Source organism: Melozone crissalis, unplaced genomic scaffold (genome assembly GCF_028551555.1).
Source record: "Melozone crissalis strain CALT ecotype California unplaced genomic scaffold, PUWL_Pcris_2 ptg000075l_1, whole genome shotgun sequence".
In the NCBI taxonomy this organism is placed as follows: Eukaryota; Metazoa; Chordata; class Aves; order Passeriformes; family Passerellidae; genus Melozone; species Melozone crissalis.
Window position 1 is genome coordinate 564,448 of NW_026535852.1, and position 143,516 is coordinate 707,963.

The 143,516-nt window shown below is 42.8% G+C and overlaps 4 protein-coding genes across 4 annotated transcripts in view; 1 reads left to right on the forward strand and 3 right to left on the reverse strand.

The window, feature by feature from the left end:
* The first annotated feature begins 16,857 nt into the window (after positions 1 to 16,857).
* On the forward strand, positions 16,858 to 31,187 carry TMPRSS2 (transmembrane serine protease 2). Its single transcript, XM_054290060.1, has 13 exons — positions 16,858 to 16,872; positions 17,731 to 17,929; positions 19,075 to 19,158; positions 20,695 to 20,814; positions 22,135 to 22,264; positions 22,724 to 22,831; positions 24,391 to 24,434; positions 25,431 to 25,605; positions 27,838 to 28,013; positions 28,991 to 29,086; positions 29,660 to 29,802; positions 30,791 to 30,943; positions 31,125 to 31,187. Exons 1-13 carry the CDS (start codon positions 16,858 to 16,860, stop codon positions 31,134 to 31,136), a joined length of 1,455 nt encoding a protein of 484 aa, XP_054146035.1. The 3' UTR covers positions 31,137 to 31,187.
* Positions 31,188 to 35,070: 3,883 nt separating this feature from the next.
* On the reverse strand, positions 35,071 to 50,654 carry LOC128946118 (interferon-induced GTP-binding protein Mx-like). The gene is made up of 13 exons (XM_054290023.1): positions 50,358 to 50,654; positions 48,658 to 48,850; positions 47,692 to 47,829; positions 46,129 to 46,283; positions 44,803 to 44,941; positions 44,107 to 44,305; positions 43,300 to 43,378; positions 42,207 to 42,329; positions 41,327 to 41,468; positions 39,568 to 39,726; positions 38,981 to 39,057; positions 37,472 to 37,711; positions 35,071 to 35,511 (listed from the first exon to the last, which is right to left on the reverse strand). The coding sequence occupies exons 1-13, from the start codon at positions 50,586 to 50,588 to the stop codon at positions 35,278 to 35,280; spliced, it is 2,109 nt and encodes a 702-aa protein (XP_054145998.1). The 5' UTR covers positions 50,589 to 50,654; the 3' UTR covers positions 35,071 to 35,277.
* A 22,247-nt stretch (positions 50,655 to 72,901) lies between these two features.
* FAM3B (FAM3 metabolism regulating signaling molecule B) lies at positions 72,902 to 83,986 on the reverse strand. Its single transcript, XM_054290069.1, has 8 exons — positions 83,959 to 83,986; positions 79,476 to 79,613; positions 78,594 to 78,717; positions 77,867 to 77,925; positions 76,348 to 76,398; positions 75,573 to 75,660; positions 74,702 to 74,834; positions 72,902 to 72,991 (listed from the first exon to the last, which is right to left on the reverse strand). The coding sequence occupies exons 1-8, from the start codon at positions 83,975 to 83,977 to the stop codon at positions 72,902 to 72,904; spliced, it is 702 nt and encodes a 233-aa protein (XP_054146044.1). The 5' UTR covers positions 83,978 to 83,986.
* Positions 83,987 to 93,476: 9,490 nt separating this feature from the next.
* The window catches only part of BACE2 (beta-secretase 2), a 56,295-nt gene continuing 6,255 nt past the window's right edge, over positions 93,477 to 143,516 (reverse strand). The window contains exons 2-9 of the mRNA XM_054290047.1: positions 123,164 to 123,252; positions 115,706 to 115,922; positions 113,539 to 113,667; positions 112,156 to 112,290; positions 109,312 to 109,413; positions 104,844 to 104,993; positions 103,429 to 103,597; positions 93,477 to 96,628 (exon numbers count right to left, since the gene is read on the reverse strand). Of these exons, the coding sequence (XP_054146022.1) occupies positions 96,375 to 96,628; positions 103,429 to 103,597; positions 104,844 to 104,993; positions 109,312 to 109,413; positions 112,156 to 112,290; positions 113,539 to 113,667; positions 115,706 to 115,922; positions 123,164 to 123,252 (1,245 nt within the window). The 3' untranslated portion in view covers positions 93,477 to 96,374. The remainder of the gene's footprint in view (positions 96,629 to 103,428; positions 103,598 to 104,843; positions 104,994 to 109,311; positions 109,414 to 112,155; positions 112,291 to 113,538; positions 113,668 to 115,705; positions 115,923 to 123,163; positions 123,253 to 143,516) is intronic.

Sequence of the window (143,516 nt, forward strand, 5' to 3'; positions counted from 1 at the left end):
CTGTGCCTTTGATTTAGCCCTTGGAAAAATCAATTACCAACCTTATATGAAGAATTACAAGCCACGACAGTTTAAGTAGAATGATAGTGAATTTATCATGGGGTGAAAAATAGATTTTTTGGGGTTTTTAGAATGGGGGTTCAGGGGGCAAGATGGAGGAATCTGGGCATGTCCAGCCTTTCTCCTTCTTCTTCTTGGCCTCCATCTTCTGCTGTGATAGTGGCACTTTTAGATTGGTTTAGAGTAGAAGCTCATTGTATAACATAGGTGATAGGTATTGGAAAGTAATTGTAAATATTGTACACGTAGTTTTTATTATAAAAAGATAACACCAACCCGGGGACAGGCAGAGTGCCTGGAGTGTCTTGTTGAGCAGACCTCAGCTGGACAGGAGAAAAAAAAATTATAGATAAGATACAATAAGCAACCTTGAGACCGAGATCTGAAGAGTTCTGACTCCTTCTTCAAGCACCAGGCCGGGAGAAGACTTTCTAACATATCTTGGGGTCACTCTGAGCAGCTAAAGTCCCACCTAGGTAAGAGTCAAGGCTGCAGCTCCTGCAGCCCCCTCACACGTGCTACAATTTCAGATTACATCAAATTTACCTTCTCTGGGTGCACAGGATGCAGGAGACCCAGTGCCTCCTGGAAATCCTTTTATAAGTGACAAACTCTGATTGCTTGAGGTCAAGCAGTTTGTGCTGATGAAATGACTCATGGGCATCTGGGCTGATTTCTCACCTTTAGCATATCTAAGAAATTCCAAGTCTTCTCAGACAGGGATCAAACAAGTGCTGAAGTACAGACACTCTCCTGAATTGTTAGCTCCAAGTCTGCCTTTCTGGGGTGTGCAATGGGATGCTGAAACCTGGCTATTTTGTGAATTGCTTGCCTTAAGGTCTTCTCACGGTTCCCAGCACTCAAAGGGTGATTTCCTCTTTGAGTCTCTGCAAGGATCCTCTGTTCTCTGTAAGGATATCCTGAAAATCATATTTTTCATGTGGAATCCCATAGTTCTTATTGAAAGTGTAGTCACTATTAAAAGACTGTGTATTGAGTAGGCTTTTCCAACAAATCTGACTGGTATCAAGATACACAAACTTATGATAACTTAAGTTATCCTTAAGTTAACACTAATAAGGTAACTTATAGGATAACTTTAAATAAGAGGGTTAATTTGTATTTAAAAGCTGTAGAAAAAAAATACATTAAAACCCACCCAAATTCTGCCAACATCCACTACATACACTCTGCAGAGGTGCCCACTTTGGCTGTCCTGCTGCTCTTTGAGGGATTATCCAACCCACAGACTGGGAATTGTTATTTTCCAAGGTCTGCACTTCATGTGTTTACCAGCTGAGCCTCCCAGCTTTGGCACTGGCGCTCCTGATAAGCCAGGCTCCCTTGGGAAGGGGCAGGGGACACAAGCACCAAGATCTTGCATCACTCCTGAGCAGGAATCTGGAGTTACAAACTCTCTCTGCCACTTCAGCCGGTTCAAGAAGAGGTGAACTCCTTGTTTTTGTACCACAGGCACCTTGCAGCTGTGGTCAAAGGTGTGGAAATCCTCTTTATCCGGTTCAGTAGGACTAAATTCACAGGGAGCAGGGGCAGAGGATTGTTTTGTTTTGAAGATACAAGAAGGGCAGAGAAAGATAAAACACGGTAAAGGTTTCATGACTGTGTAGTTAATATTAACAGCTGCCACATGTACATAGGCATGAGCAGAAATTACAAAACCAGGGCCATAAATAAAGGGAAAAAAGAAAGGAAAATTTAAAAAATAAATTGTAATGTGCCTTCCTCAAAATCAGGGCAGGATGATCCTAAAACAGACTTTAAAAAATAAAACAGGCAATGGAAATACAACTGCCCCACAACAAATGCAGCTTGTTGTGCATTAGGCAGCATGTGGCAGTAAAAAAAAAGTGGGAAAATAAAATAAAATCCCTGACTACAGACACGTGTTCATAAAATTAACTATCACTGGGTTAGCTTCACTTACCTGGCTTCCAATCATGCCATCCATTCTTTATTTTTTTCTTCAAAACCTGCCCACACAGACAGCAAGATAATCAGCATTTTGCAATGACCCACCTGACCAATTAGTGATAGGGGTAAAATGTTAAGATCTAAAGCAGAGGCTTTGTCAGCTTTGCGTGTTTGTGAAAATCCCCATTTCTTAGGGCCATTTTCCACAGTGCCCATGCAACATTGTTGGGTGGTTTTTATTGCACCTGCACTTTGAGCAGTTTCATGTACAGCAGCAGTGCAGATGCCAGCCGGCTGGTATTTATGAGACCGTTGCCGTTGTGCACACAGAAATATTTCAGAAAACAGGTCCATCACCAACAGAAAATCGTCTCAGCCAGCTTGTACTCCTTTCCCAGGATGGGTTCAAATTACCTTCTGAAAATTACTCACCTGCTGCTCGTACAGGAGGCTGATGACCAATGTCCAACCAATCCCAGAGAAAACAAACAGTTCCAGCTAACTGCTTTTAGCTTCCTGTGAAGCTTTGGTATCTTTCGGTGTGGTTGGGTTTTGATAACAAAAGAGATCTATGAACTAAAAATCTAGAAATCAATTTGGTTAACCTAGCATGGGAATTTCCTTTTGGAAAATTTACTTGTTTAATTACAAAGTGTTGGAAATGAGGTAAAGGTTGAATTAAAGCATCACTCTTTCACCTCCTAGAGGAAAACTCTAATGCCACAGCTCTTGTTGTTGACCAGAAAGGATTTCTTTTCTTGTGCCACCTTCTCTAAAGATAAGAGGTATTTTGGCTTTATTTGTGCCTTCAAACACAAGGCTTCTTTCCACAGGTAGCAGGCAAGCAAACAAATTCTTTCTGAGCAATTCAAGGAGCCACTGAGGCAGAATAAAGAGAGAGTCAGACCTAAATTAAGACTGATGAAGTCAGAGATATTTTAGTCATTAACGAGGAAAATGCAGCAAGGGTGACAAGAGTGTGACATCCTACTACAAGTTAATGATTTTTATACCAAGACATGGAAGACTGGCAACTGTGATTCAGAAGTAATTCCAGAAATCAGAATTTTTCCTCCACTTGAAATTATATTCATGGTGCAAATAGTTTCATTGAGTCACTTCAGTTAAAATCAAGAAGAAAGGTAAAGTAAAATAATTGAAACTATTGGAATCAAGGTGAAAAATCTTTCCTTAGTCACAAAGTTGTCTTGCCAAAAGTTATGGACAACACATTTGGCTGCTTCCATGGAAAGCACAGCTCCCTGAAAACTGCAGAAGCAAACAGCACTTTCTCATAATCACAATTTAAAATATTTGGCCCTGAGTGAATTACTGGCTTGCTGAAGAATATAAACAGATGAAACTGAGCTGCATTTTTCCTCCTTTATATCCTGGATCAGTGCATTGTTGACCAATCAGTGATTTACAGTTTTCTGACTTCATCTGCTCCATTTATCACGGAATTAAAACAATGTACCATTGTTGATAATAATCAAGTACTTTTATACCTGGTGCAGGAACAGGCCATAAAAGCTTGTCTAGCTGCAGGTAAATATAAAGAGGACACTTTATTGTTACCCTTTTATAACAGGTCAATCAACAAGTCTCCAAGCATTTTACAAATATTTGGTTTAATGTGAATATAGCTGTTCTCCTCCTGACATTGAATACCATTAATTCCCTTTTGCAGAGCAGGAAATGCAGGCAGATAGAAACTGCAGCAAATCTAGAGCTGAACTGGTATGGAAAGTGGAAAAAAATCCCCTGTCTTTATTATTCAGACAAACAAAAGGCAATTCTTTTCGGATGGGATTTATCTCTGGGTATCTCATGCAGGTATTCAGAAAATTCAGCTGTTCAAAAGGTTCATTTTTTAAAAATTTATCTAGGATAGAATTATTACCAAATAAATGAAAAACCACTGATCTTTCGGGAGCTATAGAAAATAAGGGGTTTTTGAAAATATGAGATGGCATGGTTAGCAGTCAACATTTAAAAAACATATTATGATTAAATGATCAGTTGAGAAAATCTGGCTTCATTAAATCAATGTTAATTTTGTCCAAGATTACATCCAAAACATATTTTTTGGTTTCTGATTCAGGAAAAAAACAAAACCAAAAAAATTAAGATTTATTGTGCTTTGTTTCTTTTTATTTTACTAATTTGTATTTTTTCTGTATGCATCAGGAAGACTAAATGTATTTGATTCTAATTTGTACTGAAACACAGTTCTTTCTCTGGTTTCTTGAAGTCAATCACATAAGAACTGAGTAGGTTTTCTTTTGCAAATAAATTAAAATGTTAATTTAAAATGCAGTTTTGACATTTCTTTCTATGAGAACAGTGAGATCATTCTGCATTGAAACTCCAAATTACTGATGCATTGTAGCTGCTTCAGACCAGGCTGGCATATGAGTAACTAAAACTTGGCTTAATTAGCTGAGCAGTTTGGATTTATTGCTGCTTTGTGCTACAAGTGCAAGACGAAACGAAACTATCAGATCAGTGAAAAAAAAAACAACTCCCAAGTTTCAGGAAAAAATCATTCAATAAATGAAAATTGGCACTCAATTTCTGTGCCACAAAAGTAGGATTGTTTTAATGTGGATAGGAGGTGAAATTTGTAGGTCAAATTCTCTTCTGATATGGGAAAATGCAGCTGTATTTACATGATACACCCAGAAAAATCCAACAAAGAGCAAGGATTTGAATTTTTATTCTCTCTTGTTATACAGTAACAGAGGAGAAACCCATTGTAACAACACACACCTGAACTAAAGTGAAGGCTACTTATTATTCCTGCCTTCCCTCTGAAAAACAGCAAAGAATTTAATTTTGTAACTCTAAAACTTTGCCTCTGTACCAGAAAACTGAATTTTTTCAGCTTTTCCCAGGGAGGGGAAAGGTAAAAAAAAAATTAATTGAGAACTAAAAAAAGTCTGGGCAATTTTATGGGTTTCCATCTGTGTGGGGCTTCAAAGTCTTACAACATTTTCTGAAAGGCAGGGAGAGAAGTGAGAATTAGAAGTGAGAATGTTCACAAGGACACACCTTTCTAATCTGCAGGCCCATGAGACCCTCTCCTGCTTCCCAGATAACAGAGTAATTGGTTTTAAGTTGTTGTGTTTTTTCAGCATATTTAGTTAATACCCTAACAAAGGACCACCTTCTGCTTCATTCAGCAGCTAGAATAATAAAAATAAAGATTATATTTGAAGATGTTTGCCCATTTATCTTGATTTTCAGCTATACCTGCAGCAGGTAAATTTATGTGTGTGTATTCCTGGTAACACCAGCCAGATGCAAATGTACTTCCAAAGTCAACATACATTCAGTTTAAGCTTAGTTATTGAATGACTAATTATGTTCCCAGGTTTGGTGTAGTTTTATGGGTGAGTGGGTTCCTGTAGTTTCTGTCAACCACTGAGATCTTTCATGGTACCAAGGGAAGAAAAAAAACAAGGGAAAGAAAAATTCAGAGAGGACACCATATATTGAATATTGGTGGGTTTTTTCCCCAGTTGTGGGTTTTATCACCAGAATTCCCCGGAGATGGCTCTAATTGCAGCTCTATTGGAATGGTAAAAGGAAGTTTTGTGCTGTAATCCCAAAGTGTCAAGGGCAAGCTCACCCTGAGTGCTTGGAGTAAGTACTGGATGTTTGGATTTGGGGAGACTTTATCTCCCACAGCCCTGGGGTTTTGATTAGACACCTGAAACACAGGCAGAAATCAGAATACAAGGCAGCATTTGGCGAGTTGGGCATTAACCGAGTGGGAAATGGACTTTGACAAAGTGCCCTCACAAACAAAGGGAGTTGTGACAAATTACCTCATTGTGGGCTTGGCAAACACGGGGCAGGTCCCCAATCTCCTCTCTCGTGACCAGTGAGACACCATGGGGCTGAGTCTGGGGGTTTGGGGTGGATTTAGGGAAAGGTTCTTCCTCCAGAGGCTGCCCAGGCTGCCCAGGGAATGGGCACGGCCCCGAGGCTGCCAGAGCTCCTTTGGACAGCACTGCCAGGGATGCCCAGGGTGGGATTTTGGGGGGTCTGGGCAGGGACAGGGACTGGACTGGATGATCCTGATGGATCTCTTCCAACCCAGAATATTCCATGATCCTATAAAAGGGTGGGCAGAGCTACCTTATGGAACCTCGAGGAGGTGCCATAGGAAGCCAAAAGTAACCAGGATGTAGAATATAAGTGATGCCAGACACCAAAAAGGAGCAGTTTATTCATCAGTTTATTTATCAGTTTATTCATCAGTTTATTCATCAGTTTATTCATCAGTTTATTCATCAGTTTGTGTGATTATTCAGCTGCTTGGCACCAGTCTGGGGAAAGGTTACTTTGCATTCCTGTGAAGAACCAAAGAACACATCCCAGCGTCCAGAAATACAGGGAAGGAAGTGGTTTGCTAAACATTTAACTTATTAATAACTGTTATGATCAATACCATTGAACTTATTCATATTTAAGTGCAATAAAGGTGTTTAGAGCAATTGCTGGGTCATGCTGAAAGTCTCCACACCCTGAATTCTCAGCAGAAACCCCTGGGCTGCCCAGCAAGAGCACATCCCTGTCCTGGACACTGCCTGCTCCTCCCAAAACATGCAGCCACTCAGAAAAACCAAACCCTGCCCTGATCTGTCCTTTAGAGCTTGTTTGAAACCCATTAATAAAACGAATGCTCGGCATGATTTGAAACACGATTACGCTATCACGGAGCAATTTGGGATGAGATAAGAGGGACAGGAGCTCCATAGGGGAGGAGAAGCTGAACTGACCAGGCAGCTTCTGCTGCCAAGGGGAGGCACTGACCCCCTCTCCATTGCTGCCAGGCTCTCCTGTTCCTCTGACCTTTGTCAGCGAGCTGAGTTAACCTCGGGCAATATTAACCCAGGCTGGGGAAGGAAAAAAAAAAAGGAAAAAAAAAGAAATAAAAGCTTTTACTACTCTAGAGCCCTGCAAGGCCTTTTAGTGAGCCAGATAGCAACCAGGAGGGAGGGAATAACTGGGGGAAAGAGGGTGGGAATGCCTGTGCCCTGACCAGCTCAGTCTCTCCGAGAAGAAAAGGTGTTAACAGGGTAAATCAGCGAGCTGCTGGCGAGCGCCCAGACCTTCAAGGCTGTAACCAAGCAGAGCTCCTTTCATTCATCTGAACCGAGCTGCTCCAGTGTTGTTTCCGAGCCTCCTAAGGGGTTTAGGAGCAGCACAAAGTGTTTTTTACCTCCTGCCGCGTCCTTCTGCCCTGTTCTTCTTGTGACACCTGAATTGATGTGATACCTTCAACGTGGCTTCATACAGACAGACAGGAACCAGAATATATATTTTAAATCTCTCGCCTTATCCGTAGCCATGGTGCAAGACATTTGGGCAAATCCAAACTGAGCTCCAGGATATTCTAAACTCAAAAGAAATACAGTTTTGAATTCTAAGTTATTAGGTTATGAATTGAGAAATGAGACACTATCATTACAGGAGTACATAACTTCCAAATGACTTTCAAAGAAAAAAAATATGTGACTTTCCAAAGAAAATAAGTGTGCAGCTTCTCTAGTAGAACTGAAGAGATCTTGAGGGATTTATTTTTTTTTAATTCCATGATGCCAAGTAACAATTTGTGGGGTTATTTCCCTCCATTTAGGTAAGGAAACTTAACAGGGAAATCTTATGACCAGGCACCCTGCTTCAAACCTGAAACATCTCTAAGGTCTGAAGACCTTGCTGTAAATTAAAGACAAGGATATGCCACACAGGTGGGCATGTTAGACACCACAGAAGGTGACACTGCAATGCTCTGGTTTGTCTGGGATGATTTTACCTTTGGCTTCAGGTGAAATTTGAGATCAAATTGCTGCAACTGAATCCATACTGGAAAATGACTGAATCTCACTGATTCCTTTTGGGAGCTCAGGAGCATTTTGCACCCAAAATTGTGCAATTTAAAAAAATAAACTAAAGTTGAAAGATATTTTAGACAATACTCCTCATGTTTTTGTGCCTAGGGGTCTGCAGATTCATAGTTCTCTCTGAACAAACACGTAGACTTGGAAAAATACTGAAGGTACGATTCATAGAATTCCTTGATATGCATTTGGAAATATAAACAAAGCCCAGACACTTGCATGCCAAACTTGTGTACTTTGCCTTATCTGCAGTCCCCCTACAGAGATGTTAAACATAGCATGCAGCAATATTGCAGCTAAATCAGAGCTGTTATTAACAGCGAGTGGAATTTCTTCATTTGAGAACTTCAGAGTAGTACTGGAAAAGTTTTAAGATGGGAGTGGATTTTTTTTTTTTTTTTTTTTTTTTTTTTTTTTTTTTTTTGCTGTGAGTACCGCGACCATTGAGATGGCAGTAATTCCCCAGAGCGCCCCGTTATTAAATGACCCTAAAAAAGCCCAAAGAAAACGGAAGTCATTTACCCCGGCCGGTGTTTTACGAGCAACCTTTATCAGATACTGACCTGCCCAGTTCAGGGAAGTGGCTGTGGCTCCTTATTTTCCTGCAGCACCCTGAAACGGAGGCCAACAGGGACGAGTTCAATAAACAGGGCACAGCCGCAGCACGCTGGGCTGGAGCAGCGAAACCCAAACCCGGGGGTCTTACACGGGTAGGGGGCTCGGACACCGCTTCCCCTTTCGGGAGGAGGAGGTATGGGGAAGGGGAAGGGGAAGGGGAAGGGAAGGGCAGCCCGTGTCCCTGCGGGCCCGCTGGGCTGTGGTGGGCCCCGGGCCAGGGCGGGCAGCGCCGGGTCCCGCCCGCCGCGGGAGGAAGGGGCCGGGCGGGCGGCGCATCCACCTGCGGGCACCTGCCCCAGCCCCTGCCCCGCACCGTGACTCCTCCCCGGGCAGCACCGCCCGCTCCCGGCTCCCTCCGCCGCCTCCCAGCCCCTGCCGAGCTCCCGCAGCTTCCCCCAGGTAAGCGCCGCTCTGCCCGCCCGCGGCCTCCGCAGCCACCCGTGAGGGAATCGCCATCCCGGCCGCGGCGAGCTGCGCCGTGCTCGGGTTGGTTTTTAGCTAAGAAACTTCGCTGTGCTCTTGGGGGGGATGAGGAGGGAGAGTGGCGGTGTCTGGAAGCCCCGTCCCGCGGGGGAGGAGGCGCTGGAGGAGTGAAAAGCGAGAGGCGGCTTTCCCGGTGCCCCCCTGCTGTCCCCGGTGTCCCCTGGCCGCAGCCGGTGTCTCCAGGGCGAGATGAAGCGCAATAAATTCGCGCTTTCCCGCGGGCCGGCGTGTAAGGGAAGCCGGGAGCGAAGGAACACGGAGGAGGTGGATGGGGAAGCCGGGAGAGACGGGAGCCAAAGGAACACAGAGAAGGTGGACGGGGAAGCCGGGAGCCAAAGGAGCAGGGAGGAGGTGGATGAGGATAGCCGGGAGCCAAAGGAGCACGGAGGAAGAGGATGGGATAGGCAGGATAACCGGGATAACCGAGAGCCAAAGACACACGGAGGAGGTGGATGGGGAAGCCGGGATAGCCAGGAGCCAAAGGAACACGGAGGAGGTGGATGAGGATAGCCGGGAGCCAAAGGAGCACGGAGGAAGAGGATGGGATAGGCAGGATAACCGGGATAACCGAGAGCCAAAGACACACGGAGGAGGTAGATGGGGAGGCCGGGAGAGTCGGGATAGCCGGGACCAAAGGTGCAGGGAGGAAGGGGATGGAGAAGCCAGGATAACCGGGAGCCAAAGGAACACGGAGGAGGTGGATGGGGAAGCCAGGATAACCGGGAGCCAACACGGAGGAGATGGATGGGGAAGCCAGGATAACCGGGACCAAAGGCGCAGGGAGGAGGTGGATGGGGAAGCCGGGATAGCAGGAAGAAAGGGGATGGGGATAGCCGGGATAACCGGGAGCCAAAGAAGCAGGGAGGAAGGAGATGGGGAAGGCAGGATAGCCAGGATAACCAGGAGCCAAAGACACACGGAGAAGGTGGATGGGGAAGCCAGGAGCCAAAGGAACACGGAGGAAGGAAGGAAGGATCTGGATGGGCGCCTGAGAGCGCGGGTCCGAGGAGCCGCAGCGGGGAAGGTGCGGACGGAGGGCCCGGCCAGAGCCGGCCCAGCCCGCACCGCTCCAGGTGGAGCTTGTCCATCTCCTGCCCTGGTGATGAAGGGTAAAAGATTGGGCAACCTCCTCAAGGTCGCAGAGAGAGTAAACCAGAACAGTGTTTAGCTCTGGGGCCTCTTCAGTGCGTATTGATGCATTGGGTTTCAGCAAAAGCGCTAATTTGGGGTCAAAGTTGGCACAGCTCCTCAAGTGATTTTGGGAAAGTAACTTTTAGAAGAGCTGTACCATTGAAACTTCTGTGCCAAAGCTTTGCATGCTGAGGTGAACCCAGTCCACACCTCCTCGCAGGTGGCTTTGTGTTCATTGCTTACCTGGACCTTGAAACTCAACCTCAGCTTCCTGGGTGGGTGGGTGTCTGTGAATTTAAGGCAGCATTGTCACACTGAGCCTTTGTCCTAAGTGGCCCTGTTTGTCCTGAGTCAAGTGACACTAATGTCTCCAGTGCTTTAGAAAGGGCCCAAGGAAGCAGCTTGGAATATTTGCATCATCTAGGTAAATATTGGGTGGGGAAATATTGTGTGTGGCATAGATCAGTGAACTGGGAAAATGGCAAGTTGTGGCTTTTACCTACAGGTGTAGATGTAAAGCTGAAAGACAGGTGGCTAAGATAAATGCTGATGTCAAAGGAGGACTTCATGTGCCTTTTTGCCTTTCTTCCTTTCATTCTTAAACTGTTAAAATTTATTCTGGCTCATAGGACAGTCAAACTAGAGCAAATCTATCACGGTAGCCTAGCGTGAAATTGGAAATAAGTTGGAACTACGTTCCTGGATGTTGATGGAAAAACAAAGCAACACGTTACTGTGGGATGCTGGTCAAAATATTTGCCTTGGAGTTGCCAGTCCTGAAGATCTGGGCTTTTCCTCCTGTGCCAGTCCAGGGCTGGTCCTCACTGAGCAGCTTCAGTGCCTGTGCCTGCAGCAGTGCTTCCCCCAGGCTTTGATGTTGCATCCTGAAACCCTTTCTGGCAACAGGAGCCTCCCCGTGGAGTGAATTCAAACCTCCTGCCAGCAAGAGTTGCTTTTCACTCTTATCTGCCACAGACCTCTTAGAAGTGGTTTGCAGCTCCTCAGGACCTGTAGGTCACAGGTTAAAAATCGCTGACCTGGACAGGTATCTAAATAAATCTGGTTTGTTAACATTGCTGGGTTTTATTTTCCTGCAGTGTGGGTACCTGGTGCTGCCTTATTCACATCGCATTATTTGCAGCTCAAATATGGTGAACAAGTGCTCCTGAGAGGTTTATTTCCTTGCAAGTGACTGTAAGTGACGTAGACAGACACTTGAATTTAGCCAGAGGGTAATAATCAAATATGAAAATGATTAGCAAACATGCTTCTGACAGAAAGTTATTTGCTTGTGCCTTGGAAGAAGGGCAAGGGCAGAACCTGGGATGTCGTGTAGGGGAAGTAAGAATCCAAAGGCCAAGCTGGCTGTGGCTGCATCCTCCAGCTCCTCCTGGGATCTGGTTGTGGTTTGCAGTTGCTGCCTGAGCAATGGGTCCATCTCCTGCCATGCCAGAGCCTCTGGTTCTCCTGGGCCCTTGGTCCTTTCTGGTTCAGAAATGGCTGGTTTCATAGGGTTAGGGTTCTCGGTGAAATGAGAAAAAAGGACAGAGCATTTCAGCCTCCTTCCTCACCCCACTGCTCCTAACAAAGCACATGACGTACTTGTGGCACGCTGAGTTTGAAGTAAATATCTGTTTTCAGACAGATGATGATAATAATAAAACCAAGAAAATTATTTGTAGTATGAGTATGGCATCCTATAACTTTTCAAAATGTGACTGCTACCCTCAGAGATTTTTAATGTCTCCTTTTTTTAGCATGTGGAAGTAGAATTAATCTTGATTTCCTGGCCTGGGGAATATTCCTGTGGACTTCAGTGAGCCGCTGCTGATAGTGCTTATCAAGAGGCACTGCTTTTTAACACCTCTTGATAAGTAGTTGTACATTATAATGGCTTTTTAGGAGCTAATCTAGAATAGCTTCAAAACTATTTCTTAGGAACTGTGAGAAGGACAAGGTTTTATTTGTGGCAACCTTTCAGGTAAATATTTGCACAGTCTCACAGAGTTCTCTGAAATACTTGTGATGTTACTGCACAGGCACGCTGAATAGAGCTCACCTCAGTTGAGGTTTGTTGAAAGGCCAGGACACTGTAGGACCCTGATTTTGATGACTTTGAGACATTCAGTCAATTTGTCTTTGATCCCTGCCAGAGAATAAATGGAGTAAATTAAAGTAATTTTTTAAAATCATCACAATAAAAATACTCAGTGCCACTTCCTGAAGAAGTGTCTAGGAAATCTTGTTAATGAAATGGGATAAAAAAATCTTATTTATCTCCTTTCCTTCTTCATTCATAACTGGATTTTTTTAAACCTTTCTATACTTCATGTGCAAGTAATCATAATTTTTAGTACTGACTGTTAAACAGCAATCTTCACCGTGTTTCTTTCCTCTTGTCCAGGTGACAAGGCAGGAACTGTCCAGGGAAATTGCTCTGTAAAAACTTCATGAAAATGAATCTGGAATCACCTCTTTGCTTGTTTTCCCTCTTTTTAAAAAAATTTTATTTCTCCACTAACCTTTTCTCCGTACCATCATATGGTTATGTTGTGTTCACTGTAATGTTGCTGAAACTTTTAGGTGGTCATAAAACGGTTGGAAATTAAAAAAAAAAAAATTTCCTTTCTAGTGTCATGAACACTAGAATGTGTTGGCTGGCCCTTCTTTAAGGTTGAGCTTTGCACTGAAATGACTCCTTTGCTATCTCAGTGAGTTCTGTTGGTTTGCTGGATAAAGAGAATTATTTGGATAGAATTTTGGCTGCAGTGTGTTAGATTCATGTAGAATGTCTGGATGCTTTTATGCTTCCTCCTTTTAGAGGATGAACTTGACTTCATTCATTTGGGCTTTGACTCTTCTGTCCTCTTCCATCTCTATTTACGTGTGGCTGCTTTTATCTAGGTCTAACTGTGAAGAACTAGTTCAGTGTTTCTTTTTTTATTGCTCTGGGGTTTCTTTTTCAATTGTTGATAACCATCACAGGGCTCAGCAAACAGCTGATGCTGTTTCTGTTTCAGGAAATAGCCTGAAACACCTATTGGAGCAATATGTAAATTTGTAAATGCAGGAAGCAGGCTGTTGCCAGTATAACTCTGCCTTCTTTGGCCAGCTGAATTCCCCGTGTTGAATTAGGATATCTGGAGGTAGTTATTCCATCCTATTGACTTGGGCATGGAAACAGCCTATGGGGATCTCTGTGTAAAAGCTTGGAAACCAATAAACGATTATGGCTTGGTGTGTGCTGAGGAAGGGCTGTTATTCCTTGCATGGAGAGCCAGGGTAAAAGGCAGCAGGTCTGGTGTCATTACAAAATCCTGCTTAGATTTTTAGGGTTTCTTTGCCTTTCATTCTGCCTGTTGCCTTTTTGGGATGTTGGCTCCTGGCCAGCAAAGGGCACAGGAGGTGTGAGGGGGCCGTGAGCTGATGCTGCTGTAATGAGAAGAAATCAGGGTCTCGTTTTTGCCCCAAATTCACCAAAATTCAGTGAGGGGTTTAGGAGCACGTGGTGGTGAGGACCAGCTGAGCAGCACAACTCTCCAGGGCACAAGGGACTGTCACTGTGGCAGGGAGGAGGACAAGCCTCTGCAGGGCTGAGAGTCTGGACAGTCCATTTTTGATTAAATAGGATGTTGTCAGATGAAGTACAGACCAGCTGTACTGCAACTTTTACTTAAAGACCCGATTTGCAAAAATCGGTAGAAAAACCAATTAAAAAATCCAAAAAGCTATTGGATTGAATTTGTTTTGAATTAATCTAATATTTTTACTTTTTGTATTGTTGTTTGGCTGTGTTCCTCTTATGGTTTCATTTTTGACAAATTTACTGGAAGTAGTGATGCATTCCTTTAATCTTAATGACCCATGATTAAGATAGCATAAAATTAACACTCCTAAGGCATATGTAAAAATCTTGGCTACTTAAAATAGCTGCCAGCTGAGACAACACATTTTGCTTTATTCATCAGTGATCTGTGTCAGTGGTGGCTTTTTACTCTTTGTCACTTCTGTCATTAGAAACAGTGGCTTTTTTCCTGTTCTTTGAAAGTATTTCTTTTATGGAAGAAAAACCCACTCAGTTTTGGACCTTCTGTGTTGCTGGAGGTGTAAATGCTGGTTCTGCTCCATCCATACTGAAGTTTTTGAAATTTAGGGGCAGGACTGATGGGTCCCTTTCATTATTTGGTGCTGGAAGGTGATAGCAAGCCAACCCTCAAGCCTCTGGTACCCTGTGACACCTTGAAGCTCTGATGGGGGAACTCCATCCCAGTTCCCTTCCTGGGATCTCCATCTCCCTTTAAAGGACTCCTGAAGTTTGTATTTTCAGAAGCACCCAGTAAAGTGCTGAAATAGCTCAGCAGACCTCAGGAGGAATGAGGGCAGTGAGAGGGAAGGACAGATGTACACTCCCACTGAACTCTTGTGCACCATCAGAGTGGGTTTAGGACACTTTTAAATGGTCTATTTAAATTTGTCTGATGTGTGAGGTGAGTTAGGGGCCAAATATTGGACTAGATAAGGCAGACCAGTGCCTTGTAGCTCTCCAGTTGTTGGGGAGTGTTTGATGGTCACTTTGCTTCTCCATGACCCAGCTTCCTTATCTGAGAAGCTGTTGCAGTTCCCTTGATGTGTTTGTAAAACATTTTGAAGTGTGGGAGTGATGTGGGCTTAGGAAAACCAGATTATGTCATTATTGGATGCTACAGATTGATTTTTTGCCTGAAACATTTGCAAAGCTAACAGGAGTTCAGTGATTTTGGTTTCCTGTAGTTTTAAAACACTGGCTAATATAATGTGATATAATGTGATATAATGTAATATAATGTGATATAATGTAATATAATATGATAAAAGGTAATATATAATATAATATAATATAATATATAATAGAATATATAATAGAATATAATGATATATAATATAGTATAATTATATATATATATAATAGCATAAAATACAGGAACCTATGAGTTCCTGTATTTTATAACAGGTAAAGTGTTATTAATCAGAAACTGGATAGGAAATAGATTAACAAGAACTAAATTGGGAGTGATGGTGGAACACCAGCTAAGCAAGACAGACCTTTTTTTCCTCAGTTCATTTGAAAACAAATAAAACCAAACCAAAACCACTCCCAGAAAGTCCCAAAAAAAGTGAAGAATACTCTTCCCTGTTAATTTGCAAAGCCTTTCAAATGGTAATGTAAGAAAAGTATTTGGGATTTTTTTTGGTCATAGTACCTGTTGGCTTATCTCAGAATCACCACTTCTCTCTGGTATCACTAAACCTCCTAACCCTTTTATTCCTTCTCCTTTTCAGAGAACAAGGAACAGAAAGAGCCTCCTGTGATTTGTTTGCCCCCAAGTCTGGGCAGAGCTGCACTTCCCCACTGCTGTGAAGAGCTGGGCAAGGATGGATGGGACATAGAGCAAAGCAGAAGTCCTGGAGCCTTAGTCACCAGTCTGATGGACTTCCAGTGAGTATGAGTAAGGCTCACCTGTCTGCCACACAAATAAGTGCAGTGGTGCATTATTTACATGTTTGTTGATAAGCAAATACCAGCATCAGCCTTCCTGAAGTGTCACAAAGGATTGGCACGCTTGAGGGGCTGAGCAGCTGCTGGAATCTGCTCCAGTGACATTTGCAGTTCAGTTTTGGGTGAAATGATGCCTTGACAGAGGTTCTAAAAAATAACCTATTAATTTGGGCTGAATTATGTTGTGCTTTTACACAGCTGCAATGTGCAGGGTTTTGCCCTGCAAGGTAGAGACAGGTATTTCTCAGTGCAGGACTGAGGCATTTTCTTGCCTTTTTTTTCTTGTTGAGCAATATGAGAGGACTCAGTAGACAGCAGCATTTATTAGAATGATTTCTTGTGGAGGTGTATAACTGCCTATTTTAGATCTGCACCAGCAAACTTTTTTGTATTTCTAGTGTCTGTGGCAAACATTTTCCTATTTCTTGTGTCTGTGGCAATCAGTGGTTTTGCTCCACGTTAACGTTTAACTTTAAAATAAACTTCTGGATGCTTGAAACATTCAGTGCAGAACCTCTCTTTACCCCTGTTTGCAAAACTTTCAGTATTGCTGTGGCACAGTTCCCCTGCAGTGCTTCTCTCCCTCTTTTTGGTTCAGTGGCTACAACACACAGCCAAGAAAACAACTCTTTAGAACACATAAAAGCGAAAAAACGTGGCCTGTGGGGGCTGCAGGTATCATGAACTGGTTGAATTTGTGTTTGCTGATGCTGTGCTGGTTTCTGTGTCATAAACCTCAGAGAGACACTTGAGTAAGTGTTGAGAGAGGGCCTGGCCATGGCACTGACACCGTGTGGGTCCCTGCCAGGAGATTCTCTGACTCTGGTTCTGCCAGCCAGAGTGAGCACTGACTTGACCTTCTCAGTTAGTGCTGCCCTCGTGCTAATGAATAGTTGCCACTGTATAATCCTCAGGCTTGTATTGAGAGGCTGCTGAGATCTGGTTTCATGCTGCACCTTGATTTGTACCCTCTCTTCAAATGCTTCCGCTTGGTTTGGGTTTGGTTTTTTTAAAATTTGTTTTATTTCCCCCTCTCTGCAAATCTGGCCTCTTTCCAATGGGAAAACTGACAAGAAAGCTGGACAAAGCCTCCAGTGGTGATTGTTTTCTTTTTTGTTTGTTGGTATAGGTTCACATTTTACTCCCCAACACTTGAATTGTTTCTGTACTGTTGACAAAGGAAAAATGACCTCTACTCTAGTAAGTAAACAAAAATATTCACAATATTTCTCTCTGATTCTTTTCTTTTAATTTTGTTTTATTTCTTTACACGTGACAGCCCATTGAGTGATGTCCTGATTAACAAGTCTTTTAAAACATTGACTATTTGATGTGTTTCCTTTTTGGCCAAAAGGGGGAAAGATGCTGTGAGGCAGGTGTAAGAGCCTCGAATTAACCAACATTTCAAGATACTTTTAGGGGAGATTTATGCTTTTGAGCACATACTTTTGATTTTTTTTTAACCTTGTTATAGTGGGATAGGTTAGAATGGCTTCTGACTAGTTCTTAAAGCTCTTGCAGGATAAGTATTCCTGGAATAAATATTCCTGGAATAAATATTCCAGGATAAATATTCCTGTTGCAGGCCAGTGTGTGTCAGAAATAGCTTAGGTGTACCTGGTGCTGTCACAGCATGAAATGGGGCTGTAAGCATTTATCCTGGACCTGCACAAAGGCTGTTACTTGTCAGCATTTCTTTCTGTGCTGGTGCAGCCCACAGCTGTCCCTGCTGGTTATTTCTGCCCTGTCAGACGTCCCAGGGCAAGCATTTGTGCAAACAGCTTGGCAGGGCTGGGCTCAAGAATCTTTCTTAGGCTGGGCTGCTATGGAAAGCAAGAGCAGGAGAGTGATCTTGGATTCCCAGCCTCACTCTGTGCTACTTTTATTATTCAAACCGTGAGGTTTTGGCCATGTCCAGTGAATCTCTCTGTCTGTGTACACTGGAGTCCCCAGTAAGTGCTCTGTGTGCATGGGGTGTATTTTACAGAGTGGCACTGGGAGGTTTTTGTCCTTGTTTCTCACTCTCTGCTGTTCCCTCCCTCCCCACACCACCCTCAGGGTCCGCCACCGCCATACTACGAGAACAGGGGCTTCCAGCCAGAGCCCCCCTACGCTGCCAGGCCGGCAGCAGGTGCTCACCCCTACCCACAGCTCTTCCCCACAAACCCTCCCTCCGTGCCAAGCTACGTCCCAAGGGTTGCCACCCACCAGTCCACCAGGCCAGCAGCGCCCCCGCCCAGGAGAACCTGTGCAGCCAGTAAGTTTTGGGGGGGTTTCTCTTGGTTTTGTGTGAAAACCCACTGGGAATATTTTTCTGTCTGCTCTGGGGTGCCCTGATCCCCAGGGGAGCACTGACTTTGATCCTCATTCATGGAGAAAGTTTCCTAGACTAGAATTCTAGTTTTCTAGAATTCTAGTCCAGGAAACTAGATTCTAGATTCTAGAATTTCTGTGATTTCTAGTTTTCCTAGAATCCACAGAAGTGTGAAATAGGTTTCTGATGAGCAGTGAACTTGTTAGGTGTTGTGGAAACCCAGGGCACTGGGAATATTTCTCTGTCTGCTTTGGGGTACCCTGACCCCCAGGGCAGCACTGACTTTGACTCTCATCCATGGAGAAAGCTTTCCAGACTTCAAGATAGACCAGAATCTGGTCTATCTTGAAAAGTGTGAAATAGATTGTAGAGATTAGTGTAGAGAAATTGAGGTTTTAGGATTTTTAGTATGTTGTGGATGGAAGCAAGATGGAGGGCACAGGGTTTCCTGGGTTTCTTCTTCATGCTTCTTCTTTCTTCTCCATGGGTTTGGGTGGCCTTTTTAATAATTGGGCAGAAAAGTCCCCATTGCAGCTCTTTGGGATCAGTTATTGGGTTAAAAGGGAAAATAATCCAGGTGTCAGTTCTTCACTGGATAGTTTAGTCTTAAAAGCCCTTGTACCAAGAGATTCTTGGCCATTTTGTGCCTTCTAATGAAAAGCTGCTGAACTCACAGTAGTGAGATTGTTTTACTGATAAGAAAAAATAAACACCTGAGTGTGAACATGCAACACCATCTCAGGTGCCTTCAATCCAGACCCAGAGAAACCCACAGCTGATACTGCCACAGTTTTGGACCTGAGACCTGTTGAAGTAAGATAACAAAGGAAAGGGACTTTCCCTTCCAAGCTGTGCATTGAAGGAGCCACTTCCCTCATGCCTTTCTTCCTGTTGTGAAGAAGTGACAGCTGGCTGGAGTGCTGGTGAAGCTGGGGGCTTTGGATGGATAGTGGAATGGAGAAAAGTCTGGCTAAAAATAACTGATTTTAATGTCAAATAAATAGTGCTGGTGGGTGGAACTTACTGGTGGGTGGAAATAACTTTATTTGTGAATCTAATTTCTCTTTTTCTCCTTGCTTTCACTTCAGGTCTAAGGAAAACCATAATAATAATATTATCTATATTAATAGTAATTTGTTGTGCAATTGCTGCTTTCTTCATCTGGTATTTTGGTAAGTTACTTTGTTTTCCTTTTTTTTTAAAGAAAATATGCATTAAACTTTTCAAGTTAGATATATCCAGTCTCATTTTATGCTTTATTCTCAATTAAGGACAGAAAAGTCTTTGTTGCTTTTCTCCTAAGAGATGAACTAATGCTGCTTCTTAATGGCTCACTTTTGTTTGTGGGTTAAGGGGTTTTTTTTCTTTTTTTTTTTTCTTTCTTTTTAATGCTGCTGTTACTTTCCAAATTTGAGCTTCACTTAATTTCAGGTGAAGGGAGGGGATTGCAATAAGTGTGCAAACCATAACTGCAGGACTGTAAATGGTCAAGATGTGTTTTGCTTTGCTAAAATGGGTTCTCTCTTGGAGCAGAAGTCATTTACATCCATTTATTTGTCTCGGTGGGTCTTTTATGTGAACATTGCATAAGCCCAGCCTGTCTCAGCACTCTAAGTTGTACCATGGATGTTTGCTTTGGAAATCATCCCCAGCTGGGGTGGCTGAGCTCTGAAGCAGGGCTGGACCAATTCTGTTCAGCTCAGGTGAAGTTTGCCTTTCAATGAAAGCTGTTTTGCTAAAAAAGCAGGAAACTAAAAATCTGGTGTTTTTAGGAGCCTCTCCTTTCCATTCTGCTCAGGAGAAGAGAAGGAGAGATCCAGTGGAAGGTGTCCCTGCTCATTGCATTGGGGTTGGACTAAAATGATGTTTAAAGACCCCTTCCAAACTACTCTATGACTTTAAGGGAGTTCATTTAGAACTATGAGGATGACACTTTGTGTTCTTAGGGGAATTTTTTTGACTCATTTTGATTTAAGCAGGGTGAGTGTAATCTTGTTTTAAACAAGAGCAAAAGTACATAATTGAGGCACTCAGTTATGTGCCTTTTCTACGTGGTAGCACTTTGCCAGTGCAAAGCTTATTCCTTTCTGACAACTTCATGATGCCTGATTATTCAGGGGAGGCCAGTGGCCCAAACCCAATCAGCTGCATCAGAGACTTGATCTGTGCAAAGGACAGAGCAATCCATCTCTGCTGGGGCAGGCTGGGTCCCTCCCACCTCTGGGTTTAAAGAACTGCTTCCAAGGTTTTGCTCCATCAAAGTGGGAAACTCTTTGAGAGCTGGGCTGATGTGGGTGGTCACCAATTGTTGTGGGTCCCAGGATGAGGTGAGCGATGAGAATTGACTCCAAGTTCTTAGAAGGCTGATTTATTATATTATTATATCATATCATATCCTAAAACTATACTAAAGAAAGAGAAAGGATACATCAGAAAGCTAGAAAGGAATGAATAATAAAAACCCATGACAGAGTCCTGACACAGCTGGACTGGGATTGGTCATTAATTAAAAACACTTCACACAGAACCAATCAAAGATGCAGCTGTTGGTAAGCAACCTCCAAACCACGTTCCAAGCAATCAGATAATCATTGCTTACATTTCTTTTCTGAGGCTTCTCAGGTAGAAAAATCCTGGCGAAGGGATTTCTCATAAAATATCACAGTGACAATGTGAAGCCTGGTGGCTGTGTTTGTGTCTCCCTGCAGTAGAGAACAACTGTCTGAGCTCCCTGATTGAGTGTGGCTCCTCAGGGGTGTGCATGCCCCCCTCCCAGTGGTGTGACGGCGTGAGCGACTGCCCCAACGGGGAGGACGAGACGCGCTGTGGTGAGTGACAGCAGCCAAGGGCTGGGGGAGAATTTCATCAACTGCAGGAGCCTAGGGGCAGATTGCCTGTACAGAGCTTGCCTAAGCTGCAACAAGGCTGTTTTAGCCTAAGGTCTGTCTTTAAAATGGTTTAAGATGTGTGTTATGATATTCAGTTTGTTTCCAGCCCGATTGAAAAGCTGAAATAAAACGCTCAGGGGTTTGAGCTGCCTTAATTTTGAGTCAGTTTTTTAAATCTCACCTTTTAATTTGAGTGGGGTTTGTGCAGAAGTGGATCAAGCATTGTCTGTGGATGGAACAGTCAGTGGTGACTTCTCAGAAAGCTTCAGGTGATAATAAACCTTCAGTCAGGCTTGGCTTTTTCCATGTATTTTGTATTCCTCGTTCTCCTCTTAGTTCGCCAACTAACTCATTTGTGTAAGAAAGCCTGGCCTAATCATTGCTCTGAACTGACAAGATGCCAAGGGAAGCTTTAGAGCTGAAGGCAGAAGGTGGAAAAACCTTGATTTGTCCATTCCAGAGGTTTGGCATCTTGGGTCATGCCAGTGCCACACTGGAAACTCCAGCTGTGCTTTAAATTCCCTCTGCAAACTTTTATTCAGCACATTCTCATGCAGGGTTAGCATTTCCTGGCAGCTGTTCCACCACATTTGGTTGAATAATGGCTTCTTGGAGAAGCCTGTTTCAATCTGTTCTTTTGCTTGAACTATTTTTTATTAAATTCTTGTGCAAGCAAATACATAATGGGACGTGGAATGTCAGAGCTAATTGCTCCTGGTTATAGTCTTGTATAGTGCTTTACAAAGCACTTCTCTGAAGAAATTTGGTGTATTAAGACATAATATAATCTCTTTATTATTAAGATTTTGATAAGATAATATGATCTATTTTTCAATATATAATTTTATTTATACACAGTATGTAATATATTAAGAAATATATGGTTGCATAAAGAAAACATCAGGAAATTTTCATTTTCGTTTTCATTCATTATTGCAATATTTCTCAGTGATAGAATATAACAGAGAAATTTTAGCATAAAAGCTGAAATGAAAGGATGAACTCTATCTTGTACATTTGCTTTTTAAAACTGGTAGTTCTTATAAATTGCCTTACATGAAAAGAAGTCATTGCCATATTTCTGTCTACTGGCTATTTACTCAGAATTTGAGTAGAAGGGAGCATTAAATTAACATCAGTTCATACATCGAGTGGATATTATGGGTAACTACTTCCAAGAGGAGAGAGCAGTAATAATAGCATGTGGTGTTCTTAGTTTCCTTTTTTTTTTCTTTTATCCTTTTCTTCCTTTTCTGGCAGTTAGACTTTTTGGACCAAATTTTATCCTGCAAGTTTATTCACCTGTCAGCAAATCCTGGTATCCTGTTTGCCAAGATGACTGGAATGATGATTATGGGAAGATTGCATGCAAAGACATGGGCTACAGTGTGTAAGTGCAACCTCTGTCAGTCTCTGCTCAGAAAAAGAAAGGTTAAAATTTCCCATTTTTAATGTGTTTGAGACTTTGCTGTGAAAGTGTACTGGCAAAGGGATCTCTTCATCTTGCCCTGTTACATGAGGTGCATACATATTAGGTAAAAATATTATATAAATTATATAAATATTATATATAAAATATATACAATATTTATAATATATATATTAAATATATATTATATTTATATAAATTTATATAAATGATATCAATAAATGATATAAATATTTTAACCCAGCGACTGTGGCTGGGCTGCACCACTGGAGTTTCGTGTTCACAAAAATGAATATAATAAACAAAAATAGAGATTTCTGCTGTCATGTCAGAAGCTCTGGCTTGGCACAGCTCATTGTTATCACCTGTTTGAAAACTGAAAGCACTGCTGGGTTTCATGGTGGACTTTCTGTTTTTTAGGGATACCTATTTCTACAGTCGTGGGGTACCTGACGTCAGCTTTAAGAGCTACATGAAGCTGAACACAAGTGCTGGGAACATAGACTTGTACAAAAAGCTGTACAGCAGGTATCTTTGGTTAATAAAAGCCTCTCTCCTTTCATCCAGGCTCTCTGCAGATGCTGGAAGAGGTGCAGCTTCTGCCTGCAGCACAATGCAAGCACCAGTGGGGATTGTTGGAGGGAAAGAAACTTTGCTTTTAATCTGATTGCAGCAGCTGTTCTTCCCTCTTTTTAAAAACACAGCTGTCATTTTTTCCATCCTCCCTGTCCTCTTCTAAAAGAAAAAAGTGTCCCATCCTCTGTGCTGCCTAGAAGGCTGCCATGTCAAAGGTGTTTTTCTAAGGCTCTCTGACCAGCAGCAGGAGTTTGTGCACGGTGACAAGAGCTACAAGCTGCAGCATATTCACAGCAGCTGGCACAGCCTTTCTTTCAGTCACATGAACACACAGCATGCAAAAATGGATCCTCAGTGTGGAAAGCTGTGACAGTGTTCACAGGGGTCTTATGTTGAAGGAAGAGACGAGGATCTGACTCCATGTTTCAGAAGGCTGATTTATTATTTTATGAAGTATATTAAATTAAACTATACTAAAAGAATAGAAGAAAAAGTTCTCATCAGAAGGCTAGCTAAGAATAGAATAGAATGATAACAAAGGTTTGTGGCTTGAACTCTCTGTCTGAGCCAGCTGACTGTGATTGGCCATTAATTACAAACATCCAACATGAGCCAATCACAGATGCACCTGTTGCATTCCACAGCAGCAGACAATCAATGTTTACATTTTGTTCTTGAGGCCTCTCAGCTTCTCAGGAGGAAAAATTCTAAAGAAAAGATTTTTCCTGAAAGATGTCTGCGACAGAAAGCGTCGTTTTTATTATCATTAAACCACTCTGAAGTGTCCAGTGTCAAAACCTGTAGACTGCTGTGCCTGCAAACTCCCTGCAGCTCCCTTGTTTAGTTCTTCTGCAACAACTTCCTAAATCAGCTCCACTTTCTCCATCTTGCTTCTCAGTAGGCTTTCAAACCTTTTGTGCTCATGCCTGCAGTGTCCCACAGGACAGTTTTGGTGAATGCAAGGCTTGGTGGTGTCGTAGACATCTTCTATGGAAAATCCTTTCTTTAGGATTTTTCCTCCTGAGAAGCTGACAGGCCTCAGGAACAAAATGTAAACATTGATTATCTGCTGCTGTGGAATGCAACAGGTGCATCTGTGATTGGTCCATGTTGGATATTTGTAATTAATGGCCAATCACAGCCCAGCTGGCTTGGACAGAGAGCCGAGCCACAAACCTTTGTTATCATTCTTTGCTATTCTATTCTTAGCTAGCCTTCTGATGAAGCCTTTTCTTCTATTCTTTTAGTATAGTTTTAATGTAATATATATAATAAAATAATAAATCAGCCTTCTGAAACATGGAGTCAGATCCTCGTCTCTTCCCTCATCCAAGAGCCCCTGTGAATACGGTCAGATGGTGAAGAAAGGAGGGAACCCTCTGCAGGAAGATGGGGCTGAAGGCAGAGCATGTGTCTGGAAAGGGCACAAAGCAGCTGGAGGGTGGGCTTGGCTCTCCATTTCCTTCACTGAGTGCCTGAGATGCTGTTTGGTGTTTTTATTTCCCCTGCAGTGGTTCCTGTGCCTCAGGAAGTGTGGTTTCTCTGCGCTGCATAGGTAACTCCCTGGCTTTTGCAAACTTCTGCTTCTTCATGCTTTGAAATGCCCTGGCTGTCAAAACCTTTTGGACCTGAGGCATTTACTGCTGCTTTTGCATGGGCAAATGATTTAACTCTGGTTCCCAAATAGTGCAGTTTTAGGAGCAAGGTGGGAGAGAGGAGACAAGGAATACAGTGGATCTCCAGTTGTTTTTGTCTTTGCTGCCACTGATTCCTTTAAATGACTTGTGGTGGAGATCCATATCCATCCCCCAGCACTGTGTTGGGATGTCTGTGGCACATTTGCTCTCCAAGACTCAGCAATTGGGTGGGCAGTGCATTTTTGACGGTTTGATTCCTGTCCTGAGGACTCTCCTGGCTGTTGGCTGCTTTGTTGCACAGCAACAAACAAAAAAACCAAAAAGAAAAAACAAACAAAAAAAAACGCAACCAAAACCAACCAACCAAACAAAAACCCACCAAAACCCCCAAAAACAAAAACAAACAAAGAACCCACAAAAAACCACAAACAAAAAAAACAAAAAAAAACCCCAAAAACCCCAAAACAAAAACAAACAAAGCCCAAAGAACCCATAAAAAACCAAAATAAAACCAACCAAACAAAAAATCCCCAAAAAACCTAAACGCAAAAACAAACAAAAAAACCCCCAAAGAACCCACAAAAAAACCAAGAAAAAAACCCCAAAAATCCCCAAACCAAAAAAAAACCCAAAACAAAACAAAAGAACCAAACACAGTGTCTGAATGGCCAGAGACTCCTGAAAGGTTGGAAGAGTTTAAGGTGAACCAAGGGCAGCAGCTGCCAGGTGAGGTTTGCAATTTAATGGGGGTCTGGGCAATGGCAAACTTGGGATTTGGTGTCAGGGCAGGGATTTGAGCTGTGCTGTGCCCACCATGGTGTGTGCACCCCTCTCTCTGCCAGGGGAGCCTGGGGTACAGAATCCACCTCCCAGCCCCCTCTCTGATGAAGCTCTGTGTGTGTCTGACCTTTCAGAGTGCGGCCTGGCCAGCAAGAGCGCGAGCATCATGAACAGGATCGTGGGCGGCAGCGGCGCCGTGCTGGGGCAGTGGCCGTGGCAGGTCAGCCTGCACGTGCAGGGCACCCACGTCTGTGGGGGCTCCATCATCACCCCACACTGGCTTGTGACAGCAGCACACTGCGTGGAAGGGTGAGTCCCCCTCTGGTCCACAGAATCCCAGAATCACTGGGTTGGAAGAGACTTTCAAGACCATCGAGTCCAGCCCAGCCCAAACTGAACCCTGGCCCCCAGTGCCACATCCAGGCCTTGTTAAACACACCCAGGGATGGGGACTCCACCACCTCCCTGGGCAGCCATTCCAGAGCTTTCTCACCCTTGCTGGAAAAACCTTTTCCCTGCTATCCAGCCTGTATTTCCCTTGGTGCAGCTCGAGGCTGTGTGCTCTGGTTGTGTCAGTGCTGCTGGAGAAAGAGCCCAGCCCCAGGTGAGCACGGGCACCTTTGAGGAGCTGTGCAGAGTGATGGGGGCAGCCCTGAGTCTCCTTTTCTCCAGGCTGAGCACCCCCAGCTCCCTCAGGGCTTCCTCACAGGGTTTGTGTTCCCAGCCCCTCTCCAACCTCGTTGTCCCCTCTGGATGTGCTCAGGGTCCCAAGGTCCTTCCCAAACTGAGGGGCCAGAGCTGGGCACAGCACTCCAGGGTTTGGCCTCACCAGTGCCAGGTACAGGGCAGAATGACCTCCCTGCTCCTGCTGGCCACTATGGAGTGGCCTATCCAGGCCAGGTCCATTGGCCTTCTTGGCCACCAGGGCACTCTGCTGGCTCATGGTCATCCATCTGTCCAGTACTCCCAGGTCCCTTTCTCCAGCCACACTGTCCCCAGTCCACAGCATCACAGGGGGTTATTGTCGCCAAAATGCAGGACTCGGCACTTGGATTTATTAAACTTCACCCTGTTTGCCTTTCTTCAAGCTGACGTGCAAAAATTTATTCAATTCTTCCTTAAAACTGAATTTCTCCCCCTGCCTGGCATGCAGGTGCTTGGGGCGGTGTTTTGTCTGTGTTGTAAATTTGAAGTATTAAGGGCAGATTGGTTCTGGAGGAGGTTGGCTGCAGCTCATCTGTCTGCTTTCTACAGGAAGACTTATTTTATATTTTGTCTTATTTACAAAATGAAATGGGTGATGTTGAGCACAAATACCCAGCCAATTTAATGTAAACTCAAGGCACCAAATTTAATGCCAGCCTGTACAATGTTTCCATGAAGATGTTGAATTACACTGTGAGAAAACCCAAAGGGAACTCCCCCCCTCCAAATTCTCAAATATCACACTGCTGTAGATATGATCAATTTAAAGATGCCTGTTCCATTTATTTCTTTGTATCTTTTTGCCACAGGGTAGTAAAGTCCAAGTCAGTATTAAATACAGATTTATATCTATCCAAGGAGCACTTTATGTAGCCATCAACAAGAAAAATAGCTGCTGCTTTGTACATTTTTAACCTATAAAACAGAGTTGAGGGTTCTGTGATACCCTCAGAAAGGGCAAAAATTTGTTTAAAAGGTGGCTGCTTCTGTTGGAGGGAAAACACCAAAAGAAAAACATTTTTAATGGTTGGTTGTCTGGATCACATTTGAGGCTGAGGCAAGGAAGAATATTTGTCCTTAACCTTGAGAAAGGAATGCAAGTGTTGATTTCTACCTGGAGATCTTATCCCTCCTTTGTTGTCTGGATTTGAGCTCTGCACTGTGCAAAAGCTTTGGGAATGGCAATCAAGCTGCAGCTGGCACAAACCTGGTTTTCAGCCTGATCTGGGTTTTTTTTTGGAGCACAGGCACAACTGCCTTGGCACTTCTCATGGAGGGAGTTTTAACACTTGTGGCAAGTTTTCTGTTAAGCTTTTGTAAACTGTGCTGGAGCACAAGAGGCTGCTTAAATAGCATGCTTAACTTTAAAAAAAACCCCACCAAAACCCAAAACCAGCCCAAAAAAAAACCCCTGGTGCTTTCAAGATAGTGAAATTCTTTCACTAGATCATGTTTTTACTAATTCTGGCTTCTGCTGATACCAGTGACATGTGAGACTTCAGAAATACCTGCCTGATCCCTCAGTCATGGAAATCAAAAGGCTTCAGTGTTGCAGTCTCAGACTTAATTTGTTGTGCTGAGTGATTAAGGGGATGGACAGTGATACTCAACCCACTGCAAAGATTTTATTTAATATATTTTTGAAACTAGAGCCAGGCTTTCCTCAAGTTACATGTCTGGCAATTTGTTTGTCCTATTCTTCAGAAATGGTAGTTAAATGAATGTGCATTTTTGATCACACAAACATTTGATTACATGAAGACAGTTTTTTGAAGGTCCTAATCCCTGTCTTGTCACCACAGAAGGAAACCCTGAGACCTTTTCTTTGTTCTGCAGGCGACTGTCTGACCCACACAGCTGGAGGGTTTATGCTGGGATTCTCAATCAGGATGAGATGCTCTTCAGAAGTGGATACAAAGTGCAACTGATAATTTCCCACCCAGATTATGACACAGACTCCAAAGACAATGACGTTGCCCTTATGAAGCTGGAGACACCACTGAGTTTTACTGGTGGGTATTCTGCTCCTCTTAATAAGGGAAAAATCCAGTGGCAGTGAGCACACCCTTTGAAACTTCTGAATTTCATCAAGCAATCCTTGTAGACACTTATTGGCAGAACACAAAATGATGCTAGAGACAGAGGGCACAGCCTCTGATTTCCTATACAGGATTTATTTAAATCTATGACAGGGATACGGGGTTTGGGCTCATCTCAATAATGTCTTTTTGCCTCAGAATGCTCTGTGGTGCTTCAGTTCAGCCACAGCTGTGTGTGCAGACAGCTACAGGTGCAGTGCTGGAGCTGCTGATTAAATCCCAACTCAAGTCAGGTCAAATGATGGTAAAAAAACCCTTCAGAATTCAACATTACAAGAAGTCCCTTTCATAAAAGCAGATGTAGGTTGTTTGTAAGCAATCAGTACAGAATAAAGAAAAGCCATTATTTAAACTTGAAGTGCTTTTTGTGTACAGGCCCTTTGTGTTTCAGTGCATCAGTTTAAAGCTACCAGGAGTGATCTGAAAGGGATTTTCTGCTGCTGAGAGCAGGGAGATTGTCTGTTCTCCAAGTTTTTGTGCTGCACACTTCTTGTATATATCAGTACTGAATCCTGCTTGTCTTGTGGTTATTTTCAGCAGATTTTTGCAAAGAAAATGCAGAGCTGTAATTTTCAGAAGTTTTTCTTCCTCTTCTACTGCTCAGAAGCACTGGTGTTAATTGTTTTATTTAACCTTATGCATTAACTAGAACCACTAACTGCTTGTCCTTCACTTTGAGGTGGAGATGAGGTAGATTTGAGGTGAAGATGAGGTAGATTTGAGGTGAGGTGAAGATCAGGTACCCCTCAAGGAAAGGACAAGCTGGTAAACTTTCTGCTGCTTCCTGCATTGGAATGTAAAGTACAGAGGGAATGCATGATGTGTAAGTGGTGGCCATTTCAATTTATTTTGAGTTCTGTCTGAAGATCCGTCTTCTGTTTGTTTTGCAGAAAATGTGAGGCCAGTTTGTCTGCCCAATCCAGGAATGATGTTCCAGCCCAACCAGCAGTGCTGGATATCAGGGTGGGGAGCAGAGTACCAAGGAGGTAAAAAGTGCTCCTGGAATATTTTCATCTTTCACATAAACCAGTCCTCGTCATCCTAAGAATATTGCTGCATGGGCTGATGGGGCAGTTTGAATTACATCTGTTCATACACTATTTTTTAAAACCATTTTACAGCCCCCAATATTTACCCAGGGCATTCTGTCTCAAAGCAAGTTTTGCATTCAGCAGACTGCAAAGGGACCCTCAAATACCCACCCAGGAGATAATTCTGTGCCCCTGCTGCAGCAAGGGTTGCTGCATGCCAAGCATGTCCTGTGGATATGAGGAAGGGCAGGAGCTGCTCCTTTTCACCACCTCAGGCTGAAAGAGAATAATGCAAATAAATTTGCAAGACTGGAAGAAGGAAAGGGAGGAAAAGGGTTTTTTTGGCATAAGAAAGGTGCTGTGGGAGGTCCTCTTGACCTCTTGTAAACTTCTTACGTCTTAAATTTCCATCCTGCTGCTTCTGGGAAGTTTATTTCATCTTGGCTGCTGGGATTTTCTGTAACAGCAGAGTAATGTGATGCTGATTCTGGTTTTGTCTTTGCACATTTGTGCCTATTCCAATTCCAGGTAAAACATCAAATAACCTGAATTACGTTGCGGTGCCCCTCATAGAACGTTCCAGGTGTAATGCTGTTTATATCTACAATGGCATGATTCTGCCTACAATGATCTGTGCTGGAGACCTGGCAGGGGGAATTGATTCCTGTCAGGTAATTATTCCTAATTAATAGCTGATAATTGTGTAAAAGATGAAATTATCTGATTATTTTTGTGGCCTTGCTAGTAGGTTTTTTTATCTTTCTGTCATTCTCTCTATCATTCTCTCTATCATTCTCTCTGTCTTTCTATCTTCTTTCTATCTTCTTTCTATCTTCTTTCTATCTTCTTTCTATCTTCTTTCTATCTTCTTTCTATCATCTTCTTTCTATCATCTTCTTTCTATCTTCTTTCTATCTTCTATCATCTTCTTTCTATCTTCTTTCTATCTATCTTCTTTCTCTCTCTTTCTCTCTCTCCTCTCTCTTTCTCTCTCTCCTCTCTCTTTCTCTCTCTTTCCCTCTCTTTCCCTCTCTTTCCCTCTCTTTCCCTCTCTTTCCCTCTCTTTCCCTCTCTTTCCCTCTCTTCCTCTCTCTTCCTCTCTCTTCCTCTCTCTTCCTCTCTCTTCCTCTACCTACCTACCTACCTACCTCTTAAAAATAAATCCTATGCCCCCCCCAAAATTAAAAATTTGCATCTCATCTGCTTGGGCTTCTGGTTCTTTTGGTGGTGCATCCCTTTAAAGAGGAGAGCTTTTGTTTTATCATCTGAATGGCTGCCAGTGCTGAGTTCTCACTAAATTCCCAAGGGGGGTGAGGCTCCTTTTTAATGCTTCAAGGATGGTTTGTTACCTGGTACTTGAAAATGATCAAATGCTCCTCATAACCACAGCATTATTATTATATTATTAATCACAGTGTTGTGGTTGTGAACAATAAAGCTAATAATGCCAATCTTGCTTAGAGGGCTCTGGGCAAATTATTTTCATCCCATTGGAAGCAGACATCATTTAACACCAAAATTGCCACCATATCTTGTTTCAGTGACTCCCTAAATGGCAGGTGGGTTTATATTGAAAGTGAAGCTGCGTTCCTGGGTGAAATGGGTGTCGTGCTTTTCCTGGTGCCTGTGTCACTGACAAGGTGTTTGTGTCCCCTGCAGGGTGACAGTGGAGGTCCTCTGGTGACTCACCACCACTCTGTGTGGTGGCTGGTTGGGGACACCAGCTGGGGCACTGGCTGTGCCACTCCCAACAAACCTGGAGTGTATGGGAATATGACTGTGTTTACAGACTGGATTTATAAAAATATGCAGGTAAAATATTCAGAGTTTTTTTCATAAATTTTAAGGCACCACATCCTGAAACGTGGTTCTACTTAAAAAAAAAAAAAAGTTACTTGCATGGTAACTAAACTGTTATGTTGGGAAGCATCCAAGTGATTGTTAAGACAGAACCTGAGCCTTTGTTTTCTGTTTTGTTTTGTCTTTTAAACAGGCAAACAGATGACAACACTCTCATTGCTAATCGATGTTCCTGAGGACAAGAATGAATGAAGCCATGGGGGCCTGGGATATTTATTCACTTTGTGGTTGATTTTATTTTTCCTCTTTGATTTTTCTTTTTAAAAGTAACATGAAGGATTGCACACTCGGTTCTGTGCTGGCTACAGTGACAGATCTTAATCAGTGAAGGATTATCACAATGAGCACCTTTCTTCTCCTTGTGGTGCTTGGCAGACTCATTCTGTCAGCTGCTTGCTGAAATGTCTCTCTTTTGTTGAGTAACTTTCACTTGATGATCAGGCTTATAATAACAATTTCAATCAGAATTTGATTTCAGATTTTTGTAGCAGGATGCTGAGAGAGTCGGTTTAGTAGTTTTTAAATTAAATGTTAAGTAATGTGAATGTTGAATCTCCGAGCTGCTGGTTGGCAATTTTAAAAGAAATTAATTTTTTTTTTTTTTAGTATAGAATTACAAAATGGTTTGGGTTGGAAGGAACCTTAAGGATCATCCACTTCCAGCCCCGCTGCCATGGGCAGGGACACTTTCCACTATCCCCAGAGCCCCATCCAAACTGGCATTAAACACTTCCAGGGCTGGACCATCCTCATCTTCCCTGGGCAACCTGTTCCAGTGCCTCACCACCCTCACAGGGAAGAATTTCTTCCTAAAATCTAATGTAAATGTGCCCTCTTTCAGTCTGATGTCACTAGCCATTGTCCTCCCACTCCATGTCTTTGTCCAAACTCCCTCTCCAGCTCTCTTGTAGGCTCATTAAGGACTGGAAAAGGTGGTGAGATGTCCCCAGAGCCTTCTAGAGGCTGAGCAACCCCAGCTCTCCCAGCCTGTCTCACAGCAGAGGTGCTCCAGCCCTTGGAGCAGCTTTGTGGCTCCTCTGGACTCTCTCCAGCAGGTCCATGCTGGGCATCCCAGAGCTGGATGCAGTATTCCAGGTGGGGCCTCAGGAGAGTAGAGGGTGAGGCATATGTATGAAGGGAATTTTTCATGCACTACAGTACAGGCACAGAAAATAAAAATAAAAAAAAAATATACACTGTCTATTCAGGTAGTTAAAAATCCTCAGGATCTCAACACAGCCGTCAATGAAAGTCAGACTGGTGCAGTCTGGCTGCCTCAGACCTTACAAAAATGTGCCTTAAGCTGCTCTGAACCTAAAATGGGAGAGTTGTAGATGTGGGATTTGGAGAGGGATGTCCCAGACAGGGATGTCCCAGACAGGGATGCTCTGGATAGAGATAGGCTGGATAGGAGGATGCTCCTGGACAGGGATGTCCCAGACAGGGATGCCCAGGACAGGGATGCCCCAAGACAGGGATGCTCTGGACAGGGAAGCTCCAGGCAGGGAAGCTCCAGGCAGGGATGTCCTGGGTAGGGATGTCCTGGACAGGGATGCCCCAAACAGGGATGTCTCAAGCAGGGATGCTCTGGACAGGGATGTCCCAGACAGGGATGCTCTGGACAGGGAAGCTCCGGGCAGAGATGCCCCAGAGCTGCAGCAGGAGCAGTCTCAGTGCTGAGGGCCCTGTCTGAGCACATTGAAGGAGACTTTTGACCTCTCCCTGCTCTGGAAGGGCAAAGGAGTGCAGGCAGGCTGTGCTGCACACACACACACACACACACACACACACACACACTGGGACTGGATGTTTTGTACAAGGAAACACAAAGCTGCGTTTCTGCAGGATCAGATGAACTACCTCATTTGTTAAATTTGGCTTCTGATTCCTTAGAGCTCTCCTTTATGTATCAACCTGTATGTTTTTAGCAAAATGTAATTTGTATCCGAGTGCCACCCGACTGAGGATTTTGAAAATAATTTATAATCGTGGTAGAGGATCAAAAAGCCATATCAAGTCACTTTGTTAAGTATAAATCTTTATTGAATGAAATGACTCTACTAGTCTCGTTTTCTCTTCTGGTACTGAAATGCAATTATCTTACATGTAAACACTGCTCCAAATAAATTGGGTTTTTTTCCTTTTTTTTTTTTTTTTACAAATAGTTTTCCTTAGTTGTGCTTTATATCTGTTTATTTGGGTTTTGGTTTTGAAAGCAGGTGCTGGATTCAGTGTATGAAGTGCTTTGAGAGTCTGATTAAAAAAACCCAAACCAACAACAAACAGACAAAACAAAAAACCCCCAAAAAAACCCTCCAGAAAAAACAAAAAAAAAAAAAAAGAAAGAAAAACAACTCAAGAGGGTGAGCTGAGAGATTATTTTAATTCCAATATTTCAGGTCCATGAACAAACCCAGGGAACTAGAGCAGGATGTCCAGGAATGCTGAGTGGTTTTGGTGGCTGGGCCTGATGAAATTACTCTGATTTAATTGAATTAGATAAGGAAGTTTAGCCTGCAGGCAGTGGCCTGAGGCAGTCACACCCTACTCTGTCATTCCCCTCCTGCTGCCTGCAGCAATGAGTCCCTGCCTCTCCTCTCCAGGTGTGAGATGGGTGTTTGCAATAGCACCTGTGCACCTTGGGGGATGGGGGAATGCCATGAAATAACCAACGAGTTTAAAGTACTTCCAAAAGAGAAATTTAAAAAATGAAGTTTTTCTGAGGCTTCTTGCAGCACTGCAAGTCACTAATAGCAAAATGATGTACTGGGAGAAAGGGGAAACTGGCTGCAGTGTTCAAGAAGGTTGAGGAAGCGGGGTGTTGGGGTGAATGCTGTACCAAAAGTCACACACCAGCCACAGGGACAAACCCTTTCTGTCATACCCAGCCTGAGGAGAAGGCTTCTCCTGTAGGAAACTTGGAAATGACTACATCACACACTGGTATAAGTAGATGTTTTTTTTTTTTCTAGCTGGATGCAGACATTACTTTTGGGTATCAAACCAAATCTTCCATGTGAAAAATGTCATGAACACAGTGTGTTATGTATTTTGCATCAGCTTTCATGAAATGAAAGTGTGGTGTTTGTGAGGGTTTCCAGGATGAGGGAAGAGATGAATCTGACTCCATGCTCTCAGAAGGCTGATTTATTGTATTATGATATTAAATTATATTAAAGAATGCTATACTAAAACTATACTAAAGAAAGAGAAAGGACACATCAGAAGATTTAACAAGAATGAATAATAAAAATTTGTGACTCCTCAGAGCCTTGACACAGCTGGACCATGATTGGCTATTAAATTAAAACAAGTCACATGTTTGGATAAGCAATCTCCAAATCACATTCCAAAGCAGCAAAACAGGGAGAAGCTGAAGCTTCTCAGCTTCCCAGGAGAAGAAATAGTGGCAAAGGGATTTTTCAGAAAATTTCACAGTGACATAAGAGAGCTTTTGGAAAGGTTCTCCTTGCCCTGGGGAGGGAAAGGAGAAAGGCAGCAAAACACATGCTGAGAGACCCTTGTACTGTTTATCATCCGGGGAGGTTTCTTTCCTTTTGGACATCCAAATCCTGCCCACCAATCCCAGAATGTCAGGTGATGCTGCAGACATCTGAGAGGAGGATCCTCTTGGCCTTCTGCAAATCAGAGAGCTGGGAAAGGAGACTGAACAGAGCCAGTGGCATCCTCTGGATGCACCAGCCACATAAAGGAAATAAACTTCATTTTCCTTCTAGGCTGGAAGGGTTTCATGCCTGCTGTGAGCTCCTCTCTCCCTCCTGGGCTGAGATTTAGTGGTGACACTTTGCAGAGGTGTCTTTTAGGTGATAGCAGGAAAGAGAACAACCCCAGCAAGCCAAAAACACAAAGGGAAGTGGGAGATCATCACTGTCATGCACTAAGCTTCATTGAGGAAAGCTAGATAATTTGCTTTCTACAGTTTGTGAATGATACAGCTTCCATCATTAAAAAGAAAAAAAAACAACTCCAACAAAACATACAATCCTCAGAGTGTTAGCTTTTTAATGATTATTCCAGTGGTTACACAGAGTTCACAAAGAAAATGTTTTAAAATGGGATAATGTTTATTTAATCACAACTCCCCCAGTGGAGCTCTTAATGCAAAGGCAGCTGTTTGCATATGATTATGGAAAATAAAGAATAACTGAAAACTAGAAATTAGCATTAAAGGTCTGCACTGATGCTACATTTTTATGGGATTATACGAAATTCTTCAGTAATGCTAGAAGATGAGGAGAAAAAAAACCTCATGAAAACCAAAGAAATTACAACAAGCTGAATTCTCTCAGGTACTGGCAGGCTTTGGTGAGACGATCAACTCTTTGGCTGAGGTAATTCCTGGTTTTAGCAGCTTCAGAATCCTCATCAAGGAGAAAGTTTAACTTCTCTTTATCTTGTAAAAGTTGCAGCATTGAGGTCTGCAGGTTTTCTCCAAAGTCATGAAGGACAGAAGACAGGATGATCAGAGGGATCTGATTGGCAAGGCGCTTGCTTGCTTCCTGTGAGATGGAGGGGAAAAAAACCAAAATACTAAATTGGTAAAAAGAACTCAAAAATGAAGGATCCATAGGTAATCTGGTAAAAAAAGTGGCTCCAAGATTTTAAAATGTTGGACTGAGTTACTGTTCAAGAAGGGAGTGATGCTATGAACTAAAAAATGTTTGCTACCAATGTCTTTTGCGCCTGAAATCTAAAAATTAAGAGTAATGGGGATATCAGCTGCTGCTTTTCTTCCCTCAGCAAACTAAAACCAAGGCAGAATGTCCTCTGCTCAGCCCTGCCAGCTCTCACTGGGACAAGTTATAGAAGGACATTCCTGACAAACAGAACTTGTGCCCAATTTCTGGTGTCCAACTTGTCTTCACCGAATGCTTACGATATGTTTTGATGCAGGAAATCAGAGAGTGATTTTTCCTAAAGCTGGTAAATTCCTCTATTAGATGGTAAAAAAAACCTGGTAAATTCCTCCATTAGATGGTGGTATTTAGATGGTATTTCTGACGTACTTGTCCTTTTAAACTTAAAACAGCTTTGGGAGGAAGCTTTAGCCTTAAGGGGAAATGACCTCAGCAGCAGTGAGACCAGACTGTGCCTACATTACATCTGTTTTTATCCCCATGAGATGATCTCCTGTGTGACCTGACCCGGTTCATTTATGGATGCAAACAGATTGATCCAGAAGGGCTTTTGGGGCCCTTTTCCCGTGGAAATCCACATTTGCTTTGGGGCAACATGAGGTTCTAAACCACTCCCAGCTCTGGGAATTGGCTGCCTCCAGCCCTCCTGGAGCTGGGTGAGCACTTAGACCTAAGTGCCTGGCTGCAGTTGAGAGGTTCTGTCTTTCTTTTTGTGGTACAATTGAAAATGGCATTTGCAGGCCCTATAGGGTGTTGGCAGCCATGGATATTTAACTTCCATCTCATTCAAACTCTATTTGGCCTTGCATAAGTCAGTCCCAAGGAGCTGTGGTGCCCTGGCATTGGGGGGATTGTTGAAAATGGCTCTCAAGGCATTTACAAAAATATTTAACTGCAGATAAAACATATAGCAGAGTGTGTAGTAAGGTGGGATGGATGTGCTTATGTGTGTAGCAAGGTGGGATTGTTGAAAATGGCTCTCAGGGCATTTGCAAAATTATTTACCTTCAGATAAAACATAAAGCAGAGTGTGGAGCAAGGTGGGATGGACAAAGCCACTTCTGGCTTTGTTTCTTGTTCTGTGAAAATCAAGGGTTTTGTCTTCATCAGCCTGAGCAGCCTGACCATTTAATTGCAGGAATTTGTCCCAAAGCCTGCTCTTGGAATTCAAAGTGAGCTGCTACCTACCTTCCTGAATCATTAATATTGAACTTGTTGCTTTCTGAGGGAGTTTTACAACAAAGCAAATCTTGATCCTGCTTGTTCTGTTTCCTTTCTTTAACGCGATCCTTTGTTGAAACACCCCATTTGTCCTCAGAGACTTCACTTACAGGGTGCTATCTGCAGTACAGCAGATGCACTCTGATCCCTACAGACAGCTGATATATTTTAATGTAATATTTTAATGTAATGTTTTATTATTGCTCCTCCTGCTGTAGTAGTTTAAGATCTGACTGCAAGCCACTTTCTGCTGGCTGCAGGAATGTGCAGAGTGGCTTGAGGCTGACCTGAGCCAGACTGGGAGGTAGCTAACAAGTGGTTTGGGAGCCAGCTGTCACTTTGGCACACTCAGGCTTTTCTAATCCCCATATCCTGCATCCTGCATCCTGCTGATAGAGCCCAGCTTTGCCCTGACTGCTCAGAAGCTCCAAGTGGTTTGCAGAGAAGCTGAGCATGCACCTGAATGAGACACTGAGATACCCCTGGCTATTCCCTGCACAGTGCTAGCAGGGCACACAAGGCTGTGTTGACTCCAGCAAGATCTGGCTGAGGGGGATCTGCTGTGGCATTCAGGGGGCAGCAAATCTGCCTGTGAACTCACAGAGAAATAGGCACTGGTGTGAGAAACCATCTCCATGACAACAGAGGGGTCCTTTGGAGCAATCTGAGACTGCAGAGTTGCTCCTGGGGACCCGTTGAGAGCGTTTGCTGCCTTAACAGTACTTAAATCACCAATGTAAAGGTCATCCTGGCAGTACACGATTTTCTCCATTTTAAACTGGGCCCGGATATGTCTTTCAGCATCTGCTACTTGTTTCTCTCTAATGTCTTCAATTTTCACCTGGAAAAGAAAGGAACAAGAAGTTCTGAGATATTTGCTCCCTTTGGGAAGGTGCCAGTGCTTAGCAGTGTCCCCAGGGAATGGCAAGGTGGGCACAATGTTCAATTGTCCTTATACAGCACTGTCTAACCCCAGAACATGGGAACATGGAGTAATGCTTTGGATTGTGGTCTCTCTCTTGTGAAAGAGCAGGAAAATGTGGCACTTTTGTACCACTCCAAACTTGGTGCTTGAAACCCAAAGGAAAATATCTATGGTCAGCAAGCCAACTCTGTTTAACCCCTCTCTGTCTGGTGCTTTTATTGCAGCCATCTGACTCTTTTTGATACTTCCACCTAAAAGTCTGTGGGGGTGACAAAGTTCCCTCAGTCATGCTCAAATTCCCTTAAAATGTTTTCCTAGCATTCCTAAGAAAACACCCCTATATTTTCTCATGTCCAGTGTTTGCCAGGACTTCTTCCCTCTTCATTCTTCTCACTGTGTTACACCTAAAGACCCTGCCTGAACACCTCTGAGTTTGGATGAAATAATTTATTTGTTCACTGCTTGGTTGGCCTGGGAGCTCAGTAGGGTTTGACCATGCAAGTGAAATAGCAAACCACATATTTCACTCACATTTGCCTCTGAGTTTCCTTTTTCAGCAGTACCCTGACTCTGTTTCTTGGCTGCCAGCATTGCTTCTGGTCTTCTCCTCAATGCTTCTGGTCTTTTCCTCAATGCTTCTCATCTTTTCCTCAAAGCTCTTTCTGAGAAAAGGCCTTCAAGGACATGCACACCACTGAACTCCACCCCAAAACCTGCCAATGCCCAAACTGTGAGCAGCCATCTTGTAGTTTTTTCATGGCTGGATGATTTTTGGTTTGTCTGCTCCTGCTCCCTTTCAGCAAAGGTGAGATTCCTGCACTGGCTAAAATCCTGGTTTGTTTTCAGAGAGGGAAACACAGTTGAGCACTCTGAGAAATCACTGCGGGACTTAAATCTGAAATTAATGATAAACTCTTCAAGGTAGCCACACCAGGTTTTCTTTGCACTGTCAAGAATTTGAGCAGCATTAATAAAGAATGTATATACTAGATCTTGTCAAAGTTGTGCAAAGTGCACTTTCATTAGTGCCGTTATAATCATGCCATCATTTTCAGGCTCTTGTTTTCCTGCAAGAAATTCCACACTTGCATAAGGGTAATGCAGTGAGACAGGTACCACAAGCATGGATGTATTTACAAATGCCATTCTGCCTTTTGAGAATCTCAGTTTATAGTAGTGTCTTACCTTGGCAACTCTGCTTAGATTGTGAAAATTAGCAAAATTCCTTTTAGCAACCTCCGTAAATTTCTCTTCAACCAATCCTGAGGGAAGAACAGAGAGACAAAATAAAGTCAGATAAGCAAGTGAGGGTTTTAAGCTATTGTTAATATGAGACTTGGGAGACTGCTCATTTTCTCTATTCATTCAGAAATAACTGAGCTGCTGTACTGGTGCACTCTGCTTTTATGACACATACAAACAAGCAGAAATTTAGATTTCCAGATCCAAGAGTGTGACCACTTAACACCAGGTACTTCTACTGTACTGCTTCCTTGGTGTGTTATTAATTATAGTTATTTTTTTTATAGTTATGCTCTATTTATTATAATTATTTTCTAATTCCCTTCCAAGAGCCACTGGGAAAAGCATTAACAAATGCTGGAGACCATGTGTAGAGATTGAAGGCTCTAGAGAAGGAGCAATCCCCAAGCTGAATCAGATTTATTTCCACACTTTGAAGGATCCTGAGAGCATCAGCTTCTCCTGGAAAATGAACTTGTCAGGCCCAGCAGTGTCCCCCACACAAGAGCCTCCCGTGGGCTGGGCCATACTTATCACATTGTTCAGGATCTCAATTGCTGGCTCCTCCAGTTCTCTGATCTGCTCTTTTATGATGTCCTCAAAAGTGTTGTAGTTGCTGAAGCCTGGGAACTCCCGTCCGCGGTATCGGTCTTCGTATTTCCACACTTTACCAGGGACGTTTTTTTTAGCTGTAATGGTAAAATAACATTGCTTTGCTACTAAATCACTCAATGTATATGTTTCAGGTTTAAGAAGAAAGTCTATTTATCCTCTTTGAGTTGTTCTTGAGAGGAGAAACTACTGAGATGTGTTTTTGTTACCACAGAACAGAGCTAATGCATTGCTGCTCTCTGAATGAGCCATCTCACACATTGCATCAAGCATCTGGCTGACAGAAATTATGTTGGGCCACAAAAATTCTGGTTCTTCTTGACATTTTTACCCTCACAGAAGTAGTTGGCCATTACCAGTCACTTCCAAGTTTTAAAAAAAAAAACCCAAACAAAACAAACCTCCAAGCTCACTAAACACTTTTTTTCTGGGGAATCTACTGTTAACTAGTTATTTTTATTTAAGTTATCACAGTCAGTATTTCTTTGTTGATACCATACAAATTTGCTCATTTTTTTCTGTGAGGTATCACCTTAGCCCAGAGCTAAAGTGGAAAAGAAAAAAACCCCACCCAGATTCTAAAATATTAATAGCAATAATAAAATAAAAACATTAAGAGCAAACATAAAAATTATTATCTAGGTTGTTGTTATTTATTACTATTCATTGGCGTTGTAATGCCAATGAATAGTAATAAATAATAACAACCTAGATAATAATTACAAAATAATTACAACCTAGATAATTGTTGTAACTTAGAAGAATGGTTCAGAATATCTCCAACAAATTTTGTGCCTGTGTTATTGCTGTGGTGGGAGAAGAGAGACAAGCACAGACCTCTCTGTAATGACAGCACTTAACACAAACTGTGTCTGTGTCCCCAGGACACCACAACAGATGGATGCTCCTGGCTTCTTGCTCTTAATTTTCTTGGAAAACATTTACTGAAGATGCTGTGTCTGGGTTTAAAAGCAAGGGCATGGGCTCTCAGGTCAGCTGCCAGGATGGGTTCACAGAATTCACAGAATGACCAGGTTGGAAGAGAACTTCAAGATCATTGAATCCAACCCAGTCTCAACACCTCAACTAAACCCTGGCACTGAGTGCCACATCCTGTGGCATTCACATTCTCTGAACTCCTTTGCCCAGGGTTTTTCTCCTGGGAAGCTGAGAGGCCTCACAGAAAAGGAAAACAATTCTTATCTCATCTGCTTCTCCTGTGTTGTGCTCACGTGGAATGTGTTTGGAGATTGTTTACCCACAGGTGATTGTTTCATTGGCTTCTGCTGTGAGTTGTTTTGACTCATTGGCCAATCAGAGCCAAGCTGTGTCAAGACTCTGGAGAGAGTCACGAGTTTTCATTGTTATCATTTTAGCATTCCCTAGTATCCTTTCTGTATTCTTTAGTATAGTTAATATTCTTTAATATAATATAGTATAATAAATTAATAAATTAGCCTTCTGATAAGATGGAGTCCTCCTCATCATTCCTTCCTTTGTCAGTGGACAAGAATTTACAATACATCCAGTCTGTTTTTAAACACATCCAGGGATGGTGACTCCACCACCTCCCTGGGCAGACCATTCCAGACATTTATCACCCTTCCTGTAAAACACCTTTTCCTAATATCCAACCTGTATTTCCCTTGGCCCAGCTCGGGCCTGTTCTGTGCTTACCCCTCGCAGTACACTCCAGGAGAATCGCGCCCCAGGCGCGGAATTCCTTGCGGATCTTGGTGAACAGCCTGACCTCGTCCTCAAACAGCTGCTCCTCTCCTCGTGTGTTCTGAGAGATCTCTTGGTTGAAGAATTTGATCAACTGCAGTAAATTGAACAACAGGCAGGCAATTTAGTGAAGTTTCATTTCTTCAGATTAATTTGTGGATATTAGGTAAATCTGCAGTTGTTTGATGTTAAAGCAGGGGCACAGTTCATAAAAAACATCCCTTTCTTAAATCTTTTATGCTCTTAGCTCTTGGTTTGGGGTTTTTCTTTTCCCCTCAAACTGTAACAATTAGAGGAGAACAAAATTTATATTCTTTTGGTTTTTCCCCTGTAGACTTTTAGAGCCATTTACTAAATTCTAATAGGCCAGACTTGTGTGAAGTCTGATGAGCTTCCACAAACACCTCTAAAGCTTATTGAAGGTTTACTGAGGGAGTAACTCCGTGAGATGAGGCACTTAGATGGACCTGCAAACCACATTTTGATATCAGGAATACATTTGATCTTATGAGTCCTGTAAACAATGGGAACCCTTCAAAGTGTTGAGCACCCAGGAGTTTGTTTTCCTTTGCTAAGATACTTGATTTTGACCCAATTAACCAAGTTTCATTTTCATGTCTCATAAACACAGGAAAAATTTTTAGAAGAGGCCATGAGCTCCTGTGGTCCATTATTTTTGCAGGTGTGGTTTGTCTATGTTACCCTCACTAAAATGATGGATACCACAAACTTCCCAGTGGTCCATGCTGATGTTTTGATAATTTCAGGCAGTTTCTTTTTCTCTGTTACAGTTACCTGCCTGCTCTGCTCTGTGACCGATACTGATACTTACATCTGTGAGGTAAAACAGCTTCTCAGACTCTGTTTCAGGTGTGCCTCTCTTGTACCTCTGCAGCTCCTGCGATGTTTTATAGAGGGCGTCATGAATTTGGCTCTCCAGTGCTGGCAAAGTTTTCTGGGGAGGAGACAGGGAAGAAGAACATTAAGATAGGTTGAACTTGTCAGATTTTGGAAGGAAAACAAAATCCCTCTAAGAGTGATCTACACCTGCATGGGATCTTTGCTGTTTTTACAAATCCAAGACCTTGCTGCCAGTGTCCCATGTGTGACAGTGGGATAACACAGAAAAGCAAATATGGCTTTTATTGAGGACACTCAGGAACCAGTATCTGCCTGAGGGATCAGGCTGGACCTCACTGAGGGCTGGGCAGAACAGCTGCAGTCTAGGGCAAAATTTCACCCAGAGTGAGGCAAAAACAATGTCCTCACAGGTTGTGCCAGGAAAGTGGTGACTGCCCAATTCCTGATAAATACCTGATGCAACATGGCTGTTTAGTTTCTTCTTTTCTGTAAATTTACATAAATAATTTTTTTTCTCCTTTGAGACTGAATTAAGATGTTCCCTATATTTTAGCATCTTCTCTTAATGGAATAAGATATATTACAGATATATTTATCTGCAATAAGATATATTACATGCAGATATAGTTATACCAAATAAAAACCCCCAAAAGCCTTACAGTAGTATATTAATATAATAGAACATCTTGATGTTTTGAAGACATTTTCAGTGGAATAGTAATCATTGTTTCACTAAGCTGACAGCAGTAACTCGTCACCCAGGTGATCAACACTTATAAACAAAAAGAAATACCATGGCTGTCATTGAAAAGGCAGGAATTATGAGTCACAAGTAGATGAAATAATTTGTTTATTGTAGATCTGCAGTTAAAAGGCAAATCTGAGGACAGAGCATGAGGCTTTTTACCTCTGCCTCTCAGTTCAGTTTGCTCTCTGATCACTGAGTTGAAGCTTCATTAAGCACATAAAGATGAAATCCAACTGCAGCCCAAGGCTGAAGGGTTGAACTTGTTTTTAGGTAGTAACTGGCACAAACAGCTCAGTATGGGACTTCTGTTACTTACAATAATGTGCTTCACAAGTTCATCTGTGAGCTTTTCTGCCAGACAGGGGATAGTAGCCTTTCCCCCTTCCATAAAAGCCCTGTGAAAAAAGAGGAAAAAGTGGGTTTGGATAGCCACACTGTGCAGGGCAAGGAGGCAGCACTGATGCTCTGCTCTGTTTTCACTAATTCTTTTACACAATTTGAGTAAAGAAAGGGGCTCTGGGCTATGCTGGTGCTGATGTGGCAACTGCCCAGGACTCTCTGGGTTTATTCAAGAGTTGTTTGACAGCTAGTGACTGAGCAAAGGGAAACAGAAAAATCTGAGAAAAGCAAATTCTAACAGCAGATGAGTGTACTGTTCTATTATTTCTTCATGTGTGAAGTTCACAACCCTTGTCAGCTGCCATTCTCAGCATTATGATTTATTTGCTGCTGAGTCCTGTGGGCAGCCTGTGTCCTCAGCACAGCCTTTCTTTCTCATGCTGTTCCTCCACGTTTTCCAGTGAACAGAAACACTTCAATGCCTGATTGAAGTGCTCAGATGCTTTAACTCAAATTCTTTGGGACTATTTGGAACTTCTGAAGTTCATAGTATTTCCCCCATGTATTTTGCATCCAAAAAAACCCAAAAATTTTTTTAAAAAGTTTATTCAGTATGTAAAAATCTTCTGGATTACTGAAACACAACCCTGCATGGACAATGAGAAATATTAAGAATAATTGATATCTGTTTGTAACCCCTAAGTAGTTAAATCTCAGCAAATCAACAGGGAGCTTTGAGGTGACTTTAACATGTTTTTGATGAGAGCTTTTCTGTGAGGAGTACCTGAAATGTGTGTGATTCTCAAAGAAGTGTTTCTCCTGCTGGATTGCAGCAGCCAAGGTCAGTTTGTTGTGGATGTCCTGCTGCCCACGGCACTTGACAATCATGTAGCCCTTTTTGAGGGGGATCACCCTGTTCTGCAGTATTTTAACAATGGCCGCTTCAGTTCCCTTGTCCACCAGGTCAGGTTTTGTGAGGATTCCTGTGAAGTTAAAAGAGAAAGTTAACCACCAAGCAGGAACACTCTGTACCATGCTTAATAAAGCAATTTTTTTTGTATTCCCTCTCCTAGAAAGTTCTCAGCTCTCAGGCAGTAAAACTCACTCTGCAGTTCCTCCCACCATGCCTTTTGCTTTGCAAACCTCTCTTTAAAGTTTTTTTTTTTTTTATAGCAAAACTTTTTTATCATTAACTTCACATCCACTACCATTAACTGAGATTTTCAGCTTCCAGTTATTCATAACAGGAGGGCCAGCAAGACACCAAATGAAGGGATTCTTGGAGCTATTCAAGAATTGTGACTAGAAATACTTGCAAATATATTCTTTAGGCTGTTTTCTGTTTTGGTTTTGTTTTTTTTTTTTCCTCTCTTCTTCTAGTAGCTAATTTCACAGACCACAGAACATCAGACCTCATGGGAAGGAAAAAAAAAAAGATTTGGCCTCCTTTTCCAGCTCATAGCTCAAAAAATGATCTCACCTATTGTCCTTTCTCCAGTGGGGTCCACCTCTTGAGCCATTTTCAAAGCTTCTGTTGTTGCAATATCCACGTTACATGGCACCACTACCAAATTGATTGTCTCTTTGCAGTCAATAATTCTTTTAAGTAGCTTTTTGATCTGCAATTCAATACAGCAGTGAGGAGGTTCAGTGAAATCAGACACTTGCTTGTAGGATGTGACAATTTCTAGCAATATGAGCCACTGCCTGATGACATTAAATGCCACATATGCTGAGGATAGGGTTACATGCTAGAGGATGGCATGGAAAGGGGCCAGCAGAAGAATGCAGCCTCTTTCCTTATGTAAGGTTTAATCCAAACATCTGGCATAAATGAGACCAAACTAATGTTGTTAAGCCTGTCTTGGCAGCTATGTGGAGTTTAACCTCTTGTGCATATATAATCTTTCATTATAGAAATATTAAGGATATTTGATATCTAACACATGTAAGAAAATCAGGTTTTAGGTATGTATGATGTTTAGGTATACACTTATGGAAAGAAAGCAAGCTCAATTGGGCTGGTAAATCTCAAATTTGTATCTCTGAGAGCAGCACAAATGTCTTTGGCTTATTTTTCAGGGGAATAATTGTAGGAAAATTTTACAAAGCACCAAAACTGAAGATGCACATGACATCTAGTTGACATTTTTCTATATTTCAATGCCAAACTAAATGAGTTCCTCATAATTTGTGTTATTTTGTAGAAGCTTCACAGAGCACTGTGGCACTTCTTCCACAGTAAAAAAAAAAAAATTGCCCCCTGGATTTTGTTAAAATTGCCTCTCTTTTCTACTTCCCACCCATCCCAGTTTCTAACAGGCTGCAGTGCTGCAGACTCCATCTCTGGAGCATGCAGACAGCTGGGAACAAGGGAAATGTTTGGATTTTATCACACCTGCTGCTTTCTTCTCAATACAACAGAAAGATTGCTATCTAACTGTGGAATTAAATTACTCTCCTCCCAGAAAGTAAAGCCCAGACAACCCAATCTTGTCTCATTTCTATTTGGTATATCTAGCTGAGTTTGGGCTCATCTTATTGCAAGTTCCCATTTAAAGGTATTTTAGGAGAAGCAACACACCCAGCTCCTGCACATCACCCTAACTTTTCCTACTTTAGTTTTATTTAAGCAGGCCTTATCCTGCCAGAGTTTTATTTGCATTTCCCAGCATTTCTTCTAAAAGCAGCCAGAGGAAGAACAGAGATCCCCTCCATTTATTCTGTTTACTTCACTCAAGGTCTGCTGGGAGCCCCCAAGGGATGAGGCCCTGGGCACAGATTGGCACACAAGGCTGAGCTTTACCTGGTCCCCGATGTCTTTTGGCTGCTCCCCCACGGCCACCCTGGCAATTCCAGGGAGATCAATTAGTGTCAGGTCGGGGACATCAGGGGACCGAACTTCCAGGGAAATTAACTGCCCGCTGATGGCGCCTCTAGGACCGGCCACCACATCCTGGGCTGTGAAAAGAGCAAGGCAATGAACACAAGCTTCAAACGATGCATCAAACCAAAGCTGAACACAAGGACTTTGAAATGTACCAACTACCAACTAAGGTTCTTTCAGGCTTGGTGTTTTCTTTCAGATCCAGCCACACACTTTAATTACCTTAATTCATACCAATTTCCTGGCCAGTTTTGAAAATATCCAAATAATGTATTGAAAAGCTAATTAAAAAAATAGAAATAATAACAATTTGCAGAGCTGTGCTTGATGCTTTAAGTTTTAGCTTTCATATTTTTTAGATTCTGTACTGGCTTAGTGTGTGACTTTGAACTTCATATAAAGTATTAGCAAGTTCTCCTCAGTGTTTAGTCAGACAAAACAATCCTTTTCCAGCCTGAGAACCAAGGACCCCATTGCAGCTTCAGCCTCAAAAAATGAAAACAACAAAAAGGCCCAAAAGGCACAAATAGTGCAAACAACAGGGAATTGAGGAGAGCAATCTGGGAGGATGGGACTGCATACCCTGAAGCTGTAATTGGACAATTAACCCCAATATGAAAATGGACCAAAACTTACAAAAGTGTGAAAACTCGTGGCCATCTTGGATAGCCTCAGCCAGGCTCTTGCACTGCCCAAGGTGCATCCTTTGAAGGCCTTTTTAATAAATCCCTACTTTATTCCTTTAACACTTCCCAGCCTTTGTTCCAGGTAGCCTCTCTAGGAATCATGCTAGTCAAGGATGTAAGGACAATCCAGCTTTCACACTTAGGGCAAAGTGCTTACTGCCTTTTGGGTAAGAACACTGATTTCTTACCCAGCATGAAATGTCATAACAGTAAAGTTGAGACATGTGAAGGGCAGTGACTGTGCCTGTGGTCACAGTACCTGACAGAAGCTCTCTGTCCTCCACTCTGCCTTCTTGCAATTTCCTCCAAAATAGTAAGATTTTGAGGATATTGCAAGAGAGACACCTCAAGCACTCTCTGGGCTTTTGAACTGATGACAGGAACCATTTAGGTCCCATGTTTACAATTTGACAGCCAACCTCCCCAAACCAGGAAGCCAGGAAGCCACCACCCAGGTAAGGACACAGCCTGAGCATTTATTATGGACCAGGATAAAAGGATCATGGATCAGGATAAAAGGATTGTGGATCTAGTGGGTGGCATCCCTGCCCAAAGTGTTGGAACTAGAAGATCTTTAAGGTCCCTTCCAATCCAGGCCATTCTGGGATCATCATCCTAAATCATCTTCACCACTGGAGCACTGGTACGGCTCCCTTGAGAGAAATGAGTTGTGCTGACCCAGCTTCATCTGCCCTGAATGCAGCTCTTGGTGTAACTCCACAATCACCATGGATGCTGTGAGAGGAGGCTCTAAGAGGAGGATTCAGAGGAGATGGAGCCAGCCAAATCCACTCACCTTGCCTTATTGCCCTGTCCACCTCAGAGGCATTCTGGAGATCCAGGGTCACATTTCTGTAGGAGATCTTCCCTTGCCATGCCTGCCCTTCAGGCAACCTCTTCAGTTTAAGCTCCAAGGGACACCGAGTGACAATACCTGCAGCAGTTCCAAAGGCAGAGGTTGTGCATAAAACATGGCCTTGAGGTGTGTGGTGTACACAAGGTTGCCTGTTTCACACAAAAATGTTTCACACAAAAACGTGGAAATGTTCCAAGAGACGCTGCCAGAGGGGAATTGTCCAACTTCCTGCTCAGAGCAGGATTGTCACCAGCGCTAGATGAGGTCAACCATGGCTCTTCCCAGACATGTCTGGCCCTGCAAACCTCCACAGACAGAGTTTTGCTCCTCTCTGGATGATCTGTTTCAGTGCTGCATCTAAATCCTATGAAAAACCTTTTTACAACTCCAGCCTGAAAGACTAGATTGTATTGTAAACTCACATGGAACTTGCAGAATTTATGTGAGTAAAAAAACACACACAGAGCTGGAAAGTGGATCTTCTTGAGCTGTAAAATCTTTCATCATCTCTGACTTAAATAATGCTTTAAATAAAGACCTTTGTACACTTTTTACACACAAAAATAACAAAAGTTATCTGTAAAAAAATGTAGTTTTAAAAAACCCAAACCAACCCCAAAAGCAAATTTAAAGACTGGTTTTCCATGTGAAATCAATACTCTGCTGCACTGCTGCTTTCTGGGAAATGAAGAGTCAGCTGGAGCAATCACACTACACTTCTTACTCCTGGTCTTTTGACCATCAGGAACATGTGCCTTGGATTTACTTTGTGGTGTCTCACTCGCACCTCCATTTCTCAGTCACTGAATTATCCAAATCTAGACCAAAAACAAAAAAAAGGAAAAAAAGAAAAAAAAATTCCCTTCCACCTCATCAAAGAGAAAATGTGAGAAAGTAAATTCTTACCATTGCCTCTGGGGAGAGCAACACCAGAGAGGGCTTCCAGCACAGAACTTTTCCCAGAGCTCTGGTCTCCAATCACCGCAATCGCTGGCAAGGACAGATCCTTTTCTATCCCAAGAGCTCTCAGGCTGTCAACAAGATCAATGCAGGGTCGGATCTTCTCCTCATATTTGTTGTACAAGGAGTGTTCTACAGCCTGTTAGAGTTAAACTTACAATGAATTTTCCATAATAATTAAAAAAAAATATATATTTTCTATTAATTGTTCTTTAGTAAAAGTTATTTAATGGCATCAAGCTTTACTTATATCACTGTGCACCCTTGCATCTCCATGTAATAAATATGTGTCTGTAAATATGAAAGAAACAGTTGAGGGTGGCTCACAGACCATCCTTAGTAAAAATAACAAATTTTGGGAGCCATCCTATAAAGATAAAGAACACCTAACTAAGTGTGGTTTGTTAATTTTTTTTAATAACAGTTTTTTTTAATAACTGCCATTTTCTTTCACTCATCCACAGATGTACCGCAGCGTGTGTATGCAAATGAAGACTGATCCCAGAAATCACTGAATTTGGAAAAAAATACTTATTAGATGTTTGTTTTGCAGTTTGAAGATTTAGTTTGTGCCCAGGCACCAGAAGAGTTCTGCTGTAACATTCTTAGCAGGTGGCTGAAATCTTTTAGATCACCATGGCTCTTCCTTCTTTGCCTCATTTTAGGCTCACATAAGGCATGAACATGAGTGAGTTGTTTTAAATGATTGATTATTGTCATTTTCTGGGTTTGACACAGGTCCAGATATTAACACAGACTCTTCATTTATGTGACAGGTCCAGATATTAACACAGACTCTTCATTTATGTGAAAACAAAACAATTTCCAGTCTTTGGAAAAACTGTCCATCTGCTGTTAAATATGCTCAGCCTAAGTATATAAAGATCAGCTTGGTCTCTTCTCCCTGTTTGTCTCTCCATGTTCCAGTGACTGCTGCAGTTAGAAATGCAATTTTGGGAACACCAATATGTTTCAGACATATTGGGCCAGGCACATTCAAACCTGATTTTTTCAGAAGAAAAAACTGAAGTTTCTCTCCATCACTTTTATCCAAGAAAAATACTTCTAGAAGTATGTCAATGGATCAGACGCACTCAAACAAAGCAGATTTTTTGGTTCAAGATGAGGAAGGCAGCACACATTATTGGAGGCAGGCATATTAAACCCTTTTTGGTAACCCCTGCCCACTCTCTTCACTTAATAGCTAGTAAATTCTCCAAAGACTTCAATAACTATGTCACAGACTTAAAACCAACCTGTGTTCAGTGTTAAAAACCCAAGCAGGTTATTATCAACCTTTCTGTGCATTTCTGTTAAGGGTTGAAGAGCCTCAAGAAAAAAAAAATCTTAGCTTTTATGATTTCTGTTTAATATTTGTTGCTAGGATTGAAACAGACACGTCACACATTAAATTGGCTTCTAGGCTGCAGCCATCTCTTTTTTTAGACCTGCATTATTAATGTCAGCAGATTAATTGCAAGTATCTCTATTGCCACTTACATGAATAATTGCTAGGACTCATCCCAAAAGTTCTCCTTAGACCTCACAAGTGCAGATTGACCAAGAGACAAAGGAATTAATTTTGGGCCATAAAGTGAAACAGCAGAGTAAGAGTGGGGAGGATCTGTGCCCTCTTCTTGCCTTACCTGATCCTCTGCTGTAAAAAACTCCTCCTCCGAGTCCTGGTCATAGTTAGGTTTGCTGTCAAAGAACTTGTAAAACTGCTTCTCTGGCCCAAGATTGTCTTCTGGTTCTGGTGGGAGAGGCACTTTAGCAGCTTCTGGAAATGGTTTTACAAAAGAAAATGCAAACCCCTCTTTCTTGGGGGTATTTTTGGTTTTTTCAGGTTGTTTGAATGCTGCTTTCTTGTTATCCATGGCCTGCTGATTTACTGGGCTTGAATGTGTGTTGTCTGCAAGTGCTTCACTAAATATTGATCAGTGCCTGGTCCAACCACTCCGAGGTGCAGCTTCTGAAACCAAACAAGGGGAAGTGAGTGACGCCACCTGGCAACAGTGATCAGAGCAGAGCAAATCAAACACCACTTTTATTTCCTGATCCAAACCCTTGGTAGGTACCAAGCGCCACAGCTCTTTTCAAATCACTAAAATTGCTCTCCAGAGGATAGACTTTAAATACTTCTCCTTACCTCTCTTAAATTCTCTTTTTGGTATAAAAAAAAATTGCCACAGGAAAAACAATATTTTTTGGGGGGGGGAAAAAAAAGTTACACCAGTTTTTGCAAACAGCAAATTCTCCTCAATGAAAAAATTGCTGAAAGGTGTTTGGAGAAGCTGGTTTGAAACTTCTGACTTGAATTACTTCTCCTTACCTCTCTTAAACTCTCTTTTTGGTATTAAAAATTGCCACTGGAAAAACAATATTTGGTTTTTTGGGAAAAAAAAACCCCAAAGTTACACCAGTTTTTGCAAAAAGCAAATTCTCCTCAATGAAAAAATTTGCTGAAAGGTGTTTGGAGAAGCTCAGTCAGGATCAGGGCAGGACAGGAGGGAGTGTGAATTCTTCCTGGCTGTGGGCTGGCTCCAATCCATAGTCTGCTGAGTGCCCATCTCACCTCTTTTGTGGAAGAAATCCTTGTCAGGGGCAACTCTGACACCTGTTTTTGATCAGAGCAGAGCAAATCAAATATCACTTTTATTTCCTGATCCAAACCCTTGGTAGGTACCAAGCATCACAGCTACTTTCAAATCACTAAAATTGCTCTCCAGAGGATAGACTTGAAACACTTCTCCCTACCTCTCTTAAACTCTCTTTTTGGTATTAAAAATTACCAGAGGAAAAACAATATTTGGTTTTTTGGGAAAAAAAAACCCCAAAGTTACACCAGTTTTTGCAAAAAGCAAATTCTCCTCAATGAAAAAATTTGCTGAAAGGTGTTTGGAGAAGCTCAGTCAGGATCAGGGAGGGAATGTGAATTCTTCCTGGCTGTGGGCTGGCTCCAATCCATAGTCTGCTGAGTGCCCATCTCACCTCTTTTGTGGAAGAAATCCTTGTAAGGGGCAACTCTGACACCTGTTTTTGAAGCTCTGTATCTTGGTCCCCTCCCCTATAGCTTAAACCCTCTGCCAAAACCAGACTTTTCTTCACAGGATGTTAGAGAAGGGAGGACTAGAAGGCTTTTTATTTCCTTGTCAGTGTTTCCTTATGGAAAAGTTTTGTTTTCTATGGGTGGCTGAGGAAATTAGTGGCTTTTAGTGTGACATTATCCAGGGAAGGTAATTTCCAGAGAAAGTGATTTAAGAAAAAAACCCCAAGAGTCCTTTTTCAAAGTTAGATTTTTTTAGCTTCCTTCTGCCAAAACCAAGATCTGTTTAACTCAAACACTTCAGAAAACAAATTAGGAAAACCACATCTTTGCTTGAAATAACTTCCTGTTCTGTTAATTTTTTTTTTGTTGTTGAATTAAGTTTACAGGTTTTCTAATTTAAACAGATGCCAAAATAGTATGACCAGACACAATGCAGTTTATACTTTCAATGTGTAAAATAAGTTTAAAAAAACCCCACACATTGCAGCAGAACAGTTGAGAGAAGGCTGTGGGCCAGGCATGAGAAACTGGATTCAGTGACTGTGTGGGCATTTTTAATTAGATTGATTGCTAATACAGCATGCAAATATTGCCAGTGCAATATCAAAATAACAACTCTATCATCTATTACAATGGATTATAATCAGGTCATGGTCCTTCTGCTGAGTCTCAAGTGAGACCTCTTTGCTTCCAAAACTTCTCAGGGCAGTCTAGGTGCAAGCTGCTCCACTGTAGCCCCAGATTTGGTCAGCAGTCCCTGTCTAAGAGTTAAAATGTGAGCAGGTTCAGGAGGAATGTACAGATTTCCAGTCTTCGGCCTTGCAGAATTCATCATTGTAAAGCAACAAAGCACCTCTGGAGCTACTTTAGGATTTTATGTCTGTGTTTAGGTGGACCTTGGGTATTTAAACACCTGTCCAAAAGCACAGGAGTTGGATTACCTTGTAGGCATCCCTGGTGGGGGTGGGGAGAGAAGGGGATGGAGAAGGGGGAAAACCAACCCAGAAACTCCCTGCAGCTTCGTGACACCAGTTTGCCCTGTTGGCACAGCCCCCAGCAGCATTTTATATTCTTTTTGTGGCCAATGTGCACCAAAGTCAATCACAAACATCTCAGTTCCCCATCTCTGGAATGAATTAATTATGCAAACATCCAGATATCCCGCAATACCCACCTGGTGTGTTTACTCAGGACAAACCCCACGGCCATCACAGAGGTGGAAGGGATGTGGGGAGGGCTGAGGATGCATGAGGAAATCCAAATACCTTTAGTTAACCTGTACAAACATCGAGGTGGGGTGCAGACCACAGGGTGCACACACACACATTTAACACCCCTGCACAAAGACACCTGCAGTCAGCACCAGGATAAACACCCGTGTGGATTTCTGAGGCTACACCCCAGGATCAGGAAAGGGTGGGTGGGCTCTGTGACCCTTCCCTGTGCCACACGGGCAAAGTGAATTCTTTGTGTACTGAGCTGTGACAACATCGGATGGAAGAAAGGAGGAGAGGGAAACAAAAAAGCTGCAATTGTAAAGAGCCCTTCTACAATGGGTCAGAAGGCACTTGTGAAACATGACACCTGGATGACGCCATGATGCTGAAAATCTGCCAAAAATTTCCTCTCCCCAGAGCTGCCCCTGCCTCCTTTGTCGGGACAACACCGATTTCACTGAGATTTACCTTCAGAATTTGCCTGCCCGTGTGAGGGAAACCTCTCCCAGCACAACATGGCATTTGCACAAACACCAACCTGCCAAAGAGGAGTTCCTTTGTTTTTCTGTAAGGACCCTTTGGCTTTGCATCTGTGGAAGATGAAAAGCCCCTTCTAAAAAATCCCCTCTTAAACCCAAGGTGCAGAGCTGCAGCGCTGAACCCACACAGCTCCTGGATTTACTCACTCTCAGTCCAGCCAGAGGAGCATATGGATTTCTGGCTGACCCACCCTGTGACTTCAGGATATTTGGGTAAACCTCACAGTTCCCATGTTGTATGGTTATTAACTCCAGCTGTTATCTCATAAAGAAAATGAAGCAATGAAAATCTTATGATCCTACTCATAAATAGTGCTGGCTAGATCATCTTGCTGAATAATGGCTTAAAAAAAAAAAAAAGCCATCTCTCAGTTGTCTTCTTTTAAAGACGAAATAATATTAATATATTTTCTTTTTTTCTTTTTCCCCACCCCAGAAAGCAAAAGATCCTGCTCCTGGAAACCCTATTTAATCACACTTACTTTAGATGCTTTATGCAGCCATGTCACATTAAAAGGAATGAAGATAACAGTAAAAAATTGCATTATTCTTTTTAGAAGAAGGAAGGGAGAAACTTACCCTCCTAAGTGTCCTGTAGAAAGGAGAAGCACTGACTTTCTGAAACTTCTTCAGATGCTTTTTTACTTACAGACTCCACCTTCCCATTGTGACAACAAGGAGCAGAAATGAAACTAAATTCTCACAGGAAAAGTATTTGGCTTTTGTGGAAATGACCAGGCTGTTTCAAAAGACAGAGTTGCCACGAGTGGGCACCACTTGCTTACTTTGCACGGGGCACCTCAGAGCCAGAAGTTCAGAGAGCCAGAGAATCCTAGAATGGTTTGGGTTGGAAGAATGTAAAGATGATCTTGTTCCACCCCTCTGCCATGGCAGGGACACCTTCCACTGTCCCAGGCTGCTCCAAGCCCTGTCCAACCTGGCCGTGGACACTGCCAGGGATCCAGGGGCAGCCACAGCTGCTCTGCCAAGCTGTGCCAGGGTCTCACCACCCTCACAGGGCACAATTTCTTCCTAATATCTAATCTAAAGCTACTTTCTTTCAATTTAAAGCCATTCCCCCTTGTCCTATTACTACCTGCCCTTGTAAAAATCTCACAGCCTTCTTCTCACCGAAGCCTCTCAGAAGAGCAGCCACACCTCTGTACAGCAGCTCAGCATTCAGCAGATGATATCCAGGTGAAGCTAAGCTTAATTATTGCGGAACTTTTAGTGAATTATGAATTGTTAATTAATCACTGAGTAGCCTTAGGATATTTAGCACTAATGCAGCAAATGCATTTATCAAAGGCAATTCTGAGTCTGTTACAGCTGTCACCTCAAAATACAACTCTTGACTTGACAAAACTGTTCCTATGAAAGGCCTTGGAGGGACTCTGTCAGGCAAATGTGAAATCCCTGCTGTTGAGACAGCTTTGTGATAGCCCTGGAAATAATAATGCAATGTGTTGGGTCTTTTACTTTCATTTCCCTGTATGTTTAGTGAACAGCAGAAATGAAACTCCTCACAACACAGCTGAGCTCCTCCTTCCTTGGCTGTATTGCTTAATAGAATGTCACAGACAAATAGCAGAGGTACTTGAAAATATTTGAGCAACAACATGCCTTTCCTCCCCCACAAAAAGGCATCTCAGTGAGCCAGTTCACTCACACCTGGGGCAGAACCTGCTGGCTCAAGCTGCTGTGCCCCACTCCCACAGGTGTTTCCTACTGGGGATGCTGCTCCTCTGCCATCCCGGGGACCCTTTCAGCTTCCTCCTCCCTCCATGCAAAAAGCAAGTGGGTGAGGGCCCCCTCCACAGGAGAAGGAGTATTTTTTTCCCACCTCCCAGTGAGACTTTCCATCCCAGCCAGGGTGGCAAACGACACCACAACTCACCTGGGGCTGTGCCGTGGCTGCTGGAGGCTGAGGGTGTTGGATGTGGGTGACAAGACAGCAAAGTGACATACAGTGTGATTTGTCTCTGTTATGCACTGCTTCAGGACAGTCCAAGTTGTTTCTCATGACCTTGTGGTCTTTTCTCAACATCACAAGGTCAGGGTGCTTCCTCTTCTTCTTCTGCTGTCTTTGCTCTCCTGCCCTAATTTTTTTTTTGTGTTTTAGGTTTTTTTTTTTTTTTTTCTGTTGTTAATAGGCTCTAAACTGTCAAGCAACATCAGTATACTTTGTTCAGTCAGGGGCTTTGCAAGCTGGATGCAGGAAGCCCCTTGCTTCTCACTCACTCTGGTTTTGCCCATTGCCTCGACTGATCAGCTGTTCTGGTGGGTTTCCAACTGCCTTACTCAGGTCCCTGGGTCTGACTGCACAGCACTCACACTTCTCTGGACCCAGCCCTTTCTCCTCATTCCTCACCTGGCAGTGACTCACAGGACTTGTTCCCAAGCTCTGGCTGTGGGTGGCGGGACGCTGGGCACAGGCTGCAACAGGACACTGCAGCTCTAAGCTCTCCTGGCCTCTTTCACCATCCCCATCCTTGCACTTAACCATACAGGACAGCAATCTGAAGGAGATTCTAAGTCATACTCTTGTCCCAAAATGGCTTTTTTCACCCTGTGTGCAAGAGGCTGATCCTCACACAGAGTTGAGGTATTTGGTTTATTTGCAGTCGTGCACAGAAAGAGGTGCTGGGTGGCAAATCCAAAAAGCCAGCCCAGTGACTATCAAAACTTGTCACTATTTATACACCAACAAAGGCATTAATGTTCACTGGCTACAAGTCACAGAGTTCTCTTATTAACTAGTATTCTATCTTCTATTGATTAAATGATTCTCTCACTTATTTTGCTAATTAGTCCTCATGCTCAGTCTTTCTCTTCTTTTAAATCAGTGAGTTTTTGGGTTGGTGGGCAGTGAGTCAGTGGTTGTGATCTCTCTTTGCCAAAATTACCCATTCCTGATTTGATCAGCTGGCCCTGCTTTGCTCCTTGCTATCTGGCATTGTCTTAGTTTATTCACCAAGTGTCCTTGCTTTGTTGGTTCAGCAGTAATTTATGCCTGGCTGCAGTTGATACATTATCTCAAGTTTCTTCTATTCTTTCTTTTTTCTACAGCTCCTGCAATTACTGAGACACATTAAACATAATTTATCTTTTAGGGAGTTGTTCATCATTTCCTCCAGTTGAGGCTATGAAGCCACAACAGCACTCAAAAGCCTCACTTTTTATGAATATGACACATTTTCCCGAAATTAATCACAGGGATGTCTGGCAAGTGAATTGCTTCACAATTTTTTAAATGCAAATATTCAGTGCTGCAATTAAGACAAAGCATAATAGGGTTAGCATTAAGAGAACGGGTGAAGTAACTTAGTGAAAATCCCTGTGAGCTGTTGTAACCTCCCAAAAGGAGCGTCCCACCATCAAAGTTATGCAGGAATAGTAGCATCTTTCTTCCTGTTGTTGGATTTGTTGTTGGATTTCACCACCTGAATGCTAAGATGGTCTGGCTCTGCTCATCCTCCAGAATGCAAAAGAAAGCATCCTTTAAATCCAAGGCAGTCAAATAATTATTTGTCCATGATCATTTGTTTTATTGCTCTTAAATCCTGTACCAGCCTGTACTGCTGAGAATGAGGCTTCTTTGCTGGTGTCTGATTCAGAGTGACCCTCTCCAAGCAGCATTCAAGATGTCATTCTCAGGTTCACTATTAAACAGATCCAAGCCTTCCATGCCTTTTATTGTGAGATACATAGAAGTTTCTGAAAAAGGTCTGCAAGCATTTTACTTGTAGAGTACATATCCTGTGTCTTGGTTTGAAAAGACCAAGTGTCTGCTTTGACATTGGGCACAATTCTGCTTTGGTGTCTGCTAAGGAAGGCAGGAGCCTCCCCTGAAATGGGAAATGTAAATGTCTTCTCTCCAAATTATTATTATAATTTTGAAATTAAGGGGCTCTCGGGCAAAGATATGGGAGTAGGAATAACAGTTCTTTATTAGGGAAAAAATAAAAATAAAATAAAAATGCAGTAATACAAAACAACACTGCCAGAGTCAGAACAGGCCCTGACCCCCTGTGTGTCAGGGTGGTGGCAGCAGTGCCATCCCATGGGGGCTCAGCCCTCCTGCAGTGCCAGCTGTGGTTCTGCTGGAGCAGGGATCCTGGACAAGGGGAGAGTTTTCCTCTGGAGGTCCGGTGGTAGTGTAAATGGGCCTGGTCTTCCTCTGGGAATGCAGTGGAGAAGAAAGGTGCTCCTCTGGCAATGCAGTGGAAAAAGACTGCCTCTGGTGTTCTAAATCTCAGATTGGATCCAGGTAGGAATGCTTGGCTCCTCCCCTGGGCGGAGCATCTCCCCATGGGATGCTGGGATTGAATCAGCCCTGCAGGGACACTCAGTGGCCATGGACAGCAGAGATCTCCTGGAGGGAGGGTTGGCTGTGGGAGAGATAAAGGAAAAACTGCCCCAGGAACAGCAGAGAACTGCCCCAGCTCTGACAGATGGCAATAGTCACCCCCAGCCGCATCTTGCTTTTCCAACCAAAGACAAATCCTGGCATACAGAAACTCATGAGTTAATTTAGTGTCTCCAGCTATGCATTCTGTGGGTTGTAAGAATGGCTGTGAAGCTGATTTTCCCATTACCCCAGCAATCAGAATTGTAACTTTACTTATCAGACCCTTGCAGTGGGTTATTACTGAATGTCTGGCTCTGCTATCCACTAGAAATGCCTGGTTTCTGTTGATGTATTATCTTAAATTTCTGTCTTCTACTCTTTGTTTTCTATAGCTGCTGCAATTACTGAGACATGTTAAACCATAATTGATTTATTTGGGAGATGTACATCAATACTAGTGATTAGCTTATGAATTTTCAGCAGTGCCTTTGTTATGTGATCAGTTTGGTTTTGTTTAATCACAGGACAATGTAGCAAAAAAAGGAGGACTCTGAGCAGCATCACTTGCTGTGAACAGTGAAATCAAGATTCTCCTTTCTCCACATGTCAAGAGTGCAGTTCTCCTATTTTCTCCTGAAACTGCAAAATAAAAACTTGACCCCTTAGTGGGAAATTTTTTAGTGTAAGGCATTGAAAAGAGTTTTCATATTTATGTAATGATTTATAACTGCTTCTTTCACTGGCATACAGTTCTACAGATTAACGTAACACAACAGAGGTTTAAAATAGACTAAGCAGAATTTAATTCAAATCTGAGAGGACCGAGTATGTTCTGAAATAATTTTAATGAAGAGAAGAATGAAGCATGATGCAAAAGATGAATGACCAAGCATTTGTCAAAGCCAATTCACATTATAATTTAAAAAGAAATCAAAATACAGTGTAAATGCACTAGTTGGCAGGATCATTCTGTGACATAAACCACTAGGAAAAGTTGGCAGGATCATTCTGTGACTTATACCGCTAGGAAAAATCCTTAATCATAAAATTATTCAGATATTATACTGGATATTGTCTAGTCAAATCTTATAAATCAAAGTGATTCAGACTGTACTGTCTTGGGCTTTATCCCAGTGAGTCTTGTAAACCCTCAGGTATGGAAATTCCACAGAATGAAATTCATTCAAATGATTGACTAATGACTTTTTTTTCCTTCTTCATGTCTGGTTGGATGTACCCCCCATGTTTCGGTTCCTACCCAATGTGTCTCATTCCCCCATTGTGCATTCCTGCACAGAGCCCAGTGCCACCCCCTCAGCCAGAGGTGCTGGGGGGCTGCTCCAGCCCCATCCCCTCCCCAGTGTCCTGGCTGTGCCTGCGACAGAGCTGATTTTCCTTTTGATAGCTGGTGCAGAGCTGTGTTTTGGAGAATATTGTTGATACTATACAGATGTTTCATCATTTCTAACTACTGTTTACCCTCAGTCAAGGACATTTCAGTTTCCTGTGCTCTGCTGGTGAGGAGAAGCACAAAAATCCAGGAGGGAGCAGAGCTGGAATGGCCAAAGGGATATTCCACACCAGGGAATGCCATGCTCAGGGTTTAAATGGGTACAGTTAGCCAGAGGGGTCCTACTGCTGATCAGGGACAGGCTGGGCATCAATCAACGGGTGGTGAGCAACTGTACTGTGCATCAATTGGGCTGAATTTTAAAAAAAAATTCAATTAGTAATTATTATAAAAATATTTTACTTATTCCAATTATTCAGCTGTTCTGATCCCAGCCCAGAGGTTTTCTTGTGATTCTCCTCCCCATCCCACTGTGGGGGTGATAGATGAGTGAGTTGCTGCCTGAAGGAGCTTTGCAGTTCCAGTGCAAAGCTGCTTCAGCACAAGCTGGTGGAGACAAAAAGCATCCCATGAGGTGGGAAGGAGTGGGTGGTGATTTGAAAGGCTTTAAAATAAATAGAAGAATGGAAAGGTCAGAGAAAAAAATATAACTGGGGGAAGGTGCATTCTTGGGGGGGGGGGTGCATGAAAGGGTCTGAAAAATACAGAAGTGGGTAGAATGCTCTCCATGGTACAGAGCAGAGACAGATGCTTAAATCAGAGCCATTCTCTTCAGTTCCTGAGCCTTGTTCTTCTCTAGTAAGGGATGAGCTATAGGGAATTGTGTGATTTGCTGTGTATGAACACTTCCATCTCTTCCTGCAAATGTCTCAGGTGTATTTGTCTGCTGTTTGACTTGGCTGAAGTTGGGGTCACAGTGTTTGACATGCAGGTTTCATCCTTACAAAGAGAGGGGCAATCCTGAAGAGTGTGAAGAGTGGGATGAAACCAGTCCATGTTCATGTGAGTGGCCATCACTTTGTGGCTTCCTGTCAGTCACAGAGAGGCAGCCAAGAGGGCAATTTGTCTGTGTCTGGTTTGGTGAGGCCTGATTGCCTTATATTGGATATTGTTATAAAGGGGAATCTCTTTCCAGTACAAAAATACCTGAAATTTGAGAGATCCAAATTACTTGAAGCAGTGGGAGCTGCTGACATCACTAATACCAGGGTACCCCCACTATCCAAATAATGGGTTTCCTATGGGTTTTCTGAAGTCTCAGGTCCTTCCTACCCCTGTCTAGTGGGTTGTGTTCTCTTCAGCTGTGCGCAGAGACCTGCAGTTCCTGTTGTCTACTCACTGCCTGGGGGCTTTCCCTCCTTCCAGCTTTCCTGCACATTTGTTATGCATGAAGCTTTCTGGGCAGAGAGGTGGCTCAGACTGTGCAGGGCAGACAGGGGAGGTTCAGGTTCAACACCCCAAAGAATTTCCTCACTGAAAGAGTTGTTAAGCATTGAAAGGGGGTGATGGTGGTGTTCAAGAAATAACTGCATGTGGCACTCAGTGCCATGATTCAGTTGACACTGTGGTGTGTGGTCAAAGGTTGGATTCGATCTTGGAGGTCTTTTCCAATCTAATTGATTCCGTAATTTGTTAGACTTCAAGTTTTCTGGGCAGAGGGGGTGGTTCAGACTGTGCAGGACAGACAGCATATCTTCTGTTTTTACTACAGTGATCCTTCCTCCCTTCCTCCCTTCTCCCTTCCTCCCTTCCTCCCTCCCTCCCTCCCTCCCCTCCTCCCTTCCTTCCTCCCTTCCTCCCTTCCTCTGACCTCCTTCCTTCTTCCCCCTGTAATCCTTGCACAGTTCCCCCTACCTGGAAGTGCCCACCCCACCCTGGAGCCCGGCATATGGAGCTCACCATCCTGGAGACCCTGATCACCAGAGGGAATCTGCAGGAAGGAAAGGGACCAGAGCCAGCTGTCATCCCCAAGGTTGGTGTGTGAGGACTGCAGTGGCTTCCCTGGTGGACACAAGTGTTTCCTGCATTTGAGTGTTGAGCAGTGGTTTAATCCATAGGAACAGGATTGTTTGGGGAACATGTAGATTTTCTTGGGCTCCTTTACTGGAAATTTTGTGGTCACCAGAAGTGATTGTGAAAGTGGGTAAAGCAAAGTGAAATTCAGATGTTCTGCTTGAGAGGCATGGAAGAGACTGTGGTTTCAGCTGATGCTTTTTCAATGTGTTTAGTAAATATAAAAATCTAATGAGGTAGAAACTTGGCTTCAACTTTTAAACATAGAGATTTATGTTTGCTTTCTGCTTTATACAAAATATTTCCTTATTTCTCATAAATATTTATGGAGAGTCCTGTAGCTAGTCCCATTCTCATATGAATTCCCAGGCTGGTTACTTTTGGCCAGAGCTGGATTAATCCAGAGCAATGATGTTCACCTGAAAATGCTCTAACTCTTGGCTCTGTTCACAAACTGTCTGTGCTGGTGTGTTTGCCAAAGCCATTTTGCCTGTCTGGACACTGAATCTTGACCTAGGGTTTTTATCTTTTACAGGATGAAAATCTCCACACTTGGCCCAGAAGTAGCTTAAAAAGAATGTCTGAAGCAAGGCAGTCTGAAGTCAGTCCAGGAAATGACATCTGAACTCCCTCTTTGTTGTTGTCCATACTCCTGAGTTTTCAATTTCATCTTGCATTTTCTTATCTCTTTATAAAATGATGAAATTTCCTATTGTAGAGAGATGGTAGAAACTTCACTGAATAAAGGAGTGAAGATTTGCTGAGAAGCAACAAAGAGCCTAACCCACCAACAGCTGATAAGGTATTTTTCTGTCTCTGAATTTCAAGGTAATAAGAAGCAAAAACTGATTTATCAAAAAAGAAAGAAGAGTTTTAACTGTGTAATGGATTGGACACTTCTCCAAAGCAAACTCCACACAACAAGATTCCTAAAATTAAATAACCCCAATGAGCAGAAGCTATCAAAAAAAGAGGAAGAGGAAGAAAAATATCCCCCCTCAAAGACAGGAACCATTTCTTCAATCTTCATAAAAAGAATTAAAACTTTGTTATCTAGAATATTAAATTTATTTGTTCAAGGGGTACTGAAATCTGTTAATGATCATTATGATTATGGTATTTAAACAGTTGCCATTGGGACATTTACAATTAGTGATATTTTTCTCTAACCATTTTTCTACTTCCTTAGTTTCTGATAATGAAATAGGACAGTGTTATCTGGCAGTTCCTCACAGCTGTTTAGCATTAAAATATTACAGTTTGGGTGGGACAGGGAGAGTCTGAAACCTAAAGCACAGCCTGTAGTGTGTTTGTCCATGAACTGCTCAGGTGCAACTGCCTTTGCATGACCTTCCTCCTGTCTCTTTAATCTTGTTACATTAAAAATTACAGAGATGAGTTCCTCAATTCATGTAAATTACTACTGTCAACAGGAAATTAAGTGGTAGCAAAGGATCTGGCAGAACAGTGGTGGGGGATTTTTGTATCCCTCAAGGTGAATTAAGCACATGTTTGTGCTTTGCCGGTTCCTCCGGCTGTTTTGTGGCCTGGAAAGGCTCGGAGATGGCCTTGGGCAGCCCGCGCTTCAAAGGACGAGGAGAGGCTTCAGGTCTTTTTCGGACTTCAGTATTTATTGGTTGTTTATCTAAAAGATTTTCTCTCTGCCCAACAGAGGTCCGCACAGCAAGCCATCCACGTGCACACTGCGAGCCCCCGGGGAGGTCACCTATCTTTATACTCAAAATTATGTATACAATATTTACCTATTCTTTCCAATACCTTTTACCCTTATTGACCGGTGCACTTTTAGTAATAACCAATCCTAAAGTGCCACCATCACCACAGAAGATGGAGGCCAAGAAGAAGAAGAAGAAGGACAGGACACGCCCCAATTCCTCCATCTTACTTCTTTAGACCCCCCTGTACAGAAATCCTAAACCCTGTGTTTTACACTCTAATTAACTTATCCCTTCACCATTTACCCCAGTGAAATCCTCCCATCCTCATACAGGTGTCGTCTCCTGTGTAGGATCAAAGTCCAGCCACCAGACACTTCTGGCAACATTCCAGGACTCCCGAGCCCCCCAAGGGTGGTCTCGGTCACTCTGCACCTCAGTCCTGAGGGGCTGAGATCCCACAATGCTTAAAAGCAAAGAGATTTAATGAACAACATCTGGAGCAGAGTCCTGCTGCCATAAGTGGTTTTATAAGGACAGTGCAAAGATGTGGCATGAGCTGATTCTTTACATTTGCCCTGGTATCCATTGTGTGAGCCCTGGCCTAGGGCCCCTCATCCCCGTGGTCCAGCCCCCAGCACCAGCTCTGCTGCCCAAAGGTGAGCCCTGAGTGCTCCCATTGCACCCCTACCACTAAAATATTGCAGCATTTTTTATCTCATCAGCCAGAGGAACCTCACTCTCTCACAGGGAGCAGACCTGGCTCTGGCATCCCCACCTCCAGCCAGGGTAACCCTTTCCTGTCCTCGTATCCTCCATGCCAGATCATTCCTTGGTCTGGAATTACCATTGCTAAGCACTTACAATTTGAATTATCCCTCCTATGCCATACTAGAAAACAGGTTATAGATTTAATTAATGCTCACTCTTTGCTGTGAAATACATCAGTATCTCACTGACACATTCACTTCACTGCAGCAAAACACAAACAGAGGTGCAGACGCCAAGCATGGACTGTGAGAGAAGGAAAATGCTTCCCCACAGCATGGAATTGAGTCATACAATCAGTGCAGGCACTCAGGGTGCAGCTGCAGGAGCTGCAGGTTGAGCTCTGGGGGGTGAGAGCCCCAGGCAAGACCCAGCACTGACCCTTTGCCCCTCAAAAGTCACAGGCACCTGTGGCACCAGCCAGGGAAATAAACTGCTTGAAGGATCCAGATGCCTGAGACTGCTATGGGAAACCTGGGATTGAGCTGCCAAGTCCACAAGCAAGCCATGTCATCTTGGGAATAAACATGGGATAACAACATCATGGAATTTGCAGGGCCACATCTGAATTGCACCAGTTGTGCCTTATAAATGTTCAAGCACTTCAGAAACAATCTTTTTCTGAGGAACAACAGAGATCCCTGACTGATCACATGTGTGCTTCACTGATGTTTTCTGGCTTAATTACATTTATGTGAAACAAACCTTGTAAAACTCTAAATGCAAATTCTTCTGTGGGAAATTCCTGGGGTATTAGACATCAGTTTCAGCAGCATTAGAAAATTATGGTTGTAGTGACATATCCATAAACAAGGAGTATTTATGCTCTGCTGAGCAGGAAGAGGAAGCCTTCCTTTCCTTAGTTTTATTGCATCCCTAATGGACTTAGGGCTAGCCCAGACAGATAAGGGATGTGTTGAATTCCTGCTGAGGTGTCCTGCAATAAAAACTGTATTTTGGGTAACTCATGAGCCCTCAGTTTTAGTATAGTGCTATGAAAGTTTAAAGAAAACAACAGCAAAATAAAATGTCCTTTTTTTGGTCTGTGGGATTGTGGGATTGTTAGGCAAGGGATCAGAGGAGTGCACCCCTGGACTGGGGTCCTATCTGATGGGAATGTTACATAATCCAGAAGGGGAGAGCTGGGAAATTCACTTTGCTGAAGTTCCCCATGGTATTTAGGGAAGTCCTCTCCCAGAACAAAGTTATTGAAGCATCAAAGTCTGACCATTCCTCAGCTCCTCCTCTGCAGGGTTTTCTCAGCTGCCATCAGCTGGAGTTCTACACAGACATGGGGTTTGTGACAGGGGACCATGAACTTTCTGTGGTCCTGGCCCATTCCCTGAAATGACACAAAAAAAGCCCTCACAGTTCATCCAATGAGAAGTGGGACTCAGTAAAGGACAGATTGTTCTAAATCAGTTACTGATTGTTGGCTGAGCTGCTCTCAGTCAGGCCAGTGCTGTAGTCAAAGTGAGCAGGGATGCAGGGAGTTCTGGCAGGCTCTGTTCTCCAGACATTTTCCATACCACTAACAATCACCAGTTGTTTATTTGTGCAGGAGCTGTAGCTGTGTCCCCCAATCCTGTCAGACTGAGCAACCAGTTCCTAAACCAGGTCTAACTATAAGGTACTTGCATATGCACATATATGAAGAACTGTAAGTGAAGGAAATTAAAAGCTTGATCAGGAAATCCTCCATGTCAGGAGAAAGCAATACCACAATAAATATCAGATTCCCTGATATTTAATATTGGAAATCTGCAACCACAGGGTGTGTCTTAAGAAGATAAAAAGCAGACTTGTGATGAGGCACACAGCAATGACCTGTGAAGGGGAGGTGAATATTTGTTTTTCATTCATCTGTGAAAGGGGATTTTGCTTTTAACACATCAGCTCCTGCAGCACAGTGAGGGAGAACTGATTTACTGTTCTGATTTATTTTTGTAGCTCATTGGAATAAATAGTCCTGTTGATGCAGTGAGTATTTGGCCTCCTGTGTCTAGATCAAGATTTAATGGTTGCTAGGTGGAAGGGCCTTAAAGATCATCTAGTTCCAAGTGATGCTCTGTTTCTGAGACCTCTTTCCTATTGCTTTCTGTCTCTCTACCTCCCCTTTCTTGGAAAATAAAATCCACTTTAAATAAAATCTGTATATTGTCCTCATATGGTCTTCTTTGCACCTGCATTCGGGCAGAGGTCTCTCTCCCTCATGGGTTTGTAACACCTGCTCAGGGTCCCTTCCAGCCGCCAGCATTCCGGGATTCTGTCAGCTCCTCTCTTCCCTCTTCTTCTTGCCTCTGCCTCAAGCTGGGAATGTGCTTGAAAATGTTCAGCCAAGGAGCCCTTGCTGTCTGCTCTGGGAGCCCATGTGGCTTTGGGACCTTGTCACCTGAATGTGTCTCTGTCACCCCAAAATGCCTTCCCTGCCCCACTCTCCCTAAAGAAAGTCCCCCTTTTTGCCCATCTTAGGCAGCAATCTTCTCATCCCATTCTGCCTGTTCTGGATGGTGGGGCAGAGCATGCTTTCAGTGAGTTTGCTGGTGACACAAAACACCAGAGGGCTGCGCTGCCATCCTGAGGGATGTGGACAGGGCTGGAGAAATGGGCTGACAGGAACTTTGCAAAGTTTTGCACAACAAAGTGCCAAGTCCTTCACCCAGGCAGGACACCCCTCATCCCAGCCTGCAGCTGGACATGGAGCCACAGCCCACAACTCCCTGGCTGTGTCCATCTGGCCAGTGGCTGTGCCCTGAGGAGCCTCCAGAGCCAGAGGTCTGCAGCATGGGGCTGGGGCTGTCGTGTGGGATCTGTCCAAAGCTCACAGGGGCCTGGGCACGTCAGGGGCTACAAGTGCCCAAGGCTGGGGCTGCTCCATGCCAGTTCCAGTGGCTGTTGAAGGGATGCTGGGGGTGGCCCTTGGTGACACAGGTGCTTAGTGTGCCCTGGGGTGCCCAGTCCCAGGAGAGCCGCCTTCAGGAGGAAGCAGCTCCCAGGATCCCTGTTCACTAGACCACAGCAGAGATGGAAGAGGACAAAGGGAACCCCAATTCCCAGCCCCCCAGCCCCTTGCCCAGCTGGCCAAACACCAGGCCCTCAGCGGGCACTTGGTGAGGGCAGTAGGTGGCTCAGTCCTGCCCCTGTCAGGGACTGAGGAGGAGGGGGCCTTTGTCAGCATGGAGGAAGAGCGGGAGTCTGACATGGGTCATGAGCTTTTCCAATGGGGAGGTGTTAGGAGCTACCAAGAGATCTCAGACTGGGAAGAGTCTCTTGAGAGAGAGCTCTCCCAAGGAGATGTCAGTAAGTGTGGAGAGCTCTCCAGCTGGGATGAGGAGAGCAGGAGCTGTCCCAGGGAGAAGCGCTCAGCTACCAAGAATTTTCCATGGGGAAGAATGCAAGGAGCAGGGGCTGTCCCAAGGAGCAGTCGGAAGCTCCCCAGAACCATCTGACTGGGAGGACTCTGTTGGCCAAGAGCTTTCCAAAGAGGAAGACTCTGCTGGGCAGGAGTTGTCCCAAGGCAATGGTAGCAGACCCTGTGTGCAGTCCAGTTGGGACAATGATGGTGACAAAAGAGCTTGCTCAGGACAACCAGGAAACGTGAGCGTCTGCAGTGATGGGGTGAAGCCCCTGCTGTGGGAGAAGGACATGGCACAAACTGAGCTTCTTTGAGCTGAGTGAAGACAAAGAAGAAGGGGAGCAAAGACTGGGAATTTTTGCAGCAGACAGGCTCCCAGTGCCTGTCCCTCGAGGCCTGGGTTGAGCGTGGGGCAGCCGAGCCGTGTCCCAAGTGCCGCTCTGGGCCTCACCTCCCCACCTGGCAGCCCAGGGCCTCCTCAGAGCACGGCGGCTTCTCCTGAGGAGCAGGAGGCAGGGACAGAGAGCCCAGTGTCTCCCCAGCTCAGCTGCTTTTTATGCTTTTCCCAGGCCCAGGGAGCCCAGGCCCTCAGGGAGCAGCCGGCTCCCCCCAAGAAACGCCCGTCCCGCCTCAGGCGGGCACTGCGGGCGCTGCTCTGCTGGCCCTGCCTGAGGGCACAGCCGGACAATCAGTGCCCGCTGCCAGCGCCAGGCCCGGCCCCGCAGGCCCAGAGCCTGCCCAGTGCCACACGGGCTGCCTGTGATGTTCCAGGGCTCAGGGACATCGCTCCTTGTCGGGAAAATGGCCTGGCTGAGGCTTAGGGCTTGAGAGGCACCGGCCATGTCAGAGCCAAGGGCAGGTGCACAAAACCCGGGGAGAAGGAGCTCCTGCTCAGAGGGGACACCAAGGATGGAGTGACAGCCACAAGGACATTTGGCACAACTTCCCAGATAAGGACAAAACTCATCAAGCCAACTCAGCAACTGTGCTGAAATCAGCTCCAGCTGGGGAAAAGGTACTTCTGGCACAGGGAGACAGTGACCACCAACTCCTGGCCCACTGACACCAGAAACCCAGCGAGAAAAAAGAAGAGACAGACTGAGCACAGGGGAAGACTAGTTAGCATAAAAAGTGGGGCAATCTTCCAGCCAAGAAAAATATTAATAGAATAATATTAAGGTATTGGTAAGTTATTGCAAATTGATATTAGTTAATAAGAAGAGAAAATATTAATGTTAATATTAATATTCAATAAATAGAAAACAGAATATTATTTTAAAATACAAATGTAAATATAGTATATTATTTAACTTTATAATGTCCATAAATAATAAAGATCTAGAAATAAAAAATATCTTTTTAATATTTAAGGATTATATATTTTGTAATATGTGATATAGAACATTGTAGATTACATATAATATTAATGTAATATCTAAATATTTAAATATGATACTATAAAATATAAAAATAATAAAAAAAAATAATAAGAGAACCATGTAACTGGAAGCCAATGAGCATGAATGCCTTTGTTCACTAAAATGTATAAATAGTGAAAATTTTGATAGTCGCTGTGCTGCCTTTGTGGATTTGCCACCCAGCAGCTCCTCCTGTGCAGAACTGTAAATAAAGGAAATAGCTGAACTCTGTGTGGGGATTGGCTTCTTGCACACGGGGTGAAAGGATCCCTTTTGGCACAGCAGCTTTGCCATGGCCACATGGATAAAAGCTGCTGCTTTTCCAGGCAGGCTCAGCTGTGCCCGGCCCATCTCGGAGCCAGCCGGGCGCAGGCAGAGCAGCAGAGATCTGAAACTCGGCGGCTGCGCGGTCGCTGTGCCCAGACAATCGCCCAGCAGCCACGAGAGCCCCTCTGGGAACGAGCACCAGATCCCAGAGGGCACCTCTGCCAGCTGCCCCCGAGCCCCTGCACCGAGGAGTTGTGGTCCAGGTGTTTGGGGAACCTCCTGGGGCTGCTGAGCCCAGCTGTGTGGTGTTCCAGTGAGCACCTGGCAAGCTGAGTTCCCCCACAGGGACAAGGGCGGCTGGTTTGGAGGTGTCCCTTGGTTCCTTCAAGAATCATTTGTCAGGGTCATTGTCCTGGTTGGGTGGCCAAGAGCAGCCTCCCACAAAACACTGCCAGGGAATTCCTATGAGCCAGGCATTCTTAGGAGATAAAAAGCATGACCACATAGGATTTAGCTGGGAAATACAAGGTTGAAATGTGTATTGCTTTTGGCTAAAACATACCTATTAAAAATGTTTTATTTTTAATGAGACCTGCAATGGAGATGGGGACAGGCCAAAAGGTCTATTCTTTGGATAGATTTTGGAAGAAGGAACTGCCAGTGTAAAGTCTGTGTTTTGGAGAAGAAGCTACATTTCCTGTGCTGCTGAAAACCTCTCCTGGAAGGAAAACCAAAATGAAACACAAAACCAAACCAACCGACCAAAAAACAACACAATCCCCCAACCCAAACCAAAATGAAAACACAGCACAACCCAAACCAAAATGAAAACACAGCACAAAAAACCCACAAAAAAACAGAGCTGAGAACTGAAATCAAAACTGAAATCAAATCCCCAGAAAAGAACTGCTGTCACTCAAATGGTATTAAAGCCACCCATCTCAATCCCCTGAATTCTAGTCATTGTTCAGCATCTCACTGCAGCTAAGAAGAGATCACATAAATCACAGTCACACATTACTTCCCTCCAGGCACTATGTTTAAATAAAAGCATCAGCTTCTCTTTGCTTGTCTGGGTGGATTGCTCTTGGTCAGAATTTTCCTTTAAGCACAACCTGCCTCAAAAAGAGCATCTTTCACTTTCTTTTCCTGTCTTCTATTTTTCTTTTAAGTATAGTGAAAACTTCCCACTTTGAGTTAGATAACACCACACAAAGAACATGAAGAAACAGCTGCCACTGAGGAACTGAAAATGTTACTTATTATTTGATCAATATTTTCAATGGCTGCCATCAAATTGGACTGCCAGGGATCCAGGGATTTTTCAGAGACATGTCAGGACCCTGAAACACTTCTCATGCTCTTAAATGGAGAAGCAAAAAAGGAGCTTTGTCCAGGTACTTTTTTCTTTATAGGACTGGTTGTCATGTTAACCTAGGAGGTAAAAATGGGAGCATCTAAAATATGTTTCTACGTGGGGATACAAGGGATCTCTATGTGTGGAGTCCTCTGCTGGGGATATTTGAAATGGGAACCTGCCCCTGACAAAGTATAGGAAAGGAAGTTTTGGCATGATAGGGACAAAGCTCTGGTGTCCACCCAAGGTGAGCTCCAGCCATGCCTGTGGTTCCAGTGTCTGCCCAGGAAAGGTAAGCACCAGAAGGATGGGTATTTCTAGAGATGCAGAGGATGTGGAAAACCACTGCTACCACCTGCTGTGCCATCCCACTTCTAAATCCACAAACCCGCGCCCTGAGTAATGCCACAGCCTAAAGCTCAGGGCTTCCCATGGGATTTGCCTGCTGGGGTTAGAAAAAGATGGATTGCTGTGCAGGCTTTCACCTTGCTGCATGGTGGTGACCTCACTTGTGTAATAAGCACCCAGAGGTATTTCCCAGCACTTTCCCAGCTCAGGAGAATGCAGGAAATCAGTTCCTACCTGCTTCTTGTGGTTGGCAACTCCACCTGGCATGGAGAACATTGACCTCCACCACTGCAGCTGTTGTTTTCCCCCCAGATTAAATTTTCAGAATTAGGATTCCATGAAAAAGCTTTTCACTTCTTCCTAGGAGGCAGTTCTTTTAAAACGGTTGAAATCGTGGGTGCAAAGTCAAAATTCTACTTTCAAACCAACCCTTAAAGATTGCTTCTAATCTGAAAAGTGATTGAAAAAGTGGCAAGTGATCACTTTTGCGTGATTTCTTCAGGTCAGACCATTGTCAAAGTACTTGAGAGTCCTCTTGCCATATTTAAATACTGTGTCATGAACAAATGAAAACAAAGCTGATGATGGCTATTGAGCACTGCAGATTATCAACACACTTCTGTCGAGCGCAGGTGACTCAGCTTCATCTCTGTAAAAGTGGAAACACCACGGGTTAAAGACCATTTTGCAGGAATTTGTGCTGTGAAAGGTTCTCAGAGTGATTTGATCTTTGTTTCAAATGAAAGAGCTGCAGCTTTTACTGTTGCAAAGAGTGGAACACTTGTACAGAGTGTGAAGAACAGAGCCAATGTAAAGCATGAGAATGTTGTACTTCACGGTAACTGCTAAACAGAAATTGAAATAAAATTTAATTGTTATTGATGTGAGATTAATTGTGGCCTGGAGCAGGAGGCAGTGGCTGTCAGACTCCACAGAGCTCAAGGGCTGTCTCAGAGCTTGGCACTCTTGAGCACTGCCAGCCATTAGCACTGTAATTATGTTATTTTTATAATTCAGGCATGTAGCAAAGGGTGATTATGATGCAAAGGAATAAATGTCCTGCCAGAAACACAAGCACCACCCAAAAAATTATTATTATTAAGAAGAATGACTTAATGTGGAAAAACATAGAAACAGCTATTGAAGTGCTCAGTTTGTACCAACCCCATCAGCAGCAAGGTGCTAAGGAGCAACCACTGAGTCTGCCAAAGTCAAATTGAGTCAGACTAATTTAAATGGATTTTTTTGGCAGTGTCCCTGAGCTATGGAGTAGTTTGCAAACCAGCAGCAGGAAACTTTAGGGATTGGTGAGAGGCACAACACCAGAAAGCTGCTGGGAGCACAGCAGTGACTACAGGTGGCAGACACAGTTGGAGATTTGAAGCTTTCAAGCTTCATTTGAAGTTGAAAGGGGCTTCAAGCAGGAACCACAGAACGAATGTTTTAATATCAAGAAAAAATGTAATGAAAGATTAAAACAGGTGGGTTCAGTCTAGGCAGGAGGGAGTAGATGAGGACAATCATCAGACACACCATGGAATGATATAAAAAGAATAGTGATGAGTTATTCTCCATGTAATTGGCTTGGTCCTTTTGGATTAATTCCATATGGTTGGGGAATAATTAGAATAACAGTGGAATGCTGCAGGAAGCAACTTAAGTTATGGAATCAGCCATATGGGAGATGTCTGAACCACAGGGGGACCAACACCACTTAAGACCAGTCCAGACACATGCTGTGCTTTAAAAAAGGGAAATTGAATAAATGTTTCTACAGCTTCCTTTCAATCATGTGTTTGATTCTATATTTAACATGAACAACCCTTAGGCTTGCATGAAGTCCCTACATTATTTAATATAATTTGAATTTAAAGGAAGAAAAAAGAATTAAATCAAACTATGTAGATTTGCAACCTAAATTTGGCAAAATAATTCAAGTAACTGGATCTTTACATGTTAGCATTGCTGTTCTGTGTTGCCAACATCACTAAAAGCAGCTCAACAAATGTGCCTGCTCTTGCCATTCTTTCTCTGAACAGAAGAATGTTATTAATAAACTGACATCAAAGTAATTTGCTGTATTGCAAACGGTTTTAGATTGCAATTTAGACTAAGTCCTGTTTGTGTATTAGTATTTAAAGGGAACCAAAAGAAAAGACATACAAAAAAGAAACAAGTAAAACCAAAGCCCTAAAAGTATTAATGACAATCTATACTTACTTTCACAAATCCTGGTATTTTATGACTGAGTTCCTGAACACTGCATTTCCAAACCAGACTATTTTATTTTCACTTCTTATCAAAATACCTGTTTGCTTTCAGATTAGCATAAAACCACAGTGTGCAAAGATAGTTTAAAAACTGTGCATTTGACTTGTTGTACAATTGGTGTTCATATGCTTACTGAGTTCTGGAGGCAATTCATTACAGTCATAGGTATAAAAATATAGAATTGTCTTTATTAATGAGGTATGCATTTGTTCAGATCAGGTCTCTTGGGATACAGCCCTCTATTTGGATTTCAGCTGGCCAGCCTTTGTATCTGTTCTTTGTCTGGTCAGAGTGGTTTATCTGTAAAAATAAAATAAATTTAAAAAAAAAATCAGTATCTAGTTTTTTCTATTTATATATTAGTTTCTCAAACCTTATACAAGAGGAGGGGGTAATGAAGGAGGATTGGGAAGTTGAGGAGAATGTTGCACATCTTGCTTAACATAATGGGCGAAGATTCTGCCAGTTCCTCTCTTACACGGAGTGCTTTATTTATTTCACAGATGGCTATCATGATATACACTAAACTGATTATCTTTGTCCAGCAGAAGCTCTGAAATGTGAAGAATATTGCAAAAATATTCTGCACCAACACAACCTAGGAGTGACCTGCTGGGAAAAAGCTCCATGGGGAAGGACCTGAGGACAATGAGCTGTCCGTGCCCAGCAGAGACCAACAAAGCCAACAGTGTCCTGGGATGCATTGGGATGGGCATTGCCAGCAGGTCAGGGCTGATGCTGCCCCTGTGCCCAGCCCTGGGGCACCTCTGGCTGCTGTGCCCAGCTCTGGCTCCTCAGCACAGCAGGGCCAGGAGCTCCTGGAGCTGAGCAAGGGCCTGGAGCAGCTCCGTGCCCAGGAAAGGCTGAGGGAGCTGGGGCTGCTCAGCCTGGAGAGGAGCCCCAGGGAGAGAGAGGGGCTCAGCCCTGCCTGGGCCTGCCTGGGCCTGTGGCTGTCCCTGTGTCTGTCCCTGGCTGTCCCTGTGTCTGTCCCTGTGTCTGTCCCTGGCTGTCCCTGTGTCTGTCCCTGTGTGCAGAGCTCAGAGCAGGCCCAGGCTCTGCTCCAGGCCCAGCAATGGCCCCAGAGCCACGGGCAGGGCCTGAGCCCAGCAATTCCCCTCACAGGAGGCCCAACTTCTGCCCTGGGCAGTGCCCAGCCCTGAGCAGAGACCAGAGGGGCTCTGGGGGCTCCTCCTGGGGACATTCCAGAGCCACCTGGACCCAGCCCTGTGCCCTGTGCTCTGGGACGGCCCTGCTGGAGCAGGGAGGTGGCACCAGGGACCCTCTGTTGGCCCTTCCAGTCTGACCATTCTTTGATCCAGTCATATTCTGGGAAAAGAACCCCACTGTGGAACTTTGACGAGGCTGTGGAGGGAATCAGCATTGTGGTATTTTTGGGGTCCCCAGGATGAAGGAGGAATTGAGAATCTGACTCCCTGTTCCTAGAAGGCTAATTTATTATTTTATGTACTTATATTAAAGAATGCTGTACTAAAACTATACTAAAGAATAGAGAAAGGTTACAGACAGAAGGCTTAACAAGATACTAATGAAAAACCTGTGACTCTCTCCAGAGTCCCAACACAGCTGGACTGTGATTGGTCATTAAGCAAAAACAATTCACATGTTGGATAAACAATCTCCAACCACATTCCAAAGCAGTAAACCCAGGAGAAGCAAACAAGATAATATTATTTTCATTTTTCTTGGAGGCTTCTCAGCTTCCCAGGACAGAAATCCTGGCAAAGGGATTTTTCAGAAAACATGACAGTGACACACCATCATCAAAGGACCTGAACTCTGTGTTGGGTTTTCTCATTTCTGTCTGCCTCAGTCACATGATGAGCACGACTGGGCTTACAGAAACTCAACACAGCAAGGGCACAGATGCAAACAGAAATCTCTGTGAAAAACAGTATCTTTAGTCTTCCTGGAACCTGTGGGCAAGGTATTCCCAAAGTTTTTGGTTTTGATATACACACAAATATAAAGTGAAAATGAAACAAATCTGACCTTTTCTTTTTGGATATAATCTGGCAGAGTGAAGTCTTTGGCAGCTATAAAAACCCAACTTGATCTGAACTTTATAGTCTTTATTTCTTTACTTCCCAGTTCTTCCAATAATTTTTTGGCCTCATCTTTCAACCTAGGAAAACGTGATGAAAAAATGAGTGTTAAAAAAATGAGTGTTCACATTCAGGATGTGAAAAATTATGAAAAAGATCATGGCTGATTCATACTTAACATTCAGCATTAAGCCTGCAGAAGCAAAAATTAGATTTAAATAGTCCTGAGAGCTGTGGTAGCAGCATGACATTGAATTCACAGAGAGAATTGAATTTATCAAATTTTTTCCTTCTCAGTAAGTGACTGATGATAATACAACCTGTTTGTAATAGCATAGCAGAAAGGAAAATGTATATCAAATACTGTCTGGTGCTTCAATCCTTCCTAAATAAGGACAAGGGTATCAAACATGGATTAAGCATTTTCCTGAATAATACCATATTATGAATGGAGCTAAAAATTCCCAAAGATTCAAAAGCACCTGAAAAATCAGATTATGATGGTAGAAGGAATGCACACTAGAGACATCATAATTGGAGGTGTGGATAAATAACATTTCAGAGTAAAGAAGATTGTGACCCAGAGGTAACAGCAAAATTTGGAGTGCTTTTAAACAACATAATATCTACCCATCCTAGGGAGCACCAACACACAGATATGTGCAATCATGGAAAAGTCATGGAATTAAAACTTTTAGACAAGAAGTGAGAGAACAACTCTGATTGTAGAATGGAATTTACCATTCCTTTACACCAATTCCCAACATGAATTTTCCAGCTTTTCACCTCTCTGCCCCGCAGGCTCCATAACCTCCTACCTGGTGCTGCCATCATCTTGAGTGGCCATCAGAAGGAGGGTCCCTTCTGGTGCTTTCCTGATGAAATCCATCATCTCCCCTGAGTGGTCTGTGGAGTCATAATAACACAAATTATTAGAATAACAGAATAAGCAGAATAACACAGCTGGTTATTCCTGGCACACACATCACATTCCTACTCATGCACCCACAGTCACCAGCATTTTTATGGAATCAGGGAATCACCTTCCAGTGCCTCAGAGCATTCTGGTTCTCCTCACTAATAGGGAAGGAAATTTGCCATTCAACGTATAGAAAATGTGTTAAAAGCTATTCTTAAAGTAGATAATCTTTCCAGCTATGTGGATTGATGTTAAGAGACAGATAAGCAAATTTCCTATGATGATTTTATAACTAAAATAAAACAAGATATGGCAGGAAAAGGAATTTTGCTGAGTGAAGTTATCTGGATGTCATATCTGGTTAAGTGCTATTTCTACCAGACTGAAATAATGGAGACCAAAGAAAAAGACAAAACAAAAAAGGGGAAAAGAACAAGATAATTTAACAAAGAAGATCATTAACTATCTCAACCAACAGGAGAAATTCAGCTTTTCAGGCTAAATTTGTCATCATATCTGGCCAGAACATATTTTCTGAATACAGCAGCTGTTTGTTTCTAGCTGATCCCTGTTGAGAATACAAAGTCAAACAGGAAAGAGGAGGATAATTACATGAATCTGTCTTTTCTTAACGCAGAAACACTAACAAAAGCTCTGTTGGACTCTTTTCTTACCTCTTGCCCACATTTCAAAAAATTTTGTCGAAATGAGTTTTCCTGTTTTATCTGTAATTAAAAAAAAATCTAAATATGAGCAAATATTATTTTATTCAATAGGCAAACCTAGAATTTTCAGCTAAAGCTAGACATCCCTAATTTTGAGTATTATTTGGCTTCTTGTGTTTCAGTTCTTAAATTGGAAGAAATATGAAATAATAAGTTTAAGATTTGGGGAGAATATTTTGTTTTGCATGGTCTCCGAATCATCAAAAGTGACTAAATATTTTTATTTCTTCTTATTCAAAATAATTTTCTTGTGTGTGCTTCCATGTTTTTATATCTAAATATACTATAATAGGTCACAGCTGTAGATAGGAAAATTGGTTAAGCCTAAGACTATTTGAATGAGCTTAATTCTATTCTGTGCAGTGTTTGAGATGTTTAACCTTTCATCCATAAGGCACTAATTAAGAACATTCATTATCTTGCCTGATCTAATTAGTGGACATGTAAAAAAATATATTTTGCTACAGACTGGTGCAGGATAATGGACAGATTTACCTGCTCTATTTGCTACCATCTTGCTTGTGCATTCAAGATGAGTATTTCTCCTCTTACTTTCATTTTAAACTCATTTTTGTATTTTATACCCAGGAAAGATTTTATGATTGTTGGAAAAAAAGGGGCAGTAGTTTACTGGGGAAAAATTTGTAATAGATTCTTGTCAGTGGTTAATTTAATCCTCAGCAAAATCATACAAGTTTAGACAAAGTCAAGATCTTGCTTAGCAATAGTGAGACAAAAAAAATTAAAATATAAGTGTTTTGTGATCAAAGCCAGCTTGACTGTGCCTGTAAACTCCCTTTTTATCCCCTCTTCCACAAGATTTAGGCATTCATTTTTTTCCTGGACCCATTATTGAATACACTGCACTTCATCACCCTTCCCATTCATCTAAATCAAAATTTAGGATTTAGGTGCCTCCAAACCTAGAATAAAGCACACCTGCTGCTTCCAGGGCTTTTACTGTAAGCAAATGGCAGTTTAATATTAATTAAAATTTGAGTTTGTCTTTCTATATCCTGAACAAGTCTGGAAAAGGAATTTGTACCATGGCTACACCTTGAGGCAGAACTATAGCTCTCAGTTCCTGCCTCCCCCTTATCAGTGAGCAGCAGATATAATTTATCAAGGACTGAAGTTGAAAGCTGAGTCCTGCTGCTGGAGATCACAGATATTCTCGCTGTACTACAAGTCTTTTGTCTAATAAAATACATCTAGGTGCACATTTTCTATGCTGTTTTCCTCTATTGATTATGAACATGTCTCTTTTGTTTACCCAGAAGACTGTTTTTATCACACAGATTTGTTTTTCTTACATTCATGTGAATCAGGTTTGCAATATTTTCCTTTCCCTTCCATACTAGCTGGTAAAAAACCCCACAAAACAAAATATCCAATCCCCCCACGAACACGGGTAATTTATTGCAGTACAAAAGTATGTGTCTCTTTAACATTTTTTTCCCTTACTTACAATTCACAATGGCAATGATTATGCCACTTTCAGCTTCATAATTCCCTTCATTTATAAACCTGGAATTGAAATAAATACAATATCAGTAAAAGACACCTGTCCAGAAGCTCTGTGCAAAGTTATGTTTACCAGTGCGAAGTAATTTTCTGATACTTATATTTTCTTCAGTTATTTAATTCAAAACTCTATTGTAAACAAGAGCTTAAAAATCTTGCACAGCGTATCAGTAAGTTTCGTTCAACAATGACTCTTTCAAAATGAGCCAGATCAAGAAAATATTTCACACATTTGCAGCCAGGAAGATAAAGGAGGAAAAAAACCCCAAACAAACAAGATGAGGTGTTTTTGTGACTGTACTCTCTGTGGATTATGTCTCCAGGAAAGGTCACTGCAAGGTTTTGAAGTTATTTCACCTGTCCAGTTTGAAAAGCTGTGAAAGAATCTGACTTTCAGAAGGTGCTGAGCAGTCAGAATTCTGTAAATCCTGCACCATGAAAATTAAAAATCCTGCTGAAAACTAACAATTGTCTGCAGCTTATATAGAAGAACAAAGAAAATCACTGGAGATTAGGTTAAAAAAAAAAAAAAGAAAAATACTTAAATACTGGCAGATAAATTCTGAAGTTTTCCACCAGAATGGAGCCCCTGGTAGGAGCTCAGTTGCTGCTACTAAACCCAAACACTTTTAAAAGCACTGGCTTAGGTGTAAAGTTAGAATGGTACTCACTCCTCATCCTCAAAACAAATTTTAGGCCTCCTGTGTTTGGCACCACCACTGAGGATGCGATAGACAAAGTTCCCAGGTGGGCAGGGAGCCCAGAGGCCACACTTCTGCCTTCTGGGGGCTGGGGCTGCAACAGCAAAGAGGAAAAAATGTTTTATTGGATGCTGCATGAACAATTTCAACATGGGATGAACCACCTAAAGCCAACCTGCTGAACTCAAACATCTGAACGCAGAATCCTGGGATTGTGGCAGCTTCATCACAGGTTGGTTTGGGCTGCAAGTTATCACTGATTCCAAAGAGGTATAATCCAAAAAACTTGAAAATAAGATAATTATTATCTGCTATTCCACATAACAGGAAACAAGAGCTACCAGGATGAAGGTTTCCTACCAACAGCTTGAAGTGAATAGTTATCATTCTTATTTTAAGCCCTTTTTTCACACAATAACTTAGTCATAGAATGACAAAAATATACACAGTAAACCACCTGGTCAGAGTAGAGCTAAAAAATAATGAGAATTTACTTACAAAGTTTAGTTAGTGGTTCAGCTGTTTATCATAAATATAAATTACGTGTAATAGAAACAAAGCTGCAGCTTTGCACTCTTTTGCCCACAAATAAATTAGTTGTTCTTACATCAGTGCTCAAATAATTACTTTTGTACATTTGCAAAACTAGGCTGACATTGTGTTTCTTCAAAAACAATGTCTAAGAAAAGGTTTAGCTTTGCTTTAATTAACTTTACAGTCAACTTCACTCTTATAATAGCACATACCAAATGATTCCTTAGCTAACAAGCCATTTATTATTTAGCACATAAACACACAATATCAGATACAGTATAAGAAAGAAAAAAAAAAGAAATAAATACAACAACATACCCCTCAACACTGGTTTCTTTCCAATCTCTTGAAGTGCAGCAATAGATACTGTATTTTGGGGTACATGAACAGCAAGAAAGTATCCCAAATACCAAGCAGCCAAGGATGCCAACAGGAATCCAAATAATCTCAGAACAACTGTGAAGGAGAAAATAAAAAGGATAAAAACCCACCCAACAAAAAACATAAAAATGTTTTCAGAGCAACACAAAAAATCTTGTTATTTTTTTCTGGCACTGCTACCCAAACTGGCTGGTTTTTGTTTGATTCACTGTGCTAACCACAGCCTTCAGAGATGTGGCAATGGAGTATTAGGTGAATTCCTATCTCCAAGGACAACCCCTTTTGTTTCTAAAACTTGATCTTCAAGCAGAAAATTCCCCCAATCACTCTCTTCTATGCACATCCATAGCACCTCAAAGAAACACAAAGTTTAACTCAATCCTTGTAGGATTTTTGACTCTGAAAAGTAAATACTGGGTACTACAGAGGTGTTTTGCAGTTACTGTTGATTTTTTGAGACATGCAAACACTTCAGGAATTGTTTTAAATACTGAGCAAGCAGGGAATTTTCTGCACCCACATTTTTAACATGCTGGGTAAAAACAGCATAGCCCAAACAATCCCCTTCACACAATGAGCTCTCACTGCATTCACAGAATCACAGAATGATCTGGGTTGGGAGGGACCCTCAATCTAATTAATTAATTTAATTTGCCCTTCTTTCAATGAGCAGGGAATTCTTCCGCTGCATCAGGCTGCTCAGAGCCCTGCCCAGCCTGACCTTGGGTATTTCCAGGGATGGGACAGCCACCTCCTTCCTGGATAACCCGTGCCAGTGTTTTAGCACCTTGTTGTGGAAGGCTTCCTCCTCCTATTAAATATCTGCTTTTCCTCAACACCAGAAGTGCTGATGGCTTTCCTGATGAAACACACCACCTAATTTATTATGCTAAAGTAGGAAATATTACACTGCAGCAGTGGAATAGGTTGTTTTAGAGGCATGAGTCACTTCCTGATCTTCAAAGAACCATCCTTCAAAACAAGGGTCTGTTAAAGTGAAAGTTATTCATTTTGTAGTCCTGAAAACTGATTTCAAAAGGACCAATGTCCAAAACTATGCAGTATGTTTACTTTGCCAGCTCTCTAGAAAATATCTTGTATTATCCAGTCTGAACCTTCCTTATAACTGTTTACACTCATGAGATAATTCTCTCCTTTCCTTGTTTGAACTGCCTTTTATAAACATTAAGATTTCTGCCCTACCCTTTCTCTAGAATAAGGCCAGATTTTTCACTTGTCTTCCTCAAGTCCTGTTTTGCAATTTCTGCTACTCCTGTGAATTCTGCCCAATTGGTCTGCATCCAAATTCTGAAAAATTCTGTTATTCTAGTTATTCATGCCAGAAGGAACTTTGATTTTTTTTTCCATAAGAGCAGACTTTATTCACACAGGTTCTGTTGATAATCTACCATAAAGACAGATTTTTTCCTCTCTAGCTACTCCCTCTTTGTATTTCTCCACGTGGTTATTCCTGCATTCTCCCAGCTTTAAAAATAAGAAGCCCAATGAAACATTGCAGAAACATTTGTGTGACTGCAGGGAAAATATTGTGAAAACTTACTGTGTTTTCATCAAAGGAATAAGCTTGAGTAAGTAATGTAATGGATCTTCAGCTATTATGAATTTCCCTACGTATTACTCATGAGAAATCTCTCACTCCACCACGAGTAGTGGTGCAAACCCACACTAAAATAATACTGAAATTACTCTGACATGTCATTTGAGCAGTAATGTGAGCACAAACACTGACAAAGTCCACATGCACAAATCAGGAAGCTACTGGAACCAAGCAGAATGACCTTAGCTCTTTTTCAATATTAAAAAAATTTATCAGATTTATGCACAAAATATATTTCATTAATACAGGAGGCCAAGTCACAAGTATCAAAGACAAAACCCTGGAAGAATGAAGGGAAAATGACAATTTTATTGAGAGATTTTAGTGACTATTTCTGGGGACAGGATGGGGCGTGGTGCATTGCAATGTATTTGCACTATTTTTCATCATTATTATGGAGCAACTGTTGCAAAACAGGCTTAACAGTGCAGCCTTTTATCTAAATAGAAGAGAAAGTACAATGTCTAACTGCTGTTATGCCTGATGTTCCCTGGTGGAAATCATGGAACAGATTATCCTGAGTGTGATCACGTGGCACAAACATGATAACCAAGGGACCAGCAAGGGTTTAGGAAAGGCAGGTCCTGCCTGACCAACCTGATCTCCTTTTCTGACCCCCCTGGGGGATGTGGGGAAGGCTGTGGATGTTGTGTGCCTGGACTTCAGCAAAACCTTTGACACCATCTCCCACACATCTGGAAAAGCTGCAGCCCGGGCCTGGACAGGTGCATCTTCCCTGGGTTAAGAATTATCTGCTCAAGGGGTGTTGGGGGATGGTGCCACACCCAGTCCTGAGTGGTGTCCTCCAGGATCAATTCTGGGGCTGGTCAGGTTCAATGCCTTTATTGATGATCTGGGTGAGGGGATCAAGGGATCAACTGCACACTCAGTTTGCAGACAACACGAGGTTGGGTGGGAGTGTTGATCTGCTGGAGGGCAGGAAGGCTCTGCAAAGGGATCTGAACAGGCTGGATCAATGGGCTGAGGCTTGGATCACGAACAGGGTGGCCACAGGAGCAGGACCTGCCTGTATTGGGCACTGGTGAGGCCACACCTCGAGTCCTGTTTCCAGTTCCGGGCTGCTCACCACAAGAAAGGCATTGAGGGCCTGGAGTGTGCCAGAACGGAGCTGGGCAGGGGCTGGAGCCCCAGGAGGGGCTGAGGGAGCTGGAAGGGGCTGAGGCTGGAGCAAAGGAGGCTCAGGGGCCCTTGTGGCTCTGCACAAGGCCCTGCCAGGAGGGCACAGCCGGGGGGTCGGGCTCTGCTGCCAGGGAACAGGGACAGGAGCAGAGGGAGCGGCCTCAGGCTGGGCCAGGGCAGGCTCAGCTGGGACAGCAGCAGCAATTTGCCCATGGAAAGGGAGCTCAGGCCTTGGCAGGGGCTGCCCAGGGAGCTTTGCAGTGCCCATCCCTGCAGGAGTGAAAGAAACAACTGGTTGTGGCACTCAGTGCTGCTCTCCATTTCACAGAGTGGTGATCAATCAAAGGCTGGATTTGATGATCTTGGAGGTTTTTCCCAACCTAAATAGTTCTGTGAACCTATAATATATTCTGTATTTTATTTAGAACACAAGCTTCTTAAAAGTTTTTTGAAATATGCCTTTTAAGGCTCAATAGATTTCCCAATTCTCCTGCATAGTTTGTACCTTTTAAAGCTCACAGAATATTTTCACTGCCAACCAACTTTTGATTTTGCTTTTTGGGACTCAGAAGGCATCAAGAGACCTCACTGACCCAAATTGCTGGGTCCAGCTGGCTCTCTTAAGTTTACTGAGGTTATTTATCCTGCACACATACATTCATTTTTGGGTTTCTCCACAGTGCAAACCTCTACACAGTTAACAGCAAAGCCATAAGCTCAGACAAAGTTAAGGTAATCGAGAGCACAATAAAGCACAATAAAGCACAAAGTGCAGCCTGCATGCAGGGAAGGCAGACTGTGCTCTTGTTGATATTGGAGGCTGTGTTTGCTCAGCACCAAGGAGCACCATGGGGACACTGAGCTGCAGAGGTGTTGCTGTGCCTCCCTCATTCCATTTCTGCCATGGAGGAGCTCCCTGAGAGTTCCATCTTGTCACTGTCATGAGGCAGGGACACTCACGATACTCACAGTGCCAGGCAGAGGAGGTGGCAGAGAGAAGCCAGGAGGAAGGACAGTCAGGATGGAGGTGTGGCAGGACATGTAAAACAGCAGAGCATAAGGAAAAATGACAGAATCACAGATTATCCCGAGTTTAAAGGGACCCACAAGGATCATCCAGTCCAACCCCAACAATCCCACCCTGTGCCTGAGAGCATTGTCCAAACCCTTACAGAGCTCTGTCAAGTTCAGTGCTCCCTTCTTCCCTGGGGAGCTGCGCAGTACCCAACCACCCTCTGGGTGAAAAACCCTTCCCTAAAATCCTAATATCTCCCTATCCTACTATCTCCTCTCCCCTGAGAGAGTTTCCTGCCCTTCCCTCGTGTCCTGTGTCAGTATTTCCACCTTTCAGCAGCTCCTCATTTCCCTCGACCCTCAGGTGCCTCTTGGCAACAACTCAATCACTAAATGCGAGCCCAGTGCTGGGTTATTCTGTATTTAGCTGATCCCAAACCCCCACGCAGCCACACCTCGCTAACACACACGCAGCGGGGCTTGAACACAGGAAAAAAACTAAAAAAATGAGGATATATTTAAGACTCGAGCATGACTTATTCCAGACTAAGAGCTGGGGTTTGAGCCAGCATCAGCCCTCTCGCCCCTTCCCCTTGGCCATGGGGGTCTCATCCCGCCCGGAGCGGCTCCGGGGCGCATCCTACTCACAGTGCCGGGTCAGCTTCATTATTCCTCCTCCTCCTCCTCTTCCTCCTGCCCGTCCCTCTCGCAGCCTTCCCCTGCCAGCACCGGGAAGACAGCGGGAAGGGGAGCGGCCGCCTGTAAGCGCCGCACCGCCCCGTTAAACAACTTTAAATTATTCTGCTCAGAGAGCACCCAGCTGGCCCGCGGGACAGGAGAGCACATGTGCCACTCATTTCCTTCTTTTTCCTTTTCCTTTCCTTTCCCCCTCATCCTTCCCTTTCCCCTTTCCTTTCCTTTCCTTTCCTTTCCTTTCCTTTCTTCCCCTCTGTCTTTTTTCTCTTTCTTTCCTTTCTCTCTTTCTCTCTCTCTTTTCTCTTTCTTTCCTTTCTCTCTCTCTTTTCTCTTTCTTTCCTTTCTCTCTTTCTCCCTTCCTTCTTTTCCCTTCTCCTTTCCTTCTGTGCTGTGGGTCCTCACAGATCATCTGCTCCCAACCCCACTTCCATGGCCAGGGAACGTCCCCCTGTATCAGGTTACTCAGGCTTAGGACACTTCAGGAATGGGGCAGCGCCCCACCACCCTCACAAGGAAGAATTTCTTCCTAATATCCAACCTAAACCTACTCTCTTTGAGTTTGGATCCATTCTCTAGGTGAACCAGTTATTTTTGAGTCTGTTGAACCTAAGCCAGGGCTTTTTCAATTGGAAACCCCTCCTCCTTTTTCCACCCTTTGTCACAGCTCTGGGATGACACAATTTCCAACATGAGCCTATCCTTGGCTCATCTTTTCTTGTGTACCAGGTGTTGTGCACCATCACCAGGGGGTTTCCTTCCTGCTGGGCTAGCTCGGTCACTAATTTTCATTTAGAAAACTGTGGTGTGACCACAGTTTTCTCCGTGTCTGGATTGAAGGCACTTGAGACAGTAATTCATGTTCACACTCAGGTGTTTATTATTTCTTATCAGTAAAACAGTCTCACTACTGTGAGTTCTGCAGCTTTTCATTAGAAGGCACAAAATGGCAACAATCTCTTGGTACAAGGGCTTTTAAGACTAAACTATCCAATGAAGAACTGACACCTGGATTATTTTCCCTTTTAACCCAATAACTGATCCCACAGAGCTGCAATGGGGACTTTTCTGCCCAATTACAAAATGCCACCCAAACCCATGGAGAAGGAGGAAGAAGCAGCATGAAGAAGAAACCCAGGACAACACCCTGTGCCCTCCATCTTGCTGCCATCCACAACACACTAAAAATCCCAAATTTCTCACCAAGTGATACACCTACACTGCTCTCTATAATCTATTTCACACTTTTGTGGATTCCAGTCTATCTTGAAGTTTAGGAAACTTTCTCCATGACTGAGCGTCAGAGTCAGTGCTGCCCTGAGCACTGGGTTTCCACAGAAAACCACTCAAACGACTCTGTGATTCTGCAGTTGCCCTTAAAACCTCTCAGATTTAGTTTCCACTAAGCTCTTTCATTCCCTCTGCATCTAATGATGCACAAGAATGATATTTAGCTCAGCAAACAGATGAATAAATCCTGCAGGAGGGCTCATATAGGAACTGCAGCCAGAGTGGGGCTTTTGCATTCCTCCCAGGGCACTGCTGAAAGCCATAAATGTTTGCAGTCCCTGCAGGAGAAGTGTTTCTTGTCCTTGTCTGTGAGTTGTATATTATAATATCCTGTAAATTGCAGGTAAAACCTAAGGGAGTAATTGCTGCAGGTTATTTTCAAATGTACTGGAGCTTGCAAATGAAAAAGCAACGTCCCACAAAACCTGGGTGTGTGAATAATTAAAGAGGTAACATGGGACAAATAAACTTAAGCAATGAGAAGCATTGGACAGAAAGTAAAAAGAGTTATGAGGTGGCAAGAGGAAGATGAGGACAACCTTAGTCTCTGACATACTTTTTAAAATATGAAGTTACTTCTGCAGGAAGTGTTAACCTGCATAAGAAAATGATGCCTCTGTTAATAAATGATTGAAACTGTTGAAGACTGCACTTCTAGCCCTTAAAGTAATAATAATCCAGCTCTAAACCCAAAACATGGTGTGGTAACCATATGAAAAATTCATGTCTTTTTATTAAAGCAAGGAATATTAACTAGGAGTTGGGATAATCTAATTTTGAAATAAATTTATTGTTTGAGTAGTGGTGGGTCACAGATTCCATACGGAAAAAATTTAAGCCCTTAGGAACTTTGTCACCACCTCAATACAGTGAAAAACCCACTTCACTGGCCATCAGTGGCTATAGGAAAAAATGAAATTTTGCCTGCTTTTACCCACAAGAAAAGTGTAGCAGTTTCTTTTTAATTACTGCCTAAACTACATGGAATTACACCCAGGCATTTGCTTCAAATCCTGGTTTGCTGGGCTGCCAAATCCCAGGGACCCAGTGACTGAGGGGATTTTAAGGATGCCTAAGGACAAGGAAAATCTAAAATGTTTTACTTCATGTATCTCTTTTGTATCTGCAAAAAAACCCCAAGCTACACTTCTTTCTTTAGTGATTAATCAAAGATGTGGGGTGCAGAACCCTTCTGAAGGGTCGTTTCTGATTTCATCCTGCAGGCATTCATTCTGTAATTTGAAATCTTAAGGGAAAAACTTACAAAATATTAATCTGCACTCTCAATTCCTGTGAGGCTCTGAGACCCTTTAGTGATAAGCAGGACAGGAAATCTACTCAGGAAACAAATGATACCGAATGGAGCAGCTGAGTGCATCTACAGGGTCTTACTCTTGTCTTATCACCACAAAACCCAGTCAGCAGAGGAGGTTTATGGTCTAACCCAGTTAAAACTGCACCAGCCAGTTCCTGCTTGCCCTTTGAGCCGTGGCACCAACAGAGAGATTTTCTGCATCCACCTCACTTGGCTGACAAATGAGCAGAAGTGTCACGCCAGCCCTTGTAAGAATTTAATTTGTGTTTTCTGCTTGCCCACAAATGGCCAGCAGTGGATTTCCCGTCCTGCCAGAACAAGTTCAAAGAATTTAATGATTTAAAAGGAAGGCAGAGTTAGCAAGGCAGGGGGAGAACGTTGGACTAAATCTTTGCTTGTAGAGCTCAGAATACCTAAGAAAATAGACCTCCTACATAAAATGTGCAACTGGTGTCTAATTTTACCTAAGACTCGGGGCAGACAAGAACACGCACATGGACAACAGGGGCAGCAGTGTGGAAAAGCAGTTATTTAATTCACCCATAATTCACCATGTGCCTGTACCACAACTCAGCATCCTGTGTGCTGGTGACATGAAGGGGAACATAGAGAAATAGAGATGTAAATGTCTATTGTATTAAAATTACTGTTGATTTTTGTTTGTTTTTTTCTGGTTTTTGTTTGTTTCTTTGAGTTTTTTACCCTCCCCCCCCCCTTTTTTTAAATACCTTTACTGTCTATGAAACCCAGGAGCATATAGTTAAAACAAGATGAGAACTTTTAGATACTTCTTTTGTGGATATAAAGGATTAAATTCGCCTTCCCCGAGATAAGCAAAAATGGGTCATTTAACAAAGGGCAAAAAGCAAGCATTGATTACTTTCAGCTGATGAGCTGGAAAACCTGTAAATTTGTGAGTCTGGGGTATTTCTGGCCTGCTGAACAACAAAGGTGGGGCTAATTTGTGTGTTTTTCTTCTGTTTTGTTAATCCAGAGAAACATATGGAGAATATATTGAATTGCACTTGATCCAGATAGAGGTGATACATCAGCAGTCAAAAATAAATCAGCAGGTAAAAATCAGTATAAACCACAAGCCCAGAGAATGTTCAAGTTGTCCAACAATAAAAAGAATCTCATTCAATAAGAGTACAGAAAGCTGAAAGTAATGTTAAATTTACAATTAAAAAGCACTCAAGGGAAAAGTAAATAGTATTCTTATTCATAGTACTTCAGAACAATTCTGGGTGCATGAAAATAATTTGAAGAAACATAATACCTTGTCTATTCATAGAAAGCAGTCTCATCTAGCTAACAGCTGTAAAAATTGTAAAAATCAATACTCTAATATTTGTGTAGGCACTGGCAGCAGAGATCCTGTATTCTTTACAATAACCTGTATTTCTTGGTGAGAGCTATTGAATTCCCTAGCCAAACAGATGATGAGTCAAGGTGTAGGCAAGTGGTACTTGTCAGCCTCTACAAGGAAAAAAAAACCCCAAAGAAACCACAAGCCATTTATTTTTAAAGAGTTTGTTTTGGTGGAGAAAGGGGAGAATAGTAAATGTTTACTGTTTAAGTGGCCATCAGAATTACACATTGTACTGGAAATTACACTGAGCACTTGCATTGCCAACCTTCACATATTCGTGTACACTCCACTGTCATTATCAAAAAAAGCTCTATTCTTGCAACAAATTCTTGCTTTTGTGTTTCACACACAAACTTTAAAGCTGTTTTGTCTAAACAGGCCAGTTTTCATGGGCATAGAAGAGCAAGGGTGTGGTGGTGTTCACAGGGGTCCCAGGATGAGGGAAAAGAGGGGAACCTCGACTCCATGTTTCAGAAGGCTGATTTATATTTCATTATATATATTATATTAAAAGAAAATGATATATTAAAACTGTAGTAAAAGAATAGAAGAAAATATTTTATCAGAAGGCTAGAAAGGAAGGAAAGGAGTAATAATAAAATCTTGTGACTGACCAGAGAGTCCGTGGAATTTGATTTGCCATTAATTAAAAACAACCACATGAGACCAATCACAGATGCACCTGTTGCATTCCACAGCAGCAGATAACCATTGTTTACATTTCATTTCTGAGGCCACTCAGCTTCTCAGGAGAAAAATTCTAGCAAAAGGAGTTTTCTTAAAATATGTCTGTGACACAAAGGAAGAGTGAACAAACAGTTTTGCAGTTTTGGATTCAATGAGCCTGAAGTTTGAGGGCACTCTGAAGATGATGGTAATTTCAAAAGCATAAAAGAAGTTTAAGCACAAGAAAAAGAATGAAAAGTTGTGAGTAGAGCTGTGTAACAATGGGATCATGGAATGGTTTGGAAGTGGATTTTAAAAATCATCCAGTTCTGATATGGGCAGGGACAATTTTTTCTCTAGAACAGGTTGCTCAGAGCCCCATCCAACACTTGAACACTTACAGGGATACAGCATCCACAACTTCTGGGGGTCACTTGTGGCAGTAATGAAGAAGCTTCACTGAATATCAAGACAGAAATAACCAAAACCTGCCAGCTTTGAAGGAAAAAATATTAAACAGTTGGTGCCATTCCATGTTACTTGACTAATGCCCTAAATTTACAAGATTCACAATAAATACATTGTGCTGCCTTAAAAAAGCTCAGGGCTTAAAATAATGGACTTTGTAAAGAGGTGTTTAGGTGGGGGGAAGAGGGAGATGATAAATGAGCAGAAGACCCTAAGTTAAGGATCTTTGAGGTTGGATATTAAAAAAAGAAAATGAAAGGAACTTTTAAGGGAATTCAGACAAAAAACCAGAAAGTGCTGAAAGGGCTTGAGGCTTTGTGCAGGCTGCCCTAGAGCGGAGGCTGGACAGAGCTAAAGAATAAAGCAGGCATTTATGAAAAGCATCTCCTCCATGGATGCACCTTGGGCAGCACCAGAGCCCAGCCAGGGCTGCACCCAAGATGAACCAAAATGGCCCCAAAATGCACGGCCGGGCACGGGATCTGTCCCTGGGATCAGTTCTGCTCCATTTGCACCTTGCAGTTCATTGTCCCATTCCAGCTTTAGCCCAGCCAGTCCCACCCTGCTTGTTTTTCTCTCTCCAGCCCACGGGGTTTGTGCTCCTGGGCTGAGATTTGGGTCATTTGTCCTTGGTGCCCAGCTGGAGCAGGAATTGTTTTGTCTCCCTGCTCTGTGCACAGAGCTCACCATGCCCTTTAGTGTGCAGAAGTGCACACAAAAGCAGCTCATAATTTGAAAATAGAAAAGTTAAACCTGAGGTATCGGGTTTCCAAGAGCTGGAAAACGCCGCTTGGGCTCCACCTGGTGAGGAAAGAGAGCGGAGCAGGGATTGGGGACAGGGACAGGGATTTGTGTCCCTTCCCCATCCGCATCCCAGCCCTAAGTCTGAACCCATCAGCAGCTCCACCTTCTCAGCTTCACGCTTTCTCTTCTCGGTTCTGAAATGAAAAGTTGAAGCAGGATTATCTGTAATTCGGGAATAAACTGGAAAAAATCACCTCGGAGCTAAACTTGGCTGCCTCCCCCTCCTGCCAGCATCAGAAGGGATCCACATAGCCAGAAGTTGGAACTGAGAGTCACAGGAGGAATTTGGATGGATATAATTTATCAGCTTTGAAGTTCTTCCTAACAGGATTTTAAAAGACACACAGGATAGGTTGAAAGAATTAATCATTTATTTTACGCAGCATAAAATCTGATTTTTTTTTTTTTTTTTTACATAGTGTTTATCTGAAAATGGCAAGACCTGAAAGTACAAAGTATCAATTTTTGGAAAACTGAATAATGAGGCTTGACATTAAGTGGGACAGAGATCCTAACATAACCTGAAGATTGAATTAGAAAGACTATACCCCCTTGTTCCAAAGTTTGATCCCATTTTCTTTTCAGTCAATGTTAAAAACATTGTCTAATAAAAACAAAACAAAACAACAGGTGAAGAAATGCCTCTGTAAGTTGACCTTAAAGGTGAAATCCTTTCCACACTTCCTGAATAACATAACAGTTATTGTAGTGTTAAAAGTCTTACAAGATCTCTGCATCTCCATATAAAATTTGCAATAAAAAAGGTGAACTGCCTGTTTTCAGGTAAGTCTTCAACACTGAACTTTGTGTAGTTTATGCACACACAGAGTATTGGCTATGAAAGCAATTTTTCCAGCACATATTGCAATAATCCGTGCCTTTGTGCTATCAAGAAATTGTCAGCTGTCTTTTCATTACCTCTAAGCATTCTCAACTCTGGTTTTTATACCACAGAATTTTCCAAAGGACAACCATGCTGCAAATAAAGCCATTTAAACATTCAGCTCCATAATCCCTCTCTGAAAACACAGGAATAAACATGCCCTTTTCAGGTTTGACTTGTGAAAATGTGAAAATTTCCCTCATCAGAGTGGGACAGGATGGGAGGATTGTTACAAACAATGTCTTTATTCAAGTGTTTTGCCTAAATACACATTGCTGTAAAATCAGACAAACTCCGTTGCTCAGATGGAGTTTTTAGGACAAAAAATGTCATGGATGGAGCTCTCAAAGCTCCTTGTGGTTCTGCTCTCCACCTCTGTACTTCCTGAGGATGGAGAAAAAGGAGAATATACAGGACCAGGGCATATTTCCAAGTGGGATGTGAAAAAAGTCCAGGGAATGTAGTGAAATGCACAAAGGAGCTCTTGGCACAGTAAAATTCAGGGACCATTGGCACAGGTAAAGTTTTGGCTCCAATCCTTCTCCTAATAGTACTGCAAGTGTTTTCTACCTAGTTATTTTTTAGAGCATCAAGGAACTGCTTTAAAACAGGCCTGTGAATGGTAAACAAGAAAAATATATCTTTTGTTAGCTAAAATTGGAAAATTTTTAATCTTTTAGCAACTTTTTTGGGGGGAGGGAATGAAAAGGGGTGAATGGCCTAGAAGACAAATCAGAAAAATCAGAGTTACAACCAGCAAATTAGTAGGACAGCAAATATGCTAAAATATGTTTAAGTGATTGTTATAAAATTAAAAATAAAAAAAAAAAAAGGAAGAGAGCACTTATTGAGGGCTACTTCTTTTTAAATTCTAAAATTTACCTTTTGTGTTTTACTTTTTGCCTAGCTCAAAAGAAATTCTGTGTGTGCCTTCATGGTCCAACCTAAAAAATTCCCAGTATTTCAAAGACTACCTGACCACAAAGACCCAGGCAGATACAAACCATTCTTATATTACCACTGCACAGTCATTGATATCAGCATGTTTTATGATTTCCTGTCCTGCTGTTTCCAGATGCCACTGCTGGGGTGAGAAACAGCACTGAGTTACACGGAGAGGGGAATATTCAGCAGCTGGGCAATGATCCTGCCTAAAGATGGTTGTGTCCTGTGTTCACCTGGGAGGGGATAATGCCCAAGAGCGCCAAAAGGCACCTTGGAGTGCTGGTTTCCAAAATATTCAGGCAGGTGGAGCCTTGCCAAAGGAAATGGGGGCTGTGGGATGCTGCACCTACAGCAGCTGCTGTCTCCATGTGGCTTTTGTGGTTTGGAGCCTCCTTGCCCAGGGGTTTGGCTGAAGGCAAGTATTTCTGCTAGCATTCCCAAAGAGAGGGAAGAATTCCCATAACCAGGATGCTGGATTACTGCCAAGCCTGGATTAGCACCTAATGAAGCCTCAAAAGCCAGCAAATCTAACTGGCTCAGAAGATTGCTCCTATCCTGTTACCAACTTGTCTTCACTTCTCTCAACAGCAGCCAGAAATGAACAATTTATCAGTCAGAGAGTCAAGTCTGACAGGAACTAATGTATTGATAAAAAGTACAGCCTTTTCTGAAAAGGATCAATCTGTTATGCTCTTGCAATTTTTAATAAAGCTAAAGGCATCTTATTTATTTTTCTCTCTGTAATTCCTTTTAATTGCACCTCCATAGGTCACTGTACCAGCACCTTTCATTACATCACTGATATTGCTATTTCTGTTTGTGTCTGAGATGAGGATATGACAGCCAACACCAGCCCAGTTGTTGGAAACCCCGTATGGAAATCAAAAAAACTTTCAGCAGCACAATCATGTTTTAATATTGGAAAATTTAAAGATCTCTCTTTCTCTCCCTGGCAATGTGCAGTGCTATGCAACTCTCACAAGCCTTTTAATATTTAAAAGGAAAAGCTTGGTAGACAAATGGCTCATCCTTCAGTAAGATAAAGGCAGCCAATACACAGCAAGGAACAGGATCAGGTTGATTTTTGCTGATGAATTTTACAGCTGTTGACAACAGGAGATACCAAAACCCCTTGATACATTGCATTTAGGATGACTCAATATGCACATCCTAAACACAATCCTTCACCTTAAAAACAGAACAATCCCCTCCACCTAAGTGCTTTTACAGCGCCTGAACAAAAGCCTCATTAAAATGCTTCATCTGTTTCCCTTAGCATTTAAATTGCTCCAAAACACCCATGACAATATTTCTAAAAGGCAGCGGGATAGAATGAACCTATTCCCAGGGCTGGGCTGGGGTTTAACCACTGGAACTCCAACCACACCCCCTCCAATCCCTGGTGATGGCACCAATGGTTTCAAATCACCTGCAAGGCTGCAGCCAGGGCAATGCAGCTTCCTGACACTTTCCTGGGACGTGGTGCTGCATTCCCATCAGGGGAGAGCTGGCTCAGCAAGAAATATTGATATTTCTTACAAGGGATGGTTCGGAGAGCTATGATTTGGAGCATCCTGTCTTTCATAATAAAGGATATTTTTCTGTACCATCTTTATTCAATACTCTTTTTTTCATTCCCCTTCCCTCCTTTTTTTTTTTTTTTTTTCTTTCTCCTTAAGGTGTGGTTTATTCTTACACCTGAAGTTAACAGGAACATAATATACCTCACAACATATATATTTTTTTGAAATATATCAGGCAAAGAGATCACTGTGAGTTACCAAGTGACTACACTTGGTTATGGCGTAGTCTATCACTGTGTTTCATCTTCCACACAAAACTGCTCGAGAGTATTATTTTTCTTAATGTGTTGTAGGCTAAAAATGAACCCTCAAGGGTTTCCATTGCTCTCCTTGTTGCCAGAGCAACAAAGCAATGCTCACCTGAATTTCTGCCACTGTAACTATCAATTTACAAGCCCAGATGAAGTTTGTGCTGCTCGCAGGTGTCACTCGCAGCATTTTTACTACAAGCCACATTTTTAGTGTGAAGGAATGCCAGGAAAACTCAAGAATATATCAGTATTACTACTTGCTTATTGCTCCTCTTAATTCAAGTGTTTCCCTTCAAATATCTTGACCAAGGACATTCAAAGGGAAAGGGTAATACTTAAATCTTTATATGAAATCCAGAAAGTCACGATGCAGGGTATTTGGTGGGATTTTCAACAAAAATTTGTTCATCAACTCAGAAGAAATCTCTTTAAAAAGCCTATTCAGAACCTTTCCCAAGAAATTCCTTCCTAAAATTCTTTGTGGTGAGGACATAGGAGGTTCTGAGGTGAAGGGAGCAATGATGAAACTTTTTAAGAGCATACAAGTTGTTTTCACTTTCTGAATTGAAAGAGGGTTTATTGTTTAACACTGTCCATCCAAAATCCATATGGTGTTTCTGTTTGAAACAAGTGACAGAAGCATAACTTCTATTGCCATACTGTAGAAAAAGGAGGAATACAACTCTGGAGTTATTTGTTACGTGTAAAACCAAAGCCAGGAGGACGACGTGGAACTCTTAATTAAAAGATATTAATAAAGAGATATGGAAAATAGAACACTGAGAAAACAGTTAAGCTCTATGGCTTATTTCATGTAATTCACAATTTTTCTCCTCTTAGAAACTAAGAGACAGAGGAAGAAGGAGACAAGCTCGAAATTCCTTCCTGTTTCCAACTTCAAATTCCACTAGAAATCATTTTCAGACGTTGGATCACAGCATCAATTATTTTACTCCACTGAGCCAAGCAATCTGAAAGTGCAAGAATTGAAAAGAAAATCAGAGGCACTTCCAGTTATGACATGAAAGACATAAGGTAGTTAAAAAAAACAACCCCACAGTGTTTTATTTTCACACACATGATGTGCACTTCTGTAAATGCACCATTCCTGAAAAAAATTAAAAATCTTTCCTTATTCCATGCAGAGTCAGATGCAGAGGCAGTGTGAATCACAGAGCTATATGAAGGGATTTTGGGCAAAAAAATCCCTAGGCAAGGGATTGAGAAATTCAGAGCTAAGCTTTTTTTTTTTTTTTAATTTCCTCATTTCCCATACAGATATGCAAACTGGTCTGCTATCAAAATGAAAACGAATATTTTTTCCTTTTTTTAAAATGTATAAAAAACCCCTCAGCCTTGCACTCTTTCCAATACAAAAACTTAGGCCAGTGTTACAGAGAAGCCTGAAACTAGAGAAAAGAAAAATTGTCCTATCTGCAAAGAAAACACCTCATTCCTACCTCAGCATGATGATCCGCACTTGCAGGATGGAAGCCTGGTCAATACACCCTCCCCTGCTCTCTCCCACTATTGTCTCCAGTCCCACCACGTGTTTGTTTTCAGGCAGGACACACACACACTTTTCATTTGATTGATGCCAAACTGAACACCTCAAGCTGAAAAACAAGCCAGCATAAAGACTTTCACTTCACAGCCTGTCCATAAAGATAGGTGCTTCTCCTTTGAATTTCTAGGTTGCTGAGCTCAGCCAAATTAAAACAAACCAAAAAGTTGTCATTCTTATTTTGTTTTCTTTCTGTTACACTCTCTCTAGAAATACAGCAGAACACAGACCTTGCTGTCTTGTCTGTCCATACATATGCAGATCAGCCTTTTCTAAAGATCAAACTCAGAAAAAAACCAACAAAAACCCCACACAAGAGGGGGAAACTGAACGGTTTCTTTTTTTTTTTTGGTGCACCAAAGTGGAAAGTCATGAAGTATTGATTTTTATAAAATCCCAAAAAATTCAAAGCCAAGTAGTTCCATTTGGTTGTATGGAGCATCTTTTGTGCTTCAAAACCAGTTCTAATCCACACACTCACCAGTGGTAGCATCCTTGTAAATTAAGAGAGGTAGTCTTGTTTTACTCTAAGGCTGAACAAGTTTGTTTCCCAGTTTTCACCACCTTGGACTATATTTTGTTACAGCTCTCAGGGAGGGTGACCCTCTCAAGTGGCAGCAGTGATCTTGAGGGAAAGAAACCACAAACCAACATTTCTTCTGGATCTCCCTTGCTTTTTCTCTGCTGCTTAAGTCTGACTTTCCTCCCTCCCCCAAACCATAAGCACAGTTTCAAAAAAAACTGATGTAAACAGAAAGCAGTATTCATTTAATGCAATTAATAAGAAAGATTATTATTTTTTTTCTCTTTTTCTACAGTCAGGACTCGATTAGTTAGGAAATACTGACACCTCCTTTTTTTTTTTTGTGAAGGAGAGATGGACAATTTTGTTCAGACAGTGGAAGAACATCATGGTGTGGCTTTTTATCTTTTTTTAAAATTTTTTTTCCATTTTTTTTTTAAAGAAGGTACTGTAGAGAGCATAAAGGCTCCTTGTACTGCAGTAGCAAATCCAGTACCGTAGCACTTCAGAGGTGGTTAACAGTGCTTTGGTTCAGAACCGGTGTTAGAAAATAAAGCTATAAAAGTCACGATGCAGGGGATTTGCTGAGAATTTCAACAGCGTGTTTTAGGAACGTAGGAGGGACTGAGGAGGCATTGGCTTCTTCCCCTTGGCAGAGCTCTTTGTCCTTGGTCCCGTTTTTGAGTCTGTTTTTGGGATCCAGCCTCTCACTTCCAGCGGTGGCGCACGAGGGAGGACTCGTCGTTGACCACGTCGTTGTCGGTGTAGCGGTGCTGGCAGCGGGGTGGGACGAGCAGCAGCACGATCAGCACCAGCAGGATGGCCCCACACAGGCTCATCAGGGCGTAGGAGGCGATCCAGAGCACGGGCTCGTGGAAGGAGACGCTGGAGACGCAGTTGCTGGCCACGTCTGCTGTGGTGAAAGGGCCCTCGATCTCGGAGACGGGCGCGCCGTCAACTTCTGGGGAGCCACAGAAAGGAAAGGATCAGGTCTGCAAACATCAGTTAAAAAGTATGTCCCTCTCCCTCTGTCACCACACATCTCACCACACTCGTGCTTTACCACATTTCTCATTGCACTAAAAACACGTCTTAGGTTGGAAATGGGTGTGGGTATTCTGTTCCTATCAATGGGGCAGTTCTCTGCTGTTCATTGGTGTTCCAGACTGCAAGGCAAGATGTTTTCCATTACCATCTCTATGGCAGATTATCTTTTGCCAAGTGGGCAGTTTGCTTTATCTCTGTCTCAGAGTGGCCACAATCACTCCTCCCTCAGGAGGGGACATCTGCTGATAACAGACTATTGAATGTCACTGCATGGCTGATAAGAACTACAGCATTCCATTGGGAGATGTGAGCCCAGAGGGAGGAGCCAAGCATTCCTACCCAGATATAATCCAGAGGTTTTTGAGACATCAGCACGGCTTTCTCCATGGGATTCCCCAGAGGAACAGCAGCTGCCTCTGCCACTGGACCTTCAGAGGAAGAATACATCCTTCTCTACAGATCCCCTTTGCTCCAAGAGAACCACCCCTGACACTGCAGGAGGGCTGAGCCACAATTCCAATGGGACTGCTGCCAACACCCTGACCCACAGGGTGTCAGGTTGGGTTCTGACCCTGTCAGTGTTGTTCCAGTGCACTACATTGTTTATTTTATCTTTTTTTTTCCTTTCCCTATTAAAGAACTGTTATTTCCTGCTCCCATATTTTTGCGTGAGAGCCCCCTAATTTAAATTTTATAGCAATTCGGAGGGGTGGGGAGGGTTTAAATTCTCCATTTCAGGGGAGGCTCCTGCCTTCCTTAGCAGACTCCTGTCTCTCCAAACCAAGACAATTGGGCAGTTTCTTCTTTATCTCTCCCACAGCCAATCCTCCCTCCAGGAGATCGCTGCTGTCCATGGGCACTGAGTGTCCCTGCAGGGCTGATCCAATCCCAGCATCCCATGGGGAGATGCTCCGCCCAGGGGAGGAGCCAAGCATTCCTCCCTGCATCCAATCTGGGCCTGGCACAGCACAGCAGCCTTTGCCCCCTGCATTCCCAGAGGAGCAGCTTTCTGCTGCCCTGCAGGGCCAGAGGGAGCCCAGGTCCATCTGCAGCAGCCCTGGAGCTGCAGAGGAAAACTCCCCCCTTGTGCAGGATCCCTGCTGCAGCAGAGCCACAGCTGGCACTGCAGGAGGGCTGAGCCCCCATGGGATGGGGCTGGGACACCGCCCTGACACACAGGGGACAGGGCATGGTCTGACTCTGGCAGTGCTGTTTTGTATTACTGCATTTTTATTTTATTTTTATTTTCTTCCCTAATAAAGAACTGTTATTCCTATTCCCATATCTTTGCCTGAGAGCCCCTTAATTTCAAAATTATAATAATGTGGAGGGGAGAGGGTTTACATTTTCCATTTCAGGGGAAGCTTCTGCCTTCCTTAGCAGACACCTGGCTGTTCAAACCAAGACTAAACACAAGAACCCTGTGTTTATTAAAAGGTACTCTGAAGCATAAGGAGACTGTGACTCTCCCTCATCTCCACAGGCTGTCCAGGACAGGACAGACATTTCAATCAATCAAAGCCCAAACCACTGGATCACCTTTTTACCTCTGCACTAACCATTCAAAAATATCCATTTAAATATCCTACAACATCCACCCTGCTGTAGGGCAGGGCCTGGGAAGTTTTTTGCTTGTTTTTTTTTTGCATTTCCAACAACTGGAAAAGCCCCTCAGGTGATTCTTTGCTCTTCTGTGTTTGATGTCTTAGGGAGCAGCCGGAAGGTTCATCAGCTTCACAGACACCTGAAAGGACTTTACCCTAAACACAAGGTGCAGTGTGGAAAGCAGCACAGACCCTCTTGTGGATGAAAATCCAGATGGAAGGGGAAGTGAGGCAGGAGAGCTGGGTGACAGATGTCCACAGAAGTGGAGTGGATGAGAGGAAGATCAGTGTCAGGAGTGAGGAACAGGCACATGAAGGAGCAATGGTGCTGGGCCAGGAGAACTAACCCAGCAACTCAAAAAATGATGACAAAGTTAAGGCAAGGAAGCAGTGATAATTCACTTCTCTAGTCAGCCACTTCCATGACACATCTGAATATTTTTTCATGAGGGCCCCAGTTTTAACTGTCCTGTCTGTTTCTCACACATTTTACATACAGGCACACTCTTGCCTGATTGGAAGTGATCCCACTACTAAAAACTGCATCTCTTATTTTCACATATCTTAGTCACAACTGCTGAAACCACATTTAAAGAGATTACCATAAACTACCCCCTTGGAAGGAAGGAGGGAGCCTGGATTTTGCAAAGGCGACCTTTAAGGTTCTTCAGGTTTCTAAAAAAATGCAGAATAGGTTGGTTGCTTTAGCTGCATAGATTTTGGTCGTCATTCAGTGCCTGGCCTCACAAGACCTTGTATTATTTTAAGATTCAGGTTTTGTTAGATTCAATTCAATTCAATTGTGGGCTGGTGTTGAAAGGGGCAATCCTGCACCCTCACTCCTGTCCCTCACAGCCCCGTTGGTGTTGGAGGAGGGAATGGGAGGCTGCAACTCGCAGATCAGATGGGACACCAGCCTTCACAACAAACAAAATGCCCAAACAAGGAATTTTCTGTGGAATCACTCATCTGAACCAGCCCTTTCTCCACCCCTAAGTGTGGGAAGGCTCCTTGAGCAGGAATATGCTGTGAGAGCAAACTGGGGGCACCCGAGGCTGCACCCACGAGGACCCTGGCGCTGGTGAATAACCAAACACCCACTCCCCAAACTCATTAGATGGTAAAAACTCTGCCTAGAAAGGTCTGTGGAAGAAATCCTTTTTGTCCAGAGCCCCAGGATGGCACTTTGCAATTATTTCTTGTGCAATTATTTCTTCTGGACATCTCACCCCCTCACACCATTGGTTTGTCTCTATGAAGTTCTGCAGCAGGACCAAACTCAACCACATTTAAGGCCAATTTCAAATGCAAGGTCTAAATATCATTACTTAGTTGTATTTTGAAGAAGTTGGGGGGGGGAAGAAAAAGCAGTACAATTTTCCACCTTGGAAATTACTTTGAAAATAAACAGTCTCTAATTACTCATTATTTGGCTCCAGCACAATAATTACTCCTATTAAAGAAGACAACACAAAACTGTTGCCATAGTGGCTGACATTTTAAATTGCATTTTGAGAATGCTTGATAGCAGCACAGCCTCTGCTTTCTTCCCTCCAAAAGGGAAAAAAGTTTTCCCTCACACTCTTCCACCTCCAGGGAAATTGAGAGGAAATTTGCCTAAATTGTTCAAAGAAGCCCTTAACATAAACTAACAGTCACACACTCAGCATATTGCACATTAACCGAATTAGAGGATTTTGATGTATTATTTTAGAATATCTGGTGGTACCTAACTACAGTACTTGTATAACCTTGAATAAATGAGATTTTCTTCATTGTTGGTAATTACAGGACAAAAAAGGCGCCTCTGGAAAAATGCTATTTTCTAACATTTGTGTAGAACTCAACACATGCTAGCTCACCCACTTGGGTGGTTACAAAAGCAGTAAACCTGGAATTAGATAAAATTCATAACAGAATTGTGAACTACAGCTTGAAAGGGGCTCCTGGAAGTCACCTAGACCAGGATCCTACTCAGAGCAGGACTGTCAGCATCAACAGATCAGTTCTGCTGCAGATTTGTCCAGCCAGGCCTTGTAAAACCCCGAGGATGGGGACCCTGTTTCAGTGCTGTGCCACCCACCTGGTGAAGAAGAAACTCCTCATGTCCAATGTTCCTGAATGTCCCTGGTAGATGTTGCTCTTTGTTATGTAATTTCATTTTCACCTTCCTTAGCTTCCATTCAGCTAAGGGCCTACCAAACCCCAGTTCTTTTCCCACAGGGTTATTTATTTCTTCCTGATTTTTTTTCTTTGCTTGGAAAGAGACCTTAAAGATTATCTAGTTTAAACCCATGCCATGGGCAGGGAACTTTCCATTAGACCAGGTTGTTCAAAGCCCCATCCAACCTGGCCTTGAACATTTCCAGGTTGCTTCACTAAAACCAACTCGTTGATCTGAACATCCTGTCTCAAGAAGGGACCTGATCCAAAAACCTGTCCTAGTCATCCTGTAGACACTAGGTTATCAACAGGCAACTCAAAATTATTTGTTTGAATAAGTCTTAAAGTGTTTCATGTAATGAGTTAAAGGCAAATTTCCTGCTGCAATGGAAGAGTTTCTTGCAACTATCTAACTTTCCTGTCACAGACATCTTTTCTGAAAAATCCTTTTCTTGGGATTTTTCCTCCTGAGAAGCTGAGAAGCCTCAGGAACAAAATGTAAACAATGGTTATCTGCTGCTGTGGAATGCAACAGGTGCATCTGTGATTAGCTCATGTGGTTGTTTCTAATTATTGGCCAATCACAGTGAGCTGGCTTGGACTGTGTCTGAGACACAAGCCTTCGTTATCATTCCTTCTTTTTCTATTCTTAGCTAGCCTTCTGATGAAATCCTTTCTCACATTCTTTTAATATAGTTTTAGTATAATATATATAAAAAAATAATAAATCAGCCTTCTGAAACATGGAGTCTGATCCTCGTCTCTCCCCTCATCCTCGGACCCCTGTGAACACTGTCACACTTTCCCCATTCTTGGTACATCCTGGAGAATAAAAATGATCCAAGGAATAATATGGGATAAACCAGTTCTCAACTCTAGCCAAGCAACCTGGAAGTAACCTGGAAGTTCAATGAAATTAAGGTTTTTAGTGCTGTTCCCATAATTTGTGTAATCATCATGTACAGCTCTACCACCTTACAAAATCAATTGGATTTAATTTAATGTTCACACTAAGAAAGCAGAAGTCATTGCAAAGCCACACTGAACAGTCTTTAACATTCCTCTGTTCCTGAAGATTGGAGCCACCAGTAATTCTGTTTCATTTATGCCCACGAGCTGCCTAGAAGGCTCCCAATAAATGCCATGAACACAGTTGCTATGGAGGGCAGGGCTGGCCTCCACGGGAAGCTCCATCCCTCATCCTGCACTCACAGCCGTGGCTCTCTCATCCAAGTGCTGTTAAATATGGAAACCACAAGCTGTGAAGGAGTGAAACTCAGCATCGCTGGCACCATCCAGCAAAATGTCATCTGCCTCATGTGAGTGGAATCTGGCAGCTCCGTGCATCTCGTCTCAGCTGATTCCTCAGGAAGCCAAGTTCCTGTGATGCTGGTGAGACATGTGCAGAGAACGTGGACAAGGAGACCAGGAGGAAATGGCTTGGAGCACCAGCTGGGTGTAATCACATGTCCAAGCTCATGGAAATTCCAGTGGCAGCTGTGTTCAGCAAGCTCAGCTCTTCCTCTCTGGCAGAACTACCTGAAGTGGTCACACTGTGCTTGCAGGGAGCAATACGAACACCACAGTGTTGTTATCATGGTTCTCAGATTATTTTTCTCACCAAAGCAGTTCCAATGCACAGCAGCTCCCCTGCTGACCATGCATGGTCCATGTGTTCTCTCTGATGCCCCTTCCTCCCCTCACTGATGCCTGCAGCAGGAAAGGGGCAGGAGGCACCAGGAAGAATGAAAGGCAGGGAAACCTGGCCTGCAGCATTTGTCCAGTTACACTCTCCTGCCAGATGCATTCAAAATGTGTCTTTCATCACTGCCTGGCACCTCAGAGAAGTGTCCATAAAGCAACTCATATCAATATCCAGATTTTCTTTGAGAGTGAGCTCAAAACCAACAAGTCTGAGCTTGTTAACAATGGAGAGATTTAAAAAAAAAAAGAAAGAAATAAAGAAAGAAGAAGCTTTAAAACTGCCCTGGAGCTGCAACTCAGCCAGCCAGAATCTCTGTTTTTCCCTTCATTAAGCACTCAATTTCTAACTACCTTTACCTTCTCTAAAACCTTAAAGAAGCACTGCCACTTCCAGTCCTCTTCTCACCTGAAGTTTGCATGAGAAATGTTTTTCAGGGCACAGACCATTTCTATTTGGGACAGAGACCTGAATATGGGTGCACATCCTTCCCCTCATCTCCCACTTGTGATGTTAAAGCAGTGTCTGAACAACAGGAGGAGGAAACCCCAAAGCTTTTGGGTTTTAGCTGCCCTTGGTGAGAAAAGAGAAATCATGGAAATTAACCAGCACAGTAAAATCAGCCAGAAATGATGAGCTTCCTCACAGCTAGTTGATAAATTAATGGCTTTCAGCTTACAATGAGAAAAGTAATTGTTTAGAATTAACACAAACACTACAGAGTCTTAATGTGAGTCCCATTTTCACCTCAGTTCTTTCTTTGCCGATTTCTGAGGGGCTGAACAGGCTCAATTTACATTAAGAGAAAAGTGTGAGCAAGGCACTTCACTGCACACTTCAAGAGCTGGTTGAAGAATCCATTTATGCACAGCTCAGAGCAGGAACCAGCCCAAAATGAAGCTGCATTTAAAAAAACCAGGGACTCATCTGATCTAACTGTTGGGGAAAATGCACACACAGACAGATGTCCCAGAAAGATCATCCCTGTGAGAGGGAAGAACCCAGCACAGATACCCAGAGCAGAGCCTGATTCACTTCATGCCAAAAGATGTTGTAATACAGTTTTGAGCTTTCTCTCTCTTTTTTTTTTTTTTCCCCTTCCTTTGAAATGTGAATAACTTGGAATTTCTTTAAAACACACCCTTCACACTGCAGGAGTACCCACACTTTCTGCCAACAGATACGTGGCAAAGGTGTTTCTCCGATTTTCCTCACTCCACAAATCCTGAGAAATTTTCCTCTTACCTGCACAGGGACTCACTGCAAAGCCCACTCTCCTCTGGGCTCTGTCAAAGATGACATAAAATCCTTCCATGACTGTAGCACCAATGACCAGAGCGTTTGTGGAGGAGGAGATGCCGAATCTGTAGCACTGCAAATTATCCCCTATCACAAGGATGGGCTGAATGTAAAGCTGTTAAAAGGAAAATATAAAAAAAATATATATATATTATAAAAATAAAAATAAAGCCAGAGTCTAAAAAGCAACACCTCACAGCAGGTAGAAGTTCAGACTTTTACTTTTATAGTTCAGGCACGCAAATTCCACTGGAAATGGAGAGTGGATAGGGGCAAACAGATTTTTGTACATGATTTAAAACTGGTCAAAGCTAACAGGCAGGTAAAGAGGTAAAGCGGGTGGATTTTAAAATGAATTTGAACACAGTCAGTCACTACACGCAGGTCAACAGCAAATTCTCAAGATTCTCACTTTTTACCATATTTTCCATAAGGGAAGGATGGCTGAGGCAGAGCCTGGGAGATGAACTCAAATTAGAGAATTAGTTATTAAAAGAATTATTAGGATGGAGTTGATTCAGAGAGCATTCACTGTCAGCTGCAAGGTTCTAGATTTTATAAATTCAAGTCACATTTCACCCCCTGTCTCCTCGGGGAAGATGAATGATTGCCAAGCTGCATGATCAATACAGAAAAAGCTTATCATAAGGCTTTACTATATTTCAAGTTAAAATGTACTTAATAGGTTCATTCTTTCCTTTGCTCCTGCCTGTCCCTTGAGGTAAAAGAATGTATTAGTAATGTTAGACAATACCAGCCTGTACTGCAACTGACAGTGGGAAGAGAAGCCAGAGAAGAAAAACAGAAGTGGCACATTATATTCTAAATATAATGGAGTGGATGGAATATTAATAAAAGATAAACCAGGCGAGTTACAGAAAGTGGTGAAGAGCTCACAAAGGGTCATTGCCAAGATTTTCATATTCAGAAGAAGTGCTCCAACTCAAAATGCCACGAGAAACAAATCAATTCCCTTCCCCAAACGAGAAGATCAAAACGAGCAGAGACATTCTGTATTGACATCTGATGTGGCCAAAGCTCATGAAAACAAAACAGAAACTTGCCTGTTTTTCCAGACAAATTGAAAAAAAAAAATCATTCCCAACTAGATGGATTGCACTTAGAGGGGAACTGTGCTTTGTCCCTTTCTTTTTTGCTTTTAGGTTTGACGAGTTTGTTATTTTCCATATTTAAAAATTGATTTTTAAAATTTGATTAAAAAAGGTTTCCTTTGCATTCAATAAGCCAGTTCCCTGTTAATGCTAAAAGTAGCTCTTATTTCTTAAGAGCATGTGCTTCATAATACTATTTACCATTTTACAATAGTAAAAATAAGTGCAAAGATGAATAAACAAAGAGACCTGTGGTAGGATAGAGATCCGAAACGACCTACTGGAGTTTTCATCCCTCAGGTAAATGGAAAGTTTGGGAAATAAGGACCAGGGTTTTTCACTTCTATCCCAGCATGCAAGCTGTGTGCCAGTCCAGAATTCAGAGGAGAATTCTTGTATCTGTAAAACAAACCAACCAAACAAAATTATGCTTAGAGGTTACAGCCATTTTGATAGATTTTTGTGAATGACCACTACCAGTGTTTGATACTTCTTTAATTTCCATGGAGAAATTCAAGAACACAAATCTGAGCTGCTTCTTTAAGGACCAAGGCAAAAACCCAAACCCCAACCAAGGTGTGTCATGACCCAGCATGACCTGGAGAAGGGGGAAGAGGCAAAAGCAAGTTTGGCTCTCCCTTCCCTCCCTGTTTTTGTCCCATTATTTCCTCTACAGCAGTGAACACGTGGCCTCCCTGAGCAATCACTTCCACAATGGGATTTTTCTGCCTCCCTCCCTCCCCTCTGACCAAGCACCAATGGTTTTGCATTTTACGTTCTATAAAAAACACAAACCAAAGCACAGACCACGTGAATGTGTCATGAGATAATGAGGTCACCTCCCTTCCTCATGCACCTACAGCTTCAGAGCTTTGAAGCCAAGGGCTAAGCCAAAAATCTCCTGGCATCTGAGGGAATCAAGGTTTGCTGTAAAGGAAGGAAACACACCCTCTGTCTCTTCGGAAGCCCTGTCACTCCCTACCAGTACAACCTGGCATGCTTTTGAAATAAAACCGATTAACGGCATCTTGTAACATATCCATGGAACTAACAAAACAAAAAGCCAACCCCTACAGAGATTGTTTGGCTAAGACAAACATCTTGCTCAATGTTCCTGCTCCCTGAAGCTGACCTGCTGCCAGATCTGAGCAAAGCCCTTCCTCATTTTATTGCATTTCTTTGGCTGGTTCTTGTTCCCCCACAAAGCAGCAGAAAGGAGGAGCTTGGTCTGAGGCTGCACAGCCAAAGGCTCCCATCTGGGTGAAGGAAAAAGATGGAACCCACCCTCTGCACTCTGCTCACTTGTATTTATCTGTGAGATGGATCATTCTGTAAGCATCAGCTCATTCATTAAAATATGGCATTTTGCAGGTGGCAGGCACTCACCCATTGCCACACCTGCCAGTGAAGGGTTTGTCAGGGCTGCACAGAGACTCCTGTTGGGATTTCTGCTGGTCAGAGTGACCCTGAGGAGAGTTGGAAAGTCTCTTTTCTCAGCCTGGCACTTGAAGAAGGACTCAGGGCTCCTCATTTCTCTGTCTCAAGGTTGTTTATTGTTCCCTATCTATAAAATATTTTCTCCTGCCCTGCCGAGGTCTTTACAGCAGGACAGTCCAGGCACTCTGCCTGCCTCCGGGGCAGTGTTGTGTCTTTATACTAAAAACTACGTGTGCAATGTTTACAATTACTTCCCAATACCTATCACCTATGTTAGACAGTGAGCTTCTACTCCAAACCAGTCTGAAAGTGCCAACATCACAGCAGAAGATGGAGGCCAAGAAGAAGAAGAAGGAGAAAGGCTGGACATGCCCAGATCCCTCCACCTTGCCCCTCTGAATCCCTATTCTAAAAAACCCCAAAATCTACTTTTCCACCCTGTGATAACTTCACTGTTATTCTACCTAAACTGTTGTGGCTTCATCTAAGGTTGGTCATTTGCTCCACGGGTCATAATCAAACGCACAGGGGCACCTTGGGCTCTGTGCCAGGGTCTCTGAGCCCCCTGGCAGGGTCTTGGCTGCTCAGGACAGCCAGAGGGATGTTCTGGGTTCCCACAACCCCTTCTCATTTCCAGGTGTTCTGCTCTTGGGCCTCAACAAGCAGAGACTCATGTGAACAAGGAGATTTCCCACCATGAACAGGCCTTTTACCCTGAACTCTCAGCTCCTGCTGAAGGGCATCCCTTGGCACAGGGCAGGACACTCTTCCCTCACAGCTGAGTCCCAGGCCAAACCTGCTGAGAAACACAGTTCTCCTCTCTTTCCTTTTGGTCTTGAAAAGCAGATCTGAGAAAAATTGCAAGGTACCACCCAGCCAGGTCAGACCAAGCCTACAAACTGCTCTGTTTTAAGGGCCTGCTTTAATTTCCCAGAATGATTGCTTAATGCACTGCATTTCTTTCCCTTCCTTCTGCACGCTGCAGCAATGCAGGTGGGAGATTTGAGTGCATCATCCCCAAAAGGCTGTTAAAATACAGATTTTAGGATTATCTGAGCCTTCCTGTGTTTAACTTTTTAACTGAACATTGTATTCCTGCTGTCCTGACCTCAGCTCAGTGAGGTGTAGTAGGTGTAGTATCTGCCAAAATCACCACCCTTCAACACCAGACTGCATCATAACAGCTGCTCCCTGAAAGCCTTCAGTCCAAATAATTTAAGTTTAAAAAACCATCTGCACCACTGAAAAGCTCGCAGCCTTGTTTTTGAACTGAGCTGAATAAAGAAATGTGTCACACACAGTTATCCCAGTTTGTCTGAGGGGGAAATAACACCTGGCTGGGTGCGCATAACAAGCTATGAGGAGCAGGAACTTGTTAACCTGGCTCACCTGTGGTCAGAAAAGTGTGTCTGACCACAGCAGATGATTTTATTGTTTTTTTCAGTGGTACATCTCCTGCTAGAAGCACAGAGCCTCTGTACAATTGCTGAAAATACCCATTTTCCTGACATTGCTCCTACACAGCTGGAATCCCATCCCTGCACTCTGTAACTCCTTTTCTTATTTAGCAGACTATCTCCTTTGTTTAGAGCTGTCAAGGTAAATTCTGGGCTGTGTGGAGGGAAAGGGGTCCTAGAGATTAAAAAGAACTCAGAAAAAAACGCTGCTTTATGCATTTTTAATAGGAACAGGAAAAAAAAATTAAGTAGAGTGAATGGTTCCCTTCTAACACCTTATTGATCTATCCACAGTTTCCTTGGGAGGTGGAAGGCCCCAGTTCAAATGTCCTGACAGCATCAGAGGGGGTGTGGGTCACTGTGAGCACTCCCCAGGAGGATTCCTTATCCACAGGGTGACATTACAAGAGCTCCTGGGCTGGATTCTTTCAATTCTGCCCCCATGGACTGAAATTGTTCCAGCCAACACTTTAGTGTTGTGCAAAGAGGAGAACTCGTAACTGGTACATTTATTTCAGATCATGGACATCTGCAGGCAGTGAAGGACACTTCATGCCAAATCTCTGCTCTCCATCAAGCAGGAAAAAGGATCTCAATCTTGAATTATCAGCACACAGGCAAACACTGTCTCTGGGGCAGCTGCTTTACTGTGTTCCCTGTGGCTTGCATCAACAAACCACTGGCTGATTGTGAGTCCATGACAAAAATATCAAGTTTGTTCACACTAAAATAGCTGGTGTTTATTCTCCCTCTTTAACCTCCTTGGTGCTGTTGCTTGTATTGAACAAAAATTTATGAATAGTTTTTATTAAGCAGAAAATGCTGCCTCAGCCACTCTGCACACAGAGAACTCCACCATCCCCTGGCCCTACTGCTAAAGCCCACTCTGTTCCCAAAGAAAGATGCTTTTGAACATAAATAATTCAATAATGAAGGTCAAAAGCAGCTTTATTGATATGAATAATCCTAATGAATGGCATTTATTCTAGACAGCACTAAGAATTATACTTGGAAAGGAACTGCTTGCAGCAGCAGGTTCTCCCACTTTACAAACACTGTTTTGAATGAAAAGACTGAGTTTTGCACTCTTAATACTTTGAATCAGAGCAATGGGGATTATGTCTGTGTTTCTGAAATGCTTAGAATAAAATACACCATTTTTGCCCTATTTCTGATGCATTTCCATACTCACACTTCTTGTCTGCACTTGTGTGTCACAGACATCTTTTATGAAAAATCCTTTCCTTAGGATTTTTCCTCCTGAGAAGCTGGGAGGCCTCAGGAACAAAATGCAAACATTGATTATCTGCTGCTGTGGAATGCAGCAGGTGCATCTGTGATTGGTCTCATGTGGTTGTTTCTAATTAAGGGCCAATCACAGCCAGCTGGCTTGGACTCTGTGTCCGAGACTGAGACAGAAGCTTTGTTATCATTCCTTTCTATTCTTAGCCAGCCTTCTGATGAAACCTTTTCTTCTATTCTTTCAGTATAGTTTTAATGTAATATATATAATAAAATAATAAATCAGCCTTCTGAAACATGGAGTCAACATTCTTGTCTTTTCCCTCATCCAAGAACCCCTGTGAACACTGTCACACTTGTGCCCCCTCTTTTCCCTCCTCCCTTTTTTTTCCACCTCTCCTTTTCCATCAAAGTAATTTCTGCCTTATTAACAGGGCTAGACCAGGGAAATTTCTGCTCCCCTCAGGTGCAAAACCTACGACTTGCAAGCCAGGCAGCAGAGCTGACACCCCTCTCAAAGCCCCTGTGATCCTTGAACTGGAATTTCACATTTCTGAGCAGGTTTCATGGCATTTTCTTACCAGGGATGTGCGAGCTATTGCCTGCACCACAGCACTGAAGACTTTCTCTGGCAGTCGTAGCAGAGTGGTTCCACTGTCTACTATGGCTTTATCAGCATTGTACTGGGCAGGGGAGAGAAAAAAAGAGAGAGAAGTTGTAAGCTGTAGTTCCTGTAATGCAGATCCCAGTGTCTCCTGAGCAGAACAAAGCTGCTCCTTTTTGGCAGCTGCCTTCCCAGAACTGCATGTCATACTTGTCAGCAGCTCTCTCCAGCTGAAAGCTTCAATTCCAGTGAAATCTGAGAGGGGAAAAAAAAAAAAGGAAAAAAAAGGCAAGATACTATCAGATACTATCAGCCTAGACACAAGAGTGGGTTTATCTGCACCGGTCAGGAAATTACTGTGTCACCACAGCTGGTGCAAATGGTCTCACTGCTGTGAAAAAGTGAATTCAGGCCCCTCTCAGAGGGAGCAAAAGCATTTTGATATTCTGTAGAGAGGTGTTAAACACCCTGATGCAGATTCCAAGCCCTGAATCAGGGTCTCTGCTAGCATGAGAACAGCTCTAGTTTAACCACAGCATCCTCTTTTATTGGCTGGCATATCTAATATAAGAATAAGCAGAAAAAATTAGGTCTCATTACACATCTGTACTGGGTCAAGAGTACAAATGTCACACCTTTATGCCTTGACTGCTGAAAACCCCTAAAACACATTAAAAAAACCCACATACAAAGAAACTTGAAGTTTGTCTTGCTGCCTTAAAATCTGCACAAAAAACCACCCATAAGAGAGCAAACACCTCTCTTATTACTGTAATGCTGTTCAACCCTAAAATTAAGAGATCTTGGCAAACTTCAGGTACAGTCAATGAGGTATAAACTTTTAAAAGGATAAATCTTTTTTCATGGACTCCTTAAAAACTATGATTAACTGTTGGGGGGGGGGGAAGCAAGTAGCAGTGGCAGCTATTTGCATTAACCACTTTTGCTGCCAGCTTAGGCAGAAGGATTAATATAACTGAGCTGTGACATGTTTATGGCATAATCATAAGACACAGGATGATATACAGCCTAAGCTACTTAGGAAGAGGTCAAACAGCAAGTGAAATTTAAATACCCTGGTTTGGATGTTATCAAGTCACATGGAGTCCCTTTAGGGCAGTGACAAAAATAAAACCCACCAAAAAAGTCAGAAAAAGTAACCCTTGACAGTTATTTCCACATTTTTTTGAAAGAGCTGATATGGGGCTGCCATACAGAACTGACAGAAAAGCAAACAGGAAATAATTTATTACACACTTGGGAATACTTCTGAAGAGTGGAAAGAAATGCCAAGGCCTTTTGGAGTCCGTTTTAACAGATTTGTATCACAAAATACACAATCACTGGCACCCTGGAATACATGGAAAAAATGTATTTTTCCCACCCTTGGGGGATAAAAAAAAGTAGTTATAAGGGTTGACCATTGATATAAACCTGTGCAAAAATCTGGGAGTAGTGGGATTGCTCACAGGGGGACTGAGCAGCTGGTTTTGCCTTCTTGGCTTTGCTGGTTAATATTTAGCTGTGCTGGAGCCCTGGACACATTCCCAGCACTGGAAGGAAAGGAAAGGAGCTTTTCCCTGGCAAGGAAAGGAAAGGAGCAGTCCCTGGTGATGGCTTTGAGACAAAAATGTTCCATTTCCTATGAAACAACGGAGAGGAGAGAGGGCACAGAGCTCCTCATCCCAGAGTGAATCATGCATCCTCTGCACACTTGTGCTGCTCCTGTTTCACTGCTCTTCCTCTGAATTTCTCTGGAATTTCTGTGGGAAGGTCTCCTTTGATCCTTCTGCAGCAGTGAGAGCAACCCCTGGCTCAGAAAAGAGCAACAATTACAGGAAACTTTCCTGACACACCGCTGAATTTTTCAGCGAGTTGTTTTCTGGCAACTGCATGTATTAAAGCACTGAAGGGCTCCCCTTCAAAAAACATGTTGGCTGTTTTTTAAGGCAAGAAAGAAAAGCAAACATTTGTTTTAAGGGACCAGTGGTTTTGCTTTCCTAACAGCACAATAGAGAGAGGCATTTAAATAGACCTTGTTCTGCTTGTTGAGTTGAAAGATGCTGTGACTCATTTTCAATAATTGATATGGCAATATGATTTCAATATTTTGCAGGGGAATATAATATTTATGCACATGTAATACTGAAATCATGAATTTCACTTAATTTATACGAACTACAAAAACTTTAAACTTATCACATCCCATTGATCTCCAACTAAGAGCATCAGTGTAGAATGAAATTAGGATGTCTAAAGAAATTGGGGCATAAAAAATACAGAACTAAACTCAAAACATGAATACCAACAAGCAAGAGTAAGAAAGAGATAAAGCACAAACATGCACATATATCCTCCACAAAAAAAAAAAAAAAGAAAATGAAATGCCTTTGGAATAAAAATTGCAAGAGCACAGCCTCATTAGAATGATCTAGATACAGGAGAACATTATTCCTAACAGAAACAGAAAGCTTATCCATCAGGAATAATAACTGCCAGCCTCAAGAGAGTAAAAGTTGATTTTGTACATAAGAATAAAAGAAGAACAAGAACATAAAATAAAAAAGGCAGCCTAGGATGAGAAGTTCAGGAAGCAAACCAGGGTTGCTCCTGTCCATGCCATCATGAGCTGTGAGCTCAGACAGCTCTACATGGTCAACCCAAAACCTCCCATTTCCCTTGTTTGACCAGAATTGCTTTAATTCAGTTCTCAGGACACTGCAAAGCACATCTGCTTGCCAAGACAAAACTGACCAAACAGTTTTGTTGTTTTGTTTTTTCCCCTCAGCCCAACTTGCATTTCACATCCCAGGGCCAGTACCTCTCTGCAGTCCAGCTGGAGGTTCTGTCCCCCCACCTCCAGCTTGAGGATTTCCACCTGGTAGTACCACTCCTCCTTGATGGGTGTGTACCAGATGTCCCCCGTGTACAGGCTGGGCTCAATTCCACCCAGCACCTAAGGGACAGGAGAAAAAAGTCAATTTAAAAGAAGTCACATGTCTATTTTTACAAGAAGTCACATGTTTAGTTTTGGGGCAAGTGCACACAAAAAGGGGGGTGTTTAATTTGTGATACTCAGGGGCATCAAAGTTTTAATTCAGCACCATTTGTTAGGATTTTAGTGTCAAGTTCTCTGTCAATAATAGAGTAGTAAGAAACATTAAATAGATTGTGCTTCAAACAGAATTCCCATACTGGGCCAAATTATCAGCCAAATTATTTTTACCTACAACCTCACACTGATTCTATTATGAAAACTCCTCTGTTTTAATTTTAAAACCAGCATCTTCAGTGGATAAATCTAGGCAATGTATAAAAATGGGACAGAATAATAAACTTACATGTGAATAATTTGTTTTATCAGATCATAAAAGCTTTAATGCTGCCTAAAAAGATTTTATTTTTTCTTACGCACATCCAAAATGGAATCCCATCCTGTCACTGCTATCACTTTTAGCTTCCATCAAAACCCAGGCTGAGGAGGGCTGGGAGTGTTTGTGGATGCTCTGACTCTGAACTAAACTTAAGAAAGTTCTCTCTTGGTCTTCAGTTATACAAAAAACATTTACAATATGTGAATTTTTCTCAAAATAAGTGTTTGTGATCAGCTCCTGTGCTGAGATGTTTATTCCAGCATCATGTGGGAACAGGAATCTCCCAATTCCAGATACAGAATGGGCCAATTCATGTTCCCATTGAAGATGATGGAAAGACTTCCCAGAGTAACAGCAAGCAGGAGATCTGATCGACAGATTCTTCCCTTTAATATGTTGTTGACAAAAAAAAAAAAAAAAAGAAGAAAAGACCCTTGATTCCTCTCCCCCTTTTCACATCACATAAAACAAAAATACTGTAGCATTTTGATGAGATTGAACAAATTTATCAGCTGCATAAGGGACTACTCAGTTTGAGAAATATAGCAGAATCTGCCCTGAGGAAAAACCACAAAATTCATGTTTTTCTTTGTTAAAAGATGAAAGTTTACTCAAACTTGAGAGAGGAAAAAAAATAGAATTGAGAATGAAAATAAATAACACTCAAATTTTGCCTAAGGGCTTAGCTTTTCTTTAAAAAAAATACAAAACATATTTAAAATGCGAAAATATCTTTAAACACTAAATTTGGCAGAAGCAGGATAGTCAGAGAAAAGAGGGAGAGAGATGAACAGAGATACATTTTCCCTCTCCTATTGACAGATACCCACAAGACTACCTCCGTTGGTACCACTTCCAGAAACAGGGAGTCCAGCACCACACATCTGCAGGGAGAAAATGTTGGGGATCTTTGCCTGCCTCACGAGGGAATCAAAGAATGTCTCCACAGAACTGGAAGGCTTCAAGGTGGTGAAAAGCAAAACAAAAAAAAAAAGAATTTTAGGGTTCGTTTGAAAGTTACTTTGCAGAAATCAGCAAATCATTCAAACAAGGACACTTTTCATGAGTAAATTGAATTTCTGACAAGCAGCTGATGAAAGTTCTAGACATAATAAGCTATTAAAACCCCAATATCTGTAATTTTTCAGTTTCTATAGTTTTTAAAAACGTTTTTACTCTTGACCACTGTCAGTGCTGCTGCCACCAAATCCCTAAAACACAGGAGTAATGTTCAATTGCAGTTTCCAAACTCAAACAGAGTTTGAGCTTGGCAGAAACTCTCACTGATAATTTCTGTTTGGGATGATCTTTGTGTTATTAGAACACTCAAAGGTAACTTGCCATTTATTCCTTCCCATGGTTAAAATGCAGAATTTTAAAGTCAAGATTTTCAGTTTTTCAGCACTGTTGAATTCTAAGGAACTTTGAGTTGAGTGGCCCAAATTTCCTCTCTTTTCTCTTGAAGAATTTCATACCCAAGCACTTTCTCTCCAGCTGGGTGCTGGCCAGGTTCTTCCTGACACTGCAGGTCCTGTTTCCCTTTGCAGTCACTGGAGTGCTGCAACTTCCCTGTAACTCAGATTCGTGTGCAGGGAGGTCAGAGGGGCCAAGTGCTCTCACTGCACAAAGCCCAGAGCAGCCTCAGAAGCCAATAACCATGAATTCCTTGGAAGAAGGGAAGAACAAATGTCCTGAGTACTCTGCTTGCCCAAATCAGAGTCTGAGAACACCTTCTCCTTCTCCTTCTCTCCCTCTCTCCTTTCTCACTTTGGGATGTGGAGGTTGAAAATGGCAACTTTGTCTTTTTCCAATCACGTTTTCAGTTTTAGATTTTAAGGTTATACATTTTGGATTATAAGCTTCAGGTTTTAATTGAATCTTCTGCCTGAATTTCCTGCCTCCAGAGGAGCAGGATGTGCTTGGTTCTGTGTTCCTGGAAATGCTGTGGATAATATTTGTTCTGAAATTATCCATCCACCTCTGTGGAAACCCAGGGCACACAGGGAACATTTCTCTGTCTGCTCTGGGGTGCCCTGACCCCCAGGGCAGCACTGACTCTGACCCTCATCCATGGAGAAAGTTTCCCAGACTTCAAGATAGACTGGAATCCACAAAAGTGTGAAATAGATTATAGAGAGCAGTGTCGGTGTATCACTTGGTGAGAAATTGAGGTGTTGGGGTTTTTAGGATGTTGTGGATGGAAGCAAGATGGAGGGCACAGGGTGTTGTCCTGGGTTTCTTCTTCATGCTTCTTCTTCCTCCTTCTCCATGGGTTTGGGTGGCATTTTGTAATTGGGCAGAAAAGTCCCCATTGCAGCGCTTTGGGATCAGTTATTGGGTTAAAAGGGAAAATAATCCAGGTGTCAGTTCTTCATTGGATAGTTCAGTCTTAAAAGCCCTTGGAAGAAGAGATTGTTGCCATTTTGTGCCTTCTAATGAAAAGCTGCAGAACTCACAGTAGTGAGACTGTTTTACTCATAAGAAATAATAAACATCTGAGTGTGAACATGAAACACCATCTCAAGTGCCTTCAATCCAGACCCAGAGAAACCCACAACCTCAGCACACCTCAACTTTTACTAATGAACAGAGAATGTCCTAGAATGAACTGCTGAGGACTTTGCCTTGGACCAGTTTTCAGAAGTATCCTCAGAGCTCTAAAACCTCCCTCCACACACATCCCACAACCACACTCTGGTACTACAAACTCTGCAAAAGCTTATTCATTCCAGAGAAGCTAAAATCAGCATTTCAATCACCAAAAAAGCCAAAATCCTCTCATGGGGCTGTGGTACCACCACAACCCAGTTTATTCTTTCTGGAACAAAGGGAGAAGTTGTGTAGGAAGGAGTGGCTGGAAGGGTGGAGCCTAATGCTGACAGATCATCTGCTGGCTTGATTTTAACACCTTCCTATTTATATATGATATAATAATATTCTATGATTATTCCATTTATTGTCCTTGTGAAAGACAGTAGGGAGGAAGGGATGGTTTACCTTGGCTAAGGCATCGTAGGCAAGGCCCAGGATCCCGTGCCACTTGACCCCTGGCAGGAAGAAGTTCTCTGACTCCAGGATGGTGGCAATGTTGATAGTGTAGCTGCCATAGAGTCCTTTGGGCATGGTGATGACATCTGTGCCCAGCACTCCAGTCCAGCTGCCTTGGCTGTACTTCACTGTCACCTCCACCCCTTGAGATCTGTATGTGCTTGACCTTTAAAGGGAAAGGACACACTGATGCACAGGCTGTTCATTTACAATGCAAGACAACAGAATATATTCCAATTTTGCCCAGAGAGGGGAAAAAAAAAGGTAAATTAAGTATGTAAAATATCTATTCATACTGCTCCTAAAATCAGGAAAAAGCAGAAATTAAAAAAACCCAAAAGTCAAAGCCCCATTTTTATCCAGAAGCCACCGATAACTCAGCTCTTCACAATGTGTTTTTAAAAAAATAAATAATCTAAGATATTATGTCACCTAGTGCACTGTCCCTGACTCAGACTGGTCCACAGAAGCAACACTTTGGAACTGGAGAAGGAATGTATTAAATGGCAATAGAAAATAGAAAGCTGCTGAATTCAAATCTAAAATTGAAATGCAAAGCTAACTGAATAGCTGTAGACTAATATCTCATTAATATTCCTAAAAGATCCCTTTTGGGTAAATTGGAATGTTATTGTGAGTACCAGCAGTAAGACAGAGGTTTCCTAAATCTGCAGTTTGACCTATCTGTGAGGAAATAAAGTAGAATTTGATATTATTAACAAATGATTCACTGACTTGGAGGAGAAAAGGAACTAATTTTTTTCAAGACAAGGGAAGCAAAGGCAAAGGAGCAGTTAAGTGTGGCAAGCAAAAGAAGGAACTGAATCCTGTTTAAAATGCTTTAAAAAATAGTAAAATCTTCAGTAGATTTTTAATTTTAAAGACCTGTAATCCACAAGTATTGTTATATCCCACACACATCTCTACTGAAGAGGTTCAAAAGTTCTAGATCCCTCACAATTTACTTTGGATCCTCTCCTTGGCACACAGTTTCCTCTTTTGGAGAGACAGATGACCACACTCAGCTCATCTCAAGAGACTTTTCACAGCTTTTTGGGAAGTAAATTCGGGGGGAAAAGCGTAAAGTAAATTTATAACAGCATCTTTACATGTGTGTAGAACAATAGAAAGGGCAAGGGTTTATCAGGTGCAGATACTTTGATCAATCCAGCTTTAATCTAACAGCCAATGAAGTGGCTTCACAGGCCCTGTGCCTGAGCTCACCAGCATGAATTTGGGAAAATTAATGAATAATTTTCATTATTATGAGGAGCAAGCTTCAGATGGAAACATGGACAAGTCCCATAATTCAAACAGTTTCTCCTGGGGAACACTTTGGCCATATGGACCATGCAAGTGACTCTTCCAAGGCAGGAGACCACGCTCTATCCCTATAAGCAGTTCTTGACACTCCCAAGACTTAACCCTTCAAGGGTTAACATCCAAGGCAGCAGAAATACATGAGATAATATTTCAAAATGCAGGAATTCCAGGTAATAGCAGTATTACCTGTACCTGATCACTTCCACTGCTCCTGTGTGATTCTGCATTTGTGTCACACTCACACAAAGGAACATCTCTGCTCAGGCAGGGTCCTCAGAACACCTCTGTGACACTGGCAGGACATTTTATAAATCAAAATAGAGTCTGAATAATTAGCAGCATAAGGGAAACTGCAGGGGCAAGAAATGAAAGGGAGAATGCTTTTCTTCATGGAGAAAAGTGCCTGGCTGAGCAGCAGAAGAGGAAACATCTGAAATCAGAGAGAAAATTGAGTGCTGGGAGAATAAAGTGAAGCAAATCTGCAGACAGCAGCAGTGCATGACTAGAACAGCAGCAGCATACAGCTCTTCTTCCAGAAGTAGGAAGAGCTGTGGACCAGGACACAGAAAGACTTTCCAGCACAGCTGCTGACCTTTCCTGTGGAAAAGCAAGAAAAGTCCCTTCCTCACCATTTGTGCCTCAGCTTCCCCACCTGTAGAAATGGATATGAAGACACTCATCTCATCTGTGAAGTTCACAAATGTCATATTGAAGAGGAGACTCAAGGAGCAAAATGGGTAACATGGGAAGGGATCTTGCAGTAAATTCTGTTCTGCAAAAGCACTTCCCCATCCTCTTGCAGGTAATCAACCACAGGTTTTTTTCACCTTTCCACCTGACTGATCTAAAGGAAGAAAACTTTAGAGGTCAAAACTAGAGACTAGTTGAAATTCATGGGCTGAGTGTTATAAAACACACAGCAGAAGAAAGAAAATTACAAACAAACTGTTTTGGCTGTGATGAGGAAAGAAGAAATTCACATCTTCCAGCAGGACAAAGTAGAAAGAGGCAAGGAATAAGGACTCCTAGATCATGGTACTGTAGGGTTCCTACTCCTTTCTCCCTCTTCTTCCCATCCCTATCTTCTCTCCAAAGCAGCCACCAGAAATTGGTCCTCAAACCTCACATGGATCTGGAGCCCCAGCTGAGCAAACCAGCAATGGGGTAATTTCCTCTTGCAGAGTTAATCCTCATTACCAGCACACAGCACAGAACAAAACACCACCAAAATATTATTTCTCATGTCACAATCCCTATTGCAGCAAGCTCCACATGGCAACAGCAAATCCCCCATGTGCACGAAGCCCTGCCTAACACTGACCTCACCAAACAACTTTAAGACAAAGCAAACGTGAAAACACAACAGAAATTATTGATTTTTAACCAAGAAGTCCCATCTAATCTGCAGGGCTTCCACAAAAAGTTTATAATTCACCCCAAGCCACAACCTGTACAGTGCACACAACCAACCTGGCAGGATCACACTGCAAAAGCAGCAAAACAAGCAGCAAAAAGCAGCAAAACAAGTTTCTTTTGTTTGATGAAATATAACTTATTGTATTACCTCAATTTATTGCCTGTATTTCTCTTACCTCCCTATCTCTTGGAAAGATCAACTCTTGAGCAGCTTGCTTTTGAAGCTTCAGATAGTGAGGCAGTAGCACTTTTTATTTATTTACTGAAATAAAACTGAATACTGTTCCTGAATACTGAAAGCCCTGAGCATGTCAGATTTACATACTGCTGCAGAGCCATCACTGATCACTTGGGTTCAAGTGTAAAAATCCCTTTATATGTCTGTTTAAGTAGCTCTTTTATCATAAGTAGAGTACTCAACAAAACTACTTGTTATTTTCAACAGCATGAGAAACAAACACTGTGATTTCTTTTCAGATCAGGACAAATCAGGTAATTTTGCAAAACCTTATACATCACGGTGACTTATAGAGCATGGTTATCACAGCAAACTCAGAACTTTTTACAGCAAAGGTTTGTCAGAGCCACTCAAAAGCCCAAGTTGTAAAAGAGTGCGTGGTAACAGCTTTACTCACTTTGTAAAGAAAGAGCCAGATAATTAAACAGCAGGATTATATCACATAGATTATGTGATACACAACATAATTTAACAAGTTAGTTCTGGAATTGCTCCAGGAGGGCTCTTCCTGAAAAACACACTCTCTAGGTCCTTTGAAACAAAGACAATGCCTCTCCCATGCACCCCCCTCAATTTCAGTCAAAAAAGAATCATGCATTCAATTTCTGATTTTGATCATCTGAATAAAATTAAACTAAGAGTGTGGCACCAGGAAATTAAGCCCCATCACTCTCTCCAACACAACATGAATATTCTAATAAACACACATCTATAACTCATAACCCATTAATTTAACAAATTACTAATCTTTCTTCCCCCCTTGTCTTCAACTTGCAGTTTAAGATGTCAGAACACTCCATGACAATATAGGGAAAAACTGCAGGAGTGATTACCAGATGAGAGGACACCCCTTTATCTAATCTCAAGTGTTCCTCCTAGGAAGGAATACAAGTGCCCATAGGTTGTTTTTCTCATTTACACGTGGGCAAAGGTCACTCTTGGGTAATTTTACAGATCCAGCTGATGTGGTCTCAATGCCCCTTGTTTACCATCCCTGCAAAATCATGACAAGCAAGCGTGCTGCTTTGGGCTGGGGATGGAGTTAATTTTCTTCACAGCAGCGAGCACAGGCTGTGTTTTGGATTTGTGCTGGAAACAGAGATGAAATATAGAAATATTTTTGTTATTGCTGAGCAGCTCTTGCACAGAGCCGAGGCCTTTTCTCCCTCTCACCCCACCCCAGCACTGCCAGGCTTGGTGTGCACGAGAATTTGGGAGGGGACACAGCCAGGACAGCTGACCCCAACTGACCCCAGGGATATCCCACACCTCAGCAGGTACAGCTGGGGGAAGAAGGAGGAAATGTTTGGGGTTTTGGTGGAGGAGTGGCTGTGTGGGGCCGAGTTGCCATCAGGGTTTAAATCACAATGCCAGGGAAGGTGTTCTGACTGCTGGGAAAAGTCAACCCAAAGGCCAGTCTCAAAAAAGGACAAGCAGCAGCACCCAAGGAAGTACAGGTGACTGGGCTTCACCCCCAGTCAGGAGACGCCAGGAAATATAGAGATGTTTTTGTTATTGCTGAGCAGCTCTTGCACAGAGCTGAGGCCTTTTCCCCCTCTCACCCCACCCCAGCACTGCCAGGCTTGGTGTGCATGAGAATTTGGGAGAGGACACAGCCAGGTGACCCCAACTGACCCCAGGGATATCCCACACCATGGTGCCATGCTCAGCATGTACAGCTGGGGGAAGAAGGGGGAAATGTTTGGGTTTTTAAGTGAGTGAGCGGCTGTGTGGGGCTGGGTTGCCATCAGGGTTTAAATCACAACGCCACACACAAAGGGAAGGTGTTCTGACTTCTGGGAAAAGTCCATCCTAAGGCCAGTCTCAAAAAGAGACAAGCAGCAGCACTCAAGGAAGCAGAGGTGACTGGGCTTCACCTCCAGTCAAGAGAAGTCTCAGATAAAAGCTCCTGGAATCTGTTTCCAAGCACCTGAAGGACAGTCATGGAGTCACAGCCACTCAATGAGGAATTTCACAGCCACATCACACCTGACCCATCTCACTCCCCTCTACATCAGGACTGGAGGCACAGATGAGGAGAACTGTGGCTGTAGCACATCTCGGCTCCTGTCAGGCTTTGGACACCAGCTCCCATGGCATTCCCATTTGGAAGCTGAGGGTGTGGGCTGAGCAAGCCAGCCATGGTGTGGGCTGAAGGTGGGCTGCACCCCTGGGCCCAAAGGAGCCATTGACTCGTGACAAGCAGAGCCCCAGGGGCTGTGAGTGGAGGGAAAACTCCACAGCCTGGAGAGAAGGAGGCTCAGGAGAGACTTTCCCACCCTTTACAAGGCCCTGGCAGGCAGCCAGGTGAGAGTCAGGCTCTTCTCCCATGCAACAGCAACAGGACAAAAGGACACACACAAGCTGTGCTGAGAGAGGCTCAGGCTGGACTCCAGGAGGAATTTCATAATGGAAATGGTGGTTAAACACTGCACAGGGCTGCCCAGTGAGCTGGTGGACTCATCCACCCTGGAGGTGTCCAAGGAAGGCCTGGAGGTGGCACTCAGTGCTGGTGACAAGGTGGGCATTGGTCATAGGTTGGACTTGATGGTCTTGGAGCTCTTTTCCAACCTCAGTGACTTTGTGGTTCTGTGAAGGTCTTCATCAAGAGCCTACATGAAGGACAGACTGCACACTCAGATTTGCATCAAAGGGAGAGGCTGCCACAGCCACCAGTTACATTTTTTGAGGTTCAGGTTGGACAACAGGAAATATTTCCTCCCCAGGACACTGTTGCATGGCACCCTGGACAGAGCATGGGTTCTCCATCCTCAGAGGTTCACAGGCCTTGGCTGGGCCCAGCCATGGCTCACCTGCTCTGGTGACAGCCCCAGCTCATTTGGGATGTGTGCCAGGAGACCTACAGAGCTTTCTTCCAACCAACATTTTAAGAAGATCTACCTGGTTTCATTGGGGCCAGGATCCCAGCAATTTATTTATTTAAATGTAGTTAAAATAATATAAAATGGAAGAAGCATGGTGTCCCCAGGAGTCTGCTGATGTTTGTACTCTGAGCCCACTGCAGGACTCCATCAGTGCAATCCAAACCAGAAACTCCTGCTGCAATTGCTCTGGACTTGATTGACTTTTAAGTAATGACTTAAAATCAAGTAATGACTTGATTTGGAGTTATTTTACAAAGCAACCTTAACCAACTCTTTGGGGCCTGGACTTCAAGGTTTCATTATTGACCTTATATTAAAGTTCTCAAAACACAGTGTCCACTGAGAACACGACCACAGGCTGTAACCTTCACATGATTTCAGTCTGTCTTTCCCCACACACAAATTCTGCTGTTGCTGTTTCTGCTGGTTTATGTTTCTGATGAGAGAGGCCTTGTCCTTCCAGTCTCAATAACATCAATTAAGAGAAAGAATGCTTGTGCTTTTAATTCTTGCAATTAAGCTTTCTCTAGCCACTGCCTATGGGAGGGGATAGCTGGCTGGCAGTAGTGCAGAAATAGCCATCAAGTAGTATCAGAAATAGCTCTCCAACATTCTGGATTTTCCAGACCTGTATCATATCAGCATGATGTGAAATATCTCCATTAACTTCTAAATATATGACAAGAGGTGAGGCTACTCCAGTAAGCAGCATGGAAATGATAGATTTCCCTCCATTCCCAGTGCATCTTACTGGAAAAAAAGTGTAAAACCCCATGTTAAAACACATGTGACGCAGTGAGAAGGGTGATACTCCCCAGTTTCCCAGCACTATTAGTATTTTTATTCATATGCTTCAGCCAAAAATAGACACTGCATTTTGGAGAAGTTTACCTGAAATCATTGAGACTAGAGAAAGGCAGAAAGGAAGAAAGGAAGAAGTGTGATTCAGACAGACAAAGCCTGGCTGTGATTAATGTCAGCTTATGCTAAACACAGCAAATTTAGTGCATAACAAACACCAGAAGCACCAAGTTGTATTTTATAAATAACCAGATTCATCAGGGTCTGTCTAGATCACTGACTGAGGCCTGTGTCCAAACTGAACAACTAATTAGGTTTTGACTAAGTAATTTTGCTTCTGGATGAAATGTCAAGTAACTGATACAATTACCAGCTTTTAATTTTTGTTTTCAAACAGAGGCAAGGCATATTGAAACTTTTAATTCCTTGCAAGTCTATTCAAGTAAGAAATTGGCTGAAATTGGTGTGATTTTTGCAAATGATTTTTACCCTGTAATCATCCTCTCTTTCCTCCAGTTCTAATTAGTGCTGCTGATGTTCACTCAGAGCTCAGCTGTGCTGCCACCAGTGGGGCTGCTCGTGGTGTCAGGCATCACGCAAATCCAAAATTCCCACCAGGCAGCCAAAATCCCATTCCCATGGGATGTCACAGGAGCCCCAGGAGCTGCTGCCTTATTATCCTGTCTTGCAGAATCCAAAATGTCCCCCCCTAATTTCCATCATGGGTGCAGAACAGGTACTTACAGCTCAGGATCGAAGTAGGATGTGACATCAGGATCAGGCACACCTGCTACAGCAAAATTGCTGCTCCCAGTGTCAACCAGAATATTTAACTGCAAAAAAAAAAAAAAAAAAAGAAAAGAAAGTAGAGGTGATTTGCACACCCAATTAAACAAATGAACAACAATAAAACATTGCAGTTTTTGTCTAAACTGTCTTTGGTTTTAAAATCATGATGAGCATTGCCCTGGGAAATGAATTTAGTGTCACTTTTGGGAAAGATGTGCTGCTGCAGCCCATCCAAAACAGCTGATCCGGCTGAAATTTTTTAAATAATCTGTTCCTGGAAGGGGGAAAACCCGCCAAGCCCACATTTGCACAGCAGATGAATTCCTGATCATCTCCAATTTCTTTTTGGCCCAAGCCCACATTTGCACAGCAGATGAATTCCTGATCATCTCCAATTTCTTTTTGGCCCAAACCCACATTTGCACAGCAGATGAATTCCTGATCATCTCCAATTTCTTTTGGCCCAACCCCTGAGTCTTGGCTGAATTATGGACTGCTTAAAGCTCTCTTTATCTTAGAGCTTGTGAGATTTCAAGGCAGGGGCAGAGTACAGGTCTGGACAGAGATAAGCAGAAGCATGGAGCTGCTTTGTGGGTTGGAAAACATAGGAGCAATGCCCAGTTCATCCTTTACCACCTTTAAATATGAGGATGGCAGATATATTAACACCATGATTGAAAGGTGGCCTAAGAGGGGGCCACTTGTTTGGTTGATTGGGAAGGTGATTTAGGCTGAAAATTGCCTAAAAATGGACGAAATGGGACACCTCTTTTCCCTATCTAGTTCAGGTAACTAGGCTGGTCCATCACAGCTGCACAATGGCAAAGCAGGGTCACTTCTTTCAGTGAGACCTGGAAACCACATAGGTACAGACCATTAAATGGTAAATTTAAGTCAGTCAGAGACTCTACTGTGTCGCAGACATGTTTTATGAAAAATCCTTTCCTTAGGATTTTTTCTCCTGAGAAGCTGGGAGGCCTCAGGAACAAAATGTAAACAATGATTTTTGGCTGCTGTGGAATGCAACAGGTGCATCTGTGATTGGTCTCATGTGGTTGTTTCTAATTAATGGCCAATCACAGTCCAGCTGTCCAGACTGTCTCAGTCAGTCACAAGCCTTTGTTATCATTCTTATTCTATTCTTAGCTAGCCTTCTGATGAAATCCTTTCTTCTATTCTTTTAGTCTAGTTTTAATATAATATATATCATAAAATAATAAATCTGCCTTCTGAAACATGGAGTCAGATCCTCATCTCTTCCCTCACCCTGGGACCCCTGTGAACACCACCACACTACTGCTACCAGACCAATGGTCACACTTTCCCCCTGCTCTCGGCTGGATGCCTCCCAAGCCTCCGTGGCAAAGCCACAGGGCTGTGATGCAAACCAGATCAGGTTCCTCACCTACAGATACCAAGAAAAAACAACAATCTGCCACACCAGACAGCCACACCAATGGATGTGGTAGGAGTAGATACCAGAAAAGGGCAATTCCCTCCCTTGGGGACAACATGGCCTCAGATTGGCTTAAAAGAGCTGCTCCCCAGAAAAATATTAAAGAATTGGGTGTGGAAACCCAGGGCACACAGGGACTATTTCTCTGTCTGCTCTGGGGTGCCCTGACCCCCAGGGCAGCACTGACTCTGACCCTCATCCATGGAGAAAGTTTCCTAAACTTCAAGATAGACTAGGATCCACTAAGGTGTGAAATAGATTATAGAGAGTAGTGTAGGTGTATCACTTGGTGAGAAAATGAGGTTTTTGGGGTTTTTAGTGTGTTGTGGATGGAAGCAAGATGGAGGGCACAGGGTGTTGTCCTGGGTTTCTTCTTCATGCTTCTTCTTCCTCCTTCTCCATGGGTTTGGGTGGCATTTTGTAATTGGGCAGAAAAGTCCCCATTGCAGCTTTTTGGGATCAGTTATTGGGTTAAAAGGGAAAATAATCCAGGTGTCAGTTCTTCATTGGATAGTTTAGTCTTAAAAGCCCTTGTACCAAGAGATTGTTGGCCATTTTGTGCCTTCTGATGAAAAGCTGCAGAACTCACAGCAGTGAGACTGTTTTACTGATAAGAAACAATAAACACCTGAGTGTGAACATGAAACACCATCTCAGGTGCCTTCAATCCAGACCCAGAGAAACCCACAACTGGTACCACCACAATTAAGAATTTTCCTGTAGGAGGGAGTGAGACATGAAGATTTGGTTGCCCATGGCTTAAAGCAGCTCAAAGGAGCCCCTTTGGTCACTCCTTAAGATGGGCTGTAGCTTGGGATCTACCACAGGAGGGGATATGGAAAGGGCAGCAGACAACCATCAGGGAAACAAGTTTGGTATTGACAAAAGAAGTGGAGAAAAAAGGCTGAGCTCAGAATTGAGTGTAAACACAAAGGAGGATAAAGTGTTTTAAAAAGATGTGCTGAATCCTTCTGTAGTAAGACTGAGTGTAGACAAAAAGTGTGAGTCAATGTTTAAAAACATCTTTGGTTTGCTCATAGAGGAGAAGGGAGGTGATGGTTACCCTTGTTTCACCCTTTTCTTATAGTATGGGACTGAGGAACTCTGAAATTTAAACAAGCACACAAAACCAACCAGTAATTTCTGAGAATCTCTCCTGAACTGCAGGCACACTCTGTCATTGGTATTCCCAGCCCTAATCTTGCAGAAATTTTAAGACTGAAAAGAAACAAACCAACAACCCTAGCCAAGCCGCATCCCAGATTTTAGATTAAGCAAAGACAATACATTAAAATTTATTTTGCAACCACATGACATAGACAGAGCCATCTAAGAACAAAAGGACATCCACAAGTTCACTTGGCTCCAGGAGCCGAGGCTTTAAAAGAAAATAAAAACTTCTGAGGCTCTGCAATAAAATCCAAAGTTTGCTACACACTTCATTTCAATGCTATCAAAAGCCTAACATTTTTTCAACCACCTAACAAAGTACAAACTATTCATTTCCCTCCCTTCTCTAGCATAGAAATCATATTAAAAATAAACAACAAAGAGCAGCTACAACGTGTGCCTGCATCTATCAGGACTGACAAAATTTGCCTCAAAGGGGTGCTGCAGGGCTTAAATTAATTAGCCTTTCCGAGGTAGTCTGTGATGCTTGAGCAATGGGCACTATAGATCAGCTGCATAAATACATGTAGGTGTTGCCTTAGCCTCAGTGATATGCATGGCACCATAAACGGAGGAGGACTTGGGGGAGAAAAAGAAAACCCAACCAAAACCAAACAAAAATCACTATATGTGACACACATGAAAGATATTTCACCCCCACACCTTAAACACAATGTTATCATCACAGAATTCACAAACCAGCCAAGGAAAGGGCAGATTTACTACCCACAGGATGGAGCAAATCAAGATTTTCAGAATAAAATAGATATCCCCCACAAAGAAAGAGGGAAAGCACAAAGCTGGCTGAGCATGCAGGCTCCAGCCCACTCGGACACAGCAGAGCTCACATGACAGATGCTATTGAGGCTGACATTCTCCATCCACATGTTTGTGCATAATGAGATGCAGGCAGCCAGGGCAGACACTGATTTATTGTAGTCCTCACAATAGCGCCAGTGATTAGCAGCTCATTCTGGGCTGGGTATAACTGACTGAGTTCCCTCTCTCTCCTGAATTTTCTTTAGTGCCTTCACGTCTCATTAAGAGGAAATTTCATGTTGTCTCCACTGGAGCCTCCTTGATTCCTCATGGAGCTGCTGGGGCAGCTTCAGGCAACTCTGGAGAGTCCCAAGGTGGCCACTGAAGGAGCCCTGATCCAGGGCTGTCCATCCTGTCCTGTCCTAACCATGGACAGCATAATGCTGAGAAGGATTTGGGGGTGCTGATGGGTGAAATGTTGGATATGTCCTTGGAAATGTCAACTTGCAGCCCAGAGGCCAACTGTGTCCTTAGCTGCATCCAGAGCAGCGTGGGCAGAGGTGAGGGAAGGTTCTATCCCCGAGCCCTCACAGGTAATTTCCCACCTGCAGAGCTGCCCCAGCGCAGGGAGGAGCTGGAGCTGCTGCAGAGAGCCCAGAGGAGGCTCCAGGATGAGCAGAGGGATGGAGCAGCTCTGCTGGCAGGAAAGGCTGGCACAGCTGGCATTGCTCACCTGCACAGGAGAAGCTTTGGGCTGAGCTCAGGGTGGCCTTGCAGGGCCTGGAGGAGCCCCAGGAAAGCTGGAGAGAGACAATGGCCAGGGGATGCAGGGACAGCACACAGGGAATGGCTTCAAATTGCTAGACTGGGTTTAGATTAGATATTAGCATTAAAACCAATGAGAAACTACTTTCCTTTTGCTTTTGGAAGAGGCAAAGCCTTTTATGGGGATTTTTTTTTTTTGTGGTTTCCAAGTTCAATTTCAGGCCCACACAACAGACACCAAGAGCAAATGCACTAAATTGTTTCTTCCCCTGTGGACAATGCACGTATTTTATGATTGGCTCTTTGCAAATATTAAAATGAATATTATATGTGTTGTGTTAGTAAGTAATGCTGTATTAATTCTCTTAAGTACTGTGTTAAATATAGTTTTAAGTTATAACAAAATGTTAAAATAGAAACGATGCTATGTAGGATATTTTTTTAAAGAAAGGACTTGCAGTGAGACAGCAGCCACAGGACACCTAAATCTTTCAGAGAAAGAGAATTTATTGCTCCATCATCAGAAGAAACAAACTTCTTCCTGCCTCAAAGGTGCTGTCAGGATTCAGAGGAAGAAGTTGATGATGACCAGACAGAATCTTATATTTGAATAGAATTTATGCATCATGTATGAAGTGTATGAAAATGCAACAGGCTATTGTTTTTAAGGGTTAATCCTTTGTTAATGTGTGTTCTTTTTCTGCTGCCCAGAAAAATGCACCCGGACTGTCCATAACTCTTTGTCTTTATTGTCTCATATTGTCCTAATCCAAATTGTCCAATTTATTATTACTCTAATTGTATTACTATTTTTATAACCATTTTATTACTATTAAAAATTTAAAAACAAGCGATTGGCGTTTTTCACACCCCCTAAAGGTCACCTTAACCGCAGCTGTGGGACACGAAATCTGCACCTGGTAAAGTACCTGGAGATTATTTTGCTGTCTGCTTTTCCTGTATGCAAATAGAGCTGTTATGATTAACAGGAGGCTTATAAAGATCCCTATTTTACAGTAAGCAAGACAGGAACATCCACCTCTGCCATGACAGACTCACAGAGGGAGCCTGACACTATCTGTATGCCATTAGTTTGTGGTTATAAAAAGAAGCAAATCCAAACTTGTTTACTGAAAGTCATGAACACTGAAAGCAGAAGCCTCAGAGGTCATGCATTTTACATTTTTTTCTATTCTGAAGGGGTAGAAACACTAAAAATTCCCCAGTCCCAATGATTTCTTTCAACTAGAAGTCAAACACTTTGTCAATACTTCAAGGATCCCTTAAACTTTCCAGTGCTTGATTCAGCAGCAGCATCAAATAGCACTTACTGCGTGCTACGCAGCTTCAATAATTCAACTTAACACTGTGTCTGTAACATTTTTAAGCCTTACATTGCTAAATATTACATGCTAAATATATAAACATTACATATATGCATATGTAATATTACATATATATATATGTTTTATATATATATAAATATTACATGCTAAATATATCAGAAAACACCAAAAATTGCATAATGATGTGTTATCATTTTTTCACCCAGCAAAGCTTTGGCTGTCTGTGGCTCAGGCACCTGCCCTGGTTCAGCAGGTGATGTCAATATGACACATCCACACTAGACTGGCTGTTATTCATGCCTCGTTTAACTGCCTGGCATAAAACAATTTGCAGTTATCCACCGTGCATTCAGAAAGTGACTTCCTTCACATTTTCAAGGGAAAGTGAGAGCAGCAATCATTCACTTTTTGTTGCAGAGAGGTTGCTCCTGTCCCTTAGCTGGGACAGAAGTTGCCTCTGTTCTGGTACACACCTGCTCAGACTTTGGAGAAGTTTCTCTTCCCTGTTTTAGTCTGAGGTTGGGAGGTTTTGGTAACTTCCAGAAAAATATACAAAAACAAATCCCACAGGCTGAAAGTGCAAAATGGATTTATTTGAAGCAGCTGTCTGTGTGATTTAGCATCCACAGCCTTTTCCAGGTGTGGAATCCTGGGGCTTGCTTGCAAACCTGCTGCTTTTGATGTGATTCCCCAGGTCACCCACACTGAACTAGGGAAACTCTTCATCATCCCCACTAAAGATTGGTCCATAGAAAAAGCCACTGTATTTTTTTTTTTTTCAAGTACACAGGTCTGATAAATTCTTTTAGGTCAAGCAATAAAGTTCCACTAGACAGATAACTTTCTACAGCTACTTAAAAGGAGGTTGGAGTGAGCTGGTGTCAGTCTTTTCTCCCAGAAAACAAGTGATGGGATGAGGGGGAATGGCCTCAAGCTGCACCAGGGGAGGTTTGGGCTGGATACTAGGGAAAAATTTTCCTCAGATATTGTTGTAAAGCACTTGACCAAACTGACCAGGGAAGTGGAAAAGTCATCATGCCTGGAATTGTTAAAAAACCAGGTGGATATCACACTTGAGTCTTGTCACCATATTGTGAAGCTCCCATACCTTCTCAGTGATTTCTCATGGGCAGTCCTCACAGCATGACTCCTGCTTCTTCACAGCACGACCAACAAACTCCATCCCTCTTCACAGTACAACTGACAAACTCCAACTCCTCTGGACCAGCCAACCCACTAATTTATAGCACTCTTCCTTACTACTCACAGCTGTTGCCTATCAAGGGCAGGCCTGGTCCTAATCTTTGGTAGTTAGTACAGCTGCAACTCCTCAGGGGCAAGATAACCTTCTGCACCATCTATTTTCTTACATTCTATCCCCCCACACTTGAGAAACTAATTTATTGGTGAACATGGTGGTGGTGCTGGGTTGATGGCTGGACTTGATCTGACAGGTTTTTTCCAGCCTTAACCATTCCACGATCCTGTAAAGAAACCAGACGGCAAAAATGCATTTGGCTCTTCATTCCCGCTTCAGATGAAGCACAGGGAGTTGGGGAAAAAAAAGGAATAGGATTTGCACACATAGGGCCATAAACACAGTAAACAATCTTATTCAGCCTTACATTTACTCTGGGGTTCAGTCAAAACTTTAGTGATAATTGATAGATTCCTTCACAAGGCAGCAGAGCAAAGAAGGGGCTCTGTAAGAATTCACAGAATCCCAGAATGGTTTGGGTTGGAAAAGACCACAAAGCCCATCCAGTGCCACCCCTGCCACGGCAGGGACACCTTCTACTGTCCCAGGCTGCTGCAGCCCCAGTGTCCAACCTGGCCTTGGGCACTGCCAGGGATCCAGGAGCATCCAAAACTTCTCTGGGCACCCTGTGCCAGGGCCTGCCCACCCTCACAAGGAAGAATTCTTTCTAATATCTACTCTAAACCTACTCTCTTTTAGCCATGATATCTCTTTTCAGGATGAAAACTGCAAGCCATCATGCCTCCTCTGGGATTTTAACTTGACCCAAGGGCCTCCCTTTCTTTTCCCTTTTCTCTTGTCCTCAGTAAAGAGCACAACCATTCCACACCAGTAGCATTCATGTGCCACTCAAAATCTTTTCATACTTTCATGATTTCTCCCAAAGTGCCCACTCTAAAATAGGGTTTGTAATTCTATATGCTTGCTGGAGCATGTCACACAGTGAACTATGACAGAGTAAAAAAGTTTTTATCCCCAAGCAGAGAGCAGAAATAGGAATCATCCCCATTACCTGCTCAGGAGCTGTTACCACACATCACAATACAGAGGTAGAAGTCCACCCCTTCTCACCCCTGAGCTTGTACCATCTCTTAATTCTCTTTCTTATTTTGTCCAACATAAAATAAACCCTCAGGAAAATAATCTGCTAGACAGTGCTTCAAAAAAAGAAAATTTAAAGAAATGCTGCTTCTTGTTAGGGATTAGCAACTAGAAATTATTTGGGTAACAGCTATTCCTTTTCAAGCTGGTTAATAGATAGGAAAATTAGTTGGCAATTTAAATGCTGCCTCATTTAACACAATGATTCCTAATTACATTATCAGCCCATCTGGCAAGAATTGCTTACAACCATCAAACAGAAAAGAAAACACCAGTAACTATATGCTGTGTTTGCCCACAGTTATTACATGTTATTATTGGCACTGACTGTCACTCAGGTTATTTCAGCAATTTGTTTCTACAAATTAGTAATGTTACAATATACAGTGGCTTTTTAAGCACAGACATTCTGTATGGGATTTTTCTCTCCTGTGTTACTTAGAGTTAGCATTTACAGCCAATAAAACTACTTTCCAATAAAAGAAAAAAGTATCAGAAGGCTAGGCTTTAATATAGATTCTTCATCTGTTCTTCTGAAGATGCAGAAATAAAAGCAATTTAAAAGATGAGTCAAGAGAAAATTTTGGAAGCATTTCTAGGTGTAGAAGACTGCAAAGTCAGACATAAACCTGAAAAGCCTCCACAATGACAGATTTCTGCTTGCAGAATATTGTGCACCTTGTTTAAAAGGTAAGACTGTAAACAAAAATAGGTAAATTTGTTGGACTGGCACATTGCCCATGAACACAGGCAGGGATGGATTCTCCCATTTCTCTGCTCACAAGCAGTCCCTGCACTGGAGGAACACCTCACCCCAAAGCCAAATGATCCTCTGCAGCTTGGATGGAATCCTACTTCACCTCAGAGGAGGAAGAGGAAGCCAGACACACATTTTACACCAAGTCCAGGAAGGGTATTTCCAGTGAAGTCACCTCACCAGAGAAAACAGAAAACCTATCTGCTCCTACCTCCAAAAAAACCCCCTCCCATGGTCACAAGAAGGGTTCACCCATGCAGCCAAGATAAGAGAGGCATTGTGAGGAAAAAAAAAAAAAAAAAAGAATGAGATTAATTTTCTAATGACGTTTGTTCAGCAGGTGGTGCCCACGTTTGGCTGCAGCCCTGGGGATGCAAAGGAAGGTGATTTATTGCTGCACGACAACGTGGGCAAACCAGAAGGTCAAGTTTATCACCAAAGATAACTCCTGCTTTCACAACAGCAGAAGTTTGTCACAGAAGCTGTGCGGTGTTTGCAGTCTGGGGAGTTAACAGGAGGAGCAGTGCCAGCAGCACACCAAGCTCTCCAGAGAGGGTTTGGCCTTTGCTGCCTTTCCCCTCACTGCGTTCCCAGGTGGTGCCAGGACCTGGATTTACATTTACTGCCTATCTTCACATTCCCCCTCTTCCCCAGCCACTTAAAACATCCATTTCCAAACACTCTCACACCCCCAGCAGAACACCAAGAGTTTTCCCCCTCCATCTCTCCATGATCTGCATTGCTAGACTGGAAGGAATATTTCTTTTTTCCTGCCTGGAAAGCAATAATCTCTTTCTTTGCCAGAAGATTACAAAGTACTATCTGGATTAGCCAATCTATCCGTGTTTAAGAGCATTGCATGCTTCTGTAGTGGAGATTTGTATAAAAAACACAAATGCTAAAATGACAGATTGCTCTGAAGTATAAACTTGCTAAACTAAATTGTGAGTTGAAATATGAGCATCTGACTGTGGGACTGATGAATAGTCATTTTGAAGAAAAATATTACAGGAAGTGCTTTATATATATTATCATTTTGACAATAAGGGAAGGCTATTATGGTTTAAAGACAAAAAAAAAAATAGTCAGCCAATCAATCCTGGTAACAAAACAAAATATCTATTCTTCATTTCTGCGCTCTCCTTCCTGCCAATGCCCTCGGTTCCCTGAACATTAGCATTCTTTCTGCACATGCCATCTCATGTGCTATCTTATTTTTCAGGCTGAAATTTATTTGCTGTGTCTAGATTTATCATACAACACATCCATCGTATTCATGCTATATGAACATGCTTTGCTGTTGAACATGAGCCATTACTTGCTTATCTTAGAGCTGTGTGAATCGCAGCAATTTTGTCTCATTGCCTTTTCAGAAGAGATTAACCTTTTTTCCTCTTTTTTATTTTTTCTCCCCCCAGATATGAGTCTCTCTCCCACCTCACACCCTATAGCAAGCAAAACCAAGTGAGTGAAGCAATCCTGTAGTTCACATAAACCAGCTGCAGCTGAACTCATGCTCTGCTCTAAGCACTGAGTTTTAAGGAAAATTTGGACTAATTACAGAGTAATAATAATAATCTAGAGGTGTAGAAAAAAATCACCTGTAAATAAGTGTTGACTGGCTTTAAATGGCTTGAGAAGACAAAGGAAAAGTGTGATACAGAGAACCCCAGGGAGCCAAACCTTTCAGAAGGAAGGGGTTGCATGGAAGCCAAGAGGTGCCTTCATCAGCCACCAACCCTTTACCACAAGCAGAGTTAGTGCTTACTGAGAGCAGCAGAAATTCTCCCAAATCTGAGTGAGGAAAATCTGTATATTTGCTGTGCTTACACCACACACGTCCTTGAATGGAAAGATAATGAGTGCCTAGACAAATGGAGGATGAACAAAACCCCCACAAACACTCTGAAATTCAAGAAGGAGCGCATGAGACATCAGCTATTTGCACTGAAGTGCACACAAAGCTCTTGTTAAACCCAAAAGACTGTTTCCACCTGTTAGTAGGTGTAAGGGAACTAAATTAATCAATTTTCTGGTAATTACAGCACAGCACTGATGAGACAGGGAGGCTGTAAATGCCACTGGGAGCAACTCTCACATTTAACTGCAAGCCTCGAGAGGAATCCCAGTGCCCACGCAGCCTGGGTTTAGAGACAGCCTAAGCCTAAGCCCTGTGTCATAAATTAGCAAGAGTCTCATGCAGAGCTCACCCCTCCCTCCCTGGAGAACAGGGTGACTTAAGGCACTGCAGACACAGCTATTAATTGAATAATTCCATAGCTAAAAAAGAGCTTAACTCTTGGAGATGTGCTTGTGAAAGGCATCACCCATTTCACAGGCTCCTCCACAGCATAAAACTCTTTCTCATTTGGAAACCAGAGAGTGTCACTGTCAGAACCCAGGACATTCCTCTGGCTGCCCTGGAGGACTCCAGACCCTGGCAAGGAGCTCAGAGACCTTGGCATGGAGTCAAAACCACCCGTGCCTTTGATTTTAGCCCATGGAGACAATTGCCAACTTGGTGTGAGGAGTTACAAAGCCAAAAGGGTTTGAGTAGAATGATAGTGAGTTTACCACAGGGTGAAAATGTAGAATTTTGGGGTTTTAGAATGGGGGTTCAAGAGGCAAAATGGAGGAATCTGGGCATGTCCTGTCCTCCTTCTTCTTCTTGTCCTCCATTGTCACAGACATCTTTTATGAAAAATCCTGGCCTTAGGATTTTTCCTCCTGAGAAGCTGAGAAGCCTCAGGAACAAAATGTAAACAATGATTTTTGGCTGCTGTGGAATGCAACAGGTGCATCTGTGATTGGTCTCATGTGGTTGTTTCTAATTAATGGCCAATCACAGTCAGCTGGCTCGGACAGAGAGCTGAGCCACAAACTTTTGTTATCATTCCCTCTTATTCTATTCTTAGCTAGCCTTCTGATGAAATCCTTTCTTCTATCCTTTTAGTATAGTTTGAATGTAATATATATCATAAAATAATAAATCAGCCTTCTGAAACATGGAGTCAGATCCTCGTCTCTTCCCTCATCCTGAGACCCCTGTGAACATTACCACACTCTATCTTCTGCTGTGATGGCGACACTTTTGGACTGGTTTAGAGTAGAGACACACTGTCTAACATAGGTGATAGGTATTGGAAAATTATTGTAAATAAAATACATGTAGTTTTTTTAGTATAAAAAGCTAACACCACCCTAAGGGTGGTCAGTGTGCCTGAACTCAACCTGCTGGACAGATCTCAGCAGGTCAGAGAATGAATGTATTAGATAAAAGAAAATAAACAACCTTGAGAACCACAGCTGAGGAACCTCGACTTCTTCTTCAGTCTCTGGGCTGGGAAAAAGAGACTCTTTAATACCTCAGGAGCCATTTCAGCAACACCAAACCCGAGATGTCACCACCACAGAGTGTCACCACCACAGGGCAGACCTGCTGGGCACTGTCCAGCAGGACTTTGAGCTCTTTGGGACACCAGATGGAGACAAGGATGCTGTAGCAGGACCTGAGGAGGGGGAGAGCTTCCAGCTCCACAGTAAACAGGGCACTCTCTGATGTTAAATCTCTGCTGTGGCTCTTCTGCTCACCAGCACTACTTAGAGCACGATCTTTCTAAAAAGTAAAATAATGTCAAAGAATTTTAGAGGTTGGGCTTTTTTACACAAAAAAAGTCAAGCCACCAAAAAAAAAAAAAAAAAAGAAATCATGCTACTACATTACCTTTCAGAATACAATATTATTGAGGGCTTTTTGCCTTTTTTTTTTCCTTGGGTTAAGGAAATGAAATCAGTAAGCCTACATTAATGTATTATACCCGGTGAATGATTACAGTTAGAAGCTGCATTCAGTTCAGAATTTCAATTTTCCGAGGCTTTTGCTCTCCGAAATTAGCTTCCAATTTATTTTGTCAGGTCATTCTTTTCTTTTCCTCTATTGCTCATTAGACTCAGTGAAACTGCTGTCAAATAAAAAAAAAAAAGGCATTTTTAACTCTTCTTCTCTACCTAGCTTCAGAAGTCCTACAGTTAAAAAAAAAAAGAAAAAAGAAAAAAAGAAAAAAGCTTGTTTTGAAACTAAATCAACTGCAGTAAGACCAAAACAGTTTTACACATATGCACAGAGCCAAGCCATGCTGGGCAAACTCAAGAAGGCTTGAAGTGACTAATTATTAAACCTTCCTCACCCTGTAGGTGAGTCACTGCCCATGTTTACTGTGCCATATGGAAATAACAAAATTCATCAGGGGAATGAAAGCCATTCCTAATGCTCCTGAGCTTAGCCTAGGAGGCATCCCCAGCCTCATGAGCACTGCTATTTTTTTGGTGATCTCCGCACTGCTATTTTTTTGGTGATCTCCCTTCTGCCAAAGACAGCATAGTCCTCTTGTCTTTCAGCAGCAAGCAAAACCCTGCAGGAGAGGTTCAGCCCCACTCCTGTGTTCCCATCTTCTTTCAAAGGTCTCCTTCATACCAAAGATCTGAACTTCAAACTCAATTTTAAATAAGATTCCGGCTTTCAAATTGCACTGGAGACATGAAACCAAGGGCCAAAGCTGCTCCTTCAACACTTCAAAAGGTTTTTTTGTTTTTCAGAGAGATTATTTACAAGAACATGGGGAATGCCTTCAAACTGGAAGAGAGTAGGGTTAGATGGAATATTAGGGAAAACTTCCCTGTGAGGGTGGGCAGGCCCTGGCACAGGGTGCCCAGAGAAGTTTTGGATGCCCCTGGATCCCTGGCAGTGCCCAAAGCCAGGCTGGACACTGGGGCTTGGAGTACCTGGGACAGTGGGAGGTGTCCCTGCCATGGCTGGGGAGTGGAACAAGATGAACTTGAAGTTCTCTTCTGACCCAAGCCATTCAATAATTCTTTGATTTGAAGGTAGTGAATAACACTGAGAAAAGGCTACATTTTGGAGGCAAATTGAAAGAAAATGAGACTTGCAGGACAGCAGTGAGAAAAATCAGCTTTTTCAGAAGGCTGCATGCCAGGTCTGATCTCTTACCTCTCCTCCCCCCTTCACCTCACTCTTGTAGTGACACGATTCTTTCCAGGCTTTTCCCCCCCCCTCCCTCCTCTGTCAAGATGTTAGTTTTGGAGATGAGTGTTTGTTAGCAAAGGTTTTTCAGAGCCTGGAGAGCTGTGAGGAGGAGAGGTGAAAGCAGGACACCCCTGACTCATCAAGTCTATCTGTTTTCCCTGGAATGAGCTCTTCCCAGCAGCACTTCCATCCCCACTCTGTGGGGCACCACTCATTAGAGCATCCTCCTAGCTGCACTTGCTGCCTGCTTTCAGGAATTCCTCCTTGTGCTTTTTTGGTGCTCCTCTTCAAGGACACTGAATGCTTAGAGACATTTTCCAGTCTGTTCTCCTAAAATGTTCTAACAATCCCAAAGTGCAGAAGTTTTCCCTGGGTTTTCTCTATCTGCTCACCACAACAGTGAAGCAACCAACCTTGCCAAAACATGGAAGTCGATGGATATGATGCCATGGGAACACCCAGCTTGGCTGCTTAAGACAAGTTCAAGGCTGTTGAAGATTGCAATGCAAGATGTTTTCCATTACCATCGGTATGGCAGATTACCTTTGTCAAGTGGGCAGTTTGCCTTATCTCTCTCTTTGAATGACCTCAGTCACACCTCTCTCTGCAGGGGACATTTCTGATAACAGCTATTGAATGTCACTGCATGGCTGATAAGAACTACAGCATCCCATTGGGAGATGTGAGCCCAGAGGGAGGAGCCAAGCATTCCTACCCAGATATAATCCAGAGGTTTTGAGACAACAGCACGGCTTCTCCACTGGATTCCCCAGAGGAACAGCAGCTGCCTCTTCTCCCACTGGATCTTCAGAGGAAGAATACATCCTTCTCTACAGATCCCCCCTGCTCCAGCAGAACCACCCCTGACACTGCAGGAGGGCTGCAGCCACAATTCCAATGGGACTGCCACCAACACCCTGACCCACAGAGTGTCAGGGTGGGTTCTGACTCTGTCAGTGTTGTTTTAGTGTACTGCATTGTTTATTTTATCCTTTTATTTTTTTCTTTTCCCTATTAAAGAACTGTTATTTCCTGCTCCCATATTTGTTGCCTGAGAGCCCCTTAATTTAAAATTTATAGCAATTCAGAGGGGTGGGGAGGGTTTACATTCTCCATTTCAGGGGAGGCTCCTGCCTTCCTTAGCAGACTTCTGTCTTTCCAAACCAAGACAAGGGCTCTGAAAGCAGCCTGTTCTCCTGGAGGCCAGGAAAGTTCAGACCTTGCCATGTTCACCCAGTGAGATCCCTGGATTAGCTGGGATAATTGGGTATGGAGAGGTAAATAAACAAGCACACACCTTGGAAACCCAGCTATGAACTCCCTGTACTTCAAGGCATGACCTCTGCTAGAAAAATGCCATGACTTATTCCTCAGGCCTGGCTTGCAGCACTGCCAGACTTTATTTAACACGAGATCTGGGTTGTGTCAGCCTGAAAAGGCCAATCCCACCCTCTTGAACCACCTCTTCCTCACCTGTCACAGCAGCTCCCACCTCTTTTCCTCTCTTTCTGCCCAGAAACAGGCACCATCCCACACTTTCACACACCTGCTGGGCTGGCAGGATGGGAAAGGGACATGACTGGATCTGCCAGGGCAGGAAGGAGGGAAAGATCAGGATAAAACCCACAGGTTCATCTGTGTCAGGCACAAAGACTGGAATTTGGTTCTTGTGATCGTGTTTCTTGTTAGAAAAGATGTGTCACACCTCTGGGGAAAAGGTGTGGGGCCAGGCAGCTTCCCAGTGCTCTGTGCCATCTTTGGTGGCCACAGGAATGTGCACAGGGAGTCCCAGGTCCCAGAGCACAAACAAGGTGATGCAACTCCAGTGGTTTTATTTCCCTGGCAATTAATAAAGGGAATACAACAGACGGAAGGCTTTTGCTCCCCATTGCACCTGACCTATTTAGGATATTGCCATGCAGAGTTTGATTGTCATCATGGGTGTTCCTTGGAATTATACAAGGGAGTTCAAAGGCACAAACAGAAATCAGCTCTATGCTCTGCATTAGCAGGAAGGACGATTTGATTGGGAAAAGAAAAAAAAAAGCAAAAAAAAAAAAGCTGTTAACCAATGTCATAATGATGTGTTTGATTAATTAAAAATAAGAATCATGCTTTTTATTCCTATTTGTTCTAATGCTTCTACTTAAAAATTTGGCAGGACAATTTAAAAGGCAGCTTTGATTCTCAAGTGAAATATGATATGCTTTAAAAAGAAATTCTCTTTTTTGAAAGCAGCACTGTTAGAGAACAGCAGCACTGTTTCTCCCCTGCTATTGGAGTAGTTTATTTCTCTCTCTCCTTCTCAAACATTCATACTTTCCTCTTTCCCCTGGCTAATACTGGAGAGGCAGCAGCTCTGGGAAATGAACCAGCTTCGCCCGTGGCTCATACATCATTACAATTGTTAACCAAGTTCCACTATAAAAATCTTGATTACACAGGAGAACACAGAGGCATGCAGGAACACAGCTTCATTTCCAGATACCAGATTGAGTTTGTAGGGCAGGAAGTTAAAAGACTTTGTTATGCTCTCGGGTTGATAAAGTCTGCCAGGACACGCCATAACAGCAGCTCCCCACAACCCATTTCTCCCATTCCTTATTCCAGTGCAGGAATAAGCTTCTTTCTACTCTGGCCAGGGCTTACATGCCACTGTGTGATGATGGATGTGTGGTGGGAGCTGGAATTGGGTGGTCTTGAAGATCCTTTTCAACCCAAACCCTTCTATTCACACCACTGGAGCTGATGGTGCTCAGGGCACTGGAATTGTGGAATTTTGCCCACTGTCAACTTCAAATGCTGTTGTGCAAAACTGCCACAGAGAAAAGCTCCCAAACCTGGACAAAAAGCTGCATCTGGTCACTTGCCAAAGGTCATTCAAGGTAAACCTGAAGGCTCAGCAGAGTGCAAATGGAAGTTAATTTTAGCTGGAAAATGTAGCACGCAGCAGCGTTCATAACCACAGCTCCTGAGAAATCCTGTGAACCCTCCCCATCCCCCACATGGTTTATCTCAGCGGTTCAAATGCAAAAATCTGGCACTTTGGATCATGTGAAATGTTTGTGTTATTCCCTGAAGGACTTTGCTGCTGAGAAGTAATGAGAAGATTATTCTCTGACAGTTGAGCTGAGGTACTGTGACTGCATCAGATGTTGCACTGCCCCAGCAGCTCCCAGACTTTTGGGAAGTGTGGCCACCTTTGAACTCTTCTGTCTTATTTGCAACCCAAGAGTGGCTGAGAAGAAAAATGAATGAATTAAATAAAAATCTCTTTACTCAGAGAAAAGGTAGGATTGATGAATCATTTTTTCTGACACGCCTCACACTTCACTCTTTGCTGTAGCAGACATCTACCAACAGCACAGTGAATAAAAGCACAGCCTTTCCAAACCATGCTCAAGCAGCACGGTAATACTGCCCTGAACAGCTCAAGCTGCTGTAGTGTGCTCTGGCTTGAATCATGGAATGGTTTGGGTTGGGAGGGACCTTAAAAATCATCTCATTCCAATCCCTGCCATGGGCAGGGAACCTTCCGCTAGACCAGGCTGCTAAAAGCCCCGTCCAACCTGGCCTTGAAAAGATGCCACAACTGCTACTTTGTTATACTGCAGACACTGACAGTCAAGGTTTCTGTATCAACAGGTGTCATAGTGGAATTATGGAAGTAAAGTTTCCATTTACATAGATAAAAAAGTGAGGAAAAAACCTCCCTTGAGTGTCACAGACATCTTTTATGAAAAAATCCTTTCCTTAGGATTTTTCCTCCTGAGAAGCTGACAGGCCTCAGGAACAAAATGCAAACAATGATTATCTGCTGCTGTGGAATGCAACAGGTGCATCTGTGATTGGTCTCATGTGGTTGTTTCTAATTAATGGCCAGTCACAGTCAGCTGGCTCAGACTCTCTGTCTGAGACACAAACCTTTGTTATTCATTCCTTCTTTTTTCTATTCTTAGCTATCCTTCTGATGAAATCCTTTCTTCTATTCTTTTAGTATAATTTTAGTATAATATATATCATAAAATAATAAATCAGCCTTCTGAAACATGGAGTCAGATCCTCATCTCTTCCCTCAGCCAAAAAACCCTGTGAACACCATCACACTCAAGATTTCACAAAGTCACAATTTTGAAAACAGATCCAAATCCTGCAGTCAAAACAAAACACCCCACTATTTTATATTCTATGCCAAAACTATCTCTGCCAATGGCATTCCTCAAATTCTTTTCTTCCCAAATGCCACAATAAAATGTTCAAGTTGGCACATGCAGGATCCAAGCACCCGTATGATGACAAATGACATATGATGCCTTTTGTTCCTGTAGAAACCCCAAATCCTGATCTTCTCTGGTGTGAAGCTTCTTAAGGAAGCAAAGTAGGAAGCAGAAAGAGCCTGGGTGGTGAAAAAACTCTCACATCTGGCCTTGACCTGAGCACTAGGTGGGCTCCAAGGTGTTCTGCTGAGAGCCACTCTCACAGGCAGATCCACTCACAAATATCAAGGAATTATCTGAGGGATGGCTGACAAAAAGCATCCAATTATTTCTCCCCTGTCAAATGGCAGGAGCTGGCCTTTAATCCCTCCCTCAAGTGGAAAGGTGACTCTCAGTTCTTGAGTTGTCATGTCTTTTTCTTTAAAGCAAAAATGCCAGTTTTTGGATCCCTAAGGATGGATTCTTCTCTGTATTTAGGGAGGAGAAGCTTACCAAGTGTTGCTGCAGCCTTAATACCTTTCCTCTTTTAAAATAAGGCCAGACCAGGATGTGAGAGCAGCATTTTCCCTGAACACATTGCAATCTAGCTTAATAGCAGTTTTTGCTAGTAAATAGGTACAAAAATAAGCCAACCATAAAGCTAAATAAAATCAACTAATTTTAGTACTCGCAAGCTGAGCAAAGAGGACAAAATCTACAAGTAATTTGTTTTTCACAATATCAAATTATTAGTAAGCAGTGGTGAGGGGGAAAAAGGATTGCAGAGTGCAATTACTGTCTTAACAGATTCCCTTCAAAAGGGCCTAATTATGACACATTAATTGTATTCAGTGAATTGTAATTTTCACTCAAATAAGATCTTTTTCCCCCATCTAGCTTGTTTTCCTCAACTTCCCTCCCCATAACACCCCACAGGTTTCATCTGCTAGAGAAAGACTCTTAAAAAATAAAAGTCTAGAACATTCATCCCCAGCTGCCCTCCTTGTAAAATACTCTTAGACATAAAAAAGGCAGTGAGAGCAGTGGGAAAGAGGCAAAATGAAGAATGAGGAAAGGACTCTGAGGGAGGAGTGAGACCAGGGGGAAAAAAGGTGCTGTTTTATCAGCCTTTGGCAAAAGAGGGAGCAAACATTGACTCCGGCCCGAGGCTTCCTGAAGGCTCCAGGGCTGACTTTGCCACGTGGCCCCTCTGGGATGCGCATGGCCAAAAATCCATCAGAGAGCCACACCTGGGGCAGGGCCGCTGAACTGGCTGGGCCTGTGGGCAGCAGAACTGCTCTCAGCCTAAGGAGGAGAAGTTTCCAGAGCTCCTGGGTGAGGCTCTTCAGGTGATGCCATCTTGGGATTTCTGCTGCTCAGAGTGACCCCGAGATAGGTACAAGTCTCTTTTCTCAGCCCAGCAGTTAAAGAAGGAGTCTGAACTCTTCTATTCTTGTTCTCAAGGTTGTTTATTGTTTCTTATCTATAAAATTCTTTCTCTGGCCTGCCAAGGTCCGCTCAGCACCACGTAACCACAGCTTCATCGAGCTCCCAAATCCAGAGGGCTTCCCCATGCACCCTACAGATCCCTTCGGGTGTTGTTGCCAACCTGTCTCAGGCCACTCTGCTGCCAGCCAGGCCAGAGATTAATGGCAGCCACAGCAGCTCCAGTCTGCACCAACCCCACAGCTTTGGTTTTCCTGCTTGGCACAGCAAGGGATGCAGGAGCCTGGCATTGTTGGAACCCAGGAAATTCCTCTGGCTGCCCTGGAGGGCTCGAGACCCTGCCCAGGGGGCTCAGAGACCTTGGCACTGAGCCCAAGACACCTGTGACTTTGATTTTTAACCCATGGAGCAAATTACCACCTGAAGAATGAAGAATTACCACTCGAGAGAGTTTAAGTAGAATAATAGCTTGTCACAGGGTGAAAAATAGATTTTTGAGGTTTTTAGAATGGAGGCTCAGGGTTCCAAGATGGAGGAATTGAGCGTGCCCTGTCCTTCCTCTTTCTTCTTCCTAACCTCCATGTTCTGGGTGATGGTTGCACTTTTAGATTGGTTTAGAGTAGAAGCTCACTGTCTAACATAGGTGATAGGTATTGGAAAGTAATTGTAAATATTGTACAAGTAGTTTTTAGTATAAAGACATAACATTGCCCCAGGGCAGGCAGAGTGCCTGGACTGTCCTGCTAAGTAGACCTCAGCTGGACAGGAGAAAGAATTTTATAGATAAGATACAATAAACAACCTTGAGACCGAGAACTGAAGAGTTCTGACTCCTTCGACTGCCTGGCTGGGAAAAGAGACTTTCTAACATATCTCAGGGTGATTCTGAGCAGCAGAAATCCCAAGACCCCAGTGAGCCGTGTCCTGCCAGCCCAGCTCCTCAGCACCGCGATCCAGTCATGCAGGGAGCTGTGATGGAGACACGGGCAGAAAGGAAAGTAAGATCTACC

Bases quoted from the DNA above. Each gene is read 5' to 3' on its own strand.
- TMPRSS2 (XM_054290060.1), top strand. The intron at 29,087-29,659 runs GTAAAAAGTGCT...TTCCAATTCCAG, and splicing joins GGGAGCAGAGTACCAAGGAG to GTAAAACATCAAATAACCTG. The intron at 29,803-30,790 runs GTAATTATTCCT...TGTCCCCTGCAG, and splicing joins GGGGAATTGATTCCTGTCAG to GGTGACAGTGGAGGTCCTCT.
- LOC128946118 (XM_054290023.1), bottom strand. From the start codon at position 50,588: ATGGATAACAAGAAAGCAGCATTCAAACAACCTGAAAAAACCAAAAAT. The intron at 41,469-42,206 runs GTAAGTATCAGT...AATTTACTGCAG, and splicing joins AGCTGTTTTACCTCACAGAT to TTGATCAAATTCTTCAACCA. The intron at 35,512-37,471 runs GTGAGTTCACAG...TCCATCTCACAG, and splicing joins ACACCAGTGCCTATTTCTCT to GAAGCAAGCAAGCGCCTTGC.
- FAM3B (XM_054290069.1), bottom strand. The intron at 75,661-76,347 runs GTAAGAAAAGAG...ATGACTCCACAG, and splicing joins TTTTGAAATGTGGGCAAGAG to ACCACTCAGGGGAGATGATG. The intron at 72,992-74,701 runs GTCAGATTTGTT...TTATTTTTACAG, and splicing joins ATTATATCCAAAAAGAAAAG to ATAAACCACTCTGACCAGAC.